This window comes from Harpegnathos saltator, unplaced genomic scaffold (genome assembly GCF_003227715.2).
Source record: "Harpegnathos saltator strain DR-91 unplaced genomic scaffold, Hsal_v8.6 scaffold189, whole genome shotgun sequence".
NCBI lineage: Eukaryota > Metazoa > Arthropoda > Insecta > Hymenoptera > Formicidae > Harpegnathos > Harpegnathos saltator.
In genome coordinates, this window is record NW_020229971.1 from 1 (window position 1) to 101928 (window position 101928).

The 101928-nt window shown below is 35.7% G+C and overlaps 8 protein-coding genes and 3 long non-coding RNA genes across 15 annotated transcripts; 7 read left to right on the plus strand and 4 right to left on the minus strand.

The window, feature by feature from the left end:
• Nucleotides 1-8037: 8037 nt before the first annotated feature.
• Surf4 (Surfeit locus protein 4) lies at nucleotides 8038-11041 on the plus strand. Its single transcript, XM_011148694.2, has 3 exons — nucleotides 8038-8535; nucleotides 9702-10376; nucleotides 10492-11041. The coding sequence occupies exons 1-3, from the start codon at nucleotides 8485-8487 to the stop codon at nucleotides 10576-10578; spliced, it is 813 nt and encodes a 270-aa protein (XP_011146996.1). The 5' UTR covers nucleotides 8038-8484; the 3' UTR covers nucleotides 10579-11041.
• A 200-nt stretch (nucleotides 11042-11241) lies between these two features.
• Smyd3 (SET and MYND domain containing, class 3) lies at nucleotides 11242-62408 on the plus strand. Of its 2 annotated transcripts, none has more exons than XM_025297817.1 (6): nucleotides 11242-11760; nucleotides 60159-60400; nucleotides 60542-60846; nucleotides 61164-61443; nucleotides 61555-61717; nucleotides 62145-62407. In XM_025297817.1, the coding sequence occupies exons 1-6, from the start codon at nucleotides 11630-11632 to the stop codon at nucleotides 62377-62379; spliced, it is 1356 nt and encodes a 451-aa protein (XP_025153602.1). In that variant the 5' UTR covers nucleotides 11242-11629; the 3' UTR covers nucleotides 62380-62407. The 2 variants fall into 2 exon arrangements, with proteins under 2 accessions (XP_025153602.1, XP_019699760.1); XM_019844201.2 differs by lacking the exon at nucleotides 11242-11760 and adding an exon at nucleotides 59770-59936 and having other exon boundaries at nucleotides 62145-62408.
• LOC105187713 (uncharacterized) lies at nucleotides 13512-14057 on the minus strand. The gene is made up of 2 exons (XR_850135.3): nucleotides 13901-14057; nucleotides 13512-13764 (listed from the first exon to the last, which is right to left on the minus strand). It is a non-coding gene; the product is annotated as an uncharacterized LOC105187713 (long non-coding RNA).
• LOC112588316 (uncharacterized) lies at nucleotides 52343-52657 on the plus strand. Its single transcript, XR_003112751.1, has 2 exons — nucleotides 52343-52505; nucleotides 52594-52657. It is a non-coding gene; the product is annotated as an uncharacterized LOC112588316 (long non-coding RNA).
• LOC112588317 (uncharacterized) lies at nucleotides 55663-57066 on the plus strand. Its single transcript, XR_003112752.1, has 3 exons — nucleotides 55663-55947; nucleotides 56658-56769; nucleotides 56875-57066. It is a non-coding gene; the product is annotated as an uncharacterized LOC112588317 (long non-coding RNA).
• A 5596-nt stretch (nucleotides 62409-68004) lies between the features above and the next one.
• LOC112588320 (uncharacterized) lies at nucleotides 68005-69573 on the minus strand. The gene is made up of 3 exons (XM_025297822.1): nucleotides 69342-69573; nucleotides 68649-69266; nucleotides 68005-68523 (listed from the first exon to the last, which is right to left on the minus strand). Exons 2-3 carry the CDS (start codon nucleotides 68655-68657, stop codon nucleotides 68005-68007), a joined length of 528 nt encoding a protein of 175 aa, XP_025153607.1. The 5' UTR covers nucleotides 68658-69266; nucleotides 69342-69573.
• Nucleotides 68667-71250, minus strand: LOC112588313 (uncharacterized). The gene is made up of 7 exons (XM_025297814.1): nucleotides 71066-71250; nucleotides 70827-70997; nucleotides 70721-70743; nucleotides 70007-70031; nucleotides 69342-69431; nucleotides 69021-69266; nucleotides 68667-68930 (listed from the first exon to the last, which is right to left on the minus strand). Exons 1-7 carry the CDS (start codon nucleotides 71219-71221, stop codon nucleotides 68667-68669), a joined length of 975 nt encoding a protein of 324 aa, XP_025153599.1. The 5' UTR covers nucleotides 71222-71250.
• A 4450-nt stretch (nucleotides 71251-75700) lies between these two features.
• Nucleotides 75701-78387, plus strand: LOC109503962 (protein ALP1-like). Its single transcript, XM_025297815.1, has 4 exons — nucleotides 75701-75903; nucleotides 75993-76397; nucleotides 76565-77196; nucleotides 78239-78387. Exons 1-4 carry the CDS (start codon nucleotides 75752-75754, stop codon nucleotides 78349-78351), a joined length of 1302 nt encoding a protein of 433 aa, XP_025153600.1. The 5' UTR covers nucleotides 75701-75751; the 3' UTR covers nucleotides 78352-78387.
• A 1192-nt stretch (nucleotides 78388-79579) lies between these two features.
• LOC112588319 (putative nuclease HARBI1) lies at nucleotides 79580-81477 on the plus strand. 3 transcript variants are annotated; one of them, XM_025297820.1, is made up of 5 exons: nucleotides 79582-80070; nucleotides 80138-80273; nucleotides 80383-80548; nucleotides 80809-81214; nucleotides 81347-81477. In XM_025297820.1, the coding sequence occupies exons 2-5, from the start codon at nucleotides 80197-80199 to the stop codon at nucleotides 81451-81453; spliced, it is 756 nt and encodes a 251-aa protein (XP_025153605.1). In that variant the 5' UTR covers nucleotides 79582-80070; nucleotides 80138-80196; the 3' UTR covers nucleotides 81454-81477. The 3 variants fall into 3 exon arrangements, with proteins under 3 accessions (XP_025153604.1, XP_025153606.1, XP_025153605.1); XM_025297819.1 differs by having other exon boundaries at nucleotides 79580-80070; nucleotides 80809-81477; XM_025297821.1 differs by having other exon boundaries at nucleotides 79581-80070; nucleotides 80138-80227; nucleotides 80809-81477.
• A 204-nt stretch (nucleotides 81478-81681) lies between these two features.
• Nucleotides 81682-84504, minus strand: LOC105181927 (uncharacterized). 2 transcript variants are annotated; one of them, XM_019840794.2, is made up of 4 exons: nucleotides 84189-84495; nucleotides 83823-83937; nucleotides 82925-83100; nucleotides 81682-82559 (listed from the first exon to the last, which is right to left on the minus strand). In XM_019840794.2, exons 3-4 carry the CDS (start codon nucleotides 83007-83009, stop codon nucleotides 82015-82017), a joined length of 630 nt encoding a protein of 209 aa, XP_019696353.2. In that variant the 5' UTR covers nucleotides 83010-83100; nucleotides 83823-83937; nucleotides 84189-84495; the 3' UTR covers nucleotides 81682-82014. The 2 variants fall into 2 exon arrangements, 1 of the variants encoding a protein (XP_019696353.2); XR_003112754.1 differs by having other exon boundaries at nucleotides 82037-82559; nucleotides 84189-84504.
• Nucleotides 84505-84530: 26 nt separating this feature from the next.
• Nucleotides 84531-85650, plus strand: LOC112588314 (uncharacterized). Its single transcript, XM_025297816.1, has 4 exons — nucleotides 84531-84706; nucleotides 84822-84981; nucleotides 85312-85333; nucleotides 85587-85650. The coding sequence occupies exons 1-4, from the start codon at nucleotides 84641-84643 to the stop codon at nucleotides 85648-85650; spliced, it is 312 nt and encodes a 103-aa protein (XP_025153601.1). The 5' UTR covers nucleotides 84531-84640.
• Nucleotides 85651-101928: the final 16278 nt, after the last annotated feature.

The window sequence follows — 101928 nt, forward strand, 5'->3', positions numbered from 1 at the left end:
ATCCGACGAAGCGAGCCAGCAGCGATGTTATCGTAAGGCAGACGTCGCCCCTTTCACCCCCTTGTTTTCCTTTCCACATTGTTTTATATTCATAATTCGGGAAGAAAATAATTTCGAGAGTTCGGACGATTTCTAGCAATGACGCGACAGAGATAACGCGCGGCCACATTAATTTGTCATGACTTTTATATTACTTACAATTACATAAACGCCCATATGTGCAAATTATAGATAATTATTGCGCGTATGTTTTAATATTGTACAATATGGCATATAATAACAACTTCATTTCTTGCAGTATTTTTTTAAGATCTTCGTTGAGATCGTGAATTAATTATTTCTTCATCAATCAGTTTTCTGCAAAAATTACGACTTTTTAAATAAAATATTGTTGTGCCCGCGCGTGAAAGAAATAACTCGGGATAAACTAAACGAGAAAAGCTTTATTTACAGCCAAGAAAAACGGATCTTAATCAATCTCAAAATAATCGCACGAATTCGCTTTACGTCCGTACGCTGTGACAGGACTAGAGCGACTCTCTACTCTAGTTGTTAGTAAACAAACTCCTTGACAACGATAACAGCTGTCAAACATTCTCTATATGCCTTCTTCACAGTCTTCTCCCAAGAGCGTGGGAACAATACGTTCCCCAAAGTTGTGGGCACAACAATATAAAACGTTTCTCTTCTCTTCTCTCCGAAGAGTTAATTAAAACATATGTACTCCACAGAGTCAACTAACAAATGTGTAGTCAGAAGAGTCAATTTAAAAGTGTACTCCGAAAAGTCAATTTAATAGCGTATTCCGAAGAGTCAATTTTAAAGCGTACTCTGAAAAATCTAATTAATATTATAATCCGAAAAGTCAATTTATAATAGAATATTTACTTCGATGATTCAGCTAAAGAAAAAAACATTTACTTATTATTATATTCAGAGAATAACATTTAATTTATTATTTATACTTATCTTACTTATGCTTACCCTACATATGCTTCTTTGAATGAAAAATTTAATTTGTTGACTGATTCAGATTCAGATTTGTTAAAATATCTCTTATGCGCAACTCTTGAACAGGTAGGTAGTAAAATAACTTTTTTTCTTTACGAATTTTATAAACTTTTCACGAACATAAAAATTGAAAGATTCTCAGAGAACAAATAACTTTTCTTGAACATTTAAATCAAAGGAAAATCTTTTCCCATTAATAAAGAATGAATAATTAATATCTCACACGAGAGGAATCTTCATCCTTGAAATAACCGCGTGATTTTGCTTTTAGAAAAGTATAATATTGATGTAATAGTAACAAATGCTACCCAATAATGGTGCAAATCTTAAACGTTTTTGAGAAATGCAGTTTGAAGTTTAGTCTCTTCTGTTAATGTTGTTATAGCAGAAGAATTACCAATTTGCTTCAGTAGCGCAGATCAGACTTTGTGATATGAGCGTAGAGGTTGTTCAAGTGTGTTATTTTTACTATCACAGGGAGAACTATGTAGAATGTATAATAATACGCAGACAAATTCTTTACATAATCATACTTATTTCTTTTAGCATGAATAAAAATGATCAATGCTAACGTGATAAGTGTATATCGCAATTGTACGTGTACGCAATTGTACACATACACACACACACGTTCACACGTATACCAATGACGTCAAAACCGAACAATTCGTGAAAATCTTTTATTGATCGCAATTGTATGCAAAGACGAAAGAGAAGTACACGGGTCTCCGTGGATATCTCGTCATATTGATTGTCTATGAGCTGATAAACAATTGATCTCCGATATTTACAAGTTACGCTTGTCCGCAGCTTGTTCGGTTTTGATATCATTGGTATCAGTGATGCGAATTTGGTGACGGGCTTGCACGAGGATTCTCCTCCCCCTCCCTTATACGCACACAGCCAGCTCGGTCAATCCGCGTGAGCCACGCGATCGGCAATTGTCGACGCGCCGAGCGAGCGAGAGAGAGAGAGAGAGAATATCATTCCCTCCTTGTCGCTCTCGTTCTCGCTCAGCGAGCGAGCCTAATTCTTTCTTACCCATAATCTGAATCGCGGGCGCGACTGTCTCTCTCTCCTTTCCTCTCTATGACAATACTGAAAAGTTTTGTCTACTCGGCGCACCGAAATTATTACAAATAATATTTTATTATTAATAATATTATTATTTGTAATATATATTATTTGTAATATTATTATTTGTAATTTTATTTGTAATTGTATAATAATGTTACAAATAATACAAATTTTTACAAATTTTATTTGTAAAAGTTTATATCATTCGTAATATTACTTGTAATAGTATTAATAATATTCGGCGCCAAGAAAATGAAATATATTTTATTAATTATTTTGCGGAGTTGGGCAGGTTCACAGGTTTGATTATTGAATTGTTTAATAATATTTTAAGAATAATTTTAAGTTATACAAGGATGTAGTATGAAATATAAAAGAATATTGTAACAGAATCAAGAAGTACGAAATGAAACCTCTTTGCTTTTATTACAATACCCTGTAAGTTAATAAATATTTTTCATACAGTATTAAATAATCTCCAAAAACAATTACATCCGTGAAATTTTCTATCTGCGCAAAAAAAATTCATAAAATATATTTGTTTCGTCGCTCTAAATGAGAAAACTCTCAGAACAATGTTATAGTTGTTCAATGCACTACTCAATAAAAATATAATAATACCATGTTTGTATGTGTGAAGAATATTCGCTAACTTACAGGATATTGTAATAAAAGCAAGGAGGTTTTATTTCGTACTTCTAAGGCCAAGACTTATTAACGGCTAAAGACATATTCGAATTGATCTTGCCTTAATTGGTCGGATCAGTGATCGGTCTTGCCTTAAGTTCCAAGCCTCATAACTCGGAAAGTACTCGATGAAATGTAACTTTGTTAGAGTGTTTTGGAATGCTCTCGAGATAAGCTACAAGAATATGTAATAAAAAATCGTAGTTTCTATTTAAAAAAACATTAATGACCTTGGCCTGATTTTGACAAGGTCACTTCACTCAAGGTTGACCTTGAGTGGAGGAGTCAAGGCGAGGTCAATGCCAACATGATTTTTTTTAATGGAATATCCTACTTTTTATCACACAGTGTTAAAGATGACAGCGAGACGTTTCCGAAATACTACTTGATGATCTATTTTTGTTGAGAATTGTCTGAGTTATGAGCTTTAGAATTTACGGTGCCGCCAGCATTAGTATTATTCAGGATGTACCACGTGGAGGTCGCATGATCGAACTTTACATCTCCCCCCTGTGTATGTGTGTGTGTATGCGTGTGTATGTGTCAGCAGAGATAAGGACTATGCAGTAGTTGTGCGTCAATTTTTAACTGATACTTTCCCAAACCGATGGATAACAAGATGTGGAGAAATAGAGTGGCCCTCTAGATCACCAGATCTTTCTCCATTAGACTACTTCTTATGGGGATATGTTAAAAACAATGTGTACGGAATGAAACCTGCTAACTTGGCAGACCTTAGGGAACACATACTGCACCAAGTAAATCTTATTTCACCAGAAATGAGACGAAACGTTTTAAATGAATTTCATCTACGATAAGGTTATTGTCAAGCAGCAGACGGAAGACAATTTGAATACTTCATTCAATAAAAACCCGTCTACATACACACGCGCGCGCGCATACACACACATACACATACACATAGCAGGGAGGTTTTGGAGTCATTAAATACTGCGGTAATGACGAACCGCGAAGGGACGAACCTTATTTTTGCTGACACATACACACGCATACACACACACATACACAGGGGTGAGATGTAAAGTTCGATCATGCGACCTCCACGTGGTACATCCTGAATAATACTAATGCTGGCGGCACCGTAAATTCTAAAGCTCATAACTCAGACAATTCTCAACAAAAATAGGTCATCAAGTAGTATTTCGGAAACGTCTCGCTGTCATCTTTAACACTGTGTGATAAAAAGTAGGATATTCCATTAAAAAAAATCATGTTGGCATTGACCTCGCCTTGACTCCTCCACTCAAGGTCAACCTTGAGTGAAGTGACCTTGTCAAAATCAGGCCAAGGTCATTAATGTTTTTTTAAATAGAAACTACGATTTTTTATTACATATTCTTGTAGCTTATCTCGAGAGCATTCCAAAACACTCTAACAAAGTTACATTTCATCGAGTACTTTCCGAGTTATGAGGCTTGGAACTTAAGGCAAGACCGATCACTGATCCGACCAATTAAGGCAAGATCAATTCGAATATGTCTTTAGCCGTTAATAAGTCTTGGCCTTAGAAGTACGAAATAAAACCTCCTTGCTTTTATTACAATATCCTGTAAGTTAGCGAATATTCTTCACACATACAAACATGGTATTATTATATTTTTATTGAGTAGTGCATTGAACAACTATAACATTGTTCTGAGAGTTTTCTCATTTAGAGCGACGAAACAAATATATTTTATGAATTTTTTTTGCGCAGATAGAAAATTTCACGGATGTAATTGTTTTTGGAGATTATTTAATACTGTATGAAAAATATTTATTAACTTACAGGGTATTGTAATAAAAGCAAAGAGGTTTCATTTCGTACTTCTTGATTCTGTTACAATATTCTTTTATATTTCATACTACATCCTTGTATAACTTAAAATTATTCTTAAAATATTATTAAACAATTCAATAATCAAACCTGTGAACCTGCCCAACTCCGCAAAATAATTAATAAAATATATTTCATTTTCTTGGCGCCGAATATTATTAATACTATTACAAGTAATATTACGAATGATATAAACTTTTACAAATAAAATTTGTAAAAATTTGTATTATTTGTAACATTATTATACAATTACAAATAAAATTACAAATAATAATATTACAAATAATATATATTACAAATAATAATATTATTAATAATAAAATATTATTTGTAATAATTTCGGTGCGCCGAGTAGACAAAACTTTTCAGTATTGTCATAGAGAGGAAAGGAGAGAGAGACAGTCGCGCCCGCGATTCAGATTATGGGTAAGAAAGAATTAGGCTCGCTCGCTGAGCGAGAACGAGAGCGACAAGGAGGGAATGATATTCTCTCTCTCTCTCTCTCGCTCGCTCGGCGCGTCGACAATTGCCGATCGCGTGGCTCACGCGGATTGACCGAGCTGGCTGTGTGCGTATAAGGGAGGGGGAGGAGAATCCTCGTGCAAGCCCGTCACCAAATTCGCATCACTGATACCAATGATATCAAAACCGAACAAGCTGCGGACAAGCGTAACTTGTAAATATCGGAGATCAATTGTTTATCAGCTCATAGACAATCAATATGACGAGATATCCACGGAGACCCGTGTACTTCTCTTTCGTCTTTGCATACAATTGCGATCAATAAAAGATTTTCACGAATTGTTCGGTTTTGACGTCATTGGTATACGTGTGAACGTGTGTGTGTGTATGTGTACAATTGCGTACACGTACAATTGCGATATACACTTATCACGTTAGCATTGATCATTTTTATTCATGCTAAAAGAAATAAGTATGATTATGTAAAGAATTTGTCTGCGTATTATTATACATTCTACATAGTTCTCCCTGTGATAGTAAAAATAACACACTTGAACAACCTCTACGCTCATATCACAAAGTCTGATCTGCGCTACTGAAGCAAATTGGTAATTCTTCTGCTATAACAACATTAACAGAAGAGACTAAACTTCAAACTGCATTTCTCAAAAACGTTTAAGATTTGCACCATTATTGGGTAGCATTTGTTACTATTACATCAATATTATACTTTTCTAAAAGCAAAATCACGCGGTTATTTCAAGGATGAAGATTCCTCTCGTGTGAGATATTAATTATTCATTCTTTATTAATGGGAAAAGATTTTCCTTTGATTTAAATGTTCAAGAAAAGTTATTTGTTCTCTGAGAATCTTTCAATTTTTATGTTCGTGAAAAGTTTATAAAATTCGTAAAGAAAAAAAGTTATTTTACTACCTACCTGTTCAAGAGTTGCGCATAAGAGATATTTTAACAAATCTGAATCTGAATCAGTCAACAAATTAAATTTTTCATTCAAAGAAGCATATGTAGGGTAAGCATAAGTAAGATAAGTATAAATAATAAATTAAATGTTATTCTCTGAATATAATAATAAGTAAATGTTTTTTTCTTTAGCTGAATCATCGAAGTAAATATTCTATTATAAATTGACTTTTCGGATTATAATATTAATTAGATTTTTCAGAGTACGCTTTAAAATTGACTCTTCGGAATACGCTATTAAATTGACTTTTCGGAGTACACTTTTAAATTGACTCTTCTGACTACACATTTGTTAGTTGACTCTGTGGAGTACATATGTTTTAATTAACTCTTCGGAGAGAAGAGAAGAGAAACGTTTTATATTGTTGTGCCCACAACTTTGGGGAACGTATTGTTCCCACGCTCTTGGGAGAAGACTGTGAAGAAGGCATATAGAGAATGTTTGACAGCTGTTATCGTTGTCAAGGAGTTTGTTTACTAACAACTAGAGTAGAGAGTCGCTCTAGTCCTGTCACAGCGTACGGACGTAAAGCGAATTCGTGCGATTATTTTGAGATTGATTAAGATCCGTTTTTCTTGGCTGTAAATAAAGCTTTTCTCGTTTAGTTTATCCCGAGTTATTTCTTTCACGCGCGGGCACAACAATATTTTATTTAAAAAGTCGTAATTTTTGCAGAAAACTGATTGATGAAGAAAATAATTAATTCACGATCTCAACGAAGATCTTAAAAAAATACTGCAAGAAATGAAGTTGTTATTATATGCCATATTGTACAATATTAAAACATACGCGCAATAATTATCTATAATTTGCACACATGGGCGTTTATGTAATTGTAAGTAATATAAAAGTCATGACAAATTAATGTGGCCGCGCGTTATCTCTGTCGCGTCATTGCTAGAAATCGTCCGAACTCTCGAAATTATTTTCTTCCCGAATTATGAATATAAAACAATGTGGAAAGGAAAACAAGGGGGTGAAAGGGGCGACGTCTGCCTTACGATAACATCGCTGCTGGCTCGCTTCGTCGCGATTGTCTATTCGCTGGTGGTGAGACGAAGACCGATTCTTCGTTTTTATCTAAGTAATCTAGCTCGCTCGTGAACATAGCACAGAACAGAACCAAATAATTATGGACATAGCACGGAATAGTACCGACAAATCGTGGACATTGGCTTAGTATGTCTTAGTATGGCTTAGTTCATGTCCATGAAAAATGGACCCAGTTGGCGCTGCGAATCAGCCAACTTTTCCATAACGCTGTAAATGCAGCCATGCCCGCTCTCAGGCTTCTCTCTGATATGATTAAAAATTTTGCGTTAAATATACTAAGAAAAAATTACAACAGTATTATGCAGCATAAATACAGATGTGCATTAAATAAAGCAAGTTTATAATAATTATTATTACAATTATTATTATAATTATTACAAATATTGAGAAATTGTTCACTTTTCACGATTTCATGCTAGGGAAAAAAGTTATATATCGATAGTAAAATCGAACTCAGGTGAAAAGATTCATGGATGCGTTCCGTTTCACGTATATGCGCGCATTTTTTATAGTATACGTGACATGAACTATAGATAAATGCACGCATATGGGTGAAGCGGAACGCACCTCATGATTGATGCCCAAAACGTATCTAAAGCCAGCGGCACACGGTGCTTGTTTTCGTGTTGGATTGCTTGCTGGATGAAAATACTGCGTTCTGATTGGTGCATTTCCATCCATCTTCGGAAATATACCAATCAGAACGCAGCATTTTCATCCAGCAAGCAATCCAGCACGAAAACAAGCACCGTGTGCCGCTGGCTTAAGTTAATTTAAAGCCTACCAACCTTATAACTAAAACCACAATATCCGAAACCAATTTCGGAACAGGCTTTATGAATACAGGTCAATTCTGACCAGGGTACCTATTATGGAACTGGTCGGAATCGATTCCGATCGAATTTATTGTTATTTCCTAGATTTCTATTGTCTTTTCTAGGGGAAACGGAATTATCCCGATCGGAATCAATTCCGACGAGTTCCATAATAGGTACCCTGATTTTATATTTATTCATTCTTGAGTGTGAATTCTTCATAAGAAGCGGCAACGATCATCAGCGCTGCATAGTAAAAACTTTTACAAAGTACACGTATACCGGAAATGACGCTTAGCATCGGCCATCCCATCTCCACATCATTCGTAGCGACTCGATTGAGTTCGGATATTTTCGAATTCCTTCGGCCGCTTCGCACTAATTGCGAGCTCACTGTTTCATTCTGTCTCTTTTCTTCTTTCGTGCTTTATCTTTTCCCACTGTCGTCAATTCACTCCAGTGGTTTTGTTCCGCGCGTCGTCGCGGTTGTGTCACTTGCGTATGCGCACGTGTATATATCTGTGTATGGCCACTTTTTCGAGTTCAGAATAAAACACAATGGTGATCTCACAAGAAATGGTTTCGAAAGCGGAGGAGATCGCTGACCAGGTGATGAATTTTTCAGCACAATCCTACGTTTTTCTGCATTGTTGCACGAGACGCAACTTCAATCGCAAATTCTGTTAAAAGAAAATTCGAAATGAGCAAAAGTGGGAGCAAACAAATGAGATTCTAAAAAGTAAAAAAAATAGTTATATGTATCTATTGTAAACATCACCACGGTTACTTATTTCTATATTCACGCGTATCCTCGTCTTATGAATTGATCGTAAATTATGCGCCCATAATATGAATCTTTATATTTCATCTGCAAGAAATTGCAGACTATGAAATCCACAGGTGTATCACAAACTCTAGGCGAAGCCGAATGAAGCTAAACGAAACTAGTTTTATGATCTATCATTACAAAAGTTATTATATTTTATGTCTTTTACTGGCCACTATAAGTATATGATACGATTGACGCAGATACTTAACAAATTTTTATATATACAATCACATATGTCTCAGTATATGCATATACTGAATCCTTACGATTTTCGCTTAATATCGATAATGATAACTATTGTCATTATTTGTTGTGTATTTAGAATTTAAACGATAATGTAACACTCAATTTATCATTAAGGACATTGTAATATAGAAAAATTTGGTTGATGTTTATGATGAAATCTCACCGAGCATGTGGATTATCCCACTTTCACAGACCTACTTTTATATGTGATAATGTAACATATTATTTATTGTTAAGCTAAAAGGCTTGTCAATCTATATTTATTTTATATTATTAATTAACTTGAATTAACAAAGAATACAAAAGGTCTATACTTTTTTGAAGAATTTCTGAACTAATGCAATAAGTTAGAGTGAAGCAGATATATTTTCTTTCAAACTTATTGCACTATTTCAAAAATACTTTGAAAAAGAATAGATCCAATATAACAAAAACATAATTTTTTAAAAAAGAATAGGCCTAATATAACAAAAGTATAATTCTTACTAAAAAAATAATAAACTTCAAGACCATTAGAAATTATGGTTAATAAGAAAACAACTTTCCAATCATTTTGTATTTACAATCTGATAAGCTACCTGATGAAAAAAACTTTATTAATTTAATAATATACTTTTTTTACTCAATTACAAACAATTAAGTCAAGTGAATTTAATGTTATAAAATTTATTACTATTAATAATATATTGTTATATTTTAGGTAATTCGTAATGGCAAACATGTGCTTCCAACATTGGCAAGAGTATGTCTCATAGCCACATTCCTGGAAGATGGCCTACGAATGTGGTTCCAATGGAGCGACCAAAGAGAATATATGAATGCTTCATGGGGCTGTGGCAAATTTCTAGCAACTATATTTGTGCTAGTAAATTTAGTTGGTCAGCTGGGTGGATGTGTCATGGTGATTGGCAGATGGCGAGTCAGCATAGCCTGTGGTGTTTTATTCTTCATAGTAATCCTTCAGACCATTGCATATAGCATCCTATGGGACATGCAATTTTTGTTCAGAAATCTAGCACTAATAGGAGCACTTCTGCTGGTATTGGCTGAGTCCAGAGTAGAAGGCAGATCACTATTTGCTGGTGTACCCAGTCTTGGTGATAATAAGCCCAAAAATTTGTTACAACTTGCTGGCCGAATCCTGCTGGCGTTTATGTTCATCACTCTGATTCGTTTTGAGATATCTTTCTTACAAATCTTGCAAGATATTCTTGGCAGTATTCTCATGGTATTGGTAACCATTGGTTATAAAACAAAGCTAAGTGCATTATTACTTGTGCTGCTGCTCACTGGACTCAATTTCTATCATAATGCATGGTGGAGTATTCCTGACTATAAGCCACTTAGGGACTTCCTCAAATATGATTTCTTCCAGGTAAATTTAATTTTGTTAATTTAATTATTTCTATGTGCTACCTATGACTGAAGAAACTAAATGAAAGATAAAGAAAAAGAAAAAAATTAATTTATACATTTATATTTTGTTGTAGACATTATCAGTTATTGGAGGCCTCTTGATGATAGTTTCTCTAGGTCCAGGTGGGGTATCGATGGATGAACATAAGAAAGAATGGTAAAAATGGCATTACTAAAGGTGTGAAGAATATGCAATTATTGGGTTATCACAAAAGTTAAGAAAATATGTCTCCCATTCCTGTCCCTTTTTATGCTCAAAAACACTTAAGCGATTTGTTGTGTGTCAAACATCAAAAGAAGAAATTCAGCATGTCAGGATATATATTATTAGCCCAGAAGCTGCATTCTGTACAAGCTTATTGACAATTATCAGTTTAGTAAATATCATGCATAGCTATTTTATATCTGATTATATGATTCTATACCCGTGCAACTACATGTACTGAACAATACATATACTGACAGTTGTCGGTAAGCATGTACAGAATAGCAACCTAAAGTGATCGTCATATGGTTAATTGAAATATATATTAACGCACACACACTGCAACCAGATATTAAAAAAAATTCAAGATAGTCAATAAAACTATCTAACATCTTATTTAAGACTATAATGTTAACGTGGAAAAAAAGAAAACACCGTACGTAAAATTAATTTATATTATGAAAGATGGCATTGTACATATAACACTGCGGTCAATGGAGAAAATATATTTTTTTCCACGTGTTTTTAATTCGCCCATTTTTAATTGTACCGAACCAATCGCTTTAGGACTTGAGTTTTAGTACCGACACTATGCTTCCGCATTATCTGAAGATCTAAGATTACGAATTCTTATTAGAGAGATTCGTCGACCAATTCCATTATAATTTAACTTAATTAAATGTCTACAAAAAACGTTCCAGATTTATCTTAATTATATAATTAGAAAATGAAAAAACTGAGAAAGACGTTAGTGAAAAATCACTAAATTAAGAGTTTTGTTATTAGTTCCAATTATACGTCATCTGAAAATAAACCGATCTTAAAATAGAACACGCGTTCGAGTCTCCTATGTCAGCAGAGTAAAATGGAAAGAACGCGACAGAGAAAGACAAAGAGGAGGTGCAATCATACGAAGCAGTAAAGTGTAACGTTTCCCTTCATTTATTATACGGAAGTGACAAAAAAAATATCTGGCGAAAGAAGTTAGAATTCGAAGTTTGAAAGAAATGAGAATCAAGAGTCAATATTGTAAGCGCATGCCTGTTAACAAAGGCACCACTATTTTATATGAAAATGCATTTGCCTATGTTGTAAAATTGGCAGTACGTGACGAAAGATGTGACCATTGCTTACACAGGTAATAAAAAAATGTATGTGTGTTGTATATATATGTATATGTGTGTATGCATACACCATGTATGTATATGTATATACACATTTGTGTTATATAGATATTGTGTATACATACAAATGCATAGATATATACAAACATATATACATGTGTGAGTGTGATGTATGTGATATATACACATATATATGTGTATATATATATGTATTTAGCTGATTCAAGATGTATGTTATTCCTTCAATCCTAAACTTGAGCAATCCTCCTAGGCACCAACAAGTATCATTAGCATTTATTAAACATTAACCCAATTCCTAGAAAATTAAATACTTCTTTAACGACTTTTCTTTGCTAATGACAAAATTATTATGCAAAAAAGTATATATAAATGTATAATTTTTCTTCCACCAATAATATGTAGAACTAGATTGATATGTAATATGTTGGAAAAATGTCAAATTGATCGAGAAATTGTATTAACTTAATATTATTATATTGTTATTTTGTGTATATTATGAGTATAATTTTTATATGCAGAATTATAGTAAGATATATATTGAATAAGAAATTATATCAAATTTAAAACATTAATTGATTCTTGCAAATCTCTGAAAGTTTAACACTGAGCAATTTGAGAAAATACCATATTTTTACAATCATCTAATGATATATGTAAATAGAAGTTTAATGTTTTTTTTTTTATAACACTATACATATCTGATTTTTTTTCTTACCCAAAGTTTATATATTTTTTTTATTTTACAATATACAGAAAGCATAAAAAATAAATCTAAAATTTTATTTTAAATTGCATTTACACATTTTGCATTTAAAATGAATGTAAATAAGAAAGTAAATAGAGATTTATTTGTTTTTGAAGAACTTTTTAACTAATATACATTAGTGCAATAAGTTAAAGTAAAAGAAAATATACTTGTTTCACTTTAATTTATTATACTAGTTCAAAAGTTTTTTTAGAAATGAACCAACTTATAATGATATTCATAATCTGTTCCTTTTCGAAAAAGTTTCTGAATTAGTGCATGTTATGATGCATAAGTTAGAATAAAATAATATGCTAACTTGTACTAGTCCTGCAAATTCTTTGAAAAGAACAAACCATCAATTGAGAGGAGAAAATGTAAAAAGTACAATTCAATGTAATAAAAATGAATGTAATACAAACAATTAACAAAACTTCTGTAAAATAATCATGAATTTGGAAAATTTTATATTGTTTATATTGAAAAATTTACATACAAATTTTTTTTTATAGTCTTAATTTATGTATTATGCAAAAAGTTATAGAATAATAACAAATTTGTTATTTTTAACTATACTGTATTACATTTATTCTCTCTACATTATATATATATATATATATATATACATACATAATATATGACACACATTTAGATAGAGAGAAAAAGATTAAAAAAATATATAAAATGTATAATATAAAAGAGCGACATATTTTCGATGTATGTGCACACATATCTGTGTGTCAAATTAGAAATGTATGAGTGATAAGACTAAACTACTGAAATATATGTAACACATCACTCAATAAGTTCGTAGGATGACTAATAAAACAACAATTTTTAGGCAAAATTTGACTTTATTCATCTACATAGTCTCTTTCAAGAGTGATACATTGATTCCAACGCTTCTCTAACATTTCGATGGCTTTTTTGTAGAACGATTTATCTTTGACCTCAAAATAGGCTTCAGTTTCGGCTTTGGGCGGATTTCGCCGGTTGCTGTCCACTCAGCTGACTGCCAATTTGACTCTGGAGTGTAGTGATGGATCCATGTTTCATCCATTGTCACATACCGCATCAAAAAATCCTTTTTATTGCGCTAAAACAGCTCCAAATCCCGCTGAATCGTCGACGCGTTGCTGTTTTTGATTGACTGTGAGCAAACGCGGTACCCACTTCGAACCATTGTAACTTGTGAACTAAACGTCCGATTGTCATGAAATTTTGACACGTATCATTTGAAGGTTAGTACTTCCTAAAAATCATATGGATTTGTCAATAGTAGCGCCATTTATATGTTATCCTACGAACTTATTGAGTGATGTGTTATACTGGAAGAAGCGTTGACGGTCAAAACGCGAAGGAAAGATAGACAATATTAAGAGAGTTACCTATTTTTGTTCGGTTAGACAAATCGATTGAACGATATAATGTGTATATAAATAGATCAAGACCGAGAATTTAAGCACGAATATGATAAGAGAAAAAATAAGTTAGACAAAAGCTGCGTTCCGATATTCACTGCCAGTGCCAGTACTAAAAATACATAGTTTGTGTCACCTATACTATAGATTCTCAATGCTCAGAATGAACATCGGAGCGCAGCCAAGAACAAAATTTATATTAATTACCTGGAGAAAATATATTATTGAACAGTAAAGAGAAATTCGTTTGTATATATGATTTACTTTTTACAGTTACATTCATTATAAAAAGATTAAAAACTATAAATAGTTTAAATAAAAATTGACATCTCTTGTATATTATCAGAGAGAAATCTAAGAGCGGCCACCAGACCAGTTATGCCAAGATGCTTTTTCCGACGCGCCCCCTGAAAAAATGCGTGCACACTACGTCCGTCCTGACGATAACAGCAAAATGTATATGGTTCTTGTTCACTCTACTTTTTTAAGGAAGATAGTAAGTAAAGCCAGCGGCACACGGTGCTTGTTTTTGTGCTGAATTGCTTGCTGGATGAAAATACTGTGGTGATACTACGTAATTTTATAGATATAGAAAGGCGTAAGCAAGGAAAAGAAAATAGATAAGACAGGAAAGTTGATGCTTATAATAATTCGTACTACCTAATAGCTTTTCTATGACAGATCGGGAATCTTCGGTTATAGAGGATTATGTTATACTATCTTTAATGTTTTAGCTAAAAACGTTCGGTAACGGATAAAATAGTATAGTGATTTTTATGAAATTACTAAATATTATTTGGCTGTTTTGATATTTTTTTCCATTATGGATTAAATGAATGTGTACAGCTAATATAACCTCATTTAATAATATACATAAGATTTTTTGTCATTTTTATCCTATAAACATACATTTTATTTATATATCTTATTATTAATAAGAATATTAATATTTATAATAAACTAATTTATTATTTTATTTCTAATAACCTCTCTCTCTCAGTTAGTGAATATTAAACAATCTTCAACTAAAAAGGATTTATTAGAAAAGAAATTAATATTTGTAAAAAAAGAGAGACAAAGAGATAGACCAATGGATGCAATAATGAGAATTTTAATGGGAGAAAAAATAGAAGAAGAAGAAAAAGAAAATTTACGATTAGAACGCATATTTTTAAGAGATAGAAGCAATCCATTTGATTAGTATAAATCTCCTAGGGACGTCCAGAGACATCCCAGGCCGCCCTGAGGATATAGGACATCTCCAGGACATCCCTTTGATGTTTTCTGAACATATTTGCTATCAGGAATGTACGGTGCAGTTAGGGTAAATTATTGAATAAAACTTTTAGTTTCATAAATAAATAATGATACTTATAAATAATAACATATACTAATAAAGTTTTAATATAATTTTCATATTTTATTTCATTATTGATTAAAATATAAGAAATGGAACAAATATAAGGTGGTTCAAATATGAATTTAATTTAATTAAGTAATTTTATGTGTGTATGTGATAAGATTTATATATTCAATATAATATAAAATAATATTTACGCATAATATCTTTTAAATTCATACGAATTTTCACTCACTTTACCACTCATAATTAATCAAATATTTTAATAGCATTAGCAAGAAAGACACGCTAAAACTAGAGAACGTACACATGTCATTATATAAACTGCCTCATAAAGATTAGGAAATAGAGATAGAAAGAGCTATGAAGGTCTTTCTATTTTCAGCACTTCGGATGACAACCGAAACAGCCCGATGATGCACAATTTTACTTACATAGTTACTTTCTTTACGTAGACAGGAATTTTTTTTCTATTTCTTCGTCTATCATTTTACGTAGTTCCATTGCTGCGTTCTGATTGGTGCAATTCCATCCATCTTCGGAAATGTACCAATCAGAACGTAATATTTTCATCCAGCAAGCAATCCAACACGAAAACAAGCACCGTACCCAGGTAGAACATAGAAGTCATAATGATATCATAATGATATCAATATGACTTTATTTGTCACATAAACGTCACTGACAATAAATGACAATAAATCTCAGCTGCACTGTTACACTGGTGCGAGTAGCAGTGTAACAGTACATATGTTATATGAACAATTTTTTGTACGAAAATTTACAATTTATGTTACACATAAGATTCCTGAGGATAATAACGTCATCAAACCTCAAAGATTCTTAAAAATATATCATCCCATACAGCACAGAAAGATTGCAGCAACATTGCAGCAATCTTGTTTTGCAAGATTTTATCATTGCAACATCATTGCAAAATGTTGCTGCAATGGTGCAGTAATATTGCAGCAACATTAAAATGTCCGCTTGTAGTAATATTGCGTTGCAATGATGCAGCAATATTGTATTATAATAGCGCAGCAATATTATACTGCAATACTACAGCAATATTATACTGCAATAATACTGCAACATTCTATTGTAATATTGCAATAACAATGTTATATAGTATATATGCAATAAAGTTACAGCTATTATGCCTATATATATACATGTGTGTGTGTGTGTGTGTGTGTGTGTGTGTGTGTGTGTGTGTGTGTGTGTGTGTGTGTAGAGTGGCGTAATAGCTGTAATATACAAAATTAAATAATATAATATTATATAGCTCTAACTATAGCTCTAATATATGCAACTAAACCATTCTAAAATATGTATTCAACATTTTGTAGTTATACAATTCCATATAACATAATTATGTATTAATCTTTTTTCCACAGATACCAGCAGATGGCAAAATTATCAGTATAACATTATTGCGATATTAAAAGTCCGCTTTTTATTACATCTAAAACGAAATATAACATTACGTCAATGTTATATTTTGTTATAAAAATATAATAAAAAGCGGATATTTGAATATTGTCATAATATACTGAAGTATTTTTGTCATTTGATATCCACAAGATATCTGTAGAAATTAGCAAACAGCTGTATTATGTAGGATATCATAATTGCAAGTTATTAGTTAGACTCACATACTATAGATATTATGTTAAATAGCAATCGCAGTAGTATTGTAACTATTAATAAATCAAAATTATAACATATATATATATTTATTTATAAAAGTATGTTACAACAATTAATATTAAATAAAAATTTGCTTCTTTGATTAATATACTAAATGGTGCACATAGATAATAGTGTTCGTAACAAATATAAACATATAAAACATAAATAAAGTGTTTTATCTACTTTGGTAGTAAAAAATAAATGAAAAACATCAAAGAACTATAAAAAATTATGAACACATATATGTAAAAGGAACACATATAAATGAAAAATATTATATTAATACTATTAATAAAACTATTAATAAAAATATATTAAATGATAATATTGTTAATCATGAGCCACCGTTTCTTCAATTTTTTGCCCTGAAATCCGTACAGTCGTTTGTGCAAGCCATTTCGATACATATTCCGCATAGTCGTCTGTCATTGCGCTGTGGGATATACGAACAGCTTCTGAAATATATATCATTACCATATTATTATTATTTTTATAAAATTTTAAATAATAATTAAATAGCAACTTGAATCTAAATAATACCGTTATTTGCAATATTGATCAAAATCATATTGCTTTACGGAGTAGAATAACACTTTTTTCTTTAAAATTCGTTCAGTTTGTGCAAAAGCGAATCGAAATAGCTTATAATCTAATCAATTTTCAAAGTGAAATCCGGGAAACCAAATAAATACCCAAGATATATATAGTCTTATCTGTATGCATTGCTTACAACACCTGTTGCAGGGTGTAGTCTACGTATATACCCAGATAGCCAAGCCTGCTAATGTCAGGTTTTGCTAAATGTGTGCCGCAAGTCATGCTGTTATAATTGTAGCATTAGTAAAGCATGATCTGCAATGTCAGACAATGTACGCAAAAGTAAAACAGAAATATAACAGGAAATGCATCATGATATGAAAGCAAAATTACCGCAAAAATCAGGTACAATATGTCAGCATAGCAAGATAAAAATTTAAGCACTGTATGCTGACATAGTATGTCCAATAGCAGCAGCACAAAATTGAATATAGAATGACCTTACACCGTGCGAACAGCAAGCAGTTAGAAATCAAGCTGAATGGGTAATATCTTGTGACGGGAGAAATAAGGCAGAAGTTGATCACGACGCGTCGTTCGAATGTAACAGCAGAAACACTGCAGTAATCGTTCACGACGTGCAGTTTAAACATGACAGAAATATGGCAGAAATCGTTTACGACGTGCCGTTGAAACACAACGGCAGAAACAGGGCAAAAATCGAACACGACGTGCCATTTGAAAGTAACAGCAGAAATGCAGCAGAAATAGTGCACGAAATTTTGCTTTTTAGCGGTGCCTCCTTCACGATCTATATATATACTTACACACACACACACACACACACGCATATATATATATATATAATTCATTTGGTGGATTATTTTAGGGTAGGTATTACAAAGATTTACAATAAATTTGTTTAAAGCAATTTATTTTGTACACGGTGTTTCTTCAACATACAGTTCAGTACGACGGATGGAAAATCCATCGTATTGAACTGTATATCGACGAATCACCCTGTATGTGTAAAAGTAGCATAACTTATTTTATATGTTGTAAAATTTTACAAAATTTATTATATAATATAGCTAATATAATATTACAATCTAGTATAATTTTACTATGTTTACTATATATCTCGGTAAATGCTATCTAATTACGTGCTTGCGACAGGGTATGTACATAAAATGTTATTAAAATTTACTTTGATGTTTCTTTTCTCCTCTCTCTCTCTCTCTCTCTCTCTCTCTCTCTCTCTCTCTCTTTACTTAAAAAATCATATTTATAAAAAACATTCTCTTCAGATAATGTCATCTTCAGATAAAGATCCGCATGATCTTCCATTATACATTATGAGAGAATATATAGTTAAAAGTAGAAGATCTGGTATAAAAAATAGAAAAACAAAAATAGAGAGATGGTAAAGAGAATATTAAAACAAATATAAAAAGCCTTTCAAAACATTGACGGAGAAAATTAAAACTTTCATGTTATTAATTACATTAAAAAGTAAAAAAAATCTTGACGTGCTTGATGCTTCTTTATCCTATGCATTTAATAAACAAAAAAAGGGGAAGAATAGGAATATTTAAAAACTTAAAATTTTTGTAACTGAAAACGAATCAGAAGAAGTTGTGCCTGACAAACTCGAAAACATCTGATAAGAACTGAAATAAGAAATATGAGCAAAATAAACGTTGTTCAGGCACGTAATTAGATAAATCTTATGCTAAACTTATTCTATCCTATATATTTATATATATCCTATATATATATATATATATTTACATATGCATGCATGTAATACTTATGTTATATATACTTATTCTTTCTCTTTTAGGTCCATGACTCCACGACATCTTGCAAGAAGTGTCATCTAGCGTATATGAAAAACACACTGTAACATAGTGATATAATATAATTAGTGATATATAATAAAACAGGCACTTTCATTTAATTTTGCTATTCTGTTCAAGTCTATTTAAAATATCATTTTTATCTGTCTATTCAATTTTTATGCGGTAAAAAAGAGTTCTGTCGTATATATATTAAGTAATATTAAGTAATATTTTTGAGCTGTGAAACCAAATTATGAAACGTAAGAACGCTTACTTTTCACTTAACAAGGTGTAACAGAGAAATAAAAATAATTTTAGATGAATAATTTCAGACCCGAACAGTACAGCAGAATTAGGAATTAAGTAGTAGAAAAAGTAATAATAATTTCCCAGATAGAAAACATGCGTCATTTTAACGTTATTTTTTATCATGCTTTGGTCATTTTTTGGTCCAAACTGACCACATTTGAACGTCAAAGTGACGTGTGCTTGCTAACTTATTGGGTTATTGACATAATGAGGAAATTATCTAAATAAAATGTAAACACGTACTTAATTGTTTTCATTAGGCGCTTCTATAGCTTCGTCCTGCGGTTCGCCCTGCTCGTCATCCCATAACCTGCGGGCTGTACGTCGCTCACGTGGCTCGCGGATATTCATTCTATGGCGTTGTTTTGCCGCCCGCAAAGCGTCGCGCATACATATCTGGAACTCCGTCCGGCTAGGTTTATTGAAGTGGCGATTATTGCTAACAGCGTCTGGGTAAAATAATATACATTTCATTTTTTCTTAAATTAAACGTATTATCGTGCATTTATTATAATTTGTTCTTGTAAAGTGACTTCCCTCAGGACGAGCAATTTCAAATTCAAATTTATAATGTAATATGTAAGCGTTACCATAAAAAAAAAAACTGCAGTACTAGAGAAGAAGTTTTTGATATCAATATTATAATTATATATGCATACAGTCGTGGGCAATAAGGTTGTTTGTTTTTTTTTTGTTTTTTGATGCAGTTTGGAACACAGCTGATAATCCAATCAAACAACTCAAATAGTAAACATATGTACATTTTGACATCAAAATTTGGTCAGATCAGACCAAAACATGACCGACGAATGACCAATATGACGTGTGCCCGCTACTTGAGAAGATTTCTTATTGCACAATTCGGCTACGCTCCGAACTGCATCGAGAAAAAGCAGTCCACGACTTTACATATACAGGATGTCCCATTTTAACGTCCCATTCCAAATAACTCTTCAGTATTGAAGTTTCAAGGAAAATAATCCGAATAAAAGTTGTAGGGATTTAAGTGAGCTACCTTATGATGACCTTGACTTTGACCTTGACCTCTATTTTCAAGGTCATTTGGAGGTCAACTTGCGTTTTTTAAACGGGAACTCTTATTTTTTATTACACTGTTTTTTTCTACTAGTTAATTTGAACAACTTTTGTCTGAAACATTTTTTTATTTGTCTAATATTTTTTGCGACATTTGAGGAAAACTTGATAACTTTTTCAGTATTTAACTTACGATATCTCGCTAATTATTTGTCGGAAGAAAAAGTGGTACTAGACTTTCATGCTTTATTTTGTCTCAAGAATATATTGTTACAATAGCGCCCTGATTTTTGTTAATTCGATGATTTTGAAATTTCCAATAATCAGTAAGTTAACAAAAGTCAAGGCGCCCATTTAAAAAACGCAAGTTGACCTCCAAATGACCTTGAAAATAGAGGTCAAGGTCAAAGTCAAGGTCATCATAAGGTAGCTCACTTAAATCCCTACAACTTTTATTCGGATTATTTTCCTTGAAACTTCAATACTGAAGAGTTATTTGGAATGGGACGTTAAAATGGGACATCCTGTATATGTAAAGTCGTGGACTGCTTTTTCTCGATGCAGTTCGGAGCGTAGCCGAATTGTGCAATAAGAAATCTTCTCAAGTAGCGGGCACACGTCATATTGGTCATTCGTCGGTCATGTTTTGGTCTGATCTGACCAAATTTTGATGTCAAAATGTACATATGTTTACTATTTGAGTTGTTTGATTGGATTATCAGCTGTGTTCCAAACTGCATCAAAAAACAAAAAAAAAACAAACAACCTTATTGCCCACGACTGTATGCATATATAATTATAATATTGATATCAAAAACTTCTTCTCTAGTACTGCAGTTTTTTTTTTTATGGTAACGCTTACATATTACATTATAAATTTGAATTTGAAATTGCTCGTCCTGAGGGAAGTCACTTTACAAGAACAAATTATAATAAATGCACGATAATACGTTTAATTTAAGAAAAAATGAAATGTATATTATTTTACCCAGACGCTGTTAGCAATAATCGCCACTTCAATAAACCTAGCCGGACGGAGTTCCAGATATGTATGCGCGACGCTTTGCGGGCGGCAAAACAACGCCATAGAATGAATATCCGCGAGCCACGTGAGCGACGTACAGCCCGCAGGTTATGGGATGACGAGCAGGGCGAACCGCAGGACGAAGCTATAGAAGCGCCTAATGAAAACAATTAAGTACGTGTTTACATTTTATTTAGATAATTTCCTCATTATGTCAATAACCCAATAAGTTAGCAAGCACACGTCACTTTGACGTTCAAATGTGGTCAGTTTGGACCAAAAAATGACCAAAGCATGATAAAAAATAACGTTAAAATGACGCATGTTTTCTATCTGGGAAATTATTATTACTTTTTCTACTACTTAATTCCTAATTCTGCTGTACTGTTCGGGTCTGAAATTATTCATCTAAAATTATTTTTATTTCTCTGTTACACCTTGTTAAGTGAAAAGTAAGCGTTCTTACGTTTCATAATTTGGTTTCACAGCTCAAAAATATTACTTAATATTACTTAATATATATACGACAGAACTCTTTTTTACCGCATAAAAATTGAATAGACAGATAAAAATGATATTTTAAATAGACTTGAACAGAATAGCAAAATTAAATGAAAGTGCCTGTTTTATTATATATCACTAATTATATTATATCACTATGTTACAGTGTGTTTTTCATATACGCTAGATGACACTTCTTGCAAGATGTCGTGGAGTCATGGACCTAAAAGAGAAAGAATAAGTATATATAACATAAGTATTACATGCATGCATATGTAATATATATATATATATATAGGATATATATAAATATATAGGATAGAATAAGTTTAGCATAAGATTTATCTAATTACGTGCCTGAACAACGTTTATTTTGCTCATATTTCTTATTTCAGTTCTTATCAGATGTTTTCGAGTTTGTCAGGCACAACTTCTTCTGATTCGTTTTCAGTTACAAAAATTTTAAGTTTTTAAATATTCCTATTCTTCCCCTTTTTTTGTTTATTAAATGCATAGGATAAAGAAGCATCAAGCACGTCAAGATTTTTTTTACTTTTTAATGTAATTAATAACATGAAAGTTTTAATTTTCTCCGTCAATGTTTTGAAAGGCTTTTTATATTTGTTTTAATATTCTCTTTACCATCTCTCTATTTTTGTTTTTCTATTTTTTATACCAGATCTTCTACTTTTAACTATATATTCTCTCATAATGTATAATGGAAGATCATGCGGATCTTTATCTGAAGATGACATTATCTGAAGAGAATGTTTTTTATAAATATGATTTTTTAAGTAAAGAGAGAGAGAGAGAGAGAGAGAGAGAGAGAGAGAGAGAGAGGAGAAAAGAAACATCAAAGTAAATTTTAATAACATTTTATGTACATACCCTGTCGCAAGCACGTAATTAGATAGCATTTACCGAGATATATAGTAAACATAGTAAAATTATACTAGATTGTAATATTATATTAGCTATATTATATAATAAATTTTGTAAAATTTTACAACATATAAAATAAGTTATGCTACTTTTACACATACAGGGTGATTCGTCGATATACAGTTCAATACGATGGATTTTCCATCCGTCGTACTGAACTGTATGTTGAAGAAACACCGTGTACAAAATAAATTGCTTTAAACAAATTTATTGTAAATCTTTGTAATACCTACCCTAAAATAATCCACCAAATGAATTATATATATATATATATGCGTGTGTGTGTGTGTGTGTGTGTAAGTATATATATAGATCGTGAAGGAGGCACCGCTAAAAAGCAAAATTTCGTGCACTATTTCTGCTGCATTTCTGCTGTTACTTTCAAATGGCACGTCGTGTTCGATTTTTGCCCTGTTTCTGCCGTTGTGTTTCAACGGCACGTCGTAAACGATTTCTGCCATATTTCTGTCATGTTTAAACTGCACGTCGTGAACGATTACTGCAGTGTTTCTGCTGTTACATTCGAACGACGCGTCGTGATCGACTTCTGTCGCGATTCTGTCATAATGTTCTAACAGCATGTTGTAATTGACTTCTGCCGTTTCTATTTTTATTCGATGATATAACACGTTGTTTGTTATATTTTCTATATTTCTGTTATCATACTGTGACAACATATCATGTTCTATTCCTACTACGCTTGTGCCGCCATTGGTGAAGAAAGTAAGCTGTGATTAGAATGTAACATATTTTCGCAGTCATTGTATTAATGCATAAAGTGATTCGTTTCTGTTGTATTTCTCATGACATATAGTAGCGACAGCTCTTTGCAGAGAATATTAAGCTTAATGAGGATACAGTAGCTTGGAATCTGCTGCAAAGCCATAATCAAATCTGCTGGCATACTGCCGGCATACTGCTAGCATTTTGCTTTCTGGGTATTTATATAGGTCGACAAAATACAATTTCTGAGTACGGTGGTTCCAATGAAGCCTTTCAGAAAGGTTATAAGGCTTCGTCAGTTTCTCAATACACACATTTGTGTCATCTGCAACTTGACTAAATAAAATATAAAGGGACGAATTGTAATATTTTACGGAGTGAATTGCGTTGCAAAACGATATTTACATTGCCATTATATGTCGATAAGCGTTATTCTTTCTCGTTTGACACAATGTCGGAATGTTATGATAGTTTGACACGTAACTTCTAAAGGTTGGTGCTAACTGAGAATGGTATAGATTTGTTATTAGAGGCGCCATTTATTGCTTAGTCCCGGGACTTATTGATCGATGTGTTATTGTATTATTTATATTTGTTTTTCTATTGTTAACACAACTGTAACGATATAGTCAAGCGATATAAATATTTCAGAAACTAAAGTGATTATTTTAAAGTGTTTATATTTATAAAGCAGCATATATTGGGTCTGGGAAATAGTTCGTGGCGTTTTTTTTAATAAAATTCAACTGGTTTTCTTATAGTGTGAAAATGAATTTATTTAAACCAAATATGCTCCATTATTATCGACAATGTTTCGCCATTTTTCGGGAAGAGCCATGATGCCATTGGTGAAGAACTTCTGTGGTTTCTGGTTGAAAAACTGAATCAAGTGGTTTTCACAGGCTTCTTTTGAAACCAGCTTAATTCCATTGAGAGAGTTTTGCAGAGATCAGAACAAGTGATAGTCAGAGGATGCTATGTCTGGACTATACGGTGGATGCATCAAAACTTCCCAACCAAGCTCTCGCAACTTTTGACGGGTCATCAAATAAGTGTATGATTGGGCGTTGTCATGATGGAAGACAACACCTTTCCTATTATTCAATTCAGGCCGTTTTCTTTCAATTGCCTGGCGTAATCTCTCTAGTTGTCCACAGTAGAGTTGAGAATCAATCGTCTGACCAACTGGAAGTAGCTCATGGTGGACGATTCCCTTCCAGTCCCACCACATACGCAGCATCACCTTTTTCGGCGTCAATCCTGGCTTCGCGAACGCTTGTGACGGCTCACCATCTCTTGTCCACGGTCTTTGACGCTTCCGATTGTCGTACGTGATTCATTTTTCATCACCGGTTATGACATGTTTAAGAAATGGCTCGATTTCATTGCGTTTCAGCAGCGCATCGCAGATGTTAATTCGGTCTATCATGTTTTTCGCGCTCAACTCATGAGGAACCCATACATCGAGCTTCTTTTTGTAGCCAGCTTTGTGTAAATGGTTCAAAACAGTTTTGTGGTCAATGCCTAGCTCCATACCAATATCGACACTGCTGATATGCTTATCTTGCTGGACTTTTTCAATAATTTCATCAGCTTTTTCAGTGATTGGACGACCAGAGCATGACTCATCTTTCACATCAAAATTACCAGAACGAAAGCGAGCGAACCATTTCCGCGCAGCAGATTTTGATAAAGTACCTTCACCGTACAACACAGCACAAATTTTTTCACAAGCCTGCGCAGCGTTCTTCCCTTTGTTTTGCAATAATATTGCAAAATATAGCGCAATTTTTCATTACTTTTCTCTATTTTCAAACGCAAACAACTTTCCAACCACTGCACCAATTTCGATGTTTATATACTCAAAGTAACGCTCGAAGTGCCACCTTTCCAACGAGTGTTTAGTGGTGTCGCTGCGATCTGTGTTTCCTGAGTTATTTGCAATTGACGCCATCTATCGGGAAAAACGCCACGTACTTTTCCCCAGACCCAATATATACTTTTGCCATTTTTATATCATTTTTGTATCATTTATTGTCAGTGACGTTTAAGTGACAAATAAAGTCATATTATGATATCATCATGATATCATTATGACTTCTATGTTTTACCTGGGACATGCATATGCATTGTGTATGTTAATATGCAATAATTATTATATTATATTTTAATTATTATTAATATTAAATAATTTTATTAACGCTAAGAATTTAAATGATATTAGTAATTTGAGATACTCATCTTCTCGCAAGGGAATTGACATATCCATCTGATTTCGAAAAGATTTCTTTGAGATTTTTACGAGTCAACGAGCAAAATTATACAATGGATTGTTGAGTGTTTGCAGGAAGAAAGTGAACAGTCTAATACATAGATATTGTACTCATTAGAGATACTAAAACTTATATACTCCACTAAAACGTACATTGAATCCACGTGGAACGCACGTTGTGTTCACGTGGAATCCACAAAACCACATGGATTTCACGTGGATACAACGTTTCTGTTTTCGTGGGGTAGTCAAGAATGTATGGTGGTCGTGAAAGTAAAGAGCTGGCTTTCTCACCTTAAAGGAAAGGGTTTCGGAACCCGGCCTGCTGTTTTGTTCTTTTTTTCATTTTCTTCCTCCTATATACAGGGTGGGGGGTTACAAGTTTACAACCCGAAATGTGAAGGTAGTTTGGGTTAAGACAAAAACTCTCATACCGTTTTGCGAGATTCGCAATAATTACCGAGTTATTAATGACAGAAATCTGAGGAATGGAAGCGCACCGACATAGATGGTTGGAGAAGCGTTGCAGCTACTCAGGCCACAGCGCGGCCCACTCGATCCAGCAACTATTGGCGGCGTGCGGCGAGACGTAGGTCCGGCGAGATAAAACAACAAATAGCAGCGCATTGTCTTTCCCCTCGGTGCGCACCGGCAACAGTTGCTGGATCGATTGGGCCGCGCTGCGGCCTAAGCAGCTGCAACGCTTCTCCAATCATCTATGCCAGCGTGCACCCACTATTCAGATTTCTGTCATTAATAACTCGACAATTATTGCGAATCTCGAAAAACGATATGGAACTTTTATGTTTGTCTTAACCCAATCTACCTTCACACTTCGGGTTGTAAATTTATAACCCCCCACCCTGTATACGAAAATGTTATTCAATGCAGTCGGTATTGATATGTTTAATATATATTTAACTTATGATATAATTATGTATAAAATACTTATGTTTTATACAAGGCGTCTCAGAACTTTGAGACACGGACTCCGGAGGGACATAGAGCTAAGTGAGAGGAATAAAAAAGTCCTGTACCATAATATGAAAATCGTAGTAGTTTTCTTAGTAATAACCGCGTAAAATTTGGTATTTTCCACGCTCATCACGGTCTATAGACGCTCCGCGGCAAGCTATGTGCGTAGGGGCTGAGCAATAATGCGTCTCGCGCTGATTGTCGCGATGACGTCTTGGCACTTTGACGCCGCGCGACGATCAGCGCTAAAGATGTTTATTGATATCGAATACTCGATATTATTTTTATTTCGGTATACAAATATCGAATACAAAAAATATGAATAAAATATTGAATAAATATTTTTGTTCGGCGAATATTTATTGAATACTTTTTTTTTAAAGTAATTTTTTTAATATAAAGCTGAAGTCAGTAGCACACGGTGGTTGTTTTCATGCTAGTTTTAGTGACATACTAGAAATGTTACATTCTGATTGATATATTTCTAGTACGTCACTAGACCAGTCCGAAACAAATAAGGGTCGTTGGTTAAGCCCTGGTCTACAATAGGTGATTTAAGCTTTAAGCTATAAGAAATTAACCAATTACAGTTGAATGTAAGGAAAATAATCAACTGTTGTTGGTTAATTTCTTGTAGCTTAAAGCTTAAATCACCTATTGTAGACAAGGGCTAAAGCTTTAGTTGCATGTTTTCGTCGATAATCGTAAAATTCCGTATTACCATAGGGCCTATCTACAATAGCTCCAAGAATAAGGTTCTAAGCGTAAGCAGTAAGAAATAGACCAACCACAATCGATTATTATAAGAATAATCGATTATGGTTGGTCCATTTCTTACTGCTTACGCTTACAACCTTATTCTTGCAGCAATTGTAGGTGGGCCTTTATAGATTGCGAGTTCAGTTGCAATTGAAATTGTTGGAAATTTACCAATGAGAGCAAGCAGTTCGCCAAACAATTCACTTTGATTGGTAGATTTACAACAATTGAAACTTTCTTACTTTGAACTCTTTTACGATCAAGCTTAATGGTTGAAAAACTCACATGAGAAAGTGACGAAAAGTTCACGTTTCCACGTTTCGACTAGTTACATGTTTACGACTAGACAACACAAATTATGAAAAAAATATCTTAAAGACAACCAACATTCTATATCTTTTAGATGTCTTTTGAACACTTTTAAGATATCTTTTAATAGTCTATGTTATCTAGGCATGTTAATGTATAAGTAACTTTTCACTTTTCATGAGTCCATATTGTAACGGCCGAACTCCGCGGTTCGGTCGTTGCTACGCGTTGTGCGCAGATAAGGCTCGTCGGAGTCCGGGTTCGAGGAGGAGTAAAGCAGCGAGACACTTGAGAGTAGAAGTATAAATAACTTAGATTTATTCTATGCTTACTTATATACAAGAGCTCGGCCCCGAAGGCGTTGTCGCGGGTCGTGTCTATTAGGCGCGTCGGTACGGTACGGTGCGGTGCGGTGTGCGGTACCCGCGCGTGCACGGACGAATAGGCCGCGCGGGAGGCGGGGCCTATTGCGCGACGCGTGTAGACGGTAACGACGGTAACGGCGCGGTGATCGGTCTCGCTTCGCGACGCTGGGCGTCTCGGACAATTATCGCCCAATACTCGGCTCGCAATCGCTCGCGTATAGATGGTCGCCGGACCGGAGATTTCGACTCTCGGTCGAACGCACGCACGCAAGTCGCTGAATACGCGCAATGATTTCGTCCGTCGGGGCCGAGGACTCTCAACAGAGAAGGCGTACGCACCTTCCCTTTTCCCTACGTTCGCGGAGGAAAGCGACCAAGTGCTGCGGACACTCAGCGGAGACAGCGGACACACCGTCCCGGGTTCTTGGTCGCTAGACGGATCGCCTAAAGGCTGAGTACGCTCAGCGGAGTTCGCCCACGGACGAACCCCTGACTCAAGGCGACGGGTAAAGGCGAGAGACTGTCGAGTACGCTCGACTGAGCACGCGCACGCACGAGCCCAGGAAGACGGGAGACGGCCATCGAGCACGCTCGATCGAGACTGCGGACGCACAATCCCGTTTGTTTAGTCGCCGGTCGGGTAGTCGGAAAGCGGAAGGCAGAGCGAAATGGTCCGGATATTCTCTCTTTCGGCATGAAGCGTCTAGATCAAATCGGCGGTACGAATTGGTCTGGTGTTCAGGAGCTCGATCGCCGCCGTCTTATAGTCGTATTCTCTACAACTGATACGGCGGCGATCGAGCGGCGCGCCTATCAGCGCGAGGCACGGCGACGGCGCGTGATCGCGGCCGCGCGCGCTAGCGGCAGCGCGTGATTGCCGCGGCGCGCGATAGCGGCGGCGCGAGATAACGGTGCGCGATCGTTTCGATCGATTAAGGGTGGCGCAAAGCGCCGTTTTTCGGCCCGACAGATGGTCGGTCGGGCCGGTAGTAACGAGGTGCATCTGCGCCTCGTTACATCACCCCCCTGGCAGAGGGGTCATCCGGTAGGCGGCGGCTGGACCGGAGCTGGCCGTCCGCGTGGAAACGAAGCATCCACCTTCCCTCGGGTGTTCGGAGGCGATAGCGGCGGCTTATGTGGACGGCCGAGTGGGGGACGAGTTTGTGGACGCCGGGCTCCACTTCGACGAGGACCGGCGGCGGTGGCCTCGGGCCGACCGGTCGGAGTATCTTCGGCGGTCGGACGGGAGTCGGACCCGAGGATGGTCGCGTCGTCGGGAGGAGAGGCGTCCCTGCTTCTCGTTGCAGTGGCGGCGGCGTCGGCGGCCGCGTGGGGCGGGTGGTAACCCTCGTAGTTGCTGCCAGTGCCTTGGGCTGGCGTCCTTCTTTTAAAATAAACCTTGAATGTAGCTCAACAGATTGGATTATTCATTTGTACACCTAATATTTCTTCCCGAATTGCGGGCAGCGCGTTGTGTGAAAGATGAGAAGGCGAAGGGGCAAGACGGGGGGGATTCTAGCTTACAAGAGAACGGCTTACCTTTATAAATTCAGATTGCCTTCAAATTGGTATGTATCGATAGAGCATGGTCCCAAAAGTTCTTCTATTAAGCCGTTTTCACCGGTTTCTCCCGGAACCCGAGAAAAAAGCTGGTAATGTTTTGATATAAGAGTGTTTCATTTTAATCGCCCCCAGGCAAATATCTCGAAAAATATGGAAAACATGAAAAAATGTTTTGGAGAAAAGTTGTATGGTTTCAAGGGGGACATAAGATAACGTCAATGATTTGACCTTGAATAATTGTTTGAAGATCGTATGAAGGTTACCTTGAATTTCTTAAATGAAATATCCTATATATTATTGCATATTGTTGTAGCTTACCTAGGGAGCTTTCCAAAACACTATGGTGAAGTATTTTTTGATTAAGTACTTTTCGATTTATAAGGCTTGAATAACACTGTATGTACCGGCATTAGCATTATCCAAGGTACCGGCTGATGAAGGCAAGACCATGCATCTTTTCTTTGTTGAAGCTTGATTGATCGAAGTTTATGACTTCGCGAAGCTCGTAACCTTTCTCCTGAATGACATGCTTCACTTCATTTACGAATTTAGCTGCTTTCGCTTTCAAATTGAGTTCCTGTTTCTAATACTCTTTGCCGACCTTGTGGGTGATATTGCGGGAGACAATGTAATACTTACGCTTGAATTTAGTCTCTCATCTCGACGACGCTTTGAATTTCATAGTCGAATCAATCTGATTCTTTATATCGATCGCTCATTTACGGAGTATCATGTCGTGGACGATTTCATTTCGGCCCCGCCTTTCACAAAAGAGCTCCATTACGCGCTTATTAATTAGTTGAACAGATCCGATTCTACCAGCGATGATTTTGCGAGCCCAGTTGCAAAGATTCTGCAAGTTAGTACCCACAAACATGCCACATTTACTTATGACGTCCCTTGCGCTTCTTTTAACTGGTTTATCGAGCATTTCTTCCGAGATTTCGATCGATTTCGACCGATCATCTTGCTTCGTAGCGCCTCGTCACAGTAGCGAAAAGCAGATCCCACCTTTCGCATGAGATATCTTCAGAAAATCGACGCTTTATTTGAATGACTTCATCCTTGTAATCTGGATCATCGTTTGAAATCAACTTGAGCCAAGCCGAGTTCGCTATCTTGGTCTTGGCTAATGGTTATCACATCGTCTTCGTCTTCGAAGTCATCGTCAGGCTCGGGAATGAAAGGATTGATCGCTTGGTCAGTATTGAAAAAGTCGAGGGACTCTATCTCGACAAAAGTTTCTTCCTCGACTAGCTGATTCAACTCCTCTGCCATCGCAAGTTCAGCAAAGTTGAACTCGTACGACTCATCCTTGATGATGGTATCGAGAGCAGACAGAGGCACAGAGTGCTTGCGGCAGAGAAAAGCAATCACATTGATGATTCCAATGGTATGAGTTTCGTTAGAAGTGGCCATTTTTGACAATAAGTTAGAATAATTTCTACAAAAAATAGGGAATGGCGCGAGAGCGTTGTTCAAAACAGAGACAATACAAATTACTTCAACGGAACAGCAAATCGTAGTGGAAAACACGACAACAAACAGTTTGGAAACAGATACGAGTTATCAAAACATTCGAGAAAGATCGTTGACCAAAACTAGACAATTAAGTCATTTGAATTGGCAGTTTAGAAAATCAGAGTTGTGTGCAAACTATCTCATGGAGCACAGAAAGAAAATAAGCGAATAACAATAAGAACTATTCGGCGCTATTCGAAAAGCACAAATTTGCGCGGTCTACTTTAACTTTGGTGGCGCCCTCATTTGAAGAATTGAGGATTACGATTGGATACGAAACTATCAGAAGCGAGCTGGTACTCTACTCGGCTGAACTGATCAGCTGATGCTTCGTTCCATCTGTGCTTCATTTTCCTGAAAGGGTGGAGGTGAAGGATGGGGAGTAGAGGTGAGAGAGGATCATATCACGGAGACTGATAATAGAACTGCCTTACTGATTTTTGGAAATTTCGAAATCATTAAATTAACAAAAATCAGGGCGTTATTGTAACAATATAATCTTGAAACTAAATAAAGCAAGAAAATCTAGTACCACTTTTTCTTCCGATAAATAATTAGCGAGATATCGTAAGTTAAATATTGAAAAAGTTATCAAATTTTCTTCAAATATCTCAAAAAATATTAGACAAACGAAAAAGTGTTCTAGATAAAAGTTGTTCAAATTAACTAGTAGAAAAAACAGTGTAATAAAAAATAAGGGTTCCCATTTAAAAAACGCAAGTTGACCTTCAGATGACTTTGAAAATAGAGGTCAAGATCAAAGTCAAGGTCATCATAAAGTAATTCATTTAAATCCCTACAACTTTTATTCAGATCATTTTCCTTGAAACTTCAATACTGAAGAGTTATTTGGGGTGGAACATTAAAATGGGACACCCTGAATAGTGTGTCCCATTTTAAAAAACGCACCTCGATAATTCTTCAACGAAACATTTTTAGCAAAAATGATTCGGACAGAAGTTGTATGATTTCAAGGGGGACATAAAACAACTATACTATTTTGTTTACAAATAGCACCACTTTCGAGACATTCACTGATCATTATTTTTCTTAAACAGATACCTCAATGTTTTATTACATCTTCTTTTTCTACCAATTAATTTAAGCAACTCTTGTCTGGAACACTTTTTTATTTGCCTAATATTTTTTGAGATATTTAAGGAAAACTTGATAACTTTTTCAATATTTAATTCACCATATCTCGCTAACTATTTGTCAGAAGAAAAAGTGATACTAGATTTTTTGCTCTACTTGGTCTCAAGAATATATTGTTATTATAACGCCCTGACTTTTGTTAACTTATTGACTTTTGAAAATTTCAAAATCATTAAAATTATGAAAATAATCAGATTTTAATGAAAGTCGGTATTTATATGTTTTTGGGATCGCTGAATCCAAATTTGATATCAAAATTTTAAAATTAAAAATGGCGGATCTAAATTTTGAAAATCAGATTTCCATGATTTTTATAATTTTGACTCGCCATGTTGGACTCGCCATTTTAAATTTCGAAACTTCGATATCAAATTCGGATTCAGCGACTCCAAAAACATATAGATACCCACTTTCATAAATATCCGATTGTTTTCATAATTTTGACTCACCATATTGGATCCGCCATTTTGAATTTCGGAATTTTAATATCAAATTTGGATTCAGCGACCCCACAAACCCTTATTATAAAAATATTATAAAGAAAATTCGACATTTTTCCCAACACAAAAATGGCAAGACTAGTACATTTCTGCCTCCACAGTCAAGGGGCTATTCGTTGTTTTATCTCGCCGGACGTCTCGCCGTAAGGTAAGTGTACCAATTAGTGGACATGGCCCAATTATTGGACGAAATGACATAAATTTTAAATATTAAGCGTTATAATAGCGTGGTAATATTTATGAATTTAAATAAATTTGTTCTAATTTTTCATATTATTTAGAAATTAATTGCTTCATAACTTATTCATATTGAAAATGGTATATCTTTAAAAAGATTTTTCAAAAATAATGTGATGACGGCAATGAGTAAAACATGTCGGTGTCGAAGCAAAAGCTTTAAGACTAGAGTTATTTTTCTTAAGCATTTAATTACTTCGAATTTAGATATTTTATTGAATGTACAATATATAAATTTAAAATATAAAATAATGAGTTCCGAATGTAAAATTGAATAAATAGTATATAATTATTTGTTAAAATTAATAAAAATAGAATGTCCAATAAGTGGTACATGCGTACATATGAATGTCCTAGTGAATGGACGATTATCCAAAAATAAGCGCAACGCAGTTTGACGCTTGTACTAGTCATTGGACAGGCAAGCGAATTGTGGCCGTAGTTTAATAGCAAACAAGAAGCAATAAAGACTTGATGAAAGTATGATAAGTTAATTGATATTTAATAATATTTATATTGATATTTAATGATATTTAATAATTGCAATACAAGTCATTGTTTGATTTAAGAACAAACGATTTTAGTTGGTGTATAATAAGAATTTCGAATAACTTTTCGAAACATAACCTTAACATAACCTTAATATAATCTCAGGTTACGTCAATTAATATAATAAACTCTATTTCTCTTTTTGTTAAAGGCAAAATTAATAGAAAATAAAAAGCGAATAAAAGCAGGAAAACGCCAAAAATGTAAATATAGTCAGGTTGACCTTGATAACGCCTTAAGATCGATGCAAAAAAGTACAACTTTGAGAGAAGCATCACGACAGTACAATATTCCTAAGAGCACTTTATTTATAAAAAACCGAAGTAATCGTGAAACGATAATTATTCGACCAGGACTAAAATCATTTTTATCTGTCGAGGAAGAGAACAAAATTGCTATGTGGATTTTAGAACGTTTCGATGCAAAATGTCCAGTAACAAAAATACAACTTTTAGACAACGTGAAACTCTACCTCAATATCAGTAAAAGAACTTCTCTATTTAAAGATAACCGACCAGGAAGATACTAATTCGATAGCTTTTTAAAACGTCATCCTCGTATTTCGGAACGGGTGAGCCACAATTTAAGCGATGCTCGTAATAAGGCAACAGAAGGAAAGATACGAGCTTGGTTCGCTGAAATACGAAATCATTTGGAACTCAAAAACCTTATCGACGTCGATTCATCACGTATATTTAATTGTGACGAAAGTACTTTTTTTTAAATCCAAGTGGAGACTGTGTTCTTGCTAGAAAGGGATCAAAAGTGGTTCACAAAGTTACGGATGGCAATGATAAAGAAAGTTTAACCGTTTTATACAGGGTGTTTGATAGCTGATCATGCAGACGAAAGTTGGAGATAGATGGGGTGTAGCCGAGAAGAAAAGTCATGTACCATAATGTCAAATTGGCAATAGTTATCGAGTTATTAATTAAAACATGTGGGCCAACGAGCGCATAGAGAGCGGAGGGTGACCGCAGCAAGCACGTAGACATTTGATACAGGCGGAGTCAGCGAGTGACGTAGGCGAGCACGCGCGGCGAGGGGCAACGTAAACAACAAGAGGCGAACGCGCGCGACGAGGAGCGAACGAGCGCGAACGACGAGGAGCGAGCGAGCGCAAGCGACAAGAGGTGAGCGAGCGCGATGAAGAGCGAGTGAGCGCGAACGATGAGGAGCGAGCGAGCTATAAGGAAAAAGCTATAAAGAAAAAGCTCGCTCGCTCCTCGTCGCGCGCGATCGCCTTTTGTCGCTTACGTTGCCCCTCGCCGCGTGCGCTTACCTACCGCCACTCACTGACTTCGCCTGTATTAAATGTCTACGTGCTTACTGCGGCCACCCTCCGCTCTCTACGCGTTCGTTGGCTCACATGTTTTAATTAATAACTCGGTAACTATTGCCAATTTGACATTATGGTACATGACTTTTCTTCTCGGCTACACCCAATCTATCTCCAACTTTCGTCTGCATGATCAGCTATCAAACACCCTGTATATCGTGAGTGCCGCTGGAGACATCCCACCACCAATGATTTTGTATTGGTACTCACAAATGCCATCCGAAATTTCGAGCCAAATACCTAAAGGTTAATTCTTCTTCTTCTTCTTATTATTACTTCACTTCTTATTAGTTTTATTTGTTAAATTAAATTCATTAAAAAAGTGTTTCTTCTATCCTTTGCATTCAATCATTATTTTTTATTTATTCAACAATTAACAACAAATAATAATAATTTAATTAAAAGCGTATTTTTGTAGAGTGGAGCTTTGGGTGTATAGAGAAAGGTTGGATGACATCTAAAAGTTTCTACAAGTATATCGCAAATATATTTTACCCGTGGTTATTAAAAAATAAGGTAAAATTACCAATCATTCTGTACTTGGATGGACACAGTTCACATCTTACTATGCCACTTTCAGAATTTTGTCGCGATAAGAATATAGAAGTGAATGCATTACCCCCCAATGCGACTCACATTCTTCAGCCACTGGACGTCGGATTCTTTGGCTCTTTAAAGAAGAATTGGTTACGAGTTGTAAATGAATGAAAATTTCAATATTCCAACATCAAATTTAAAAAATCCAGTTTTGCTCCTTTACTTAAAAAGACGACTGATTCCATGAATTTCCAATCTATTGCAAAGAATGCTTTCCAAGTATGCGGTCTATTTCCATTAGATCTCGACACTGTCCCTTATAATAAGCTTAGTGTAATGAATTTCGGCAAAGAGTCAATTAGTAACGAGGATAATAGGAATGGCAACAATGATGAAAAAGAAAAATTCCAAAAACATCTAATTTTTTTCGAAAAAAATCTATCAACCGATGTTCTTTCCTCTTTCAAAGAATATAAAAAATTAGGATTACAAAGCCTCTTTATCGATCTTACTAATGACGGATTATATAAATACTGGTTCAATATAAAACAATTAGCCGGTAATTTTATTTAAATAAATCTTAAAAATTTTTTGATAAAATATGTGACTATTATTAACAAATTTTTTACGTTTTTTTATATTCTATTATTTAGGAAATGAAACAGAAGTTCACGATATTTCGACAAACAATGACTCTGCAGATATTTTAGGAAATGACACGACTGAATCGCTTTTATTTGATATTATTTTACCTTTAAACCAAGATGAAACAAATCTTTCTTTAAATACCAGCGATACCCGAAAACATCGAGATCATAGAAATCCCTCATTCCTCTAATGAGATCTTTCCTAACTTACTAAATGAAGATGCAATTATTGAAAAGCTTAATGTGGAAGTATTTTCTGAATCGACGTCACAAATTATACAAAACGAGATAGGTTCTATTAACATTTCTAACAGTAAGCTAAAATTTAAATATTTCTTACATATTGTTTGAAATTAAGATTTGAATAATAAAATTCTTTTTTTTAATATTTAAAAGAAAATTTACAATCGGAAGATATATCTCATAGAAAGGACATTGGAAATGAAGGAGAAGCATTTTTTAAGGAAATTTTCATATGGCCTATAAAACCACCAACTTTCCAAAAAATGCGCCGAAAAGAGAAAATTCCTTCTGTCGTGACATCAGACGAATGGGATAAATATCAAAAAAAGAAGAAAGAAGAAAAGTTATCCAAGCAGAAAGAGTTAGAAGATAAAAGAGAAGCACGAAAACGAATTCAAAAAGAGAAAGCAAAGGAAAAAGCTAAAAAGAAACGAGTTGCAGAAAATAAAAAATTGATGAAAAATACTGTTTCTATTAAAAATGTAAAAAAAAGCTTAAAGTAGAATAACAAACTATAATTAAAATATTGCTAATATCTTACGATTTAAATATTATCCAAAGAAGAATTTTTTGTCTTTCATTGTAAAAAGAAACAAGAAAATCAAATTTTCTACATGTTATAAATAAAATTTCATTAAATGCTTTACTAATTACGATTTCATAAATGTTTTTCAATTCTGACAATTAGAGTATGATTTGTTTTTATAATAAAGAGTTGCTCATCATTTGTCCAATAATTGGGTATGTTTGTGGACACAGCGACACGTCACATTTCTTTGTCCAATAATTAGGACATATAACGCAAATCATTTATGGGTAAAAATAATTTACAATTAACACAAATAATTATACATATTAATATTAAATTAATATTAAAATTAAATTAATATTAAAATAATTATACATATTAACACAAAAAAGTAGACCGAAAATTTTTTTACTTGTATTTTACCTACTGTATCCACTATATAGTTACAAATCTAACAGTTCCTCTTTCACGTGTTAACAATGGTCCTTTGTTGTTTCTTTTTTACCAATCGCATAACCAAGTAAGATTAAAATCACTAGAAGAAATAGTATCATTTTTCACGTTTTAACCACATTGTTTGATGGTTGAAAATTTTCATGGAAACGTACACAACTTACATGTAAAGAAGGATATAGATGAGCAAGTTGAAAGTTCACATGAAATATTTCACGTTTTGAGAATTTACATTTCACGGTTAACGTTTGAATCAGTCATTATATTTACTTGCATTATATTATTATATTACAACTATAAATTTTAGCTGCATAATGCTTATTAGTATTTTAGCTGCGTAATGCTTATTAGTTATACTTTACATTTTGTATACTATAATTACCCCAGACAGCACAAGATGTCCCTATGGACGTCCATTTTATGTCTATTTTACGTCCGCACGTCCATGAACGTGAAATGGACGTCCATCGTATATCCGATTTTGGACTCATCAAAACGTCCATATTAGGATATCCATAGGATGTCCAATGTTGGACATCAATAGTCATTATCCAAAAATTTTTATAGTGAATTTGATTGTTTGCACTAATGCGCACTAAGTATGCTTTAAGGCTTGTTTAGATTTCGTTCGTAAATATATACAGGGTGCTAAATTTCAAACATAATAGATAAAAAATCTCGAAAACTATAAAAGATATTAAAAAAGCTAAAACACATGTTCCATGATTTCGAAGAGGAAAGAGAATGGCATTGTCAGTTTTTTATTTGGAGGGCATTTTCAAGCTCATTTGAAGGACAACTTAATTTTCTAAAATAGAAAGCCCAATTTTTTATTATATCTTCTTTTTCTACAAATTAATTTTAACAACTTGTATCTGAAACATTTTTTATTTGCCTAATATTTTTTGAAATATTTAAGGAAAACTTGGTAATTCTTTCAACATTTAACTTACGATATCTCGCTAACTATTCGTCGAAAGAAAAAATAGTATTAGATTTTTTACTTTATTTACTATCAAGAATATTAGGTGTGTGAATTAATTCGGTCCATCTGGCGGTCAATTACTATACTATGTAATTTTCTAACCTCTAATGTCTGCAAAAGGGTTTATTTTTTAGTTTTGATATCTGGCAATAATATTCAGTTGATAAACGTTTGAATTTGTAACAATAACATCGTGTTTATCTGATTCGAAAATGTCGAAATTCGAGCCAAAAAAGCATCATTTCCAGGGAGTTCTCATTTTCTGTTTTCATTTGAAGAAAACAGCCGCTGAAGCTCATCGAATGCTCGTAGAACCTTATGGTGAAAGTGCTCCTACCGATAAATCATGCAGAGAATGGTTTCGACGTTTCAAAAGTGATTATTTCAGTGTCGATGACAAACCTCGTCCAAGTCAGCCGAAGAAGTTTGAGAACGAGGAATTGCAGGCACTAATCGATGAAGATCCGTGTTAATCACAACATGAGTTCGCGCAATTGTTGAATGTTGATCGACCAACAATTTCTGTGCATTTGGCAGTCAGTTTGGGAAAGATTTACAAAGAAGGAAGATGGGTGCTATACAAACTGAAAGAAACATCGAGAGGCGAAAAGCCATGTCTGAAATCTTGCTTTACCAGGCAAAAAAGAAGGTCTTTTGCATCGTATTGTGACTGGAGACCAAAAATTAAATATATTTCGATAATCCCAAACGAAGGAAATCCATTAGCGACCCAGAAAAATCATCCACATCGATACCAAAGCGGAATATTCACGGCAAGAAAGTAATGTTCTGTATATGGTGGGTCTAGAAGGGTGTAGTGTATCATGATATTAAAACAGAGCCAAACCATCACAGCCAACATCAATTGATCCGTTTAAACAACGCATTGAAGAATAAGCGGCTGGAATATGCAAAGAGACACGATAAAGTGATCTTCCAACATGATAACACTTGACCACATGTTGGAAAGATTGTGAAAGCCATCTTGGAGGCACTTAGCTGAGACATTTTACCTCACCCGCCGTACCTGACATTGCTCCATCCGATTACCAATTGTTCAGATCGATGGCACACAAGCTTTCGAACTAGCACTTCAACAATTATGAAAAAATAGAGAAATGGCTCAATGAATGGATCGCTTCGAAGGACGAGTCGTTTTTCCTTCACGGAATGCAACAACTGCTAGATAGATGAGAAAAAATAATAGCAAGCGATGGCAATTACTTTGATTAGTGTACTTTTTTGTGTTTTTCATACTAAAGTCTTTTTTTGGAAGAAAAAAGCGGACTGAATTAATTTACACACCTAATATATTACTATAATAGTGCCCTAACTTTTGTTAATTTAATAATTTTGAAATTATCAAAGGTCGATAAACGCATTAGAGAAATAACATTTTGTAATTAAATTTTATATATTGATATAAAAATAAATAATATCTTCAGAATTTTATTGTTGTTGATAAACCTTTCTTTTACGTATTTTTGAATGTTTATTTTGCTAATAATTACAAATAGTGGAGAGTTGAGAATGATGTTCATTTTAGATCCTTGATTTGGATATTCTATAGACGTCCAGAATTGTGAAAAACGGACTTCCTATGGATGTCCTATGAACGTCCGTCGAATTTTGTTTTGGACGTCTTATGGACGTCCCGAGGTCCAAATTCGAACATCCACTGGACATCCGTTGAACGTCCATGTATTATTGGGACATTTATATGTTAATTATCTATATTACAGAAATATTAATTTTCGCTTTTTTATAATTCACTTTTTATGTGAAATTACTTACAGTGAAAAGTGAAAAATGAAAAAGAAGTTCACGTGAAAGATTCATGATCGCTGCCCTGAGTAGCTGCAACGTTTCTTCAATCATCTATGTGTATGTCGGCGCGCTCTCACTCCTCAGATTTCTGTCATTAATAACTCGGTAATTATTGCGAATTTCGCAAAATGGTATGGGACTTTTATGTTTGTCTTAACCCAATCTACCTTCACACTTCGGGTTGTAAACTTATAATCCCTCACCCTGTATATCAAAATTTTACCGGCTTTTTCTCGGGCTCCGGGAAAAACCGATGCAAATGGATCAATAAGAGAACTCTTGGGACCATGCTCTATCGATACATATCAATTTGAAGGCAATCTGATTTTATAAAGGTATGCCCTGTTAGCGATAAGATCACCGCTGACTTTCCTCGTGGCTACTCCTGCCGCGCGGTCCGCTCATCGAAGGTGCGACAAAGACGGAGAGCGATTGATCGTCTATGCTCGTCTAATTTACTATCTCTTGTAAGAAAATAGGATGAACAAGAACCGTGCACGCTTTGTCGTTACTGTCAGGGCGGATATAGTGTGCACACATTTTCTTAGGGGACGTGACGAAATTCGGCAGGTCTTAGCGTAATCGGGCCGGTGGTCGCTCTCAGGTTTCTCTCTGCTGCTCTCTAACCGTAGCATGCCTGTGTATGCATGTATATAGCGTCTAGTATACTTATGTTTCATTGGGCTAAACTGATATCGATTGATGTTTCATCTCATTCGTCCAATTGCGTTACACATCCAGTTACACATAGGGTGTTTACGATACATCGAGTTCGAGTTAGTTCCACTAGGGCTGAAAGGTATGATAGGCACGACCATCTACTATCTTCATGATTTATGACAACTCAATGTTATCCGATAAATCGAGTAGAGTAGAATAGGTTAACTTAGCAGTGACTACGTTTACACGGCTTCTAACTTCGACTTATAAGGAGAGTGACACAACTGTCCCTCACCGATTTGAATGGGCTTCGGATATGTTGTAGAGCATAAAAAACTAAGGGACACGTATTTTTTTATATCGGCTTCGGAACATGTTTAGGAAGTGAAACCACCTCTTGAGAAAAATAGCCGTTATTGTTTTTAACAAATATTTTCTAAATTATGAGTCATATGAAAAAAAGTTTCAGACAAAAGTTTTGCAATATTTTATGCTCTTTGCAACCACATGTTCAATTTTTTTTAAATTTCAAATGTTGAACTACTCTTCCCTCCCCCTTTCGTTACTCTGGCAAAATTTTAAAGTTTTTGTAAGGATAAAAAGTATAGAGCATTAAATATCAAATCCATCCATATATAATATTGGAAGATGGTATTTAATATTTTGGACACAACGCAATGAGAAATCTTCATGGTATATGTGCCGCGCTGCCCGAGTAGATAGATACTGTAGATAGGTACGCTGTGATATTTCTCTACAATTGCACTATGCTTCACGATTGCTTGTGCATATTTTCTTATGCTACAATTAATCGTAATGATATGATATACAATGTATTACACGAAATAACAATGCTTGATGAAAACGTGAACAATTGAATAATTTGCATATATAACAGTAGCAAATATGTGTGCAGCATCGCTATTTATACAAAAGTTCCAAATGTATATTTTCTTCATTTAATGTATAAAATTTATGTTCACTACAATCTGAAAGGTATGTCAATTAAGGATAATTAAAATGATTTAAAAAGTATTTCATGCAATGCACGTGAAATAATGAATTACATTATCATCGGCCTAATTAGAAAACCTCCTAACTTAAATTTTTGACAAAATTGAGATACTCATTTTGTTCGATTTATCTCGTCGACTTTGATCGAATAAAATAAGTCTCAATTTTGTCAAAAATTGGAATTAAGAAGTTTTCTAATTAGGCCGACGTTACGTTGCCTCTGCAAGCGTGTAGTGTGACAATATAATATTATTTTATTAATTGCTGAATGAGACATAACGAACCCATAGAGCACAGACAATTGCAGCAATATTGCTGCAATGTTGCAACATTGCACTGTAACGTGGTAACCTAGGGCGCCCGTTACAGAGCGTCTAAAAGTATGTAAACCCGTCGATTTGGCGCCGGAACGCTCCACAGTGTGGTGAAGTATAGCGATTCTCGGACATGAAGCCGTTTTTCTTTATATAATGTATATACTGTTAAAATATATTGTTATTATATATTTATAATATGTTATTAAGTTTATTTTTATTTATTTTTATATATTTTATATTTTTTTATGTTTTTTATTTTATTATTGTTTTTTTGTTCTTATATTTTTTTTTGCTTTGTCGAGGCTTCGATGAGAAGACTGTGTTCTTTTCGTGTGTCACGTGAATGCCTGAGCGCGAAAATGTGTAATATTAGGTGTACAAATGAATAATCCAATTTTTTCAGCTACATTCAAGGTTTATTTTAAAAGAAAGTAAATAAAATTGTTCAATCAAAGTATTCACCGTTCCTTTCTATAACTTTAACCCATTAATGCCCGCTGGGACAGAAATTTCGCGTTGATTTCAATGTTATGAATTTTTATAAAAATGCTCGAAAATTTTTATTCAAAGTACATTACTAAGAGGTTTCGAAGTCGCTCTCTCCGAATTTGCTGCGAGAATCATAAAAAAATGAGTATTTGTATTGATTTATAACGGTTCTTTTAAAAAAAATGCGATTTTTTCTCGTCAATTTTTGTTTAAATCATGGATTTCATCTTGATAAAAATGTTGAATATTATTGAAAAGTACTCCAATCGTGTTCTCAAGACTTGTACTTAAAATATATGTGGTCCTGAAATTCTTTGCAATTTAGTAATTTCAATATGGCGACCATATGTATGTATTACCATAGATATCGCTGGATTCTTGGGAACTCGCTCGAATAACTCGTTATGAGTGCATTTTTATGAAAAATTATTCAAAATAAAAGTTGTCCTGTTGATCGAGTTCTTTCACGTGGTGGGCCCCAAATTTGGGTCGGATGTACTTTTTGAGCCTAACGGGGCCCAACGTTGATTTTTTGGTGCAAAATTTATATTTTTTATTACAGATTTGAAAAGTACAGAAAATTTTACGTCCAGATATGTATTTTTGAAATTTTGAGTCCGAGCCTTATACAGTAATAAGAAAAAGATACTCTAATATTCGGAGGACGCAAACATCTCTTATTTACCGATCTTTTATAGCTTATAGGTTGGAAAGGGTGACTTATATATATATATATATATATATATATGTCACCCTGTATATATATACAAGGTGGCTGACTATAAGTTTCCAACTTTCATAAAAAACATAAAAAACATCGAGAAAAATATAATGGACGGGAAAAAATTGGAATTGACTACGTGAAATTTCAAGAAAAATTGCAAAATAGATGAGCGAATAAACGCGCAATGGGCGTGCATTGCAGACATTGCGGGCAACTCGAATCACTTCTCCGTCTTCTCGTGTCATTTCTCTTGAGCGTCGCTGCTTAGAAGCGGCCGCGCGCTATTATCGCCTGCCGCTCCGGCCCGAGCCGTGCGGAATAGCAGCCCCGCGATGCTCGTAACGCACGCCCATTGCGCGTTTATTCGCACATCTATTTTGCAATTTTTCTTGAAATTTCACGTAGTCAATTTCAATTTTTTCCCGTCCATTGTATTTTTCTCGATGTTTTTTATGTTTTTTATGAAGGTTGGAAACTTATAGCCAGCCACCCTGTATATATATATATACATAACTTTATTATTTTCTCTCTAGAAGTCACCCTTTCCAACCTATAAGCCATAAAAGATCGATAAATAAGAGATGTTTGCGTCCTCCGAGGATTAGAGTATCTTTTTTTTATTATTGTATAAAGCTCGGACTCAAAATTTCAAAAATACATACTGGGCGTAAAATTTTCTGTACTTTTCAAATCTGTAATAAAAAATATAAATTTTGCACCAAAAAATCAACGTTGGGCCTCGTTAGGCTCAAAAAGTACATCGGACCCAAATTTGAGGCCCACCACGTGAAAGACTCGATCAACAGGACAAATTTATTTTAGATAATTTTTCATAAAAATGCACTCATAACGAGTTATTCGACCGAGTTCCCAAGAATCCAGCGATATCTATGGTAATACATACATATGGTCGCCATATTGAAATTACTAAATTGCAAAGAATTTCAGGACCACATATATTTTAAGTACAAGTCTTGAGAACACGATTGGAGTACTTTTCAATAATATTCAACATTTTTATCAAGATGAAATCCATGATTTAAACAAATATTGACGAGAAAAAATCGCATCTTTTTGAAAAAAACCGTTATAAATCAATATAAATACTCATTTTTTTATGATTCTCGCAGCGGATTTGGAAAAAGCGACCACGGAACTTCTTAATAATGTACTTTGAATTAAAATTTTCGAGCATTTTTATAAAAATTCATAACATTGCAATCAACGCGAAATTTCTGTCCCAGCAGGCATTAATGGGTTAAGCCATCTTTCAGGCAGCTGATGAATTTCATCTCGGAAAAATGTTACGTCTTTGGACACGATAAAGTCGTCAAGCCATTTTCGGATCTCATCTACTGATTGGAAGTGCATATCGGACAAGGCGTGTTGCATCGACCGGAACAAGTGATAATCGGATGTCTAGTGAATACGCCGGGTGCTGCAAGACGTCCCAGCCAAGACTCATTATGGTGTCTTTTGTATTGGAAGCAATGTGTGACCTGATGTTGTCATGCAACAATTTCACTGGACGTTTTCCTTTGCCAGTATACGGGCGTTTTCGTTCCAATTCTTGACTCAAGCAGATTAATTGACGTTGGTAGCAGTCCGCAGTAACTGGTTCCAACAACCCGGTTCCAACAATTCATAATAAAGCACGCCTTTGATATCCCACCAAATGCAGAGAAGAACCTTCTTTCCGAAGCGATTGGGTTTTGCGACCGATTTTGATGATTCGCCGGGATTTACCCATGACTTTCTGCGTTTCGGATTGTCATAGAATATCCATTTCTCATCACCCGTAACGATTTTCCACAAGAAAGACTTTCGACGCTGCTTATTGAGAAGAGAAAGACGCTGCCGCTCGTTGATTTTTATTAGTTTCAGTGAGTTCATGCGGAACCCATTTTCCTCCTTTCTGGATCTTTCCCATCTCATGTAGGCGTTTGGAAATCGTTTGCTGCGTTACTCCCAACTGTTCTGCAAGCTCTTTTCGTGTTTGTGCCGAACTCTCAGCGAGCAGTTGTTCCAAATCATCATTATCGCACTTCGGAGGGCTTCCGGGGCCTTGTTTGTCGATTAGACTAAAATTACCGCTTTTAAACCGCTTAAACCAAAATGCGCACACATTGTATATATATATACAACACCTTCGCCGAGAAAGGAACACATCAATTCGCACCCTCTTGCAGCATTTTTTCCTTGTTGGAATTCGTAAAGAATGCAGTGTCGAATATGCACCTTATCTATTGCCAGTTTCGACTGTACTGAACTGAATACTTTTGAAGGTTATGTTAGGCCTTTCGCCGAACTATATGTTCTTTTTAATAGCTATATGTCAAAATTGCATAATCACAAAAGAGCGGGAAAATCTATTCAATTTAAAATTGATTTCATAACTGCACAAAATAATTTGGATTATTCATTTGTACACCTAATATGTCCACGGACGTAAATCGGACATACGGACATAAATTGGACGTGAAACGTATATCCATTGAATGTCCGGTGCTATCTGGATAATTAGTGAAATTTATACAAATGTTGAGTTGAACATATTATCTCTCATGATTATTGTTACAAAATTTTTATGGAAAATTATTGATTGTCGCAACAAGATGAAAGTTTGTCCAGAATATTTCATAAATTTGTTAGATCGATCACAAATATCATCCTCTGGAATGTATCTATATATTAGGTGCGCAACTAAGTTCCCGCTGTTTTTCAAGAGATGGCTCCAGTAGTAAGTGCTGGTCGATTGTGACATAACCAAAACGTCATGAACCAAACTTAGACATATGGTAAACAAACCGCTTTGACACATTAGTGATTTTGTTTTTGCGTCATATACTTTTGGTTGTGTGAAAATGTCTTATTTTGTGCCAAATAATCGTCATTTGCGGGAAGTGTTGCTTTTCTTCTTTCATTCGAAGAAAACGGCGGCTGAAGCGCATCGAGAACTCCAAAAAGTTTACGGAGATGCTGCTCTAAGTAAAACAACTTGCCGTGATTGGTTCCGTCGCTTCAAAGACGGTGATTTCAATGTTGACGACCGTTCGCGTGAAGGAAGGCCAAAAACCTTCGAAGACGCTGAATTGGAGGCATTGCTCGATGAGGATCCGTGCCAAACGCAAAAAGAGTTTGCTTCAGCATTAGGAGTTACCCGCCAAGCCATTTCCAAGCGATTGCATGCGTTGGGAATGATTCAAAAACAAGGAACTTGGGTTCCTTATGATTTGAAGCCAAGAGACGTTGAGCGTCGTTTTTTCGCCTGTGAACAACTGCTCCAGCGGCAAAAAAGGAAGGGTTTCTTCATCGCATCGTTACAGGTGATGAAAAATGGATTCATTACAGCAACCCAAAGAGAACAAAATCATGGGGACTGCCCGGTCATGCTTCTACGTCGTCGGCTCAGCCGAATATTCACGCTGCGAAGGTTTTGCTGTGTATTTGGTGGGACCAGGGCGGTGTTATTTATTATGAGCTGTTGAAACCGAACGAAACTATCACTGGGAAACGGTATCGAACTCAATTGATGCGATTGAGCCGAGCACTGCGGGAAAAGCGGCCACAATACGAGCAGAGGCACGAAAAAGTGATTCTACAGCATGACAACGCTCGGCCTCACGTTGCCAAACCCGTTAAAACCTACTTAGAAACGCTCAAATGGGAAGTTCTACCCCACCCGCCATATTCCCCAGATATTGCACCGTCCGATTATTACTTGTTCCGTTCGATGTCACATGGTCTGGCTAATCAGCAGTTCCGCTCATATGAAGACATCTCAAAATGGCTTGATTCGTGGATAGCCTCAAAAGACGAACACTTCTACCGTGACGGTATTCGAGCTCTGCCAGAAAGATGGGAAAAAGTTGTCGCTAGCGATGGGCAATATTTTGAATGATTCATTTGTAACCATTTTTTCACAATAAAGTTGCATTTTCATCAAAAAAACAGCGAGAACTTAGTTGCGCACCTAATAGAAGAAGGAGAAAAAGAAAATTTACGATTAGAACGCATATTTTTAAGAGATTGAAGCAATCCATTTGATTAGCATAAATCTTCTGGAGACGTCCAGAAATATCCCAAGGCCGTCCTAAGGATGTAGGACGTCTCCAGGACATCCCTTGGATGTTTTCTGAACATATTTGCTATCAGGGATGTACGGTGCAGTTAGGGTAAAATATCAAATAAAACCTTTATTTTCATAAATAAATAATGATGCTTATAAATAATAACATATACTAATAAGATTTTAATATAATTTTCATATTTTATTTCATTATTGATTAAAATATAAGAAATGGAACAAATACATGGTGGTCCAAATATGAATTTAATTTAATTAAGTAATTTTGGGTGCGTGTGATAAGATATACAAGGTGTTTGATAGCTGATCATGCAGACGAAAGATGGAGATAGATTGGGTGTAGCCGAGAAGAAAAGTCATGTACCATAATGTCAAATTGGCAATAGTTACCGAGTTATTAATTAAAACATGTGAGCCAACGAGCGCATAGAGAGCGGAGGGTGACCGCAGTAAGCACGTAGACATTTGATACAGGCGGAGTCAGCGAGTGTCGATAGGCGAGCGTGCGCGGCGAGGGGCAACGTAAGCGACAAGAGGCGATCGCGCGCGACGAGGAGCGAGCGAACTTTTTCTTTATAGCTTTTTCCTTATAGTTCGCTCGCTCCTCGTCGTTCGCGCTCGCTCGCTTTTCGTCGCGCTCGCTCGCCGCTTGTCGCTTGCGCTCGCTCGCTCCTCGTCGTTCGCGCTCGCTCGCTCCTCGTCGCGCGCGCTCGCCTCTTATCGTTTACGTTGCCCCTCGCCGCGTGCGCTCGCCTATCGACACTCGCTGACTCCGCCTGTATCAAATGTCTACGTGCTTACTGCGGTCGCCCTCCGCTCTCTACGCGCTCGTTGGCTCACATGTTTTAATTAATAACTCGCTAACTATTGACAATTTGACATTATGGTACATGACTTTTCTTCTCGGCTATATCCAATCTATCTCCAACTTCCGTCTGCATGATCAGCTATCAAACACCCTGTATATATTCAATATAATATAAAATAATATTTACCCATAATTTCTTTAAATTCATATGAATTTTCACTCACTTTACCACTCATTAATAACATTAGCAAGAACATAGACACCCTAAAACTAGAGAACGTACACACGTCATTATATAAACTGCCTCGTAAAGATTAGGAAATAGATATAGAAAGAGCTATGAAGGTCTTTCTATTTCCAGCACTTCGGATGACAACCGAAACAACCCAATGATGCACGATTCTACTTATATAGTTACTTTCTTTATATATACAGGAAATTTCTTTCTATTTCTTCGTCTATCATTTTACGTAGTTCCATGGCAGGGCTTAACCAACGACCCTTGCTTGTTTCGGACTGGTCTAGTGACATACTAGAAATATATCAATCAGAATGTAACATTTCTAATATGTCACTAAAACTAGCATGAAAACAACCACCGTGTGCTACTGACTTTAGCTTTATACTAAAAAACATTACTTTTAAAAAAAATATTTAACAAATATTCGCCGAAAAAAATATTTATTCAATATTTTATTCATACTTTTTCTATTCGATATTTGTATATCGAAATAAAAATAATATCGAATATTCGATAATTTCGAATATCGATAAACATCTCTAAACACAACTTATGTAGCTATACGGTCGCGGACATAAAGGTTGTCACCTTTTTTTTAATGACTTTCGGGACGCATCCCGACTCGAGAAAAATGAGCTGCTGCTCCGCCTGCGGAGTATGCCTACGTAGTAACTCACAACGCAAGGCGAGAAATAAAATATACGTGGTATGACACAAGTATGTCAACAATCAATGGCTGCATTCAGCAGAACAAAGGCTGCGTTCCGTTTCACGCATCGAGCGCATCGATTGCAACCAATGCGTTGCGCGCATTGTTATCGTTCCGTTTTCGTTAATGCGCCTATGCGCTTTTGGAAACGGAACGACTTTTGATGCGTTTGATGTGAAAGGAAAAATGGATGCTACCATGGTCACAATGGACATCGAAACATTGACAACAATAGCCTTATTTTCATTAGTGAATGATGACAACAGAATTAGCAGCAGTAGTAGTAGTGAGTCTATATTTTATCAAGAAATCTTGATCTGTAGAAAAATATTCGCACACATGCATTAATTTAAAAATACAATTGAATTGTTTCTAAAACTTTAAAATTTCAATTTTACCTTTCGATGCTCTTAACGCGATCTCTTTTTCGAGAAACATAGTGATCATTTCGTTATCCACTAATACGGGGAATTCAACTTTGTCGACTTTATCCATTGTACGTATCTGTGATTATGTATGTTTAAAATAAAAAAATATCGGTACGTTAAATATATCAGTCGTCACGTCACGTTGTCAGTATTTAAATAGGGTTATATAAAAGATTATAAATACTAATCTGCGCATGCCCGCATCAACTGCTTCTAGTCCGAGCTGTAGTAGCTGATGCGCGCTTAATGCGATAGAGGTGGGGGAATTCTAGGGAATTCTATACGCCACCAATGCACGCATTAGCTGAAACGGAACGGTTCTCGATGCAGTTAAGCTAAGACTCCATGCATGCGGTGAACTGCGGCAAACGGTTGCGGTGACCAATCAGGAGGGAGGCGCAAGTCCGGTTGCGGCAAGCTCCGGCATGCGTCTGTCTCCTGATTGGTCACCGCAACCGTTTGCCGCAGCTCACCGCATGCATGGAGTCTTAGCTTTAATGCGCTCGATGCGTGAAACGGAACGGACCCAAAGTGATCAGTGAGCGCTTAGTAATTCTCGCTCCTGATTGATAAATACTTCTGGGTCTATGAAGAATCTAAAAGAATGCTCCTATCACAGACAATAATCACTAAGCGCTCACTGATCATTTTGTTCTACTGAACGCAGCCAATGGGTGCATTTAGTACTACAACCGCTCACTGAGCGCTAAGTGAGCTCTTGCATCTAATTGGTATATACCTTTAGATTTAAAAATATACACCAATCAGACGCAAAAGCTCACTTAGCGCTCAGTGAGCGGTTGTAGTACTGAATGCACCCATTGCGTTCAGCGGAGAAAACCGCTCAGTGAGCGATTAGTGACTAAATAAATACGATTTCACTTAAAATTTAATATACATAGCTGTTCAATACCTTGTAAAAGACGCATTCCCATTTGAATGACTTGCACTATGTATCTATCCCTCCGCTGCTGATTTTTCAAAATGTAAGAATTGGGTGCGTTCACGACACTCAACGGTTGAGCAACTGTTGAATAATTTGTCAACGTTATTGATCTGAATGTAAGGATCTAACAGTAAGAACCAATAGTCACTAATCGCTCATTGAGCGGTTTTTTCCGCTAAATGCAATGATTGACTACGTTTACACGGCTTCTAAAGCTAGTGGCACACGGTGCTTGTTTTCGTGCTGGATTGCTTGCTGGATGAAAATACTGTGTTCTGATTGGTACTTTTCCGAAGATGGATGGCACCAATCAGAACGCAGTATTTTCATCCAGCAAGCAATCCAGCACGAAAACAAGCACCGTGTGCCGTTGGCTTAACTTCGACTTAGTAATGCTAACGTTATAACTCCTACTTAAGGTGAGTTGCGTTTACACATTTACGCTTATCTATTTGAAATAACTTAATAACTTTCGAGTGAGTCAAGGATTTCCATTAGTACCAATATAAAAGGCCGAAAAATGAAATAATTGTGATTGTAGTCTGAATATAAAAGAATTAGAATATGAAAAGAATAGTATGTAAATAAATCAACAAATAAAGTGAACTTTAGGTTATATTATGAATTTGAAAATTATAAAATATGTATATATCTATATAGTAAAATTTATATAATAAAATATAATATTAAACTAAAAATGAAATTAAAATTTTAGGTTATCAATTTTGGAAAAAATTAATCATGGAAAATATGGAAAGCGTACGCTCGTTTGTTGCTATATATTTGAAAATAGTAGAAAATATGACGATGCAATATATACTATATGTACGAAATATTTTAATTAAACGGCGAAAGCGTCAGAAAGAAATTATATTACAACATTTGTTGAATTTAACACCATCAAATCATTTGTTTGATCTCGGACCCGTATTACAATTTTCACAACATAAATCAATTTTACAATCAAGTTAAGATGTTCAATTTTATATTGGTATTATTGTCATATTTACACTGCGTCCGTTTACACGTCTTCCTTACATCAATGTAGAAACTCTAAACCAGCGGCACACGATGCTTGTTTTCGTGCTGGATTGCTGGACACAGATGTCTATACTATACTAGATTGCTAACTTCGATCTTTGACCTATACAAGAGCTGTGTCCCGCCTATTTTCCGGTTCGGCCATGAAGACCGCCAAAATATGGCGGCGGTGTGTGTTTGTAGTGCGTACGTGAGTATCCGATGCGTGTGTAGTAGTGCTGTACTGTAAGTATGTGATACCTGATGTGTCTACACTGATGTGTCGTATCTACTGCTATTTATATTAGTAAAACTGCAAATATATAAACGAGATAATGCCAAGTACATGTTGCATTGTTAATTGCAATAATACGAATAAAAAAGGATATCACTTATTTAAGTAAGTAGAATACATTTATATATAATAAATGTTCGAGGTTTGTAATATGTGAGGGTTATCTTGCAATTAAACATTATTAATATTTCAGATTTCCGATAAAACGTCCAGAGATTTAAAAAAAATGGATTTGTGCAATCGGAGGAAATTTTACACCAAAAAAATACCATATAATCTGTAGTGCTCACTTTTTACCTACAGATATCATGGAAAAAGCAAATATAAGTAGTGTTCTATTAAAAAATTTGGCTGTGCCATCAATAGCTCTGAGAGCTCCTGTTTGTGACACTGTTCCTGCAGTGGAATGTAATAGTGATCCTCTGATACAACCTGTTACGAGTTCCATGATGGAATGTGATACTATTCCTGCGATAGAATACTTAACACTTAGAATGTATTCACTTACAAAAACAACGAAAGATAGAAATCCTGCAAGTAACAGATACAAACTTACAAAATTAATATTATTTAATAACACATAAGTTGCGTTTTATTCTTTATATGTATGTAAAAAATATTAATACAAATACTTTGACATATTTTGAACTGTATATATTCAATTTAATTTTAACCTTTACCAAACACTTAGATTAGCAACACCTTATTAATACACACATCTTTAAATGATATTCTTTCTTGTTCGTATTTTTGAAATTTACAATACTTATTCGGCATTATCTCGTTTGTAGATTTACAGTTTTACTAACATAAATAGTAGTAGACACATCAGGTGTCACATACGCACTACCACGCACTACTACATACGCATCGGGTATTCACATACACACTACACACACACCGCCGCCATGTCTTGGCGGTCTTCATGGCCGAACCGGAAAATGGGCGGGACACAGCTCTTCTGAGAAGTTAGCAATCTAGTATAGTATAGACATCTGTGTTGCTGGATGAAAATACTGCGTTCTGATAGGTACATTTCCGAAGATGAATGGAAATGCACCAATCAGAACGCAGTATTTTCATCCAGCAAGCAATCCAGCACGAAAACAAGCACCGTGTGCCTCTGGCTTTAGCCTCTTCACCAAATGACTTTAAGTTACTACATCAATGTAATAACTTCGTCGTAAAGGAGTGTTTACACGGCATCTAACGTCAGTAGTTATAACATCAATGTTATAACTTTGGCGTAAATTGGGCTGTGTAAACGTAGTCTTTCTCAAGTCGGGATGCGTCCCAAAAGTCATTAAAAAAAAGTGACAACCTTTATGTCCGCGACCATATGTCACTTCAGGCATACGCTGTAGCGTAGGAAATTCTGCCGATCTCGTAGCATTGCATATACGTCTAATCCAGGGAGTGCAAACTCTAAAGGCTCGTCTACATTAGCTGTAAGAGTAAGGCTGTAAGGTTGCAAGACACGAAATGAAATATTTTCATTCGCTGACAGCTTACGTTACAGCCTTACAGCCTTACTCTTACAGCTATTGTAGACGAGCCTTTATGGAGCGAAAATGATTAGCGTTAGCAACGCTCTCTGAGATGGGACATGTGAGAAATCGGAACTATTTTGTGGCTGCCATATTGCTACAGTTGCGTTTGCTTTAATGCTTTAATGCTTTAAGCCAGAGCTGGCGACGATCTGCACATCTCGGGCGAAATTCAATAGGTGACGCCTACCATCCTCCTCGCACCGCTCCACGCTCAGCGGCCGGGGCGACACTCAAGCCCATCGTTGTATAAGAAATCAGCTAGGGCGTCACATTATCATTAAAATTGTTTCCTCGTTTAATAATCACGTTAAAATATATATGTTTATGTATTATATATGTATGTATGTATGCATATATATATATATATTAGGAGCGCCAAAAAGTTCTGAGCCCTAGATTTCATACTACTGAAACCACAATTTAAATTGCATTAATTTCCCGCCCTCTTGCGGTTTTAAAGCAGTGACATTTGGTCTTTCGAAACATCGTGCGATTTGGTGTTTGATGCACATAACCTTAATATCAGCGGTGTTCACGATGGCAATAACAAAAGAGTATATTTGATTTTCCATCCACTTCGCGTTTCATCTAAAGAAAAATGCTGCTGAAGCCACTGAAATGATCTGTGTTGCATATGGAGAGAACGCTGTAAGTTATGCTACGTGTAAAAGGTGGTGTCAAAAATTTCGCCAAGGAGATTTCAGTCTTGAAGATGAACCGCGTGCTGGACGCCCTCAAAAGATTGAAACGGACGAACTGCAAGCATTGTTGGATATAAACTCTGCACAAACTGAAAAGGAGCTTGCAGAGCAACTTGGCGTTACGCGACAAGCCATTTCCACACGTTTACATGCAATGGGAAAAGTTCAAAATGAAGGCAGATGGGTTCCGCATGCACTGTCTGAAGACAACAAAAATCGACGGCGTGACACGGCACTCACTTTGCTTTCAAGGTTCCGGAAAAAGGATTTTCTGCACCAAATCATTACAGGTGATGAAAAGTGGATACTTTATGATAATCCGAAGCGTAAAAAATCATGGGTTGATCATGGTCAACCTTCGACATCGACGCCAAAGACCAATATCCACGCCAAGAAGGTTTTGCTTTGCATATGGTGGGATTGGAAAGGTGTATTGTATTACGAGTTGTTACAGCCGGGTGAAACAGTAACGGCAGATCGCTATCAGCAACAATTGAGCAATTTGAGCGATGCGTTTGAAGAAAAGAGGTCATTTACTGGCAAAGGACGTCGTAAAGTGATACTGCTTCATGACAATGCCCGACCACATGTTGCGAAAGTGACTCAGGACCATATCTTTGCGTTAGGCTGGGAACTTCTCCCGCACGCGGCATATAGCTCAGACATGGCGCCTTCCGATTACTACCTATTCCGGTCTCTGCAGCATTTCTTGGCTGATACACATTTTGTGACACTTGAAGAGATACGAAAATGCATTGATGACTTTATCACCTCGAAGCCGGTGAGCTTCTACCATCAGGGAATTCGCAAGCTGCCCGAAAGATGGCAAAAGGTCATCGATGCAAACGGGGAATATTTCGTTGATTAATATAGTTTTGTTTGTTTTTAAATAAATTTTGAATTTTGCAAAAAAAGGCTCAGAACTTTTTTGCGCTCCTAATATATATATACGTATGTATTAAACACGTAAGCATATATATTTTAAAGTAATTATTAAACGAGGAAACAATTTTAATGATAATGTGACGCCTCAGCTGATTTCTTATATAGCGACGGGCCTGAATATATCGCGATCGTCACCCCGGCCGCTGAGCGCGGAACGGTGCGAGGGGGACGGTAGGTGTCACCTACTGAATTTCGCCCGAAATGTGCAGATCATGACCAGCTCTGCTTTAAGCCTTCAATAAGAAGAAAAAAGTGTTACGAAGAAGAGGTGTTACGAGGAAGAAGCACGAGAAGAAGCAGGTGCGAGAAGGAAAAACTTTTAGTATTACTGCAAGTAACGACAACCAAAGTGTAAGTTTTGTTTTTATATATTGTATTGTATTTATATATAAATATTATGCATTAGTATAATTGTCCACTTTTTACTAACAGAGACTAATAAGTAAAAAATAAAAGTAAGCTTTGCAATATGCTAACATAGCAAGAGCAAGTTTGATAAAGTTTGTAGACATTCTTAGCCGCATGCCTGCATCAAAAGTTTGTGCTTAGTTTCTGCTGTTAATCTGCTGCTAAAAAATTTAATATACATTGTGAACAAGCTATTTCAGCAAATTGATGACTGAAAACAAAAAGAATGTGTTATGACTATCCTTAAACGTAATGTCAAATCATGTTAGTATATTAGCTGGTTGCTTCTTGAACATGAGCTGCATGCAGGCATAGATAGCTAAAATTTATTCATGGAATCTACTCTATATATATACATAATTTATGAAGATATTTATGTACACTCTCTCTCTCTCTCCCCCCCCTCTCTCTCCCTCTCCCTCTCCCTCCCTCTCTCTTTCTCTCCCTCCCTCTCTCTCTCCCTCTCCCTCTCCCTCTCCCGCTCCCTCTCCCTCTCTCCTCCCTCTCCCTCTCCCTCTCTCTCTCTCTCTCCTCTCCTCCCTCCCTCTCTCCCCCCCCCTCTCTCTCTCTCTCTCTCTCCCTCTCTCTCTCTCTCTCTCTCTCTCTCTCTCTCTCTCTCTCTCTCTCTCTCTCTCTCTCTCTCTCTCTTGCAGAAGGACTACAAGAAGACTTCAACAAGAAAAGAAGAAGAAACAAGAAGAAACAGTTACTCAAGAACCACCAAAATCTTTTCTCTGTTAGCGACAAACAACTTGTTTTATTTGAGTATATATGATACTGTAATATTGTATGTATTATACAGATATTTGCATCATTAGTAAATGATGCAAATATCTGTTTAACTAAATACAGGTTTATTTTTTTTTATAGGTCTCATAACAGCGGGATCAAGATGATACGAGTATGTTGTGTACCAGGATGTTTAACAGGGAAGACATCACCATTGCATAAATTCCCACGAAATGCTGAACGTAGGCTACAATGGTTCAAGAATTTGAAAATGAAGCCAGTGGAGGGACCTGAGGAGAAAAAGTTATGAGTATGCTACAACCATTTTAGGGACGGCGATAATATACAATTTTATTACAAATTTCTTTTAATATTATTTAAAAATTTAGTATTATTAACAAATTATTGTCCTTATATTTTTGTTTATGGTATTAATATTTTCTTTATGTATACATATTTACATTTTTTTTGTCAAATATATACATTTCACAGAATACACATTATTTTCTGCATTTTTACTTCGTACTAATATTCCTCGTATTTCCTATATACAGGGTGAAGAAAAAAACCCGGGACCCCTGAAAATTTCGAAAAATATATACTTTATAAAAAAATATTGCAAACAAAAGTTGTAGCGTTGAAAAAGATCTATTTACAGATCTTAATAATTTGACCTTGGGTGGCGTCATCAAAGTTAAGGCAAGATCACCTTGGATCTTTTAAATAGAACCCCCAATTCTTTATTGCATATTCTTATAGCCCTTCTTCAGACCTTTTCAAAGCACTATGGTTTTATCCAATTTGAATAAGCTGTTCCGAAGTTACCGAGTTTTTTAAAGTAAGATATCTAGCCAACTAAGGCAAGATCGGAGAATGATCCAGCCAACTAAGGCAAGATCGTAGGATAATCCAACCAACTAAGGCAAGATCGGAGGATGATCCGGCCAACTAAGGCAAGATCGTAGGATGATCCGGCCAACTAAGGCAATACTGGAAAGCTTTAAAGTAATTGTTCAAAATGTCCGCCATCAACAGTTTGACAATAAGCTAATATATCGTAAAAAGATGAAACGGCTTTTTGAATGTAATCAGCAGGGATGAGAGCAGCTTCATCAAGAATTCGATTTCGTAAGTCATCCAAATTTTGTGGTTTCGTTTTGTAATTTCTATCCTTTAAATGGCCCCACAGGAAATAATCGTTAGGTTAATAAATCGGGTGATCGAGGAGGCCATTCTATAGGTTCTCTTCTACCTATCCATCGATGAGGAAACACTGTTTTCAGATAATTACGGACGTCCTTTCCGTAATGTGGGAGGGGCACCATCTTGTTGGAACCATGTATGCTCGAAGTTGTCATCCATGATTACTTGTATCGCTGGAACTGTTCCGTTTCTTAGCATATTTTCATATTTTATCGCTGTTAGATTTCCGTCAATAAAGAGTGGACCTATGAGAACATTATTCAAAATGCCTACCCAAACATTCACTTTTTGTGGATACTGCGTGTGTGTTTCTTCAATCCAGTGAGGATTTGTATCTGACCAAAATCTACAATTGTGTCGATTAACGTGGCCATTTAACTGAAATGTTGCCTCATCTGAAAATACTACATTTGATAGATAGTTAGGATCTTCGGCTATATTTTCCATCATCAAATCACAAAATTCAATGCGCCTATCAAAATCATCTTCATTTAGCTCTTGTACAAGATGGATCTTATAAGGATGAAATTTATTCATTTTCAATATTTTAAGCACAGACATTTGATCTATTTCATGTTGCTCTCCTACTTTGCGGGTCGAATCATGCGGATTTTCGATAAAAGATTGTAGAACATCTAATGATTTTTCTAGACTTGTTGCTGATACTGGCCTACCTGGTATTGCACAATTTTTCACACTTCCAGTTTCCTGAAAACGCCTTATCGTTCTTTCAACGGTAGATTTTGAAATGGTATTACCCTGATTACGAAAAGTTTCATTAAAAAGCCGCCTCACATCATTGTACGACCTTAGTCCATCATCCCATCCTCTCATCATCAAAAGAGATAAGCGTTCTCGTTCTGAAAGACTTGCCATATTGACAAGCAGAAGTGGTAAGATTTAGTCTAATCGACTAAATTAATATTTGGATCAATTCAAAGTTATTCTAAAGACAGTGCTGAAGAATAATAATGAGCACGGAATGAAGTGCAATTAACTCAGCTTACAACTAGCTTCAAACTGTTTCTTAATAATTTTCAAAAAAATAGAGGAATTTCAGTCGAGTTTGCGATTCATTAAACTGTAATGAGTATTAAATGAGTAAATGGAAGAAATAAACATCGAACAACAGAATAGTTCAAATAAATAAATAACTGAAATAAATCAATCAACGAAATTAAGACAAGCCAATAGGAGCCAACGCCTGGAAGTTAGTCGCGCAATTATTTTTACGAGTTGACTGGATCATCCTCCGATCTTGTCTTAGTTGGCTCGATCACTCCGACTTTGCTTTAGTTGGCCGGATTATCCTCCGATCTTGCCTTAGTTGGCTAGATATCTTACTTTAAAAAACTCGATAACTTCGGAACAGCTTATTCAAATTGGATAAAATGATAGTGCTTTGAAAAGGTCTGAAGAAGGGCTATAAGAATATGCAATAAAAAGTTGGGGTTCCATTTAAAAAATCCGAGTTGATCTTGTCCTGACCTTGATGACGCCACCCAAGGTCAAATTGTTAAGATCGGTAAATAGATCTTTTTCAACGCTACAACTTTTGTCTGAAACATTTTTTTATAAAGTGTATATTTTTCGAAATTTTCAGGGGTCCCGTGGTTTTTTCTTCACCCTGTATACTACACGCACATACGTGTTAATATGTGTGCATAGCAGCTGTACAACACACACATTGACACATGACGCCATATTGAATTTTAGTATCACCGAAGAAATGTCAGAGAGCGCCACAAACGTTGGGCGCTAAATACATATGGGAGTTTAACGGCCCTGGTCTACGACGAGTAATTTAGGTTAGGTTTTACTTAAGAGTATTAATATTGTGTACAGGTTATATATATTATACATGTTATATATATTGCATGTAAAATGAATAACAATGAAGTTACAGTAAAAAGAGGAATAACTATTTTTACTAGTAAGCCGTTTGCTTATGTTCTTACTTCTAAATGCAATGCTATATGCTGTGATAATTGTCTGAAAAGGTACAGAGTGATGAAATGATCAAAATAATGACGCTTTTTATTTATAACTATCTTTAGTTATTTTGTAAATAATTATTTGTCTTAATCTAAATATTATTATAAGGTAAATTATTTTTAATTGAATTATTTTTATTTTATTAATATAATTATGAGGTATATATACTTAAATGCAAATATTTGTTGTGTACTAATTTCTTTTTCACAAAATATAATTTATTATAGTGGCAAGTTATCCAAATGTTCTGGATGTCAATACGTATATTATTGTGATCGTAATTGTCAGAAAGAATCTTGGCCAATACATAAAGCAGAATGTGCAAATTTAAAAAGAATATCACCAAAAATAATACCAGATGCAGCACGGCTTATGGCACGTATAATTATCAAACTTAACCAAGGTGGAGCTAATGAAGTAGGTTATTACTGTGAAACAAAATTTAGGAAATTTAAGGATTTAATGTCTCGTAAGTAAACTCTTGTTTTTAAATTGTTTCATTTTATTTATGAAAAAATTGTATAATCTTGAAAATTGTTTTATACAAGAAACTATTCGGGATTCAAGAAAAAAAGTACAAGATTATAATTAACTTATATTTGGTATATAGATTATTCAGATATAAAAAAAGACCCAAAACGAATGGAACATTTTATTTCATTGTGTGGAGTTTTGCTCGAATTTCTTGGTGAAGCACTAATGCCTAATACTGCAGAATTGATAGGTATTTATGGTAGAATATGTATAAATTCTTTTAATATATTGGATCTTGACATGAACAGTATTGGAGTTGGTATTTATTTGGGAGCATCAGTGATAGATCACAGTTGCAAACCAAATGCAGTTGTTACTTTTGAAGGAACTACTATTATTGTCAGGACATTAATTGATCTTCCTTATCTGGATTGGTCACAGGCAGGTATTAATAAATAAATAAAAATATCCAAAATTAAACTATTAGCTAAAATTGATTTTGTCAACAAATTTAATCATTTTTAAATTTTATATTTTCTATATGTTAACTATTTACAATTAAAAAATTTAATTAACATTTTGCTAATAAACAAATATCTTTAAATAAATAATACATCAATTAAAAATAAAATATAGAATACATCTATCAATTTTTACTTTTGAAATGCTGATAAATTTCCTACAGACAAAATTAATGTATTTAATATGTCATAATATATTATCTAAAATATATCTATGCATATTTATTTTATATATAGGTGTGTATATCTTATGTCGATCTGTTGAGTTCCAATAATGAGAGAAGAAAAGAGCTGTATGATTCATACTATTTTTGGTGCAATTGTGAAAGATGTAAGCAATCAGAACCAATGGCTGAAACAGCTGTGTGTCCAAATCCATCATGTGCTTCTCCATGCTTGATTGAAAATGATAAATGTGACAAATGTGATGCAAAATTATCAGAGGACTTTAAAAAGACTTTTCATGAAATTACAGATTTTACTATCCACCATCTAGGAAAAATGAAAACTATGGCTTGTATCCTTAAGAATGTGAAAAAATTATGATTTTTATAGAAGCTTTTTAACACAATGAATATAGTGTTATATATTATTTGATTGATGTATTTATCCTTATTAATGATAAAAGATCTTGACGTCAGTAAAATATGTCTAGAAAAACAAAAAGATATATTGCATAGTTTCAATATACAACATATACGCACACTAGATACAGCCTTTCTTGCTGCTGTAAACCTGGAATATTGGGAAGATGCGGAATTATATAGCAAACAGCTTCTACCAGGATATTTGTGAGTGATTAGCAATTTTTCTTTTTCAAAATATTATTTGATTATATTGAAACTATATAATTGATTTAATACCAAATTATTAACTAGAAATTGTAATTTAATTTAGAAAGAAACATTAAAGACATTATAAAATATACTTGAATATAAAGATACAATAATTTAATTATAATACAATATACAATTATAATACAATAATTTAGACGTTAATACAAAAATCTAGAATATTATATTAATATTAAGTGTCTCTTTTATTATTTTTTATTTTATCTATTATAATCTACATTGGCAAGTTATATGCTATTTATGAAGTTTATAGTTGATTTAGAATAATTAATATGTAGAGTGTAATTAATATTTTTTCATAGTAATATTAAAGAAAAAGAAATTAATATTTAATTCAAGAGTTTTATTGTTTTTTTTTTGTTAGATTATATTATGGAGAGGTACATCCTTTGATTGGATTGCTATATCTAACAATGGGAAAAATACAATTACATTTGAGAAAATTAAAACAAGCACTAGAAATATTGAAGAAAGCCAGTGCAGTACTAACAATAACACATGGTGATAAACATCCGATAATGAGAGAAGAATTACGACCTTTGCTCTACCAAGCTATTATAGAAACAACAAGCAATAATAATCACAATGATATTGTATAACAAACTTAAATTTGTAATTATTAGTAATAAATTATTTTCTAGAATATACATATATAATAGTTCAATAATATGCATGAATCTCTTAATCAAATTTCGTTAATGTTTAGTCGGTACAATACACAGGATAATTCGTATAAAGTGACCGATTTAATTATTAGCAAAATTTAAAGATATGAGAAAATAGTTCGTATCGACTATTGCTAGGTTCAAAAGGAGACATTATACAGGGTGTTTTATAACTAATGTTGCAGAGCTCGTGGAGACATAGAACGGGTTAAGACAAATATAAAAGTCCCATACCGTTTTGTGAGATTCACAATAATTATCGAGTCATTAATGACAGAAATCTGAAGAATGAGCGCACGAGACGGGAGGAGCATCAAGTCGCTCAGGATAAAGCCACAGCATACACAATGGAGACACTCACCTTTGATGTTAGTGTCTCCAAAAATGAATTGCATGTGTGCAACCTTGTTACCTAACCAATAGCAAGCAGGGTCTACTTAAGACTACAAATGCTTTGAACGCTAAAAGGAAAGAGCCATTATACGGTGTTCAAAGTATTTGCAACATTTAATAAATTATACTCTATATGATTTAATAAAAATTTAAATAAATATATATATAGAAAGAGGAAAAGAGAGAAAAAGGGAGCAGAAATTGAAATTAACAATTGTGACAGAAAGATGGTCTGCATGTGTTAGCTGCACTGCTGAATTAAATATAATAAGTTAAAATGAGACATTTTTTCTGCGAGAAAGTGAGATAGAAAAGATGTTTGTAACGCTATTGATTAGGTAAGATGGCTGCGCATATGCAGTTTATTTTTGGAGACGCGAAATTTGGAAAGTGTCGTTACTGTGTATACTGTGCTAAAGCGCTGCCCAGTCGACCTAAGAACTGTTGCCGACGAGAGGAAGGATTTTAAAGACCGCTATTGATTTTCTGATAGCACAACCAGAGAGAAACCTGTGAGCAGCCATCGGTCGAAAGCAGATGGGCCAGAACACAGACTTCTGCACAACGCATAATACACAACGCATAAGAAAATCAACCAATTAAAGTTCTTCATTTCTATCCTGAGGAAAGAATTGAAGAAAACTAATTGGTTTATTCTCTTATGTGTTATATATTATGTGTTATGCAAAAGCCTGTGCTCTTGCCCAATGTCTGTCCTGATCATAGACATAGGAATATAGGGACAGAGCATAGAGTTGCGGAGGATAACCATTGCGGGACGGTGCGACGAAGTAAACTGTGCCTAAATCTAATTGGTGGTTGTGCCGTGTGTAAGTATTTGATACATACATATATGTGTATGAAGGGTAATGTGACAATTTCCCGAAAAATGGCGGAGACAAGATTGGTATCAACGAAACCTCTAGACGACATAGTTTTAATTCCTAAAGATTAGTAATATTATTTAAGTGGTAAGCTATTAGTTTGTGCAAATTTTTGACAGATATGCACACGTATGTCAAATATTATGTATCGTCAAATTATAAATATAAAATACTTTATAATATTAAATAAAAATGACATAAGTGAAAGTGCGTATAACAAAATAAACGAGACGAGTGAGAACATAAAGTCAAGGTAAAAAACATAAATAAATAAATATATACAGGGTGTTTCAGAACTTTGGGACACAGGCTCCGTAGGGACATAGAGCTAAGTGAGAAGAACAAAAAAGTCCTCTACTATAATGTGAAAATCGTAATAGTTTTTTAGTAATAACCGCGTAAAATTTGGCGTTTTCCATGCCCATCGTGACCTATAGACGCTCCGCAGCAAGCTGTGTGCGTAGGAGCTGAGCAATAATGCGTCTTGCGCTGACTGTCGCGATGGCGTCTTGGCGTTTTGACGCCGCGCGACGGTCAGCGCGAGCTGCGTTATCGCTCAGCTCCTACGCATACAGCTTGCCGCGGAGCGTCTATAGGCCGCGCTGGGCGTGGAAAACGCCTAATTTTAGGCTGTTATTACTAAAAAAACTATTACGATTTTCACATTATGGTACAGGACTTTTTTGTTCCTCTCACTTAGCTCTATGTCCCTACGGAGCCCGTGTCCCAAAGTTCTGAGACACCCTGTATATAAATTTATAAAAGTAAACAGTTTATGCAGATTATTTTGTTTGTTTCTTGAAAATATGTCATTATAAGGAAAGGTAAGTAATATAAGAGTTACATTATTTATATTATTTATATTTCGGAAACATGTTCATACATATATTACGCAGTGAATAAAATATAAGGCCTTTTTACATTAATACGTAAAAATATGTTAATCCAAACATTATGCACAAACAGTAAATGCAAGCATTACTTAATAATAAATATTTACAAGCACAAGTGATTTATGCGAATACTTCGTTTGTGTTTCTTAAAATAATCATCTGCAATTTGAAAAAGAGGATCTGAATAACTGGGTAAATTTAATGACCCTTTTAAAATTTTTCATCACTACAATAACTAACGAACATCACTAAAATAATGATTAATAATATGATCAACATACATATGTATAAACTTAGCTATCATCGACATTTCATGCCCACATTTTATAAATTCAAAGTCAATCCTTTGCATTATATTTTCTTTAATATAAGTTGAAAATTTTACGTAATGCGATATTAGTGGTAAGTATAAGCGAGTTATATTTTCTATTGCTATAATATTATTTTTAAAAATTATATTCTCTTGCAACATATTTAAATTATTCATGCATGTTTCACATTTATGGAATAGTAACAATAATTGTTTAATTGGAAAATTATGCATACTAAATGTCGTTTTGTCATAATAATTTTCACATTGCATGGATATTGATATATTAATATTAAGTATAGGTGTAACTTCATTATTTTCAAATGTAGATGAATGCAAAAGTTGCTTAAAATTTAACAAATATGTAGAAATATTATCAGTAGCACAATTTCCATATACTGAAAAAGATTGAATAAATGCATTTATTAACAAACTTTTATAATAGCCTAAGAAAGCAGTACAGTTTGGGTTGATGTTTCTATCACCATATTGTCTTAATTGCCCAAAAAAAATTTCCAAAGCATCTTGATCAAAAAGTTTGGTAGTTATTTCGATAAAACCTAATTCTTTACAATAAGCAACTATTAATTTAAATCCCTTAATAATATGTATCCAGTTTTTTAGGACATCAGGAAATTTTCGATCATACGGTTTCTTTTTTTCAAATTCCATTGTATTAAAGATTGCAATAGCATCGTTCCACAATTGTTCATATTGTCCATCTTTTATATTAATATTACCATTGACAATATTGCCATTGATAATATTGACCGAGTCAAATAAATTATTAAAAAATAACAACAATTCGGCAGTCTCTTTTCCTTCCTGAGGCATGCATCTCGTTCCACAAGAACTTAAAGATCTATTTGAACTTATTAGTGTTATTACTGAGGCCACGGTGCGACTAAAAACTTGAGTGCAATAGGAAACTTTCATTCTTTTATTTCATTTGGCACTATATGAAAATCTGTTAATTTGTGCATTATTCGAAAATGACCATTACTGCGATCAATGAAATAAGCGTCCTCTATATGTTCCCACTTAGCTATTCGCGTTTTATTATCTGTTAACTTATATTTAAAATCTTTTGTAAGTAAATTATTTCGAATTCATTTTAAAAGATGTGGTGGATCAAATAGCGATATTATTTGTTGATTGTTAATAACAATAACATTTGTTCGCGCTTATCGCGGACGGCGCGTCTCGAATCTGATGAGATGCACGAGTGCCGGTTCCCGCGATGCATGATTGCTGGATTCGTCTCGCGTGAGGCGCAAGGGACCGAAAATCGCTTGCTTCGTCAAACGGTGAGGAGCAAAGAGTCAAACACTTCGAATTTTGCCGATACAGAATTTTATTCTTGTCGAACGCTCGTGGTCAGCTGACTGCCTTGGCGGAAAAAATTTTACAAATTTGTACAAAAAATAAAAATAAAGTACAAAAACGACCAAAAATAAGTGTCAGAATCTATGAAATTCTACATAAATTTACAAAGTGCTTAAAAAAATCTACTTGAATTTACAATGTGCTACAAAAATCTACATAAAAATGCTAGAATTGGAACACTTTTATCATTTGTTGTACTTTTCTATTGTATACTTGATTTATGAAATTCTCAGCAAAACTACGTAAAACTACAAAAAATACTGATATTCTACAAATTTCTATGTCCATAAAAATATAGAATAACACAATGAAATGCTAGAATTAGAATTTTGTAGATTTTCGTAGTTTTCGGTCGAAACTTATAATTACATTGCTACGACTTGATCTACAAATTACGGGGCAAAATTATGTCAAATTACTATTATTAGCGATGTTCTACGTATTTGTATGTCGAAATAAGTGTTGTATAAATAAGGAAATGTTACAATGAAAACAGTTGTGTAAATTTTTTTTATATTTTGTGAAAACGCGTAGTTTATATTGTATTTCCAACAATATGTATTTGAATGGATATTTTCACAAAAATTGTTACAATGCAGTATACTACTTTTTGTGTACAACAATCCATGTTCACAAAAAATAGTATATTGTACTGTGAAGATTTTGGTAAAAACATTAATTGATTTACATATTGTTACAAATAATTATAATATCTTCAATTACCCTTTTCCATCCCAAACAATTAAAAACTGATAAAACAATTATTTTTAGTTAAATATATAACTTTGTACACAAATCTACCAACATTTATTCAATATTAATAACTTCTTCAATTAAATGAACAACATTAATAATAAATAATTTTTAATAAATTGTGTACAAATTTGTACTATTTTAGTGAAAAGTATAAATTTTAATTAGCAGTAATTGTAATACATTGTATAGCCGTAATAATAAATCGGTATTTGCAATTATATGTAAAAAATTGTTGTATTTTATGGGAAACTAAAAACTGCATTGGATTTAAAATTACATAGTTTTACGATATGAAAATTCTTGTAGATGTGCATAGATATTTCTAAATATTTATAATATTCTACAAAATTTATAATATTCTATTGATGATGACAAACAATATCCTGCAACGTTGTATAAACAATTCATCTGTATATTATTATATTTTGTCACTACGCTTATGTCAAAAGGAGGAATGTTCTCTACAATTGTAGATGCATCAGAAACGGCTGAGATATATTATTTTTTTTAGATGTTAAATAATCTATAAAACCAGGAAGATATTCGCTATCATCAATCTCATAGTTTCCTGTCAATATTGGTTTTGTAAACATGGATATGGCCAGTTTTAAATTATTTTTAAATTGTAAAGCATCTGAAATCACATGTCTTTGTCGCAAAACTGAGAATACATTTTCAACGCAGTCCTGCGTAAAACGACCCGTCAAAACAAATTTAAAGTTGCGCTCGTTTAACAAAAATTCAACTAAGTCAATAACTGATGTAGTGGAAAGTATAATTCCTCTTTGTACAGGTTTAAATACTCCTTTATTACCTATTTTTATGTTGGTAAATAGCTCAATTACTTCACGTAAGAAAGAAATACTCTCATTGTATTATTGTATATAATATATGTCAACGTTTTTTAAACCTAAAGCTAAACAACATGACCTAGAAGTCATGAGAACCACCTGGACATTTGTTTCACAAACCACGCGGTAGTATATAACTCTGGTTTCTGATTCTCTTTAGCTAAAAATTCTAAAGAACTACTGACATGGATTGAGAGAACAGACTGTGCTTTATTGACACGCATTTTATTATAAGTGTTAGTACAATGAATATCATCGTGACGTAATTTAGGTGTTAGGTAAAATTCTAAGTCTTTTTGAGATTCAATTAAGTCATTAAAATGTGCACTTTCAACTCTATTTGATGGTAAGTTATATTTGGTAACGATTTGTTCCGGCAACAGAAAAAATTGATTTGAAAACAATGATTCTTTTAAATTTTTCAAAAGATGTGTCTGCAATAAAATATAGGACTCATCGGGATTAGAAGGATGAGGTATATAATTTTTAACACTAGAATACCGTCCCACATTTATTCCACATTTCCATATCTTACCATTTCCTGGACCCATATCAGAAGTTATGTAATTGACATGAAGACTAATGTCCTCAACTTTTTTAATTATCTGAAATATTATGTCTTTCATAGTTTCCCCATTAAAGGAGTCACCTGTATAATAGTAACCTACGATATGCTTCCATCGACTAGCTGTACCAGTTAGCATAAATATCAAAGCATGCGTTGCTGTACCTTGTTCATGTGGCAGCGTTATATTTCCAAGTAATGTCTTTGTTGATGAATCATACACATGTTAGGTGTTATACTCATCTCATTAAGAACGAGTCCACATTCTCTGTCGGTATCATTTTGAAATGTACTCACTTTCATTTGTAAAAAGTGAAACATGTCATTTGAAATACCACTCTCAAATTTTAAATTTTCTATTCGTCGTTGTAAAGTGCGCAAACTTAGAAGAGGTATTTTTTGTTGCAGAAGTTCTTCATATCCAGTTATACCACACGCAAACCTTAACTTAAGTGCACGTTAAACAGTTATATTAGACCAACATTTTGTACTTCGGTGTTTTGTTAATAACGCTTTTATTTGATCTTCGTGGAATACCTTCTTTAATACTTGTTTGTATTTATTATTCGTATCGCTCTTTTGGAGTGATTGTATTTGTGAACGCAATACCTTATTTTGTTTACGTAAGAGCATTATACGTTGTTGCAGTTTTTCATTTCTTTCTTCCAACTTCTTATTAGCAATTTTCTCTTTTGTATCGCTAGCAGGTGAAGTACACACTTTATCCTTTAATGATGATATAATTAGAACAGGAGCAGGTTTAACAGTGTTATTTATAACCATCTACAACAATATAATACAATATTTATACATAGTTTCTTTCAGTAGTACATATACATTCTCTTATTTCTATTTTACCTGTTTCTCATTTACTTCAATGTGTTCTGTATCATTTAACAATGATGTAGTAGGAGCAGGAGCAGGTTCAACTATGTCATTTATAACCGTCTACAACAATATAATGCAATCTTCAAAAATACTTTCTTTCAGTAGTATGTATATATTCTCTCATTTCTATTTTACTTGTTTCTCATTTACTGCTATACGAGGGCGGTCCGATAAGTACTTAGCCTCACCGCCCGATGGCGCCACTATCGCAAGAGAAATTTACTATCGTGTAGTACATTCTCGTAGACGGCTACTGTCGAAATTTCAGCCGAATCGGACTCGTGATTTTGTTTTGACCGCGTGTGGAAGCGGGCGTGTCCGCGGATTTTAGAAAAATGAAAAAAGAGTAATATCGGTCGGTGATTCGATTCTTGTTTTTGGAAGGGAAATCGCGCAGCGAAATCAAAGAGCGCTTGGATGCTGTGTACGGTGACTCTTCTCCTTCGATGGCGACCGTCAAAAATTGGTTTAACGAGTTTCAACGTGGTCGCACGTCGGTTTTTGATGAGCCACGCCCAGGTGCCCCGAAAATGGCTACCACGGAGGATAACATGACAAAAATCCACGATCTCGTATTGGCAGACCGCCGATTGAAGGTGCGCGAGATAGCTGAGACAGTAGACATCTCAAAAGACCGCGTGGGTCATATCCTGCATTTTCCTGCATCATATCCTGAAATTTTGGGCATGAGAAATCGGCGCGATGGGTGCCGCGTTTGCTCACTCCGGACAACAAGCGCAACCGTGAGACCACTTCAGAGCAGTGTTTGACGCTGTTTAAGCGCAATCCGAAGGAGTTTCTGCGTCGTTTCGTGACCGTCGACGAAACATGGATCCACTGGTACACACCAGAGACCAAGGAACAGTCGAAACAGTGGACTTCACCCGGCGAACGTGCTCCGAAGAAGGCGAAGACTGTCCTATCGGCCGGAAAGGTAATGGCCACCGTTTTCTGGGATTCACAAGGTGTGATCTACATCGACTACCTGGAGAAGGGCAAAATGGTCACAGGGCTGTACTATGCCGAATTATTGGGCCGATTCGACGCCGAATTGCACAAAAAACGGCCCCATTTGGCGAAGAAAAAAGTGCTCTTCCACCATGACAACGTACCGGCTCACACCTCCGCCCTCGCCACGGTCAAATTGGTCGAATTGGGCTACGAACTGCTGCCCCATCCACCGTATTCTCCAGATTTGGCCCCGTGCGACTTCTTTTTGTTTCCAAACTTGAAAAAGTCACTCGCCGGGCAGAAATTTGAGTCGAATGAGGAGGTCATCGCCGCCACGGAGGCCTACTTTGCAGACCTCGAGAAAACGTATTTTTCAGACGGGTTAAAGAAGTTGGAGCATCGCTGGGTCAAGTGTATCGAGCTAAAAGGAGACTATGTTGAGAAATAAATCGCCACTTTTCCAAAATTTTCGTTTTTCTTTTGTAGGCTAAGTACTTATCGGACCACTCTCGTATGTTCTTCATAAACGGGCTGCTGTGTTTCCTCAATGGTATTAGGTATCGTAACAGGAATTTGTTTCTTTACAAAATATTCAAAAATTGTAGGTACTGCGTTATGTTTCAATTTCCTTTTCTTATCGCTCCTCTGTTCCCACATTTCAGGTTGAAAGTGTACCTATATTACCGTAACATTTAATTGAATAGTAAACATATTCTTTATTTGTACATAATAAATAATTTTACCTCGCATACACATGAATGTTTTGCTGGCGTCCAATTATACTTTGTATTTATACGTTCTATCCATTGTCGTCGACGTTCATCATCTCTCGGGATTATTTTCAGAATATATCCCTTTTCTGAGGAATTGTTGCAAAATGGTATGGTACATCCAACCATTTTGCAATAATTAACGAAACTATAAAAACTATAAAAACGAAAATATAAACAGTTGTCAAACGCTTACAGGTTATACGAATGTTTGTATTACTTTTTGCACTATGTTCCGACATTTACGGTCAGTTCATAAATTGTACATTTCATAGATTTTCAGTACTGACGGCGTATGTCTGAACACACCCGATTTCGATAAAACATGACGGACCTCCCAACTTGTCGCCACTCTGATTAGAGGCATTCTACCTGGATCAGGAGAGACACGTTCTCTACTGGAGAGTCAAGGAGCTTCGCGAGGGAGGGGAGGCACCAACGGTCAGGGGCCTGGTGGCCCTGAAGTCTCAGGCCAGAGCCCGGGTACTGGAACGGTGGTCGGCCATGTTGGCCGACTCCCGAGGATCCGGGCTCCGAACGGCCGAGGCCGTCCGCCCCTGTCTGCCCGAGATGGCGGACAGGAGCGGAAGGGGACTCACCTTCTATCTGGCGCAGGTGCTGACCGGGCATGGGTGCTTTGGAAAATATCTGCGCCAGATAGAGAAGGAGCCCACCGCCGGCTGTCATCACTGCCCGGAGCCCGTGGACACGGCGCATCACACGCTGGCTCTATGCCCCGCATGGAGCCAGCGGCGCCGTGACCTGGTCCAGGCGGTGGAGTGCCGCGCGGAGGACCCCTCGCTCCCGCGCATGGTTCGCGCCATGAGCGGGAGCGAGGAGGCATGGGGGCGGCGGCCTCCTTCTGCCGCGACGTAATGTCGCAGAAGGAGGCCGCCGAATGGGAGCGCCGTCCCGGCATTCACCGCCACAGGGAGCGGCGGCGACGGAGGCGGCGCTCCCTCGATATGAGCAGCGGGTCCGAGGTGGCGCCGGCCGAGGAGGAGCGCCCACCAACTTGCCGGAGGCCGCCCCCTCGGCCGCCTCGGGCTCGCCTTCGGACGCGCGGGGGGAGGGAGTGACGGGTGAATGAAGCCCACACACCCGCCTTCCCCCGGCGTCGGTAGGGGGTTAGGTGAAGGAGGAGTGGAAGCCTGGTTGGGGCCGAGCTCCACTCTCCCGCCCCCTTGACGAACAAGGGGGGCGCAAAAGGAGGGTGGGTGTCCCCTTCCCTTCAGTAGTATCCAACCAGAAGGCCAACCTGGCCGGGAAACTGGTCGGAGGCCGCGCCCCTGACTCCCTTTGTGGAAAGGCGCGGTACACAGGCGAGAGGCTTTTGGCTGAGCCCTGGGGCCGGAGTGTCGGGGAGGGAATACGGAAGTAGTTCCCTGACTCCCCCCACCACGATCCGAAAGGTAGACACTCCGCAGGGGTTTTAGAAGGTAAGAGTCCGACATAACCCCCGACCCCCCCAAGGGTCGGGGTATCCATGATGGATTTCCTCTGCGTGATAAAAAAAATTATGAAGTTCATACATAAAATGACTAATTCAATTGTAAGATTTAAAAAGAGAGATCCTCTATTTCTCTGTTCTATTATCTTTCTGTCTCTCTTCTTCTTGATCCTCTTCCTTTGTGAGAGAGGGATGTTCAGGATGTTAAGGTTCCGAGCGATTAATTTGTACTCTTCTTATTATGAACAAGAATATCAGTATGTATATTTTAAATAAACAATAATACAATAGTATCCGACACCGCAACTTATATCAAATATATCTCTTTACAAAAGCTTAACGCTCTACGACTCTTTCTTCGACTTGACTCTAATTTCTATTATTCGTCTCGACATTGATCGGCAAAAGCTAAAGGCTAAAGAGCTAACGGCAAACAGGTAAAAAGCCAAAAAGCCCCGTCTTCCTCCGTGCGTCTCCTTTTATCCTTTTCTCCATCCGTCGAGTCTGATCTCTCTCAGGACCGGTCTTTCTCCCGTGGCTCCGCCCGGAATAGACTGGTGCTGTCCTCCCTCGTCTGTATCTTACACAATGATTAGCAAAATATGAAGATATATGAAAGAATAGTATATACTATGAATACTATTTTTTCATGTCTTCAAATTTCGCTAATAATGGAATTATTCGGCAAGCGAAAGACCCGGGTTCGATTCCCAGTCTAGTGATTACCGCACTCTCGATATTTTTCTCTCTTCGGAACGAAAATAAGATGCAGGTCCAGAACACACGGCGTCCCGTCGCCACTTAGTACGTCCTCCTTCTTTCATAGTGGATTCCCCTTCGGCGCGTTGCAAAAACGTTCTTTCACGCACGCACGCACAACTTACATAAATATAATATTTATTATTTTTTCCCTTTTTCACTTCGTATGCTCACTTATTATTTTATTACTTATATTTTCACTTATTTTTACTGACTAGTGGTCACAATTGGAACCATAATAAAATGTGATTTTATAATTGTCAATCGCCAATCACCAATCGCAATCGCAATCCAATCGTCAATCGCTAGTGTGGTTAGGCCTTTACCGATATGGGCCAGAGCATAGACTTCTGCATAACGCATAATACACAACGCATAAGAGAATCAACCAATCAGAGTTCTTCATTTCTGTTCTGAGGAAGGAAATGAAGAAAACTAATTGGTTTATTCTCTTATGCGTTATGTATTATGTATTATGCAAAAGCCTGTGCTCTTGTCCTATCTCTTATAGAGTGGAAGAATTCTGGAGATGCGCAGCTACTCTCTTAAAATTAATCAGTGAAAATGTCTCTGATTGAATCAGTAAAGCAATATTTCACTGATAATTAGTGAATGTTCACTGCTTTTCACTGAGAACATTCCCACTTAGCTCCTCCGTCTTATATTTCACTGATTGTGGTCAGTGAAGTAATTTCACTGCAGATCGCAGTGATGCGATCCATGCGATCCAATAATCGCAAGCCAATCAGAATCAGAGAGCGCTCTCGCGCAGCTTCTGCGCGTCGTTCTTGTCGTGCGAGTTAAGGCTTGTCTACAATAGCTATAAGAGTAAGGCTGTAAGGCTGTAACGTAAGCTGTCAGCGAATGAAAATATTTAATTTCGTGTCTTGCAACCTTACAGCCTTACTCTTACAGCTAATGTAGACGAGCCTTTAAAGGCTCATCTACATTAGCTGTAAGAGTAAGGCTGTAAGGCTGTAACGTTAACTTTGGTCATAGAATTAAAATTTTCTTAAAACAGTGCTATCTACAATGGCTGCTTTCAGCACGACACAACAGTTGCACAACCGTTTTATGATTTCCTGCTGAACGGTATTAAACGCACTCAGCGGTGCAACATGTTTACTCAGCGGTCGCCATGTTTTTCAGCGAATTAAAAATACGCTGAATTCAAGCGCAACGTGTTGAGCAAGATGGATGCCTCTAATGTAATTTTGGTTTCTAATATATTATATTTGCAGACAGCACAGACCTCCACTAGATGTCCTAAAAATATCCAGAAGATGTTCCTAATTCCTGTGGATATTCTAAGGATATTTTTAATCATCTTTAAGAGCTTTAAGATGTTTGGAAATTTATATCATGCTGACGCGTCCCTAAAGAGCGTTCAGAAGAAAATCCAAACTGTTGAAATGTATCATTAAACTGTTTACGAAGCGCTGAGTTGTGCTGAACGCAGGCAATGGCTGCGTTCAGCACAACTCAGCGCTTCGTAAACAGTTTAATGATACATTTCAACAGTTTGGATTTTCTTCTGAACGCTCTTTAGGGACGCGTCAGCATGATATAAATTTCCAAACATCTTAAAGATGATTAAGAATGTCCTTAGAATATCCACAAGAATTAGGAACATCTGGATATTTTTAGGACATCTAGTAGAGGTCTGTGCTGTCTGGAAATATAATATATTAGAAACCAAAATTACACTAGAGGCATTCATCTTGCTCAACACATTGCGCTTGAATTCAGCGTATTTTCAATTCGCTGAAAAACATGGCGACCGCTGAGTAAACATGTTGCACCGCTGAGTGTGTTTAATACCGTTCAGCAGAAAATCAAAACGGTTTTGCAACTGTTTTGTCGTGCTGAACGCAGCCAATGGCTGCGTTCAGCAGAGAAAGCTGCTTTGCAACTGTTGTAAAATTCGTAAATCTGATTGGCATATGCTTTTGGATTCAACAAAAATTAAGAGCATACTCCAATCAAATTCACAAATTTTACAACAGTTGCAAAGCAGCTTTCTCTGCTGAACGCAACCAATGGCTGAAAGAAAATAAGGCAGACCAATAAAAAAAGAAACTGAGTAAGTTGACAGATTTTATCAGAATTTATTATTTTATTTATTTATTAAATTTTTTTAGTTATTCCTTATATTTCTATATTATCTTTATAGGATAAATGGAATTCCGACCGAAATCAATTCCAAAGGAATGTTATAACTTGTCAGCTGACATTGTCTACATTTACCAAAGCTTGTTTTTTATTCTAATTAAATCAATAACAAATGGATTTAAAGAAGTTAGGACTTACAATCGTTTTTATGTTGTTGAGGCAACGAAGTATTCTCCTTCAGTTTATAGCAAACAGAAGAATCAAAGTCAGACGTTGGTGGGTCAAATCAATCAAAAAAAAAAAAAGAACAGGGATTTGTGTGTAATATATGTCATGAAATGACAATGACAGATCATGAAGAATTTTTTGCTTACACTCGATTTTGGCCGGAACAATATAAGCTTCTACTAAAGCTAGTAACTCCATATTTAAAAAAGTATAGTTTTCGTAAACCTTTGTCACCCAATGTACGGCTAGCCATTACCTTGAAGTAGTTGTCATTTGTTCTGTTTACAGTGATTACATAATTTTAACTAAATTAACATTTTGTTTAATTGCTTCCTTCATATTTTTTTCTAGGTATCTTGCCCAATGCGATACTTTGCGCAGTAAACATTTGGAATATCGTTGTGGAAAATCAACAGTGCACAAAATTATACCAGAAGTTTGCAATGCCATATGGCTTGCTCTTCAACCGATTGTTTTACCCACATTAAATAGTGAAAATTGGAAGGAAATAAGCAAAAACTTTTTTCTTAAATGGCAATTCCCAAATTGCATTGGGGCACTTGATGGTCGCCATATGGAAATAGAAGCACCACCATGTTCAGGATCTGAATTCTATAATTATAAAGGATATTTTAGCATCGTTCTCATGGCGATGTGTGATGCCAATTACAAGTTTACATGGGTTGATATTGGCCAACATGGTAAATATTTTTTATTCAATATAAACCATCATTATCTACTACGCATTGAGAAGTGGTTGATTGAAAAAACATTGAATCTACATTGATTCAATCAAATATCAATCCTATTTGGTACAAATTCATCGATTCGATGTGAATTTGTTAATGGGATTAATATTTGAATCGATGCGGATTTAATGTATTTTCGGTGAATCGTGGGTAATGAGCATAACTTATTTGCAGGTTAAGCGATGGTGGTGTATGGAGTAGGACAGATTTGGCAGTTGATTTAGAAAATAGTACGGCAAGCTTACCAGAACCTACACCTTTACCAAACAGAGATGTTCCGTTCCCTTATTTTACTGTGGCTGATGAAGCATTTCCTCTGAAACCATATTTGATGCGTCCTTTTCCAAGAAAAGTAGACAGGATGACAAACGAAGAGCGAATATTTAATTATCGATTAGGGCGAGCAAGATTATGTATAGAGAATGCGTTTGGAATTCTTAGCTCTCGATGGAGAATCCTACATAGAAAAATGTGTTGCTCAGTACAAAATGCAGAAAAGATTTGTAAAGCACTTGTTTGTTTACACAATTTTGCAATGAGTAGTAATGATAGCAATGGCCAATATTGTCAGCCTGACTGGTGTGATGTGGAGAATGATGAAGGAATAATAATAGAAGACCGATGGCGTACTATAGGAGCTGGTCAATACTTTAAAGAACTGTCACGAATAGGAGCTAACAGAGCTGGTGCTATTTCTTTAGGTTTAAGAAATTATTTAAAAGATTATTTTATGTCGCCTATTGGTAATGCTCAAGCACCTTGGCAATTTAAAAGAGCATTAAGAGGATATAACATCAATCTACCTGGTTAGACATTTACATACAGTCCTCATAATTACTATATAATTAGTAATTGTGAAAACGATTATGTATATAATTACGTATCATATGTGTACATTTTGTCAAATATAAAATAAAATATATAAAAATAAAATAAGTTTCTTTGTTAGCAGTTTTAATGAAAAGAATAAATTAATACAACATATTGAAATATATTTTATTATTAAAAAATATTTTCTTCTTACAATCTTTTATATTATAAAGCCACTTTCTACAAACATTATATATAAATATAAAACATATTAACACTTTTTATGAACATATGTGCAAATGTGAGTTACGTAGTTATATTACTTAAACTTTGGCACAAATAGTCATAATGCACTAAACACAAATTGCACTCTCATTTTGGTTCAAGCATTAATCAGAGAACAAAAATACTTAACATTTAGATATTAAATATACAAAAAAACTTAAAACAAAAAAAAAAGTAGTATTAATCAGACATACTAAAATCTCACTATATATCATCTTTAAAATTATCAAGGTTACTTTAATTCTAGAAAGTCAGTCTTTAAAACAGTCTTTAACCATAATACAAAAAAGATTTCGTTTTATTAACAAAATAAAAACTTTGACTCGTTAACTTTTTTATGAGACATGCTTCTTGTAAAAATTGAAATTTTGCTTTGAATGATCTTTATGAAAACTCAATTCTTTTATTCAATATGTTGTCTCACTAATTGCATAATATCAATTAGGCAATCTAACTGGTTAGCTTGAGGTATTTTCTGCAAAGCAAAACTTATTGAACTTAACATAGCTTTTATATCCTAAGGAAATGAACATAGAAGTTCTGTAGCACGAGGTGTAACAGAAGCAGATTCTAAAGTACATGTTAACAATGCATCCCCTACTTTTTGTGCTAAAACGTTCAAATTGTTTGATTGCTCAAATATCGCTTTATTAAAGATATCTATTTTTCGTTTCTTGCTTTGAACAAATGAATCTGGTTCCGGAACACTCTTTTTACAAGCGCTTGTCATTACTTGTTCTATTTTCTTTGCAGATGACGCATTTGTTCGATTATTTTCTGGAGATGTCACAATATTTACAGATAAAGACAATGGATCTTCAGCATATGCATATGTCTCAATGACATCTGAATGCTTATTAACATAATCTAAAATACCAATAATAAGATATTAGAACATCAAACCTGTCTTTTATATTAATACATTCTGTATTATAATAAAAACAATAATTAAAAATAACAAGTAAATTTTCAAAAACGAACTTTCAGTCAAAACTGCCAGATTTTCGTCAGACACACTCGGTGTAGATAAAGAGCAACTTGATATGGAAATTGAAGGACAGTGCATCACAATATTATCACATAATACAGTTTCAGATATTGTTGTTGTTGAGAGTTTTTTTTTTTATAGTTAGATGTAGTACTAAATATAAGAATGAGAAAATTAATATATATTTCAGTACAATTTAAAACCAGAGGAACGTAATTAGCACTCACTTTCGATGTTTTATTATGTCAACTAGAAACATTAAATCGTCATAAAGATCCCATTTAGGAGTATATGTTACATGGTTAGCTCCAGCACCAGATCGTCCTTGAGATTGAATAACTTTCTTTCTTTCTTTCGCAAACCGCTGTCGTAGTTGGAAAAATCTATTTTCAACTTCAGGACCTATACAAATATAACCTCATTTATCATATGAATAAGCCAATAATAACTTAATATTTAGAGAATTTCTTGCATTCAAAGTTTTACATAAATAAATTTTATAAAAACTGTCTTTTTTTTAGACAAACCAGCACCGATAGTTGCTCAAGATAACCTCTTTACTTCTTTGTTACTATATAATTTTTCCGATTTCTTATATAAAAAAGGATTCGCTCTGATAATGTTAATAAGTTCTCTATCTTCTATCTCTTCCTTCTCTTCCTCATCCATGAATTCTTCTCCACCTTCACTTCCCATTTTTGAAAAAGAAATTTAATTCTACATATGTTTGGACGTATGGAGTATGTAACTAATTTAACATTCGCGCTCTTTCTACGTGCTGCTTTGTTTTGATTGGTCGATGTAAGGCAGTAAGGCAGTAAGGTGTAAGAAATGAAAATAATTCATTTCGCTTACAGCTTTCGTTACAATCTACTACACCGGAAATACATAGTTATAATCGTGTCTTGCAACCTTACAGCCATACTCTTACAGCTGATGTAGACGAGCCTTAAGGCTGTTGCAAACCATGCGCGACGTGACACGCGATGTCCAATGAGCGTACAGCTTTTCCGAACGTCACATCCGTCGTACGATAGATCGCGACGTCGCAAAAAGTTGACCAAGTTTGAAGATTTGTCGCGCGCGATAAGCGATGCCGACCGAGGAGCGAGGTTGCCATTGGCGGAAACAGCATCTCGTCCCGCGCGAACCAATTAGTCCAGTTTTTCTCGTTCTGCCAAGCTTCAACAATGGCCGCGTTCAGTAGAACAAAGTGATCAGTGAACGCTTATAGCGTTTTTCATTGGGAAAATGAGTGCGCACTCAATGCGCACTAGTCGTGGACGATGTGGTTCATTGGGAATTTCAGTGCACATTAAAATCATGCGTCGTGTTTCAATGGAAAATGTAGTGTCGAGTTTTTGCACTTTCGTGCACAAATTCGGCACGAGCTCGGAGAGATGGTGTCGGTTGAGTGCAAAACATGGCGGCGCAGAACAGAGATGTTTTGAATGAACAAACGTATGTGATAATTTGGGATTTCCTTTCATCTTCATCCAGCAGTGATGAAGATGAGTATTTTCTTCGAAATCCGAGGCGAATTGTTCCTAAAATGAAAAACTTTTTGCAAATAGTACATCAATATTCCGATCACGACGTAAGTTTATTGTTATAATTTAGCTTGTGAAAATAAAAGTAGAAAGTAATTTTTATTTTTGTTGTAGTTCAAATCCCAGTTTCGAGGGCAACAGCATATGATATTATAAATAATTTCGAAAATTCGATGCTCTATTCTGGTGATACAAGCCACGGAGGTATTAAACCGTCCTCTGCTGAATCACATGTTTTATCTTTTTTGTGGTAAGTTTTACATATACATGTATAGTTTTTAATTCATCCACCACTCATATTATATATATATATATATATATAATATTAAAAAGATTTCAAAAAATATTACTTTGTATAGGTTTGCAGGAAATAAAGTGTGCTTAAGAGATGTTGCACAAAGATTTGGAGTATGCGCTACAACGATTTTTCGACAAAATAAAAAAATGATGGATTTTCTATGCGATATAGCTGGAAACATCATCAAATTTTCTGACAAAGAAAATACTGCAAACGAATTCCTTCAAGTATGTATATTTAATTAATGTATTTTAATGAAGCTAAAGCTAGCAGCCGATTCATAGCTGAATTATGAAAGCAGTAGTTTTTAATTATTATTTAATAAATGTCAATTTCTTGTTAATTAATTATTTAATGCTAAAAATTTTTCTATTATTCTTTAGTTCTAAACAGTGCTTATGCGAATTTGCTACTAGTTTCAGCTTTATTGTATTTTATGTATGTTTTTCTAATGAGTTATTTAATGTATATGTATATAAAATTGAAGATTGCAGGATTTCCGAAAGTTCTTGGCTGCATTGATGGGACTTTCATTAAAGTCCGAACGCCAGCCCACAAAATAAAATCGACATATGTAAATAGACATGACATCCCTTCGATAACATTGCAGGGCATATGTGATGCTCGAAAGAGATTTATAGATACATTTACAGGAATCCCGTCGAAAATTCACGATGCGCGCGTACTCAAATTATCAGATATATGCGACGAGTTGCTAGGAATATGTGAAGGCGGAAAATATCACATTCTAGGCGATGGAGCGTATCCAATAAGAGAATGGCTTATTATACCATTTAAAGACTACGGAAATCTATCTGCAAAGGATAAACAATTTAATAAAATGCTGTCTGCGACTCGAGTATTGATCGAGAATGCGTTTGGACTGTTGAAAGGTCGTTTTCGACAATTAATCGAAGTAGATCTACATACTATTGATAAAATATCAAAATTTATTACATCATGTTGCGTTTTGCATAACTTATGCATAGACAACAACGATAACTTTGATGTCGATATTGTTATAGAAAACAATGAAGATTATAATAATGAAGGCAGAGGTCAACAAGAAGCTCTATTACGAAGATTAGGGGAAGTAAAAAGAAACCAATTGACGAATGTACTTTTTCCATGAAATAAAAATTAATACAATATGAAATTATCAAACGTTTATTTGTCCTGTGGCAAATAAGTACATACTTTCCAATAAAAAACAAAACGTATAAAAACAAAGCATATTTTTTTTATAACACGTACATATTGATTATTTTTTCAAAATTCATATATTATATCTCTTATTTATTTCATAAACATGTAATTTTTTAACATACACGCTTTTTCAAAAAGTTTGATTGTAAAATTAAATAACACTGTTTTAAAATTAAATAACACAATAAGTTTACTTTATACTGGTTCATACTTAATAGTCTGAGCAGTACTATATCTTTCGTAAAGTGCGAAAATCAAAATATGCATACGCTATTATTAAAAACCAGTAATATTAAAAACAAAGACATACAATTAGTAAACGTACAAAATTATAAGAGAAAAAAAAATAATTAAAATTATATATCACATCCAGCGTTTTAGTTAGGAACTTTCATATTAACATATGGTTCAGGCTGATTTTACATTAGTCTTTCTTTGGTTTATTTTAATATTTGCTTGTTTCTGTATCATCTTACTTTAGTTCCCACTACTTTTGTTTGGCGAACAACTCCCGTATTAAATTCAACTTTTCTTGGTGACGTCTTTCTTTTGCCGCTTCTTTATTTTTCCAGTATTCCATCCTTTTATCAATATCACTTGGTTTCGATTTTTTTGTCTTCGGTGGTGAGCTATCAGTAGAATGTGTAGAGGCACTATCATTGCAGATTTCTTCCGACATTTTTGTATTCAATTTAGGATATTTAACGCTCCTTGCATTTCGCAACACCTCGGGCTCAATACTATCGTCCGAATGAGCAATTTTACGCAATTCTTCTTCGAATGGTACATCCTCTCTAGAGCTGCCTGATTTAGAGTTGTTCTCAACTGCTTTTTTTTTCCTTTTGAGAACGGTTTTATACCGATTTTCAACTTGAAGAGGAGTTTTTAATACGTCCAACATCGTCAGCATATCTTTTGAAATTTGCGCCCACATCAATTTTTTAGTTTTGAATTTTTTCATGGGACCAATATCCGACATATATGTTTCATATTTATCGAGAAGAAACGATGTTCCTGAATTGCTCCAGTAATCTGAAAATCACGTTGTTTAATGATTAATACAATAGTCTACATTATAGCACCAGTAAACCTATTAGTAGGTATTACAATAATGTAAAAATTTTGTGAAGTCAAAGATTTTAAAAAATCTTTTATATTTTATATTACATTTTTCATATTATATTTATTTCATTTATATTATATTTATATATATTCTATTATACATATATATTGTATGTATTTTATTTGTTAATAACATATTTAGATTATATTTATTAACGTATCATTCTTCGTTTCGTATCGTATTAATTTTCTGCGAATATAACAAATACCATATTTTATAGTACATTATCATAGTGCTATGAATAGTCGTAAATGCTTTATTAAAACAGATTTACCGCTACTCTTCTTTCCTTTTTTATCGTACTCCTGCGATTGTGATTCATTCTGATCATATTCCTGTGATTCAAAGGATTCAAACATGAGTGCTTCATTTTCTTTATTCTACTCCGATAGCTGATCTTCATTGCTGCGATTATCACCATGAATATTCGCGTGGAATATCAATTGTTCTCTGTAATACAAAATATATTGACATTTTACACTGCCATATACAGGGTGAGTAAGGATCCTCTGCAACAAACTTAGACAGATTGTTTGGAAAGTCATTCTGATTAAAAAATGTCATATGAATATAGATCCTATTCTTAATATTTACAGACCTCAAATGTTCGACAGAATTTGACAATCACTGCTACGATGGTGTAATAAAAGTAATCAGATTCAGAATAAACACTTTGAACAACTCCTGTAAACTGTCCGCAAGGATACTTGAAGAAATAAATGCATAATTCATTTCATAACTGTACATGTCACCTAAATTTTACAACTTCTGTAACTATGTAAATATTAAGAATAGGACCTGTGTTCATATAACATTTTTTACTCAGAATGACCTTCCAAACAATTTGTCAAAGTTCGTTGCAGAGGTCCTCTGACTTACCCTTTATTTTTTTTTTAATTTTTTTTCTGTTGTATACATTTGAATTCTGTAGAACTTTGATTCTTTGAAGAAATAATGAAAAACAAGATTGCTTGGAATTAATATATGTATGTAAGAAACTGAAGAGTTCCTGTTTACCCTAAAGTAAACTTACTTATTTTTTTAAAGTAAACTTGTAAAATAAAATGGTAATTATATTTTATAAAATAAACTTTGCTCTTAACTTCTTAATGTGCTTTTTCGGAAGATTTTGATAGCTTGCAATTAATACATCTCAAAAAAATTTTACTTACTCATCTTCAATCACTCGAGATATTTCTTCAATTTTCTGATTTTCGCTTCCATGTAGAACACACAATCCATTTTTAATCACAAGTTTTATATATTGTATGCTATAGGTATCGTCATCTGAAATTAATTGACACAAGAATCAATAATATTCAGTTAATATTCTTTTATGTATATATTTTTGAATATCAAATGAATTGTGTTTTACAAGCTTTACAAGGGGTTATATATGCATTCAAGTTTTTCGAGTAGACAATATCCAAAAACTATTATGTACATAAGTACATATGTCTTTGCCGACAATTTATTTATACTACGGGAATAACCTCAAAATCCAAAATCATGCAAGTCCTATATAATTCTATACTTACTCATTATTTTATTGTATAACTCTGTTTCGCTTGATAGAAGTTTTAACGAGAGCATGTCATTATTGACTTTGAAAGAAATGCTTAATTCTTCTGATTGTTCCATAGTGAAGTTTACGTTAATGCATATATTTTCTTTCAATCCAAGGCGAATCGGTTCTTATGCGCACTCATTAAGTCATGAGTGTTTCATTGGGCGTGCAAAAAAACTTGCACTGTCGGTAAACTCGGGTAGTGTCGCCTAAACTCCACGAGTTCTTAATGCGCACTCAGTGCATCCCAATGAAAAACGCTATTAGTGATTATTGTCTGTGATTGGAGCATTCTTTTAGATTCTTCACCCAGAAGACCCAGAAGTATTTACCAATCAGGAGCGAGAATCACTAAGCGCTCACTGATCACTTTGTTCTGCTGAACGCAGCCACTATGCTCAGGATCAGACGGTTAAATTTATTATGACAGATTATGAAAATTATGAATATCTCGACGAAAATATGGAAGCAGATATAGAAAATATAGATGTAAGTATAAATAATTATTAATTAGTTTTAGTTATGTTAGGTTAGTCACTGAATGACATCATTTATTTAACAATAGTCATTTTAAATAAATTCTATTTATATATTAAATTTTCAGCCTAATAAATCTTTAAACTCACAAGCATTTGAAGTATTTGAAGAAATTTTAATATCAGAAGTACAAGAAAGGTCATGTTTATGGGATCACAGATTGGATATAAAAATGAGAGCAATGAACATAATACAAAAAGCTTGGGAAGAAGTGGGTCGAGCCCTTAGTATGTACTTAAAAAAGATTTATTTTATATTTTATTCACTATTTAAATTTCTACATTGTTACTTTTATTATTTAACATATAATTGTCATTTTTACTTAAAAAGATACAGACCCTAATATTTGTAAAAAAAAGTGGAAAAATTTACGAGATAGATTTCTAAGGAAATACAAAGAAAATAATAGTTATATTGCAAGTGGTAGTGCAGCTACAAACAAGATAAACATTTTATATTTGTATCAATTTCTCTATTATTTATTCGCGAAAGATATAATAAAAGTAAAAACTGTTTCCTTTCTCTCATTAATAATTCCATTGAAAAAATGCTGTCAGTATTGTTGTGTCCGAGCCACAAGCTTGTGGCAGCGTCCGTTGTCCGTGAGCCTTAGGCATTTGATGCTGATTTTGACAACTGAACGAAGATTGTCTGGACGACGGAAAATCGATAAGAAGACAACAACAACAGCTAATATTACATTATTCCTAACGATATAAAATAGTCGATGATGGAAACTGTACAACTTTTTTAATTATATTTATGAAATTAATATACTATATTGAATTAATCGTTAAATTTGTCATACATTGATGTTTTTTGTTATATGCAGCTGCAAATTGACTAAAAATTATATCGAGAGTTTTATGTTACTGTTGCATGACATATTGTTATGAGCAAATTTTTTATCATTCTTTTCGTATTTCTTATTTCCATTTCGTCATTCTATGTGATAAATATGAATACCATATAAACCAATCACAAGGGACGCAACCTTAATAAAGTGACTGGTAAAGTTGCTGCCAAAACATATATCTATCTATCTGGGTGGATATTTACACTTATTAGCCAGATAGACAGGTGTACGTAAATTTGACTTTAAACTTTATTAGTTAGTGCGTAAAGTTACATCTCTTATAAGTGGATCATATGGCACTCATATTTATCACATACAATGACGGAATAGAAATAAAAAAAAATATTATGACACTTTATTCAGAAAGACATGCCATGCAAAATGTAATATGAAAATCTATGTTATTATGCAAGAAATTATGACACTTTATTCAGAAAGACATGCCATGCAAAATGTAATATGAAAATCTATGTATATAATTTTTAATAAACGTTTTGCTGCATCAATATAACGAGGAATTTATATTATTGTATGACATATATTTAACGATTAATTTAATATTGTATATTTGCTTCATAAATATAATTGGAAGGGTTGTGTAATTTTCATTATCGATTGTCTCACGTCGTGATAATCAGTTCAGTCTGAGTATATTCTGTGAAGAATTATTTGTAATTTTAATGTCAATGTCTTTCAATAACATCAAAATTTTAATGAATCTGCTTCAATTATCCTGTTCTCCATAATTTTTATCCGTTTATTTTATTAGATTGCAAGATCGCAAATGGATCAGATGTTTGTCGATTGAAGCATTAGGGGCAAAAATCGAAGAAGTTACAGATTTGGAGACACGAAAAATATTTAAAGGTTTGTACTTGTTTATCCTATTTTCTATTTTATAGCCATTTTCTACAAAAACATTATTGATGAAATTATATTTATAAAAATCATTGCATTTGTAACAAATATATAGGACGTAAATATTAACAATGGAGACCTTACGATGTTTTATGTGTCACAATACGATTAAAGGGAGATTAAATGGTTTGACACAATATTTGCAAACAGTACATGGTCTCACAATAAAACGAAGGTTGCAAAAAAGTGGATTTGAATGTTATCAAAACAGATGTCGCCGGATACGTTGATCGAAATATAATTATTGAAGTGTAACTCTAATATCTAAAAATGATATTTTAGGAAAACATTGGTAAGGAAAATTATGCTGATGATGTCTATTAACCCTCAACATTGCCAAATCCGTCATTAGTTCAAATTTGGCCTATAAGTTTTGTTACTGCATATAGATGTATCTTTTTACAATATTTAATATTCTTTTACATGCAAAAATATTATTTTTTTCTGTTTTCTAGGAAGGGATAAACATAGAGAACAAAGTTGAAAAAATGAGAAACGAAGCCAAAGGTTCTATTCAAACCTATATTATTTTAATAAAAGGACAATCAATAAGTCACTTCATACAGACAGATAATTAAACATTGACTCCAAGTATAAACTCACCAGTTATAGCACTTGATTTGTTCAAGACATACCAGCTGTAGTAAAAAGAAATCCATTATTTTTGCATGAAATTGAAGGCTTTAATTACCATAGTTAGAATGATCCGATTTAGGTCAAATATGCGCCGTTTTGTTCGATAACTTGTTGCCATTTTGAAGGTAATTTCATTATGCCTCTCTCATAGAAGCCCTCGTCCCTATTGGCAAAAAATTGAGACAGTCGATTTCCACAAGCCTCTCTTGAAGCGAATTTTTCACCAGCAAAATTGTTCGCCATGGACAGGAACAGATGGTAATCACTTGGTGCCAGGACTATAAGGTCCTATATGGTCCGGACTATAAGGTGGATGCATAAGAACTTCCCAACCAAGCTCCCGGAGCTTCTGGCGAGTCACTATCGATGTGTGTGGCCTGGCGTTGTCCTGATGGAACACAATTCCTCTCCTATTGGCCAAAGCTGGCCGCTTCTGGGCGATTGCTTCCTTCAGACGGTCCAATTGTTGACAGTTCCGAGTTAAGAGTTTTGCCGTAGGGGAGCAGCTCATAATAGATAATTCCCTGCCAATCCCACCAAACACACAGCAAAACCTTCCTGGCCGTCAATCCTGGCTTGGCCACCGTTTCCGCCGGCTCACCGCGATTCGACCACGACCGTTTTCGCTTGACGTTGTCGTAAGTGATCCACTTTTCATCACCAGTGACCGCTTCAGAAATGGGTCGATTTTGTTGCGATTCAGCAGCGATTCGCAGATGGAAATTCGGTCTATGAGGTTTTTTTGCGTTAACTCGTGTGGCACCCATACATCGAGCTTCTTTTTGTATCCAGCCTTATTCAAATGGTTTCAAACGGTTTTTTGTACAATCTTTAGCTCTTAGGCAATCGAAACAGTGCTTATATGACGGTCGGACTCGACAATGTCCATGATTTTATCGATATTTTCGACAATTGGCGTTCCAGTGCGTGGTGTATCTTTGACATCGAAATTACCGGAACGGAATCGACGAAACCAAAATTGTGCGTGATTGGCTGTTACAGTATCAGGACCATAAACACTATTCACATTTTCAGCCGCCTGGCTTGTGTTTTCGCCTTTATCGAAGAAAAACTGTAAAATATAGCGTATTTTCTCTTTGCTAGTGTCTATCTTTGACGCGCGCTCAAACAAAACTGAGTCAACTAATTACAAAACTGTCAGAAAAGTTTTTTTAGTACAAAATCTCATCTTTCTAACGCCATCTAATGGAACCCGATCGGACTTATAAACGCGAGATACAGATAACTAAAGCCATCTATTGGAAAAATAATGAATTTCTTTTTACTACACCTGATATTATGTATTTAATGTGATGTACTCGAGAACACTGATTAATTTTTTTAGTTTCTTGGAAAATTACTGTTTTAAAATTTCATTTGAAATAACACATGGTCTTGTGCCCTCTACTCATATTAATATTTCAAATATTACTCTAATATGATCTATATTTTTTTACACGTTTATTTAAAACAATATTATATTAGGTGTACAAATTTAGTTACCTGTATTTTATTAATACCTAAAAATCATTTTAGTTCATTTCACGATTAGATTAAAATAGAAGAAATTATAAAAATATTATTTTCGCAATTATTATTATATTATTTCTACTGTTTGTATGAATGAGTAAATCTTGACTTCTTTTAAAAAGTACTAAATCCATTTGTTCACCAAATATAATCTAATATAAATTTATGTCAATATTTTCTTTCTTTTTCATCTGTAATATTATACATATAATAAATTAAAAAATATGTATACGTACGTCTCTTTTTATAAAATATAAAGTATTTTATAATATAAAATAATATAACATTATAAAATTTATAAATATATTTTATATATGTACTATGCAATAAATGTATTACATTAGAATAAATATACGAGTACCAATAATTAAAACTACCTGCTTACATTCGCTATTATACCAGTTAATATTCACTGATTTAAATAGTGCATGTCACTGATTGTGCTGTATTTAATCACTATTTCCTGCAGTTAGATATCGCTGATGGAACCAGTTGCTTTTATTCACTAATTCTTTTAGTAACATTTTACTGATTTGCAGTGCTGTACTTATAACTGAGACTATCACTTAGAGATGTTTAACGATATTCGAAATTATCGAATATTCGATATTATTTTTATTTCGGTATACAAATATCGAATCGAAAAACATGAATAAAATATTGAATAAATATTATTTTTCGGCGAATATTTATTGAATATTTTTTCTAAAAGTAATTTTTTTAATACCAGGTATGTCGGTAATTACTTTCCGGTTTTTGTAACAGATGTCACTAGCCATAAGTATGCAATGTTATGATTTGACACATATGTCATTTTATTCTACTGACATTAACCTCAAAACTATACAAGTTACGCCAAAATAACAGCGTTATAGATTAATAATTTTTTGAAAATGTCGAGTTTTGTGCCTGAAAACGTGCATTTGCGGCACGCATTACTTTTCTTATTTAATCAAAAGAAAAAAGCCGCTGAAAGTCATCGTTTGCTGGTAGAGACTTACGGTGAGCATGCTCCAACCATAAGAACATGTGAAACGTGGTTTCGACAATTCAAATGTAGTGATTTCAACGTTCAAGACAAAAAACGTCCTGGTAGGCCGAAAATGTTTGAAGATGTGGAATTGCAGGAGTTATTGGATGAAGACCCAACACAAACTCAAAAACAATTGGCAGAAAAGTTGAATGTGAGCCGAGTAGCAATTTGTGAACGATTATAAGCGATGGGAAAGATCCAAAAGATGGGAAGATGGGTGCCACATGAATTGAATGACAGGCAATTGGAAAATCGAAAAATCGTCAGTGAAATGCTGCTTCAAAGGTATGGAAGGAAGTCATTTCTGCATCGAATAGTAACGGGTGATGAAAAATGGATTTATTTCGAAAATCCCAAGCGAAAAAAATCATGGTTATCACCTGGCGAAGGCAGCCCATCGACTGCAAGGCCAAATCGCTTTGGTCGCAAGACCATGCTCTATGTCTGGTGGGACCAGGTTGGTGTCGTATATTATGAACTGTTGAAACCTGGAGAAACAGTTAATACTGATCGCTACCAACAACAAATGATCAATTTGAACTGTGCATTGATCGAAAAACGTCCACAATACGCTCAAAGACATGATAAGGTGATTTTGCAGCATGACAACGCGCCGTCTTATACAGCAAAACCAGTCAAAGAAGTGTTGAAATCACTTGGATGGGAAGTTTTATCGCACCCGCCGTACTCTCCAGACTTGGCTCCATCCGACTACCACCTTTTCGCATCGATGGGGCACGCGCTTGCAGAGCAGTACTTCGCCGATTTCGAAGAAGTTAAAAAATGGCTCGATGAATGGTTTAGCTCAAAGGAGAAACAGTTCTTTTGGAATGGCATCCATAAATTGCCTGAGAGATGGGCAAAATGTATAGAATCAAATGGCCAATACTTTGAATAAATATATTTTAACTATCCATTGTAAATAACGTTTTTTTTAGCGAAAAAACCGGAAAGGAATTACCGACACACTTGGTACATACACACATGTCAACGTTACAGCCGTACCACAGCTACATATTTTATTGAAATGTATATATGTATGGATGTATATATACAGGGTGTTTGATAGCTGATCATGCAGACGAAAGTTGGAGATAGATTGGGTGTAGCCGAGAAGAAAAGTCATGTACCATAATGTCAAATTGTCAATAGTTATCGAGTTATTAATTAAAACATGTGAGCCAACGAGCGCGTAGAGAACGGAGGGCGACCGCAGTAAGCACGTAGACATTTGACACAGGCGGAATGAGCGAGTGGCGGTCGGCGAGCGCGCGCGGCAAGGGGCAACGTAAACAACAAGAGGGGAACGCGCGCGACGAGGAGCGAGCAAGCGCGAATGACGAGGAGCGAGCGAGCGCAAGCGACAAGAGGCGAGCGAGCGCGACGAAGAGCGAGCGAGCGCGAACGACGAGGAGTAAGCGAGCTATAAGGAAAAAGCTATAAAGAAAAAGCTCGTTCGCTCCTCGTCGCGCGCGATCGCCTCTTGTCGCTTACGTTGCCCCTCGCCGTGTGCGCTTGCTTACCGCCGCTCACTGACTCCGCCTGTATCAAATCAACGTGCTTACTGCGGCCGCCCTCCGCTCTCTACGCGCTCGTTGGCTCACATGTTTTAATTAATAACTCGGTAACTATTGCCAGTTTGACATTATGGTACATGACTTTTCTTCTCGGCTACACCCAATCTATCTCCAACTTTCGTCTGCATGATCAGCTATCAAACACCCTGTATATATATATATATATATATATATATATATATATATATATATATACACATACATATACCAGGTCTGTAAATATGAAACCGGAATTTGCCCATAGATGGCCCTAGCTGTCAATGTAGTTACCGTCAAACCGCGACATTGGCGCTATTTCCATTTGTTGACATCTGACAAAGATTTTCAACTCACAACAATACAAGTTTCATACAACAGCATAGTTTGTAATAGCGTTAACATGTCGAATTTGATGCCTGGAAGCTACGATTTGCGGACAGCATTGATTTTCTGTTACCATTTGAAAAAAAACTGCTGCAGAATCGCATCGAATGCTTGTCGAAGCTTACGGTGAGCATGCTCTTGGTAAATCACAGTGCTTTGAGTGGTTTAAAAAATTCAAACGTGGCGATTTTTACGTGAGAAACGAAGAAAGTGGAAGACCACCGAAAAAGTTTGAAGACAGCGAATTGCAAGCATTGTTGGGTGAAGATGACGCTCAAACGCAACAACAACTCGCGGACCAATTAAATGTGACACGAGAAACCGTCTCCATACGTTTGAAAGCCATGGGAAAGATCCAGAAGATGGGAAAATGGGTTCCACATGAACTGAATGAAAGACAGCAGGAAAACCGAAAAACCACTTGCGAAATGCTGCTCGCCAGGTACAAAAGAAAGTCATTTCTCCATCGAATTGTGACTGGCGATGAAAAGTGGATATATTTTGAGAATCCTAAGCGTAAAAGATCATGAGTAACTCCAGGCGAACCATCGACATCGACTGCAAGGCCAAATCGCTATGGACGGAAGACAATGCTCTGTGTTTGATGGGATCAGAAGGGTGTGATCTATTATGAGCTGCTAAAACCTGGCGAAACCGTTAGCTAACGTCATTAAGACGTCATTAGTACGTCATTTGACGTCAGTCTGGTACCTGGGTTATCATTAAAACAAAAAAAAATATTTTCACTAATAAAAAAATTATAATTACACATGATTGTAATATAATAATATAAATTAATCAAAAACAGTTAAGGTGGTGTGACAGTAATATATTATTTTAATTATAGTAAAAGTTAACATCTTGAATAAGAAGAAAAAATGCTGATGCTCCAAAATATAGAAATCAATGGCAAAAATAGAACTGCGTTACAGAAACAAGAGATATGTTAAAAAAAAATCTTAAAAACATATTAATTGGAAGAAAAATAAAATTTTGAAAAAAACAAAATGTATTCGTATAAACTGTATATTACAGTAAGATAATAAAAAAATTACAGAAAAGTCAATATTATCTACGTATTGTTATCTTGGCTTGTAGTAGAAATATTAGTAGTAGTTGTAGTATTAGTAGTAATATCAGAAAAATATACATTTTTATAATTGTACAACTCCAAACGTCTAGAATCCGCTTGAAAGCGGCACAAATCAATATTGTGAGCTTGAAAACTTGATTGTAATTTACAAATCGTGTTTAAACAATTGACACTAATCCGATTCCTCTTCTTATTCTTTACATCAGTAACAATAGAAAATATTCTCTCTTGCGCATTAGAATGTGGAAGTGACAAAGCAGCTTGTACTAAATTTTCTAAATTTGGAAACAGCGGTTCATCATTAAAATTTTTTTTTCTAAAATATTCTTCCACGTTTCATCAATTTCCAAATTGGCCAAAACATTTTTTTCCGCGTCTGTAAATACTGTAGGAAAAATTGTCCAAAAGCTACAGTCGTAATATCAGAAATGTTAAAATGTCTTGCTACAATCGTTAAGTCTGCAATGATATGTCTTTCGTCGCACAAAGCTATTTCGGAATCTAAAAATCTAAGTTCGCGAAAGATTTCATCATTGTATGGTAAACGATTTAACATTTCTTGCAACGCAGTCGTATAAAACTATAAACATTTTGATTTTACTTCTAATATAAATTCAGAACATTCTACTTTCAAAAAAGATTCGCAATCAGGACCAACGTTAATAGAAGTTATAGGTAAAAAATTTTGAGAGTTCAAAAGATCATTAGAAATATTTTTTAAAACATCAGGTAGCAAAAAATGTTTCCCCATCTGTTTTATTAAGAGCTCACTATTTTCTGCAATTTTATGAATTAAAATTGTTCTAGATTGAAAGAGCGCATTAAAATTATTAGGAGCGCAAAAAAGTTCTGAGCCTTTTTTTGCAAAATTCAAAATTTATTTAAAAACAAACAAAACTATATTAATCAACGAAATATTCCCCGTTTGCATCAATGACCTTTTGCCATCTTTCGGGCAGCTTGCGAATTCCCTGATGGTAGAAGCTCACCGGCTTCGAGATGATAAAGTCATCAATGCATTTTCGTATCTCTTCAAGTGTCACAAAATGTGTATCAGCCAAGAAATGCTGCAGAGACCGGAATAGGTAGTAATCGGAAGGCGCCATGTCTGAGCTATATGCCGCGTGCGGGAGAAGTTCCCAGCCTAACGCAAAGATATGGTCCTGAGTCACTTTCGCAACATGTGGTCGGGCATTGTCATGAAGCAGTATCACTTTACGACGTCCTTTGCCAGTAAATGGCCTCTTTTCTTCAAACGCATCGCTCAAATTGCTCAATTGTTGCTGATAGCGATCTGCCGTTACTGTTTCACCCGGCTGTAACAACTCGTAATACAATACACCTTTCTAATCCCACCATATGCAAAGCAAAACCTTCTTGGCGTGGATATTGGTCTTTGGCGTCGATGTCGAAGGTTGACCAGGGTCAACCCATGATTTTTTACGCTTCGGATTATCATAAAGTATCCACTTTTCATCACCTGTAATGATTTGGTGCAGAAAATCCTTTTTCCGGAACCTTGAAAGCAAAGTGAGTGCCGTGTCACGCCGTCGATTTTTGTTGTCTTCAGACAGTGCATGCGGAACCCATCTGCCTTCCTTTTGAACTTTTCCCATTGCATGTAAACGTGTGGAAATGGCTTGTCGCGTAACGCCAAGTTGCTCTGCAAGCTCCTTTTCAGTTTGTGCAGAGTTTATATCCAACAATGCTTGCAGTTCGTCCGTTTCAATCTTTTGAGGGCGTCCAGCACGCGGTTCATCTTCAAGACTGAAATCTCCTTGGCGAAATTTTTGATACCACCAGTAGTATGTGGGCAGGTATGGCCCGTCAAAACATTCCCCCTCCACTCGACCCGCCAGCGCCATTAAACCACGCCCACCGGCGCCGGCGGGTCGAGTGGAGGGGGAATTTTTTGACGGGCCATACCTGCCCACAGGCAAAAACTAATCGACTTTTGAAATAAGCAAATTATGACCGTCATTATTAGAGAGTTTGACAATTCTGACTCTTGATCAGCTACTTAATTTGCATATTGCATTTGCGGAAAAACTCTGTGGGGAGCTGTGCCGGAGGATTCGAACCTGGGACCTCTACTCTTGAGTCACGCGTCTTACTACTACGCTACCCGCTATACCCTGATGGAAACTAACTATATCGTCTACATACGGAAAGTATCGACGTCACAGCTTTTAGAAAAACTCTGTAAGGTCTTGCTGGATTCGAACCTGGCACCTCAGGCTTTTGAGTCACGCGTCTTACCACTACACTACCGCTATACCCTGATGGAAACTAGCTATATCGTCTACATACGGAAAATATTGACGTCACAAGTTTTGAAAAAAACCCTGTAAGGCCCTCTGTTGGATTCGAACCGGAGCCTCTGACTCTCGAATTAAGCCGTCTTACCATCGTACTACTAACCTGTGTGTCCCCCATCGCTTTCGAACTCGAAAAATTAAGTTAAGTTGGGTTTTGTTACAACGAATTGGAGAACACTGGGGAAGAGAAAAGAGATGGAGAGAAAGAAATATACAACATTTTTATAAAATAAATTCACATTTTACTCTTATACATTTTTCTAATACAGGATTGAACCTGGTACATAGGGATATGATGATCTAGCGATTTGCACTTACATTGACAAAAGATTTTCTTATACAATCGTACAATTAACTGATCGTTTCGTTCGCAATCATTGGTAAACAAATTTTTAAAGGTATTGAGGTTATAACCCCCGCACATAAAGTAAAGAAAAACACAACAATAATGACCACAAGTCGTCGATAAGAGACCCTGTAACTGAGAGGTATTCCATCGGTAAGTGGTGGAATTTCTTCTAAGACGCAGGAGAAATCGTGAGTCCCAGGGCGGCATCCCGTAGCTGTCAAAGTATGTAGCTGCTCCATTCTGATCGATGTAGAATGCAACCCAGTGCTGTCCTGGACGATCGTGATTGTCTGTATTAGCGACTATTGCCGTCGATCTCGTCCACACCCTCGGTAGTCTGTCGGCTGGATAGACGCCTGTGTATCTGGCGTTGAGATGTTGCAGTGCGTGTTGAATTTCGAGCGAATTCATTTTATATAATTTCATTTTACCTCTGGTAACGTGATTGTTATAGTTCTCGATGGTTCGACTGAATGTTCCAACCCGGTATTTGTTTCGTTTTTCTCTTCTTCAGACGATGACTCTTCACCCTCCGATTTGTAGGAATAGTTATTTTCACTCTTTTCTTCGCTAATTTTGGAGGACAAGCACTGAGCTACATAGACGCTGTTACGTTTCCTGATGTTGATTTGGCTTTGTTCGATGTACCAGTGTTTCAATTTGTATGCGTTGCGTAATGCACAATGATAACGACTGTGTTTTTTAAATGCGTGGAATGAGCAAGCTTCTACAAGTTCGCTGGATGAAAGATCACTGGACATCGGCGAGATATTCTCCAGATTATACACGTTTCGGGCTAGTAAATTTTGCAAGTAGCTCGCTTTTTCCCTGCCCTTTGTCATGAAGTCACGAATATGTCTCGTAATTTCACGCAAGCGCGGATAAAAATATTTCGGATTACTCTCTCTATCGTACCACTCGATACCATGATAATTCTGTGAAAGCCATTTATTTATACGTCTTGATTTTTCATTCAATTCCACAAATGAATACTCTGGAGCTAAGATCCAATGACCGACGAATGACTCATTAATACCGACAATAGCCACCTCCTTGAGCATGTAGATATCGTTGTTATCGCGGAAACATTGTACTTCGATAATGACATCCATGTTCCCTCTGTATACTCAATTTTGCTTTCCCGAAACTATACTTTTCACGTCTCGAAATCGACTGAGCTCTTTTCTCAAAACTTTTACTCAGGAGGGTTATGATATTGAAAATCTTTACATTGGAAGGGGAATGACGTCGAAAAGAAAAGTGGAGACTCATTTTAACTGCTATAATCTACAATGACTTGACGAGAAGAATCTATTTCCAGCACGCTTTCAAATTCAGCATAAACTAAGCAGTTGATCGTTGTTGTGAGAGCTTTTTCGAAGCGTACTTCCATTCGCAAACTACCATGTTTCACAAGGTTCTATTGAGCAGCGCAATTAGCCGATAGATCAGGAGTGAGATCGAAGGCGAAAAGAGTATAACCAGCAGGATAATCTTCTCTGGATATAGAATTAGTTTCGTTCAAAAAGTGAATACCCGTTCCCGAGAAAAGGGTGTGATATGCCTCGGCGTAGAGCATCTCGTTACCAGAGAATTTTGGCTGTAATGGTCTGCTAGGGATTTGAGTTCCATCGACATACAGCGAAAAGAAATTTATTCCATAATGCTGGAAATTGAACGGATTTAAATGTCGGGCACCCTTAAATGCTTTGTTATCCACAAAACCGACAATTATACGCTTCGGTATTTGCCCAAGAATGACGTTGTCCAGTGTTTCTCCTACGACGCCACTATGAATCGTGAATGATTTAACTTCGACTCTCGTGAGCGGGTATTTAGCAATAGTCCTGGTCAACATTTTCATATGGGCGAATAATATGCCTGGATTTATTCTAGCTCTTCTAATGAATAGTGTAGCATCTAAAATGCATATCCGCGACATAGTATTTCCCTCCATAAGACAGAAGGAATCTTTTGAACGAACAAGTCGCATGCGTACTTCGACACCATTGATCAAAAATTTATCTTGATTGAAAACGTCGCAGTGAAGATGGCCTATGAGATCCAGCGTTCGCCCTCCTTGTACAAAAGCGGCTCGCTTGTCGAGTCCGTGATTGCAAGGTGTCGCTCCAGGTAGAGCGTCCATGTTCCCTATCGTATCCGTATACCGTATCGTTATACCACAGGCACGAAGCCAGGTGGGAGGTTTTTACTGGTGAAGCATAATTTAATAACGCCTCTATGTAGGCGCGGTAAGCGTAAGCGTTGTTTGGTGGTGACACGAGTTTTTGGTTGAAATATACGTCGATTTGATTGAACATCGAATGCAGTATATGGTTTACAGGACCTACTTTTGCGGCGGTAGCTCCTGCTACAGTTTCCGTTTCTACGCGTATGCGTAGCGACAGCATGGTGTGAGCAAGATCTATGTATTCTTCTCCATGCCCTGGTACGACGAATTCGATGGGCGCGTCGTCCGTGAGAGAAGACACGGGTTTGTAGTGAATCCATTGCGAGCTCTCAATACTGGTTTGTGTAGGTGGTAGAGTGAAGAGATCACTCTTTAAACATTCGAGTTCACTCTTTAAACATTCACAGGAATGCATATAAAGAAAGGACATACTTCGAAAGCAAGCGTTTGTTGTTGTTGTTTAGGAAAAAATATCTGATACGGTACGCTTCTTGATAACTCCCCGATGTTTAGCAAGGCCTCTCTCGCTTTTCTTCACTGAACGCTTCTTAGCAGGCTTCTTCGGTAGCTTCTTATACCGTTTTTTCCCCTGTACGTTTCTTCGAATCACTTTCCTCTTACTTGATTTAGAAGCGTTGACTAGACGTTTAGGTGCAGATGATTTGCTGCTGTATCCGCTTAGCGTGACGAAAGGAAACTGTGCTTTTCTGATGTTCGCAGACGTTTTATATCCTGACCCCTCCATCAGTTTATTAATGTGTTCTACCGCTCTTCTTTTGAGATTTGAGCCTGATTCCTTGAGGCGTGTTTTAACAGCTGCTTTCAACGGCGTGTTATTCTTCACGTCATCGAGTATATTAATCCCTGCGCGTAGAGCTTCTTTTCCAACGACACGCGCACCACTGGTCAAATAAGGTAACGCGCGTCTGAACAGACCACCGAGAAAACTGCCGATGCCATGACCACGCTGATACTGTGATCCTACAAAAACTCTCGGAATTCCACCACCGTGACTTCCCCCGGATTGCGCTAATACTCTAAATAATGGGTCATATCGTGCTAATCACCACGTCTAAATTGTAATGTAACTGTCAACGTCCCAAATTCAAATGGTATTCTTTCACCAACCTGATCTCTTATATCTATTTCGATCGTGCGGAAACATGTTAACCGCAATGGAATATAATTCGGTGGTGTGAAATGCTTCACCATGTTACGGCCGTAGGCATATTTATTACCATTATATTCGATGGGGACTATACGGAGAAGAGGAGAATACACGTCTCCCGTTATATAGGACTCGCAAATGTCGCAATAAACAAAGAGTTTATCGGGTATACCCCGCACTAGCTGGTTCGTCGGACATAAGTTCACGTTTCGACGTAATGAAAGAGTAAAACCTTCCTTTTCCAACTTTCTGGGGCGTCACATTACGATCAGTATTGGGATGGTATGCTATACGACCCTGCATAATTTTTGACAAATTGAGATGAATGAATTCCTCGTTCGGTCTATACAAATCGAAGCCAAGTATACGAGCCACCTTGTCGGAAAACTTCACGAAATGAAGACTATTGCATTCTTTAATATCACATGTGCAGTACATTGTTACTTTACCACCGTGATAAGGATCCTGACGCCGGGCAATGTGCGTTTTGAGTAATGAGCTAGTGTTGTTTAAAGACTGTAACAATTCGCTCGCTGTGGTGTAAACACCGGAGGTTATGCGGGTAAACCCAAATTTGGGTAGATGATCGTCACCTTTTATAATGACTGATTTGGTGTTTTTGGTATTAATATTTTCTCGCGGCAATGAAATGAATACGAGTTCTGTATCTTCCTCGGGGCACACATGTAAAAAACTAAAGGGGTATTGAATTTCGGTAAGCGCTACTTCCCATAAGCCAGTCAGCTTCACTTCTTGAGGCAATTCCGTAATAAATGAAGTAGTTGTGTTTTCGGGATAGTGTCGCATACTGCTATTGCTCGGTAGTATCATGAGAAACTGGTTTTCCCCCATCATGGTTTGGAAGCAGTTTTATATTCGAAACAGCTATCCAGGAATTGAATTTAGAAGGGTAACCCCGCCAGCTGACGAAAAATTCTTTATTAGCTCCTTGTCCTCTGCGTCGTATTACCTTATCCACGATAAATTCTTCTTCTTGTAAGTTTTTGTTTACCCCGGTTAGTTCTTGCTCGTAAAATATCCCATCGATCACTTCACCTGACAAATCACTCAATTCGTACATACAGGGGTTTCGCCACTCGAGAATACGGTGAATACGAAATATTTCTTCCGTCCAATTCGCCTCATATCCTTTCTCAAAGACTCCTTTCGCTCTACTGACGCGCACTAGTGTACCCGCTTTGTATTTAGCTTCTCGTCTATGATTTCTTCGATCGAGTTTATCGAGATGATGGTATCGCTGCTGCATATGTTCACGAGCGATGCGTGCATTTTCCAACGTGACGCTTGCCGGTTCCATTTTAATGGTTGAATGTCGAGTGTGATTGTAAGCGTGCACGATGCTTTGCAAAACATCTATGTAGCGATGTGTATTTTTGTGTGTAAAATAGCGCCATAAACGTTCTTTGAGCGTTCTGTTGAAGCGTTCGATCACCGCTGTTTTGACATCCGGATTTCGTACCGTGCGAAAACTTATGTTCTTTTCCTTCAGAAATTTTTGAAATGTTTGCCCGATGAATTCTTTACCCTTGTCACTCTGCAACCACACTGGTACTCGTCCTCTGCTTCTTGAGAGCACGCGACGAAAAGCTTCCGTCACACTGTCCGAAGTCTTACTTCGTATTGGTTCCACCCAGACAAATTTGCTAAGCACATCGATGATTGTCAACAAGTAACAATAGCCCTCATTGTAATTTCGGAGATTAGCGAGTTCAATCAAATCAGCCTCCCACAGATCATCGATATTCGTGACGTTGTAATGCAAGCGCGGGAATTTATACCGTGCCGGTCGATGAAGTATGTATGCATCCTGTGCCTGAAGCCAACGAATAATCTCTTCACGCGTGGAGCCAGGTCCTGCTGCTCGCGAAAGATTTTTTATTGTAGAGTATCCCGCATAGTATGCAGGATCGTAATAGAATTTTGCGAGGTCTGTCATTCCAGTGTGTTCCAATTGATCAAACGTCTTTACCCGCTGATTTAGAAGCGTTGTCGTTCACTCGTGTTTTACGCCTATGTTGATCGGAAGTTATAAATGTCGCGTGTACGCGCTCTGTGTCGCGTTCTTCAGCGAGAGACGTGTCTCCGATAGTACGTTTGCGCGTTCGTTCTTTCGTTGGTGGAAGCCGATGTGCATAGCTGTTAGTCGGCGAAGAAGCTATATCCAATTCTAACGGGTTCCAATCTATCACGCGTCTTTTACTCGTTGGTTTAGAAGTGTCTCCGCTCATTCGTGTTTTATTTCTATTCTCATTGGTTGTTACAAACAGAGACCGTGATCCATCCTCGTGATCTTTTTTCCTCAAACGACGTCTGGGCAATCTTACGTTTAGACCAAAGCTGCTCGTTAAGTGATGGGAGCGGTGTGCTGCTACCTCTCGGAAGAGTTTCTCTCAATCTCGCGGAAAGATCACTTTCGTCCATGACTTCTTCCAGTAATTCTCGATTTCCTACAAAATTCCGGAGGAGTATCTACTTCGCGCAAAAGGCGTGCAAACTGTACTCTCGCTACTGCTCTGATGGTTTTTCGTTCACGAACCCGCGTCGTTTAAGAGGTCGATGATATTCGATCCTCTCAGAATTCTATCATCTATTGTTACGACTCCTTGTCTGTCCCAGCTTAATCGACCGGGTACCGCCGCATCACACAAATGTGCCAACAGCTTGCGCGCTTTAGCTCGGTAATCTTTGGCACTTTATTCAGTATTCTCCCGATACTTTTCTGTTCGTTGGTGCGGTGGTGACGACTACGTGTATCGGCTCGTACGTGTTGAGAAACGTTCAACGTTCGATGTACTCCGGTCCTCTATATTGAGAATATCTTCATTTGCATTTATACCTGTGTTTTCTTCTACCGCGTTTCCGTCAGCGTATTCGTCATCTTCACGAGGGGTATTTTCCCCTTCCCCAACATTTTCATCATCGTCGACCGCACCACCAACATCGGGTTTCTCTTCTTTTTTTCCGCGTAATCGACGTTTTTCCCCTCTCGAAAAAAGTACAGATATCGCTGAAGCCTCTCTATACAATCTCCATTTTTCCCGCGCTCCTCCGAGGACGGAGTTGAACATAAGCATCGGTAGAGATGAAAAAATATGGTGCGTACTCCGGGTTCCGTCCTGTC

Bases quoted from the DNA above. Each gene is read 5' to 3' on its own strand.
- Surf4 (XM_011148694.2), top strand. From the start codon at position 8,485: ATGGTGATCTCACAAGAAATGGTTTCGAAAGCGGAGGAGATCGCTGAC. The intron at 8,536-9,701 runs GTGATGAATTTT...GTTATATTTTAG, and splicing joins CGGAGGAGATCGCTGACCAG to GTAATTCGTAATGGCAAACA. The intron at 10,377-10,491 runs GTAAATTTAATT...ATTTTGTTGTAG, and splicing joins TCAAATATGATTTCTTCCAG to ACATTATCAGTTATTGGAGG.
- Smyd3 (XM_025297817.1), top strand. From the start codon at position 11,630: ATGAGAATCAAGAGTCAATATTGTAAGCGCATGCCTGTTAACAAAGGC. The intron at 11,761-60,158 runs GTAATAAAAAAA...AATTTATTATAG, and splicing joins TGTGACCATTGCTTACACAG to TGGCAAGTTATCCAAATGTT. The intron at 60,401-60,541 runs GTAAGTAAACTC...TTTGGTATATAG, and splicing joins ATTTAAGGATTTAATGTCTC to ATTATTCAGATATAAAAAAA.
- LOC109503962 (XM_025297815.1), top strand. From the start codon at position 75,752: ATGACAATGACAGATCATGAAGAATTTTTTGCTTACACTCGATTTTGG. The intron at 76,398-76,564 runs GTTGATTGAAAA...ACTTATTTGCAG, and splicing joins CTACTACGCATTGAGAAGTG to GTTAAGCGATGGTGGTGTAT. The intron at 77,197-78,238 runs GTTAGACATTTA...TTTTCTTTGCAG, and splicing joins ATATAACATCAATCTACCTG to ATGACGCATTTGTTCGATTA.
- LOC112588313 (XM_025297814.1), bottom strand. From the start codon at position 71,221: ATGGTTGGATGTACCATACCATTTTGCAACAATTCCTCAGAAAAGGGA. The intron at 70,032-70,720 runs GCTCCAACTTCT...GATATGATGCAG, and splicing joins GATACACTTGACCCAGCGAT to GAAAATGCAGGATATGACCC. The intron at 69,267-69,341 runs GTAAAATAGAAA...ATATTGTTGTAG, and splicing joins TTGAAGTAAATGAGAAACAG to ATGGTTATAAATAACACTGT.
- LOC112588314 (XM_025297816.1), top strand. From the start codon at position 84,641: ATGACAGATTATGAAAATTATGAATATCTCGACGAAAATATGGAAGCA. The intron at 84,982-85,311 runs GTATGTACTTAA...AAATGCTGTCAG, and splicing joins AGAAGTGGGTCGAGCCCTTA to TATTGTTGTGTCCGAGCCAC. The intron at 85,334-85,586 runs GCTTGTGGCAGC...TGTTATATGCAG, and splicing joins TTGTTGTGTCCGAGCCACAA to CTGCAAATTGACTAAAAATT.
- LOC105181927 (XM_019840794.2), bottom strand. From the start codon at position 83,009: ATGTTTGAATCCTTTGAATCACAGGAATATGATCAGAATGAATCACAA. The intron at 82,560-82,924 runs GTAAATCTGTTT...CGTGATTTTCAG, and splicing joins AAAAGGAAAGAAGAGTAGCG to ATTACTGGAGCAATTCAGGA.
- LOC112588319 (XM_025297819.1), top strand. From the start codon at position 80,197: ATGCTCTATTCTGGTGATACAAGCCACGGAGGTATTAAACCGTCCTCT. The intron at 80,274-80,382 runs GTAAGTTTTACA...TACTTTGTATAG, and splicing joins CATGTTTTATCTTTTTTGTG to GTTTGCAGGAAATAAAGTGT. The intron at 80,549-80,808 runs GTATGTATATTT...ATAAAATTGAAG, and splicing joins CTGCAAACGAATTCCTTCAA to ATTGCAGGATTTCCGAAAGT.